Genomic DNA, 141,964 nt, shown 5'->3' on the forward strand with positions numbered 1-141,964 from the left:
CAGCCTTAATTAGTAGTAATCCTGTTCACCTAACCCCAGACAGGATGCTGCTTCGTTCCAATAATCTCCCTGTGATCCTGTGAAGTGCGAACCACTCCACTCCACTGCTGATTGCTCAAACTCATCAGCCAGCAGGCGACCTTGCTTTGGTCGCAAGCCACCGTCCTCGCATCTCAATCAGTCACGACGACGACATTACGAGGCCGGATTTTCCGGGGTGATTGCCTACATACGCAAATTAAACCAGTATCAGTCAGTCAGTCCGTCCAATGCAGTTAGCTTTCTGTGATATGGGTACGTACGTGACAGCGTTTTCTCACGGCGAATGCATGCGTAGCAGATCTCGATTTGAACGGCTGTGCGCTGCGCTAGTACACTGGAGCGAGCTGGAGGGGACTGCAGCGCAGCTGCGCAGGGGTACGGAACGGGCGGGCCGTCACTGTGGGGGACTAATGGGCTGGGCGGGGGCAGCCCGGTACGGAACGGTCGTCGTGCTCGTGCCCCCGCTGCGCTCCGCTCCGCCATCCACGGCCACGATGAGTAATGGCAGTGGCATGGGGGTGCCTGTGCCTGCGCCTGCGCCGTGCCGTGCCGCCGAGATGCATGAGACATGTCGATCGGCCAGCGTGACGGCGTTCAGGGCTTGAGGGGTCCTTCCCGGAATCGCGGTCACGCTCGGCGTCGCGCCCTCACGTGCCGTCACGGCCCCGTGCCGCGCATCATTGCCCACATGCGGCGGGGGTCGGCCTGCTGCATGGTTCATGAGACGTGTGTGCTGCTGCCTGGTCATTTTTTTCTTAATCTGCCTGGTGAAAATTACTACTAGTACTTTGCTCCTGCAGCCTGCTGCAATGCAACTCAGCAGCCGCCGAATGGTCTTGCACACTTGGACGAATGGTGAATTGGATTTTTTTAATAGGACCACCGACAGGCATCATCAGCATAAAAAAAAAATCAAGGGCTAAACAAACTGCGACCGTTGTAAAAAATCTAGGGCAGTTGGGCTTGCGCCCTGACAAAATCATGCATGGAGTCCTCCTCATGGAGTCATGCATGGCTCGCGAGAGCCGCACTGTTTTTTTTTTTTTTTTTTTTGCCAAAGAAAGATATACACGATTCTAGAGAGGAACAGAGGAAGGTGATTACCATACTTGCTGATTTTATTTTATATCTAAATTATAAATTTATCACTATTTTTATGATAATGAATGTATATATATCTGTTATTTTTCTAAGTGAATCTGTTTTCCTATTGAGTTAATTAATTAATGTATAAATGTAATTTTCTTTTTTTTGACCAAATATAAATGCAATTTTCTAAAGCGAAGACCGAAGATGTGCACATCACAAAATGGGCTTGCAATCTTCTTCCCAATGAAAACACGAAGCCCGCTCTGCTGTTTCGCATCATAGCTGGGCCGCGCCAAAGGATCCAGCCAGCCCACGCGGGCGTGGCGTCGTCGTTGCGGCTTGAGGGGAAGGAAGGGAACGAGCGACGAACTGAGAATTTAGTACCATACCGGCCAGCGAACAACCCAAACACAAGCTTATAATCTCAGCTGCGGCCGCTGTTCCGTCTCTTCGGAGACATCCGATAAAATTGGAACGATACAGAGAAGATTAGCATGGCCCCTGCGCAAGGATGACACGCACAAATCGAGAAATGGTCCAAATTTTTTTGGGATTTTACACGTTGGTCCCTGGCCGCTTTGATATTGTCTTACAGGTGTACCCCTGGCTGTGTATTCTCCCTTTCCCATATGATGTTTTTAGACCCTCCAGACTTCTAATGTCCTACATTGAAGTCCAAAACCTTTTTGCGCATTTACAGACCACTCCCTTGTCGCTATTTTATCTTGCAGCTGTGCCCTCAAACCCTCTTTATTGAGCAGCTAATCAGTACATTCACCCCGCGGTCCTTGAGTGCATGATTTTCCTTGCACATATGCCCCCTTAACCTTTCCCTTTACCTTGATTTCGATATAGCTGAAGACCCTATGGTTTTTTTTAACCCTACTTTATCTTTTTTAATCGGGATGTCATCCTTTGGAATATGTATTAGGAGTAATCCTTAAGTCATTGAATCCTTTGATTTGGACACGCCTTACTCAAAAGTATGCTACGTTTTTTCATGAACAAATACACATTGAACTTTTCACTACATGAATCTGGCAAGAGTTTTTTTTCAAAATTAACATTCTTCTCAAAATCCACTCAAAACTCAGTTTTATTTACATGGTTCTGCTCAAAATCTTGTATTCAATTCACTCAACTAACGAGACTTACTGATAACTAGGTTACCTTTTTTCTTTCTTTTTGGTTTACCAAGCCAAGGCTGTTTCATTTACTGGCAAAGGTAAAAAAAAAAAAAAAAAAATCTCCAGATTATATATAAACGTGCGCAATTTCCCTTCAGTAAAAGTACACGGCGTCATTGGCAAATTACAAAATCAAGCTTCGCCTTTTATTCGATGGATGGTAGCTATGCCGACTCTCAAGTTCACCAGCATCCACCAAATAATTAGCATCCTCTCGTAGTATACACAAGTCACCTATATCATCAACATGTTACATGCATGATTCCAGTCAAAATTTTCACAATCTCGAACACCGTACACATTTCATCAGATTGAAGCTATCATGCCGATGCGCAACGGTATGGATGTGCTGTGCTTCCCAGTTCCCATTCATCGACGCATAAGGCTTGAGGACCCAACCATCTACATTCTTTGGGGACGTTAAACAGCTTCGGTTGCAGTCCTTCACTGCTTTCATTATTGTACTCCATGGATCTCGGTGGAAAAAAACGGTCGGTTGGATCGCCGGTGTTCGTCTCTGTCTACCAACAGAGCTCACTTGTGCCCACATCATGTGCATTAAGTTGCCTTCTGCTCATGTAGAGCACTGAGTTTTTTTTTTTTAAGTAGCTTGTCACAGTCACAGCTCGGTATTCGTCAGGATGATACTTGTGTTGCCCTGCATAACAAGTGGTGGAGAGAAAGAGATACTAAGCATAAAGCGTATAAGTGTATACTCATCAGTTTCATACGGCTCAAGGCTAATCCTATGAACAAATTTTATGTACACAACATCAGAAAAGTGTAATGAGTCATGCCTTCTGAATTTTTAAGATCCCTTGTGATATGGGATCGATGAGACATGCATGCATTCGCAGCATTCCTCTAGAAAGGTGAGGAGCCTGACAAGGTTAGTGGTGGGCATTGCCTAATCAAATGTCCGGTGACCTGCAAGCCCAAGGGATAGGAAGAGGTGATTTGGACATCTTATATATGTTTAGAACGTTTTGCGAGGGCTTTAAGATTTATATTGGATGTGGTTCAAGTGGAAAAACAAAGAGCGAGCTTGGTCTGGAATAGATATCTACGGTGACATGCTTCATGCAGGCGGGTTAGCCCGCGAACAAATACACTGTGAATTGTGATGTGACTGATATTGCGCACATCACATGACCTACAGATGGCAACAAGCCATAAAGCGTATCCAGAGACCAGTGAGCCCAAAAGGCTGAAGAAATCAAAACAAAAGCAACACAAACGAATGCTCACGCAAACTTTGACCGAGGTTGCTCAACCGGAACCCTTATCGCCAATCGGCCACTTGTACATTTCGAAACGGAGTGCGTCCTCTCAGGGGGCAAAAAAAAGGCACAATTATTCACTGCCTTTTCGCCTGTATACTTCCCACCTCTACTATAATGTTTCAAATTGGACAACAGGCACCGCCTCATCCGAAACATTAGAACCTGTACAGAGCTACCCTACCCTTTTACAACAACTCACTGGGGGTCAAATGATTAAATGGAGGACCTAGGTGATGTTCCGCCTCCCTCGTGCAACCGCCGCTGCCGCCGCTTTGTGTTATTCTTCTCTGACGACAAACCAATGATTTGTTACTTCTTCAGTCGATCCCGTGCTCCCCTTGGTGAGCTACAAATGTCTATCAGCATACCAGAAGCTTGAGAATTTGGCCCGGGGAAGCAGTGTTGAACTCATGCCTCTTGTCACAGATCACAGTACTAAGGCAAACTATGTCAATGCCTACTGCTGCACTCATAGCTGCAAAGCCAGATCAGGGTGATTTGGATTTGCCAGCTTTCCCCTAGGCGGGGAACCTGATGACTGGACACGGGAATTTAAGCCTGGGACTGGGTGAGCAGAATTATTGTCATTAGCCATCTTTGGATCACGACCTGCACCTTGCACAGGGTTGACAGTTGCCTTTCCAACGTCTCCATTCTGTGCTGCTGTTTTAAGACTATCAGCAGTTACTGGGTGCCTATGGATATAGCCATTGACTTTCCCATTCATTCCAGAAAACATCCCAAGCACTTGAGCATGTGTCATAGGAATGGCTGATCCAAATAACCCTTGCCCGGCATACTGACTCATGGCGTTTGACATAGCAGTAAAGCCATTGATGTTAGAGTGGATTTCTCGGCTGTGGTTGTGTTGCTGCATTGGAGGCGCTGCTGATCCCGGATTGTCCATACCACCACATGACTTGTTGACTCCATTCTCATGCTCGGTTACTTTACTGGGAATTTCAGAGCCCTTATCAAAGCTTGCTGATGTAGAAGCCACTGTTTGAGTTCTAGGTAAATGCTCCTCACCAGTAACATCCCCATTTGAAGACAGTCCAGACTTGTGATGTAGTACAACATTCTTAGATGGCATATTGGGTGGAGCATTGCACTCAGAGGGATTGGTGGATGTGACAGGAGCCCACTGAGAGTTTTGAGGTGGTTCACCATCTACTACCCATCCTGGGCCAAAACTTGTCCCAGGGGGGAGTGCCCTTCTGATACGATTTGCTGCCACATCCCAGCCAACTGGGCCCAATTTTGATGCAAATCGTGCCAAGCTCCTAGCATATGCATGTTGCTGCTGAACCCCTACCTGGTTCAGACAACAAGAAGAAACAAAAAGGACAAGAAATATTAGCACAGCAAGTTCCAGTAAGACAGTAGTTGCAATGATCAACTATAGTTAAGTTGGCAGGTTTTACAAGTCATCCAAAATTCAAAATTTGTGAATTCTTGACAACAAACTGTATCTGATCGGAGTATGCTTACCGGCACCAGTAGTTTCCTCTCATCATCCAGGGCAGCAAACAGAGAGCTATTACGTGAATAGTGCTGATCATATGTACTCCTGCGGTCGTCATCTAGACTAACAACAGATTTCTTTCCCCACTTGGATGAACCTAAAAAAAAGTAGATGATAAAGAAGTCACGTCTGTAAATCAAAAGTCTAGCACTTGTGCAGAACATATGATCAGTTACCAGTAGAAGAACTAACCTGAATAATCACCGATTTTGTCTGTTCTTTTTGCACTAAAAGAACCAAGCATATTGTGAAAACTGGATGGATCTTTCATCGGGGTATTTGTATTTCGAGTTCTGTCTCCAGTTGACCTTTTTCTGAATGTATCGACATTGTCTTCAGGTTTGTTTGTTTTCACATTGGATAGATCTGGTGACACATCACCATCCGTCTTGTGATTCTTCGGTGGCCTACCTCTTCGAGCTGGTGGCTTGGGTTCTTCTTCTTCATCGCTGGGTTGCCTCAAGTTCTCAAAATCCTTTTTGGCAAGAGCTTCAATAGATCGTGCCTAGGGAGATTATTGAATACTTTATGTAAGTAGAAGGCCAGATAGTAAGAAGACAGTATTGGCAACTTGTCCACAATACAGAAAATGTTAAGGTAAAACAGGATCTGGGCTAACTATGTGCGGATGTATTCAGTATAGTACTATAATTTGCATAGGAACAACATATGATGTCTTCTGTAATGAGATACTATCTTGTTGGAATTGGAGAACATGCTAAGGAAAAAAACCAAATTGAGGTTCAATTTGTGCAGATATTAGCATTCAAATAAATCAGGTAGCCCTTCAATATCCAAGAGTTAATTGCACTAGCAATCAGTTGAACACGTTGTGTTTAACTTATAACATATATGAAGTTCACAGACAGATAATTATAACAAGGAAATAATAAGAAATAAAAGGTGCTTTTTTTGCAAAAATATTCCACAAAGCTGAACAAGAGACAGAACAAGTTTCATGTTCTGAAGAACAGAGCAACCAGAAAACATGGTCCAGATAACACATGTGCATGCAACGACTGACGAGATGGGTTATATAATCTAATAACAAACAGCACATGCACTTCAAATCAGTACAAAAAATACCTGCCGGAAGTAGATTGTGTCTGCTGAATTGTAAGACATGGCATTTGATGTGAGTAGAAACACATCATCCTGCAAAAGCAGAGAAACATAAGATATCAAGAGAAGATCCGCAGTACTGAAGCACAACACTCTACTATGATTTGCTAGAAAGGTTGCACCCAAATAATCTTGGGTATAATATAATATGTATTTGAAGGAAACTTCCCAGAGTTGCTGTACAAAATTAAACATATCAATTTTAAAAATACAATGCAAGACCCAGCACACTTGATATTCCAAAAAAACTCACAACGTGCATTATATTATATTAATATATTCTGCATCAAGAAAATGGAACTCAACAAAGCAATACAGCATTCAGTTCAACCCTATGTCAGTGGATGAAGCTGGGAGCTACAAAGAGCAAATAATTCCATATCCACTTAAGCCCAGATATAAGTAACATATATGAAATCAAAACATGCAAGAAGTACAGTGCCACTGTGGATTAGAAAAGCTCTTCAGTTACTGATACCTTTTATTTTTTCTATAAGGGATGCTTGTTATTAACGGAGCTGGTTTGAATAGGCATGGTAATCAATTCAGGGGTTATTATTCATAATAATTTGGACAAATTATTCCAGTGAAACTTCAGTCCTACCAGTCTAAGCAACCAGCCTATCCGCATATGTTGGAAGAAAACAAAACCTTGAGCACCGAGTACAGCTCCCAACCATGTATGTCAGGCCAATTATTAACCAATAACTATTATCATCGGGCAGTTTAAGCTGGAGTTTGATAAATTAATACTGTTTTGGATCTGGAATAGGTCAAAATCTTGAACTTCAATGGAATTCTTTCTCTCAACAATGGTGCAAGACAATCATTAAATCACTAACCCAGGAAGTCTCTACAAGTCTACATCCCATTCCAAAAGGTACCTTTCATTAAGGACATTAACTCATATGGTATGAGCCCACTTTGGTCCCCAGTAAAAAACAGAAAGGAATATAGGAAGTAAACACAGTGATACAGGGGCAGACCCAAGTGATGTTGAGTGAGGGCACAGTTCGCCACTCAAAAATTGCTAGAAGTGGTACATGACAATTTTTTCACCATGAGTGCCCCCACACAAATGAATCACAAGGCCCTCACACACCACCAAATATAAGGCTAACTAGGTAATCATATTTAGTGTGCCTCCGGTCTTTTTTTTTTCCCTAGGTCCGCCCCTGTAGAGACATATTGCATCTCACGTTGCTCAAGAATTTCTTTCAGGTGCATCGAAGCTCAGAAAGCAAAAACTCGCATGTTCTATTAACAGTACCAACAAGCAGTATCATGTTCACCAGATGGGAGTTAGGATAGCTAGACAAGAACAATATCTAAACAGTAGTTCATTATACACAGGATTAATTTGGAAAGGCAAAGGTATATTATGGTTGTAAGAAGAAAACAATAGGAATAGGGACATTGTTATACGAGTAAAGTGGACAATAAAACCTGAAAGCAAAGAAGGTAGTAGAAAACTTTTAGTTAAGCCAAAGGATCAAATGAAAGCAGGCAACACAAAAAAGAAACACCAACACAGCCAACAACAATAAAGGAACTGGCAAAAGAAACATCACACAGCATACCTCAAACTGTTCCAACTTAGAATACGAGTCGTTCAACAGCTTCTCACGGATTGTTGAGAAGTCCATCGGATGCTTAACGATGTCAAAGTAATCCGGAAGCTGCAGGTACACAAAAAAACACCAGCCTTAGCATCTGAGCTCCAATCTGAAAACACGACTGCACTTGAGCTCCATTACTCACCTCCTCTGCGTCGACAGGCTCCGAGAAAACTCCATAAGTATCCTTCCTGAGAGCAGTGCAAGGCATACAGGTAAGTAAGCACATGTAACCGAAGCAATCTGTGTCATTGGACGAAAATTACATCAGGATGGGGCCAGGGCACTCACTTCTGGAGCCTATCGAGGATGAAGAGTAGCAACTTTTTGTCTGGGAGGGGAGTCCCCGTGGGCCCACCATCCGACGCAGCGTCCCCTGCTCCCACGAGCGCAAGCAACGTTAACCAACGAAAAATTCAAATCCCTGAACCACTTAATGCGTTGCTTCCCTCCAAGTCTTACCTTTCCCCGTCGCTTTCGCTGCATCCTTCTTTCCCTCCCCCGGCTCCTCCTGCAGCATCAAAGAACCGAAACAACAACAATCAGAACAGAAATCCACATTCTTGCATGGAGATTTTCTGCTTATACGGGCCAGCTATCGCATCATGCAGTGGGGATTGCAGGGAAATTAGTGTCGCAGCAAGCTCCGCGGCAGTCCGCACTGAAAACGGTGACCTTTTTCTGTCGCTCGCCGTCCGGACAGTGCTCACAAACCCATCAGTAGGAGAAAAAAAGGTCAAATCCGTCAAAACTTGTCAGATCCGCTTACTGTTCCCTTCCCAGGAAAGGATTAAAGCGCTGACGAGCGAGGAGGGTCAAGATCCCTAGACTGGCCGGACTCAAGAGGGCACCAAAAAGAATTCCAAACCCGCCGAAAAAAGCAACCGCCCTCCCAGAGCTAAAAATCCCCAGACGCAGAAGCCACTATCAGAGCTCCACTGATCCCCGCTAGATTCCCCACCACGGAGGCGAGCCGTACCACAAAACACCCCCTAATAAAAATCCTGAACCGCAGATCCAACCACTACAGCTCGGCATCGCCGCGTGTCCCGCGGCCAAAACCCCCTCGGGGAGGTCCCCAAAGCCCGCAATTTTCGAAAAAATGGCGCGAGATAGAGAGGCCCTCGACCTTGACGACGCCGCCGGAGAGGACGCTCTTGAGGCGCTTCTGCCGCCTCCGCCCCCCGCTCCCGGTCCCGTCCTCGTCGTCGTCGGAAGGGTTGGGGTCCCGGCGGGTGGGCGAGGGGGCGGGGCTAGGGTTTTGGGCCTGCAGGCGGAGGCTGCGGCGCTGGAGGTCGAGGAGGGACGGGCGGCCCTTCTTCTTGCGCCGCCGCTGCGGGGATGACGTTTCTGCGGGAAGCGGCGGCGGAGGAGGGGGCGGCGGCGGGGGAGGAGGCTTGCGGGTCTTCGCCATCGGAGGCCGGCAGGCCGCGACGGCGGCGGCGGCGGCGGCGGCGGCGAGGCGGGGACGGGGCAGGAGGTGGTGGTGATGTGATGGCCTGGGAACGGGTCGGGGTGCGTGTGGCTTTGCGTGCGTTTGGTATTTTTTTTTTTCCTGGGGCCTTTCGGTTTGCGTCGGGCCGCTCGGCTCTTTCAGGCCCCGTTTTGTCATGACATGTAGGACCGGTCTATATCTGGCCCCACACGGTAGCGACAGAGGATAAAGGTCTCTGCGTTATTTGAGGTCGGATCGGCCGGCCGCGGGCGCGTTTGGTGGGGTGGGACCGGGCGCGTGTCTGCCGTGGCCGGACCCGATTGGTGGGTGCCCCCCAGGTCGTGTGGGTGGATATTTTTCGTTGGAACAGAAGGCCGTGTGACTCACCTGTCAGTGAGATGAGGAGTTTTGGTCTCGTTATATTTCCCGTAACTCTTTACGTACACGTCGCAATCACCATTCCGTTTCGTGCCATCTTTCGACCATGAAGGTAGTGCCGTGGTAGCGAGCAACGGTCAGCAGTTTCAGGGAAAAAAGAAGAAGAACAAAAAAAACTCTTCTCAAAACAATGGACTCAAATGTCTACTCCCTCGGTACGTCAAAGAAAGCAATTCTACGTTCTACGTTACCGAGGCTAGATTAGTGACCGAACAAGATTACCTGCATGTCCCTATTTTATTCCGCTGGCAAACACTTGCAGACGCACTATCGGTACACGAGCATCGATGTCAATAAAATTGCAGGTGAGAAGGTGGGCGGAGAGGTGTGTGTGGCTAAGAAGAGGCATGCAGCTGTGGACGTACGTGAAAGCCGGACCCACTACCTGACTACCCTATGCACCTACAAGTATAGATTGCATTCTTTGTTGGACAAGGCCAAGGAGCTAGAATTGCATCTTTGACCGAACAGAGGGAGTAGTTGGGTGTCCAAACAATCTCCCTTTTATACCGAATTACAGGTGTGTAGGTATTTTGTGTTAGTAGTTGAGAAAAAAAGGGCCTAATGGCTATGGTTAGAATAATATCCTTGCATGATGCATCCTGCCTATGGTATTGTAGACAACTAGGTAATGGTGGACTAGTACAATGGAATGGGTACACCATAAAGACCACATCCTTAAAACTTGATCATCTAGCTTTTGGTTGCACCATGGCCCCTGTTTCTCATGGACGAAGGTTCAGTGACGTCATTGCAACATTAAAGGGTGAGCAATACTCCGTTCGGTTCTAAAGTAAGCTCTTGCAGAATTGTATGCAGGAGCTGAATAAAAGTAGCTCATTCATAGTGTACCTTCATTTATAGTGCATTGAAAAAGATAGCTCATTTATTTGTGAGATCAATGGCATTTATTAGCAAAGGGGTGGGTAGAGAAAATAAGAAAATAGTAAACAGAGTATTCTAGGGTGAAAAGTTTTTACCAAGAAAGTGGCATGGCGAAGCCTAAGAGTGATTGAGCGAATCGGCCACCATCAAACTCTAATGCCTCAAAATTCTTATCCTAAGCACTCTATGGCCTATTTGCTTAACATCCAAGCAGCTTTGTTGGGTACAACATGCATCTTCAGACGTTTGATTTTGGACGCATGAAACAGAGATGCATGTCTGATGGGCAAGTTGCTTGGTTGGCCACAAAACAGACAACCCGTTAGTGGTGCTTGACAGGCTCAAAGTGGTTCAATATCAATATAGACGATTTGCCTTGGTTCAATATCAATATAGACGATTTGCCTTCGTAAAGGACTCGTGACCTAATAAATAGATTCATGTGCAACCTTGTATTTGCTCCACGGAATAATGGATCAGATAGAATAAAGGGGATATTCAAAGTTGTACTAATTACTGGGGAATTAAGTTGATGAGCCATACTATGAAGCTATGGGAGAGAGTTATCGAGCATCGCTCGAGAGCAATAACGTGGGTCTCTATAAACCAATTTGATTTCATGCCCGGAAGGTCAACCATGGAAGCCATTTTCTTAATAAGACAAGTTATGAAGCGGTATAGGGAAAAGAAGAAGGACCTGCATATGGTTTTTATTGACTTAGAGAAGGCTTATGATAAAATACCTAGGAATGTTATGTGATGGGCTTTGGACAAATATAAAGTCCCAACGAAATACGTCGAGCTCATTAAGGACATGTACAACAATGTTGTGACTAGTGTTCGAACAAGTGATGGAGACACGGATGACATCTAGATTAGGATAGGACTACATCAAGGGTCGGCTTTGAGCCCTTATCTGTTTGCCTTAGTGATGGATGAGGTCACAAGGGACATACAAGGGGACATCTCTTGGTGTATGCTTTTTCGCGGACGATGTAGTGCTAGTTGATGAAAGCCGGACATGAGTGAATCAGAAACAGGAGTTATGGCGGGAGACTTTGGAGTCCAAAGGTTTTAGACTCAGTAGAACTAAAACTGAGAATACGAGATGTGACTTTGGCACTACTACTCAGGAGGAGGAAAATATTAGTTTGGAAGGTCAAGTAGTGCCTAGGAAGAATACATTTCGATATCTAGGATCAATGCTATAGAGAGACGGTGATATTGATGAAGATGTTAGCCATAGAATCAAAGCAGGGTGTATGAAGTGGCGCCAAGCATCTGGTGTCATATATGATAAAAGGGTACCATAGAAGCTAAAAGACAAGTTTTACAGGACGGCGACTAGACCTGCTATGTTGTATGGTGCAGAATGTTGGTGAAAGGATCTAACCATGCCTAAAGAGGGTGAATAGGCGTTATCTAGAAATTAACTGCAAATGCTAAGTTCAAATTTATCAGTCAATGTCGAAAGTCCCGGCGTTTGGGTCAGAACTCCCAACGTCGTCAGAAGTTCCGACACAAACGTCAGCAGTCCCAACGCCTACGTGAACTACAAAAGCAGTGCCAAATTTAACTTTGCGGATAAATAATCTTACAACCCCACTTCCTAGTGGTTTGGTAAAAAGATGTTGGGTCACTCCCTTGATGCCATAATGCCTCCAAACTGTAGATCAAGTCCAAACCCTAAAATAATGTTTGAGAAAGAAAGAGACAAACAAATACAAGTAATCTCTAGCAATCACAACAACAAGCACACGGGACACGAGGATTTATCCTGAGGTTTGACAACCCCACAAAGGAATTCCTACGTCCTCGTTGTTGAGGTGACCACCAAGGTCAGAGTCTCTTCCACCTCCTTGCCTCTCTCAAAGCGACCACAAAGGTCACTTGAGCTTTCCACTAAAAAATCAAAGGGTAATACAAACTTCACAAGGCTCTTCCACAAGATGAAAGCTCTTGGGCAACGCCTAGCCGGCTAGGGGCAAAGCCCCAAGAGTAATAGAAGCAAAATCAACCGGCTTGACGAAGAAACCAAGTGCTCAAACTTGCCAAAGTGATTCTCTCACTTAATCCACTCTCCTTTCACTCAAAACCCTAAGGGAATCGAAGATTGGAGCAAAGGAGGGAGGAGAGAGGTACCTTTCTTGCTTGGGAGCTATTTGAACAAAGTTAGGTCAGCTCTGAATGAGTCCGTAATGGTTAGAAGTGAAGAGAGGGCTATTTATACTCTTAGTAGAAATCTAACCGTTCAGATCTATGTCAGAAGTTCTGACGCAGATCTCAGGACTTCCGACGTTAACATAAACCACTATTCACATAGGGTCAGAAGTCCGCACATGCAAGTCAATGTCGGAACTCCCGACAAACGTCGGGAGTTCCAACGTACGTCGGGACTTCCGACAAGAGCATTTAGATAACCAGCTAGCACTGCTTCAGGTGTCGGGACTCCCGACAAAGTCTGGGACTTCCGATGGTTGGAAGTTTCGACGTACGTCGGGACTTTCGATGAGCGCAGACAGCCAGCCAGCAAAACCATAGGTGTTGGGACTCTTGGCTTGGGTCGGGACTTTCGACTGTCGGGAGTTCCGACTCACGTCGGGACTTCCAGCGTCCACAGTCACCGCACAGGCTAAGTGACTGGGAGTCAGAACTTCCAGCATGAGTCATGACTTCCGACGGTCAGGAGTTCTGGCTTACGTTGGGATTTTCGACACCGACAGTCATAGAAAAATAATCTACATACTCGTGGAGTTCTAGAGTGTCTCTCTTTTGATTTTATTTTTAAGCTTGAGCACTCTATCTTCCTCAGACCAACTAAGTTTGCATCCCTCTTTATAGTGCGGCGGATCTTGAACTCAAAAACAAAAATAAAACCTTTAGAGAGCGTTTCGAGTTCATCCGCCTTTACAACTTCAAGAACTGAGAGATACCATTTCATCTTTATCAACTCTTGAATTTTTCATAGGACTAATAGCTGCGACATATCTCATTAAGATCATATTAGTCCCTAATTTGGATGTCATCAATACACCAAAACCCACATAGGGGGCAAATACACTTTCAATCTCCCCCTTTTTGGTAATTGATGACAACCAACTTAGGCTTTTATAAAAATGAAAGAATTTAAAGCTTTTGAACCCCCAAAATTTATGAAGAGCTCCCCCTTAATGTATGCATGAATTTGAATTTCAATTAGAATCATCTATACATGATTTGCATACATCAAGACAAAAGCTCCCCCTAAAATTTTGCAATTCGTGGGGTGCAACAAGTGTGTGTGAACAAATAGATATCCGTGAAAAGAAATGCAATATGACATATTATTTCACACAGCAAGTAAAAAGGAGTATGATGGCCAAGATTTCAAAGTAAAAACTTGAAGCAACACATGGCCATCCAAAAAACATTCACCATCGCAAGTATAGACAAGTACATGCAAATAAGTTAGATAAATAACCATTACTTGTCCTACAATCATTCATCACAAACATATATATAAAGTTGTCCATCACAAGCTAGCCACCATACGGAAAAGTTCACACAAGATAAAGGTTTTTAAGTGTCGGTGTTTTGGTCCCGGGGGGTCCTCAACCGACTAGTGAAAATGTACTGCGTGCCCCTAATCTCGGATGGTGATGCAAAGAGACATAAGGTTTATACTGGTTTAGGCAATAGGTGCCCTACGTCCAGTCTGAGAGAGCGATCTTGTATTCCTTGCACCGAGGTGCTTGTAGTAGGGGTTTACACGCAGGGCGAGAGAGGGAGCTAGTCCTAGGTCTCTGCGTAGTGGCGTGAGTTGCTTGAGATGTTGATCTCTTGTAATGAGGAAGAGTGTGTGTTATAGAGCGTTGTGTTCTTCGTGCGTGTATGAGAGAGTCCTCTTGAGCATGTCCTAGAAGCGGCCCTGGTCGCTCCCTTTTATAGTTGAAGGGAGGCACAGGGGCAGTACAAGTATTTGCTATGTGGCGTTTTGTGAGCAGAGGTGGTATGCCGAGCCCTGTAGCTCGTCACTGTGGCGACATGGTCGGTGGAGCGGCCTTGTCCTCAGTGCATTGGAGCGACGCGCCAGTCACACCTGATCCTGTGTGACGTGGGAGCTCCTACGGCTTGGCGCAGGGTGTGGTGCATACTGCAGACGACATGCCGGTCACTGTATGTTGACAACGTAGAGAGCCGAGGCCTAGTCAGTGCAGAGGCTAAACCATTGTGGGGGGCTCGGTGGGTGCGAGTTCTAAGGCTACAGGAGCCTAGAAGCAGATAGCCGAGGCTCGGAGGGAGCAGTTGGTCTTGTACATTGATTCCGAGGCTACAGGGACCCGGACTTGACTCTTCATGCCGCGTTGTCCTTGGAGTAGGGGTTAGGCAGCATAGTGCAGCATAGGTGTCCATGGTGGGCACAGTGCCGGGCACAGCGGCCGGTAACCCCTGCCCCGTCCTGTCCTGGACGACATGGCGTCGATGTGACTCACGTCTCGTCGGCCACTCCGTTGTATCGAGCCATCGTTCGGTTGACGTCGTGGGAGTGGTTGAACGCATTAGTTGGACGTGATGTCCTGTTAGAGGAGTCGGTCAAGGCGGAGGTGACGAGGTTGATGCCGAACTAGCCTCGAGCGAGTTGGAGAATCGGTTCCTCGTCCGAGGCCTTGTGTGGGGCCTCGATCAAGTCAGAGAATTGGTACCTCATCTGAGGCCTTGCGGTTTGGGGCCTCGAGTGAGGCGGAGAATCGGTACCTCGTCCGAGGCCTTACGGTTGGGGCCTCGGGCGAGGTGGAGAATCAGTACCTCATCCGAGGCCTTATGGGCGGGGCCTCAGGCGAGACAGAGAATCGGTTCCACGTCCGAGGCCTTTCGGTTGGGGCCTCGGGTGAGGCGGAGAATCGGTACCTCATCTGAGGCCTTATGGTTTCATTTTGGGCCGAGCTCGCTTCGGGTGAGTCAGGATACTGTCCGAGGTGGGCCGGGCGGTCTGGCCGAGCCTCGGATATGGTGGGGGTTTGCCGGTATTTGTCTCTTAGCTTCAATTTTTATAAGGTCTAAGCGATTTTTTTAGTTCTTGCTTAGAGGACCCCTTTTTATGGTACCCGATAGTAGCCCCCGAGCCTCGGGGAGAGTGTGAGCGCTCTCCCTAAGGTTTTGATGAGACTTGGCTCGCAACAGCTCCTAGCGGGATGGTGTTTCGTACTCGAGGCTTCAGTAGGTGCGTGCGTGCGCACCCACCGGGTGTAGCCCCCGAGGCCCTAGAGGAGTGGATTTATTCCTCTAGGGGCTTTTCTCATGTTGAGTGAAGGGTTTTATCACGTTTGCTGAGCCTACGAGTGCGAGTTCAGGTCGCTGGGCCTCAGCTTGGTTGTAGGAAGAGCCCTCTGAGCCTCTGCTCAGAGCAAGAGGGCGATCAGAAGTTTCCCTGTCTTTTTTGTGCGGCCCTCGCGCATCCTTTTCATTCAGAAGGAGGGGTGGAGTATGCCAGGCTACCCTCGTTGGTGGGCGTGAGCAGTGACACCTCCGGTGAGCTATTATTAGGAAAGTCCAAGTGGAGGCCCGTGCCCCATTCGATAGGGGTCAGCTAGCAGTCTAAAGACGTACTTCAAAAGTACCAGAGGGCTTCTCTAGTGGGTCCCAGGGCTGTTCGATTGGCCCTAGGGGCTCGGTGCCTCCCTGCGGTGGGATCCCATTCAGAGACCTTCCTACTGGTCTTAGACACGACTTAGGGCATCCCAAGCAATTGCTTGCTTGGGCCTCGGCCATGTACAGGCTCGCCCCTAGTCATCCCTGACTCTATTTATCCTGAGGCGGCTATTGAGACCTTCGGGGGCCTAGCCTTCAAACCCCTAGACCGTAACGGGCTCGGTGCCTTTTATCGTGTTTGCCGAGCCCCCAAGTGCAAGTTCGGGTTGCTGGGCCTCGACTTGTTTGCAGGAAGAGCCCCCGAGCCTCTGCGCGGAGCAAGAGGGAGATCAGGAGTTTTCCTATCTTTTTTGTGCGGCCCTCGTGCATCCTTTTCGCTCGGAAGGAGGGGTTGTTTGTTGAGCCCTTGAGTGCGAGTTTGGGTTGCTGGGTCTCGGCTTGGTTGCAGGAAGAGCCCTCGAGCCTCTGCTCAGAGCGAGAGGGCGATCGGGAGTTTCCCTATCTTTTTTATATGGCCCTCGTGCATCCTTTTTGTTCTGAAGGAGGAGTAGAGTATGCCAGGCTATCCTCGATGGGCGCGAGCAGTGACACCTCCGATGAGCTATTATCGGGTAAGTCCGAGTGGAGGCTCGTGCCCCATTCGATAGGGGTCAGCTAGCGGTCTAGAGACGCACTCCAAAAATACCATAGGGCTTCTCTAGTGGGTCCTAGGGCCGTTTGATTGGTCCTAGGGGCTCGGTGCCTCCCTGCGGTGGGATCCCATTTAGAGACCTCCCTGCTGGTCTTGGACACGACTTAGGGCATCCCAAACAATTGCTTGCTTGGGCCTCGGCCATGTACAGGCTCGCCCCTAGTCATCCCTGACTCTGTTTGTCCTGAGGCGGCTATTGAGACCTTCGGAGGCTCAGCCTTCGAGCCCCTAGACCGTAACGGGCTCGGTGCCTTTTATCGCGTTTGCTGAGCCCATGAGTGTGAGTTTAGGTTGCTGGGCCTTGACTTGTTTGCAGGAAGAGCCCCCGAGCCTCTGCGCGGAGCAAGAGGGCGATCAGGAGTTTCCCTGTCTTTTTTGTGCAGCCCTCGTGCATCCTTTTCACTTGGAAGGAGGGGTTGTTTGCCAAGCCCTCGAGTGCGAGTTTGGGTTGCTGGGTCTCGACTTGGTTGCAGGAAGAGCCCCCGAGCCTCTGCTCAAAGCGAGAGGGCGATTGGGAGTTTCCCTGTCTTTTTTATGCGGCCCTCGCACATCCTTTTCGTTCAGAAGGAGGGGTGGAGTATGCCAGGCTACCCTCAGTGGGTGTGAGTAGTGATACCTCCGGTGAGCTATTATCAGGTAAGTCCGAGTGGAGGCCCGTGCCCCATTCGATAGGGGTCGGCTAGCGGTCCAGAGACGCACTCCAAAAGTACCAGAGGGCTTCTCTAGTGGGTCCTAGGGCCGTTCGATTGGCCCTAAGGGCTTGGTGCCTCCTTGCGGTGGGATCCCATTCAGAGACCTCCCTGCTGGTCTCGGACATGACTTAGGGCATCCTAAGCAATTGCTTGCTTGGGCCTCGGCCATGTACGGGCTCGCCTATAGTCATCCCTGACTCTATTTGTCCTGAGGCGGCTGTTGAGACCCTCGGGGGCCTAGCCTTCGAACCCCTAGACCGTAACGGGCTCGGTGCCTAGTTCCTTAGTCTAAAAGGAATCGGGTGGGGGATATTCCCTTCCCATCGGCTGACGACGGTGGGTGCGCCTTTTGAGGCAATTCCTTGGGGAGACAGAACGGTGCCTGCCATTGCTATGGATGCGATGCGATGTCTGTGGATGGGACATTACTATGCGGTTAACAAGAAAAAGGTGGATGCGTGGGCGGTTCAGTCGGATCTAGATTAACTACGCTAGATCTAAGGGAAACTTCCCCGGTTTCATCGCCCATCCGTTTCGCCCTCTTCCCTCCCTCATAAATATGTGATGAGCCTCACCTCACCCCTCCTTACCTTGCCTGCCTACGTTCGCCCTTTCTGCCCTCGAACGGTTGCTAAGAACAGAGGAAGAGAGCGCCGAGGAGAAGAAGGGAGAAGGGGGAGGAAAGGCGAGAGAGAGAAAGATATAGCGGGAGCACACCTTACTGTCGTAGCCGCATTCTCCACCACAACCATGGCCAACGGTGCTGTTGTCGTCCAGGCAGATCCTTGGGGTCCATTCGACGTGTCTGCAGCGACGCTGCAGTCGCTCATCGATGATGGTCTCCTCCGCTCGGTCACCGACCCTAACAGACTGGAGTGGATTGCTCTGGGGGGCGAGCCAGGGCTGAGGCCACATGATGGCTACATCATGAGCTTCATGGCCTTCCACAAGCGTGGTCTCAGCCTACCGGTGGACTGGTTCATGCGGGCACTCCCGCATTACTATGGCATGGAGCTTCACAACTTCAACCCTAATTCCATTGCGTAGGTGGCCATCTTCATCGCCGTCTGCGAGGGGTACCTAGGCATCGCCCCCCACTGGGAGCTGTGGCTCCACCTCTTTTGGGCGGGGCTCAACACCAAGCCGGTGGGCACAACAGGTATGCAGAAGGCGTTGAGGGCCGGCGGCTGCACTCTCTAAGTGTGCCAAGACAGGCAGCCCTTCTACATCCTGGCCCTGCTCATGTTGTCCAACCACCACTGGTACAATAGTTGGTTCTACCTCCGCAACGATGATGGCGGGCTTCCCCCTATACCGGGCGGGTTGTGGAGAGCTAGCCGGAGAGGTGGAGGTACGGCGTCCTGGTGGTTGATCAGCCCAAGCTACAGCCGCTCCTAAAGGCACTGGAGAGGCTGCATAGCTACGGCCTTACGGCGGCCATGGTCGTGGCGGCGTTCCACCACCAGAGGGTGCTGCCGCTGATGGCTCGGCGGCGATACCTATTCAAGATGACACCGGGTGAGCCGATTGATGGCATCCGGTTGTCCACCGTCACCCTTTCCGATGAGGAGGTTCTGCGTCGGGTGAGAGAGACAGTGGAGGGGCGGTAGAGGAGCAGTGACCTGACCCTATTCCTGATGCGCCCGTCGTAGGGGTACATGTCTCTGGTGAGTCACGCGCTGCTATGGCCCCCGAGGGCTCCTTGCTCCTTACAGTTTTAATATGTTCCCTTATTTGTATTTGCCGTTCCTGTAGGGGATGAGGGATGTGCGAGCCTCCCCGCCACCTGTTCCTGAGGACGCAGAGCGGTGGGTGGCGAATAGGGCATGCGCCGAGGCGTACGAGGAGCGGAAGGATGCCAAGGAGGCAAGGCGTAAGAGGAAGAGCCTCGAGCGTGACGAGCTGGAGAAACGTCGCCAGTAGCAGAGGCACGATGGTGTCTCGGTGGAGCCATCTCCATCACCGTCGTTGATGGATTCTTCGAGCGATGACAACGAGAGCGAGGTAAGTGTTTTGTCAATGGAGTTTGCAGCATCTTCCACTCGTTCTTTGGCCGTATGCTGACCTTGTGAGTGTTTTGTCTTCAGCCAGAAGCATCAGGCAGAAGCGCCCGCCTTGGCGCCACGTAAGGCGCTCAAGGTGAGCACCAACTCCACCGCTCGATGGGTGGTGGAGGCACAGACTGCCATACAGCATGGTGCGGCATCGACCAGGGTTGACCCGAAGGAGCTAGTCGCCCAAGGAGAGGCTACCGAGGTGGCCATGAAGCAGATGGGGGAGGGGGCGCCTATGCCCCGCGAGGCCGAGGCCCACGAGTTAGATGAAGCCAAGGCGCCTTCAGTCGCTAAGGCCACCGAGGGCGAGGCCGAGGCCCCTAGGACTTCCAAGGCCAAGGTGGTGGAGGTCGGGGCTTCTAGGGCTTCTGAAGCCGAAGTGGCGGACGCCGGGGCTCCCAGAACCACCGAGGCCGAGGCGGCAGAGGCCAGAGCCCCCGGGACCACCAAGGTCGAGGTTGTGGACGCTGGCTTGGGCGCGGCGGAGTAGGTGGCCTAGGATGCAGAGACGGAGGTGGGGCAAGCTTCGGTACCGCCCCTAGTCTAAGACCCGCCACCGTCACAAGAGAGCACCCGAGAGGTGGAGGTTCATTCAATCTCCTCCGATGATACTTCCCGGGGGAAGGAGGTGGTGGAGGCCGAGGCGGCCAGCATCGTGGAGCAGCCAGCTCTAGCTTCTGGCGAGGGAAGCTCGGCCCTCGTCCGGGTATGACCCGAGCCCCATGGGTGGGATAGCCCGCGTGTCTTGTGGCGGAGTTAGGACGACCCTGAGGGGGAGCCTCTATTCACCCTTGAGGACGTGGCCACGGGGGGGCGCTGGGATTCCTTCGAGCAATTCTGTCATCTGGCGGAGCAGTCGCTATAGACAACACTGTCCGTCGTGGCTGACGACCTACCCGGCGTTACCTAGGTACGCGCTTTTTTTCTTGTGTTGTGTCATCTTTTTCCCAAGTTTTCTTGTAGTGCTTGATGTCTGTTCTGCCTATCCAGGAGCTCGAGGCCTGATCCCTCGGGAAGTCGTTGTTCCTCCAACAGGAGCGGGACGTCTGGGACTAGCTCCGATAGCAGAAGGACTTGCTCGCCAATGCTAATGAGCTTCTGTTGGTGCGGAGCATGGAGGTGGAGGACCTCCACCTTCACTGTGCTAATATGAAGGCCAAGGCAACCATAGCTCGGGAGCAGGCCGCCCCGTTAGCGGCGCGGATCAAGGAGCTAGAGGAGGAGTTGACTCGGGTGGCCGGCGAGCGGTACACCTTCAGGTCCTGGGCCGAACAAGTGGAGGTCTCTACCAAGGCCATCGCTGGGCAGCTGGGAGCAGAGTAGGGCGCGCACCTGCTGACGAAAGGTGCCCTGGCGGAGGCCCTTAAGGTGGCCGAGGCCTCCCGGGTCAAGGCCTTAGCCTGGAAGGAAAAGGACGAGGGTGAGTCCCGTTGAGCTACGCCCCTTATTTTATTTGTTTTTCTTGCGTTCGACCCCTAACTCCCCGATGTGATGTAGGGCTAGAAAGGGAGGCTTCTAGGGCAGCCGAGGCCTCTCGGGTTGAGGTCCAAAACTGGAGGGAGATTGCTGAGGGTGAGTCTCATAGGTGTGCGCCCCTATTTGGTTTGTTTTCTTTCGTGCTTAACCCCATCCCGCTTGTCTCCCGGGCAGCTAAGGCCTCTGTCGTAGTGCAGGCAGTGCTCGAGGCTGAGACCCAGGAGCACAACGCTCTGTGGAGCACCGCCCGTACCGCCTATGAGGCCCTGGAGGTCGAGGGGTCGAGTTAGGCAGCTCCCTCGGGAGCCGCTTGATCGCGTTGAGCAGCCGAGTCCACGAGCGGCTCTGGGGGGTGCTGCATACGGGCGTCAAGCACGCCCTGGCCGTTGTCTCCTCGCACTACGCTAGCATCAACCTCAAGGCCATCAATGATGGTTATGTCATGGCTGAGGATGATGAGAAGGCCGAGTAGGAGGTCATGAAGCTAGTGGAGGCGGCTGAGGCCCCTGGCACGGCGCTGGCCAAGCTGTTCAAAGAGGAGGTGGTTCCTCATACGCCGACCGTCGACGCTGGCGACCCTGAGCTTTGACCTGGGCCGAAGGGATCATGTAAATAGATTAGGATTTACATTATTGTACCATAATGCTTGTGGCCATCGAGGCTTTTTAAAGTACTTGCGTGTATATGCTTTTTTAATCGTTTGTTATTATATTTCCGAGCCTCTGCCTTCTGTCTCATCTTTTGAACATATCTCTTGCAAAAAACTTCCTCGAAGCCTAAGCAGCCCTTCAGGCAAAAGGTGGTGAGGGAGTTGCTGTAGCCCAGAGGCATAGGCCGTCTCATGGCTCGGCCAGCCTTTTGGCCCTAAGACCGGCTTTCGGTCCTTAGGTTTTTTACAATCAATTTGTCAGAGTACGAGAGAGTTTGGTGTAGAAATTTTTTTGAAAAATGACTAAAAAATGGTGTCTGGGACTTAGGGGGGGTCCCCTCTTCTAGCCCCCGAGGGAGGCTTGGTTCTGCAGAGGCAGAGCCAAGTCTCCCTTATAGTGTTATCGTAACGCCGATCCCCCATGGGGGTTTCTCAAAAAATTAGAACAACTAAAGAACGCCTCTTTATTGTATTTCGAGAAACAATGTATATAATGCTTGGGAATTTAAGGGTAGAAGCGACGTAGTTGTTCTATGTTCCAAGCGTTGGTAAGGATGTCACCCTTCTCGTTGGCTAGCTTGTAGGTCTTGGGATTCAGCACTTGGGCGACGATGTATGGCCCTTCCCATGGTGAGGTCAGCTTGTGGCGGCCCTTATTGCTCTACCTTAGTCTCAGCACCAGGTCGCCCACCTTCAGGTCTCGGCTTCGAATGTGCCAGGCTTGATAGTGTCATAGGGCTTGCTGGTACTTGGCCGAGTGTAGCAGCGCGACATCTCGGCCTTCCTCCAGTTGGTCGAGGGCATCCTCGTGGGTAGTGCGGTTGCTTTGCTCGTTGTAGGCCTGTAGCCATGGGGAACCGTACTCCAAGTTAGTGGGGAGGATGGCCTCGGCTCCATAGACCAGGAAGAATAGTGTGAACCCCGTAGCTCGGCTTGGAGTGTTCCTCAGGCTCTAGATGATCGACGGGAGTTTGGCAAGCCATTTCTTGCCAAATTTCTTCAACCAGTTGTATATTCTTGGCTTGAGACCTTGTAGGATCATGCCGTTGGCACATTCTACTTGGCCATTTGTCCTAGGGTGTCCTATGGCCGACCAAGCCACATGGATATGGTGGTCGTCGCAGAACGTCGGGAACTTGTGGTCGGTGAATTGTGTCCCATTGTCAGTGATGATGGTGTTTGGAACTCCGAACATGTGGATGATATTAGTGAAGAACAGCACCGCTTGCTCGGATTTGATTTGAGTGATCGAATAAGCCTTGATCCACTTGAAGAACTTGTTGATTGCTACCAGCAAATGGGTATAGCCCCCGGGGGCCTTCTGTAGAGGCCCAACTATGTCTAGCCCCCACATGGCGAATGACCATATAATGGGGATGGTTTGGAGGGCTTGGGCCGGGAGGTGCGTCTACCGTGCATAGTACTAGCATCCTCGTAGGAGCGTACCAGCTTAGTGGTGTCAGCAACCGCCATTGGCTAGTAGAATCCTTGGCGGAAGGCATTTTCGATGAGCGTCCGAGATGCTGCATGGTGCTCGTAGGCTCCCGCATGCATGTCCCAAAGTAGGGCTTGGCCTGCCTCGGAGGTGATGCACCGTTGGAGGACGCCAGATGGGCTTCGCCTGTACAACTCGCCATTGCTGAGGACGTAAGTTTTGGCTCATCACGCAAGCCATCGGGCTTTGGTCCTGTCTATAGGAAGCTCTCCCCAAATGAGGCAATCAAGGAACAGGACTCGACAGTCTATGCCCTGGTCAACCTCGGGAGGCTCCACGTTGATTTCCATGGCCTTGAGCTCGGCCGTAGGGGCCTCGGTGACAGAGGGGGCCTCGAGCCCTACAGTGGGCTCGACCAGTGGGCCCTCTTCCACCACTGAGGCATAGTCGATGGAAGGCTTGTGGAGGTCTCTAGTGAAGATGTTCAGGGGGACCGGGGCCCGTGCCGATGCCATCTTTGCCAGTTCGTCCACGGCCTCATTAAATTTTCGCGCAATGTGGTTGAGTTCGAGGCCGTCGAGCTTGTCTTCTAGGCGACGTACCAACTTGCAGTATGCCTCCATTTTGGGGTCATGGTAGTTCGACTCCTTCATCACTTGATCGATGATGAGCTGCGAATTGCCCCGTATGTTGAGACGCCGTACTCCAAGTTCGATGGCGATCTGCAAGCCATTGACGAGGGCTTCATACTCGGTTGTGTTGTTGGAGGCGCCGAAGTGGAGCCAGATCATGTAGCGCATGTGCACTCTAAGGGGTGAGATGAAGAGCAGACCCGTGCCTGCCCCGATTTTCATCAGGGACCCGTCAAATTACATGGTCCAGCATTCCGCCTAGATTTGAGCAGGTGGCAGTTGGGTGTCGGTCCACTCAGCCACAAAATCAGCCAAGACCTAGGATTTAATTGCTTTATGAGGTGTAAAAGATAGGGCTTCCCCCATGAGTTCAATGGCCCACTTGGCTATTCTACCCGAGGCCTCCCAGTTCTAGATTATCTCTCCTAGAGGGAAAGACGACACCACGGTCACCGAGTGGGACTCGAAGTAGTGACGCAGCTTGCATCGAGCCAAGACTATGGCATAGACCAGCTTCTAGATGTGGGGGTAGCGTGTCTTAGTCTCAGAGAGCACCTCGCTGATAAAGTAAATAGGTCGTTGGACGGGTAGAGCATGCCCCTCTTCGTGCCTCTCGGCCACTACGGCCACGCTGACCACTTGGGTCGTTGCGGCGACGTAGAGTAAGAGGGCCTCACCCTTGGTCGGTGGCACTAGGATGGGAGGATTGGTGAGCAGTGCCTTGAGCTTGGTGAGGGCTTCATCGGCCTCAGGGGTCCAAGAAAAGCATTTGGATTTTCTCAAGAGGCGGTACAGAGGCAAGCCTTTTTCGCCAAGGCGCGAGATGAAGTGGCTTAGGGCCATAAGGCATCCCATAACCCTCTGCACTCCCTTGAGATCTCAGATTGGTCCCATGTTGGTCACGGCTGAGACCTCCTCTGGGTTGGCCTCGATGCCACGCTTCGAGACTATGAATCCCAAGAGCATGCCTCAGGGGACCCCGAAGACACACTTCTCGGGGTTGAGCTTGATGCCCTTATCTCTAAGGCATTTGAAGGCTATCTCCAAGTCATCGATGAGGTCACTAACCTTCCTGGACTTGACCACAATGTCATCCACGTAGGCCTCGATGGTTCGCCCGATGTGCTCGCCAAAGACCTAGGTCATGCACCGCTGGTATGTGGCCCCTGCGTTTCTAAGGCCGAATGGCATAGTCACATAGCAGTACATGCCGAATGGGGTGATGAAAGAAGTCGTGAGCTGGTCGAATTCTTTCATCTTGATTTGATGGTAACTGGAATACGCATCAAGGAAAGATAGGGTTTCGCATCCCGTAGTGGAGTCAATGATTTGGTCGAGTCGAGGTAACGGGAATGGGACTTTTGGACATGCTTTATTCAAACCAGTGTAGTCTACACACATCCTCTACTTCTCATTTTTCTTCTTAACTAATACAAGATTAGCTAACCACTCTAGATGGGACACTTCCTTGATGAATCCGGCCGCCAAAAGCTTCTACACCTCCTCACCGATGGTCCTACGCTTTTCCTCGTCGAATCGGCGTAGGCACTGCTTCACCGATCTAGAGCCAACCCAAATGTCCAAGGCATGCTCAGCGACCTCCCTCTGTATGCTCGGCATGTCTGAGGGACTCCACGCGAATATATCGATATTCATGCAGAGAAAGTCAATGAGCATGGCTTCCTATTTGCTGTTGAGGGTGGCGCTAATCCTCAACGCTCGGTTGTTGGAGCAGGTGAGGTTGACCGGGATGAGCTTGACGGCCTCTGCGGGCTCGAAAGTCCTGGCATGACGCTTGGAATTGGGTGACTCACTACCAAGTCGGTCGAGGTTGACCATGAGGGTCTCGGCCTCCATGAGAGCCTTGGCGTACTCGATGCATTCAACGTCACAGTCATATGCATGCTCGTACGTGGACTCAACAGTGATGACGCCGTTGGGGCCCGACATCTTAAGCTTGAGGTAGGTGTAGTTAGGAATTGCCATGAACTTAGCGTAGCATGGGCGCCCTAGAATGGCATGATAGGTCCCCTTGAACCCAACCACCTTGAAGGTGAGGACCTCCTTACGGTAGTTGGAGGGAGTGCTAAAGTAGATGGGCAAGTCAATGCGCCCGAGGGGTTGCGTGTGTTTCCCTGGCACGATGCTATGGAAGGGCACGGTATCGCCTCAAAGCCATGATTGGTCAAGCTCTAGGAGCTCTAGAGTGTTGGCATAGAGGATGTTGAGACCGTTGCCTCCATCCATCAACACCTTAGTGAGTCAGGTGTTGCCGATGATCGAGTCGACGATGAGTGGGTACTGCCTAGGGTTTGGGACATAATCGGGGTGGTCATCCCAATCAAAGGTGATCGCCTCTCGAGACCAGTCGAGGTATCGGGGAGTGGCCACCTTAACCGAGAAGACCTCTCGGTGCTCCTTCTTTCGCTGACACGTTGTGAAGCACGCTGAAGGCCCGCCAAAGATCATGAAGGCGTTGTGCATCTCAGGGAACCCATCATCCTTATCATCGTCCCTATCGCCGACGCCCTTCTTCTTGGCATCGTCGTTGGGGAGCCCAAGCTTGGCATAGTAACACCGGAGCATGGTGCACTCTTCGAGGGTGTGCTTCATCGAGCCCTAGTGGTAAGGGCAGGGCTTCTTAAGCATGCTATCGAAGAGCCCAGGGCCTCTGGTGGGGCCTCAAGGATTCTTGCTATCTGCAGCCGTGGCTTGATCAGCCTTGAGGACCTCCTGCTTCCCCTGGCGACCCTTTTTATTTTTCTTGGGGAGGTGGGGGCCGAGGCCCTAGGGGCCTCAGCCCTCCGCTTCCCCTTGGCGTCGTTATCAAATAAGATGGCCCCGACAGCCTCTTTGCCCGAGGCAAAGTTGGTGGCGATGTCGAGGAGCACGGCCGCCAAGGTCGGTATGTTCCGGCCTAACTCTCGGACTAGGTCTTGGTAGGAGGTGCCAGAGAGGAACGCCTGGACAATTTCTGAGTCACCGACGCTGGGCAACTCGGTGCATTACTTGGAGAAGCATTGGATGAAGTCTCGGAGAGACTCATCTGGCCTCTGGCGACAACTCTTGAGGTCCCAGGAGTTCCCGAGACGCACGTATGTGCCCTGGAAATTCCCGACGAAGACCTTTACCAAGTCACGCCAGTTGTGGATCTATGAGGGAGGGAGGTGTTTGAGCGAGGCTCGCGTCAAGTCTGACAAGAACAAGGGGAGGTTGCAGATGATGAGCAGGTCATCGTCCGCACCGCCTAGCTGACAAGCCAGGCGGTAATCGGCCAGCCACAGCTCGGGGTTGGTCTCACCGCTGTACTTTGAGAGGTTGACCGATTGCCAAAACCGGGCTAGGAAGTGGGCGCCGTGGATGGCCTTGCTGAAGACTCAAGGGCTAGGTGGCCTAGGAGAAGGACTGCGGTCCTCCCCGCTGTCGTAGCGACCGCCTCAGTGTAGGTGGTAGCCTCGGGCGGGCCCATCGTTGTCGTGGCGCTATCGCCTACTGACCACCTCATGGTCGCCTTGCGCCTCGCGTCGGTTGCCAAGGCGGTCATGCACCGAGGGGGCCTTGTTGGCTATCGGCACCCGAGCAGGCATGGGTCAAACCGAGGCCTCTCTATCCTACCGAAGTGATGCCGCAGGTAGTTCCGAGGCACCTCCACACTGTTGAGAAGCAGAACTTTCAGCCTGCTGTACCACGGTGGTCTCGAGGAGGTCTCGGAGCTCACCATGGACCCATTGCCCCTCTGAGGTAGAGGGTTCGGGCATCATCCGGAGTAGCATCACTGCTGCCGCGATGTTCTAGCTAGCACGATTGAAGATAGGGGGTTGCTCGCCCCCTTCGTTGTTGTTGATGCAGTGGTTGACGTCGTGAGCCCTCCGTCGGGCTGCTCTGCCATCACTGTGACCCCACTTCTCTCGCTCGAGAGTGTCTCAGAGCTGTTGCAGAAGGAGTCGGTCTTGTTTGACCTTGGCCTGAAGCTCATGAAGCTGCTCCAGGTCCAGGCGTTGAAGTTCCTCAGGGGTGGGGTTCTTGTTCTGCGCTACCCGAGGCTCAACACATGAAGGTGCGGCGCCGCCCGCCCCCTCAGGGGGTGGGGAGCGATTGCCTACCCCTTCATCCTCATCGCTCACGCTTGGCATCCCGAGCTCGACGTTGAAGCACTCACGAGTGGGATCATAAGTGCCTTTGTCATCGGAGTCAGAGTAGCCAAAGCAATAGTCACTCGCAGCCATGAAGCGGCGCATGGCTTCAGGGTCACGAAGTCTAGAGAAGTCCACTTTGGCCCACACCTCATTCTCCTCCGAGGAGTCAGCGTGGGTGTGGATCGAGGTTGTGGTGATGAGGTCGAGGGCAAAACGTTGGTAGGCGACAGTGGCATTGCCCAACCCAAAGGGGTATGGGGATGGTGCCGTTGTCGGGCTCCGCTCTGCCGGAGTCGACTCCTCAGGAGGTGGTAGGGTAGAGCTTGATGATGGGGCATCGCTGCGCGCCACCGGCGTCTTTCCCTTGCCTAGGCTTAAGCTAGATAGGTCCCCAGCCAGGGACTCTGTCCCAGCAGCCAGGTATGGGATATCGGCGGAGCACGGAGCGTCACCTTGAGCTCACGCGGTGTCGGGGTGGTCCGACCCACATCGTGCCTAGCGAGCGCGATGAGAGCGGCGGCCTGGGCACCACCTGCGCCTAGGCTGCTGGTGTGTGACATCATCATCGGTCGATGGGGCTCTGGGTGTGAGGAGTACCATATCGTACTCACGTCCTAGAGACATGAACTCTAGGCTCCTGAACCAGATCATCATGCCGAGACACAGTGGTCACACAGGGTCTGCCATCCAGAACTTGTTGGGATGACTAAGCTGACATGTAGTGGCTCCCCTACTTGGTGTGCCAACTATCGGTGTTTTGGTCCTGGGGGGTCCTCAATCGACTAGTGAAAATGTACTGCGTGCCCCTAATCCCAGATGGTGATGTAAAGAGACATAAGGTTTATACTGGTTCATGCAATAGGTGCCCTACATCCAGTCTGAGAGAGCGATCTTGTATTCCTTGCACCGAGGTGCTTGTAGTAGGGGTTTACAAGCAGGGTGAGAGAGGGAGCTAGTCCCAGGTCTCAGCGTAGTGGCGTGAGTTGCTTGAGATGTTGATCTCTTGTAATGAGGAAGAGTGTGTGTTATAGAGCGTTGTGTTGTTCGTGCGTGGATGAGAGAGTCCTCTTGAGCGTGTCCTAGAAGTGGCCCTGGTCGCTCCCTTTTATAGTTGAAGGGAGGCACAGGGGCGGTACAAGTATTTGCTATGTGGCGTTTTGTGAGCGGAGGCGGTATGCCGAGCCCTATAGCTCATCACTATGGTGGCATGGTCGGTGGAGCGGCCTTGTCCTCAGTGCACTGGAGCGACGCGCCGGTCACGCCAGATCCTATGTGACGTGGGAGCTCCTACGGCTTGGCGCAGGGTATGGTGCATACTGTAGACGACATGCCGGTCGCTGTATGTTGATAACGTAGAGAGCCGACGCCCAGTCGGTGCAGAGGCTGAACCATTGTGGGGGGCTTGGTGGGTGCGAGTTCTGAGGCTACAGGAGCCCGAAAGCAGATAGCCGAGGCTCAGAGGGAGCAGTTGGTCTTGTACATTGATTCCGAGGCTATAGGGACCCGGACATGACTCTCCACGCTGTGCTATCCTTGGAGTAGGGGTTAGGCAGCATAGTGCAGCATGAGTGTCCATCGTGGGCACAGTGTCGAGCACAGCGGCTGGTAACCCCTGCCCTGTCCTATCCCAGATGGCATGGCGTCGATGTGACTCACGTCTCATCGGCTGCTCCACTGTATCGAGCCATCGTTCGGCTGACGTTGTGGGAGTGGTTGAATGTGTTAGTTGGACGTGACGTCCTATCAGAGGAGTTGATCAAGGCGGAGGTGACGGGGTTGATGCCGAGCCAGCCTCGAGCGAGGCGGAGAATCAGTTCCTCGTCCAAGGCCTTGCGTAGGGCCTCGGTTGAGTTGGAGAATTGGTACCTCATCCGAGGCCTTACGGTTCGGGGCCTCGAGCGAGGCGGAGAATCGGTACCTCGTCTGAGGCATTACGGTTGGGGCCTCGGGCGAGGTGGAGAATTGGTACCTCATCTAAGGCCTTACGGGCGGAGCCTCAGGCGAGACAGAGAATCGGTTCCTCATCCGAGGCCTTTTGGTTGGGGCCTCGGGTGAGGCGGAGAATCGGTACCTCGTCTGAGGCCTTACGGTTTCATTTTGGGTCGAGCCCGCTTCGGGTGAGTCGGGATACTGTCCGAGGTGGGCCAGGCAATCCGGCCAAGCCTCAGATAAGGTGGGGGTTTGCCGGTATTTGTCTCTTAGCTTCGATTTTTACAAGGTCTAAGCGATTTTTCGGTTCTTGCTTAGGGGACCCCTTTTTATGGTACCCAACATTAAGTCTCAAAACAAAATGACTAATAACTAACTTATTACAAGATATCAAAGCCTAGCACTCCCCCTTTGTCAACAAGTGCCAAAAGGGGTAGGCCGCATGAAAAAACAACTACTCATCCTCATAGTCATCATCCTCATCTTGGTCACCGTCCACACAGCCATCGTTGTCTTCATCATCATCCTCCTCTATGTATTCCTCATCTTCTTCAGTCGCCTTGCCCTTGTCATGAGGGCTAGAAGTCGCATCAGCTTCATATGCTGCACAAGCCTCATCATATAGAGCCAATAGATCATGGGGAGGCACAAATGATGGTGGAGGAGAAGAGATAATCCCTGCATGCTGTTCCAACCGATAGATCAGCTCTTGCATATCGTGCTCATGTTGAGCACTAGCACAACACTGTCCAAACATGTATGTTATGTGGAACTTGAATTTGCTTGGCTTCTTACCCAAGGAGGAAGAAGAGAGGGGCTCAGCACTAGAAGATCAGGCAGCAGCAGCAGCAGCAGTTGGTGAAGCACCACGGCGAGAGCGAGAACCCGAAACACCTTTTCCTTTTGCTTTGGCTGCAGCACCTTTCTCCCTCAGTTCTCTTGCAGCAGAGATGGATGTCTTATTGAAAATCTTTAGGAGATTGTGCTGAGTGTCTATGGGGAACCGAATGCCGAACACTTGCTCAATGACATGCATAATGTATTATGCATAGGGAAGATGCTTCACCGGATCCTCAATAGCATCATGTATCTTGTTCCAAATATAGCGGCTAATGGAAAACTTCTCAAAATCATCACCAAATCGATGAAGCACCTTCTGAGAATCATCACGAAGGAAGGTGGAGTCACCTACCTTCAGATACAAGATCTGTCACAAGATGTCACTTAGGACATAATAGTAGGGCTTCAGAAACACTGTTTGCCCATCAGCTGTATGTCCATCAAGATACATGTGCTAGTACTCCTCGAAAGCTACCTCCACATACTCAGTCAACTCAGGTGCAGTGTGGTCGATATGACTCAAACCAAGAAGATGAGAAAAGGTGATGAAGTCCACTTTATAATGCTTGCCTTCAGTGGTCCAATAAATAATGTCAACAACACCGGTAGGGTCTCTCTTATGATGATAAGAAGCATAAAACTGACAGATGAGCTCGTTGTTCCAATGCTTCCTAAACTCTAGCAAGCACAACAGCCCCATTAAGTGTATATCACGAACCATCTACTCCAGCTCAGGCTCCATGAACTTACCAAGAGAATAAGCATCTATGCACTTCATCTAAAGAACTGGTGGCTCCCTCTTCTTCAAGAACTTCCGATAGAGAATGGAATCATAAAAGTCATAATGGAATGGGTGCCAGAAACGATACTCAAGTCGTAGATCCTTCTCATCCTCAGCATAAAGGTTCCTTCCCCTCATGGACTTGATGTCCTTAACCCGGTGATGATAGTCCACGGGTAGAGGAGGAGTCCAGCCACCAGTAGGATTTGGAGCCATGGTGGGCTCCCGCATGATTGGCGAAACACCTATGGATGGAACAATCTAAGAGACAAACCTTGGACCGTGAGTCGGGGTGCGAGTCGGTGGAGCAGCAATGGTGCGGCCGACACGCTCAAGAGCTTCCTCTTCTTCATCAATAATCAGCACATCCCCAACAGAGGCGAGGACGACGTGAGTGGAGAGAGAGAGAGAGGAAATAACCTTCCAAATATGTCCATGTGAAGCAACTCTAATGGCCTTTCGATTGTCACAACATTCTTGACGGGATGTTTAGCTCCAACTTGTTTTCCCGCTTGGGACGCGCTACAAATCCTATCTTTCTAAAAAAAACATTTGTTAGTCCAAGGATGTGTTCGTCTTTTTAAAGTTTGGCCAAGTTCCTCATCCCAACATGGGCAAATCGGCGATGCCATAACCAACCCATGCTACATTTTGCCATTAAACAAGTCTTAGGATTTACTCTATTTGATGTGAAATCAACTAGATAGAGTTTCCCTTTTAAATGACCCATAAATGCAATAGAGGAATCCTCCCTTCTATAGACTTCCACACCCTTATCCGTAAAGAGACAATTGTAACCCATTCACAAAGTTGTGAGATGAACAACAAATTATATCTCAGTGAATTCACAAGTAAAACATTTGAAATAGAATTATCATTTGATATAGCAATTTTACCCAAACCGAGAACTTCTCCTTTTCCATTGTCACCAAACACAATATTTCCACTTTGATCATGACTTGGTTGGAATGATGTGAACATGTCCTTCTCTCCAGTCATATGATTGGTGCATCCACTATCCAACACCCAACTTGTTCCACCAGAGGAATATTCCTACAAAGACAAATTAAGCTTTTGTTTTAGGTACTAAAAAGATTTGGGTCCTATGGGGGTCACATAAAACTTGGGCACCCAAACAGTCCTCATAATTTCCTTTCTCTTTTGGGCACCAACATACTTAACCACAATCTTGCCATCCTTGCCCCAACAACACATATAGTCACTAGCATAGCACCGTGAAAGTGGTGCTTGTGGCTTGGGGACATCGGATTGCTTTATCTTGATTGTCTTATTACTTGTAGGTTGGATCTTTGGAATGTAGGTCTTGTTGTTGGCCTTGCATATAAGCTCATCAAGAGCAACACCTTTGTTGAACTTCACATAAGGCACACCATTGATCATGTTCCTTTCATTTGCCTTTCCATCATACCTATTGTAGCCAATGCCTTCCTTGATTGATGGGTGCCTTGATGACTTGTATATAGTCTTGTTGGATTGCTCTTGACACTTGCACCCATTCTTCAAGATCATCTTCAACCTATGAATCTCTTTGTCTTTCTTCTCTAACTCAACAAGGTTAGTTGTATATGCATTCATATCAATTTTATAGCATCTTTCACAACCATTACTAGTGGAGACATTAGAGTCTTCGGTTGCCTTAAGAGAAGTTGAAGTGCTAGCCCAAAGAGTACTATAGTTTAGCTCAAGATTTTGGTATTTTTCTTCCAAACGTGTGAGGTTTTCTTGAGCTATACTCTTCTCATTCTTGAGGCTAGCAACTTGATCATCAACCGAGGAATGTTTCTTAGTCAATTTCCCAATTGAGTCATTGGCTAAAGACAATTCTATGGTTAACTTCTCAACCTTCATCTTTTCCTCGATGATAGACGCTTCAAGTGCAAGGTTTTTCTCTCTCTCTTGAGTGATTATATCTCCTTGCAACTCTAAGCATCTATCCCTCTTCTCTAATTTCTTCATTAGCATTTTTATTTTAGTGAAGGCCTTTTTACCAAATTTCTTTATCATGGTTGCTTCAATTTCTTCCATGTTCTCATCACAACTATCATACTCATCACTAAAGGGATCAGGTGTAGTATGTACCTTCTCCCCTTTTGCCATGAGACAAGTTAGGGTGTAGTAGTTGTTGTCGATGAGGTTAGAGAAGAGCTTCGGTGGTGAAGATAGGTTAGGGAAGAGTTTTGGTGATGAAGTTGAGTCAGGAAAGATCATGGTCGGTGAAGAAGAGTGGTGGATGGCGATGTTTGTGGCTCTCTTCTTTTTCTTCTCATCATCACTTGACTCCCATTCTTCCCCAAGATGAGCTTCACCTCTCTTCTTGCCTTTGTTCTTCTTGTCTTCATCCTTATCATGCTTGTGCTTCTTCTTCTTATTAGGACAATCGGCTATGAAGTGATCGATTTGACCACATCCATAGCAAAATCTCTTTTTGAACCTTCTCTTTCCATCACCATAGGTCTTGCGATTGCTCTTCTTCATAAACTTTCTAAGATTTCTAATTACAAATGCAACCTCCGCATCGAAATCTTCTTCTTCACTTGAGGAATCATCCTTCACTTTCTTCTTCTTCTCTTGACTTAAACCTTGACCTTTATGTTGTTGAGTTGCTTTAAGGGCTGCACTCTTATTGTATCCCATTGCATTAGGATTTTGATTGTGAGCATTGATTGCATCTTCATCTAGACACTCATGATGCTTGAGTTTTAAAAGAACTTCTTGGGGTGTCATCTCATCATAACCGGGCCTTTCCATGATCATGGACGCTAGCATGTTGTTCTTGGCTCTATAGATTCTCAACATCTTTCTAGCAACCTTGTTGTTATCCCATTCGGTGCTTCCAAGAGCTCTTATATGGTTGACCAATGTCATAAGCCTATCAAGCATGAATTGTGTTGTTTCATTTTGTAAGAACACAAATCTTTCCAATTCACCATGAAGTAACTCAATGTTGTCTTTTCTCACACTTATATCTCCTTCAAATGACACTTTCTAAGTATCCCAAATCTGTTTTGCACTTTCCATTCCATTCACTTTTCTAAACTCATCTGGAGCTAGGCTTGACACAAGCAATGCTACAGCTTGTGCATTTTGATGGAGGTTGTGCACTTCTTCTGGAGTTATCTCTCTATCTTCATCGGTAGGAATCATCACACCAACATCCATAACTTCCCAAAGTCTTATGGCAATGAGATGCATCTTTATCTTGTAAGACCAATCTGTGTATCTTGTTCCATCAAAGTGAGGTGGCTTGCTAATGTTGACGGACGAAGTATGTAGTGTTGAACCTTTTATGAGTTATTCATAGTCAAAACTCATGTTTGAATATATTCCCTTTCCATAAGCATGCTCACCGGCTCTAGTATCACTAGCGGTATCTTTGTTTGCTTCATTCTTGTCACTTGTATCATTCTTGCCACTTATTGCATCATCAACCTTCTTGCCCAATTCTTCCTTCATCTTGCTCATCTCATCTTGCATCTTTTTCATTACATCTTGAAAGAGCTTGACTTGAGCAGCCATCAACTCTTTAGCTATTTTCTTGGCCATCTCGGCGGCAACGGTTTGTATCTTGTCGGACTTCGACATTGTTTCTTCTCACACGGTGAAGCACTAAAAGAAGACCTTGCTCTGATACCAATTGAAAGGATCTAACAATGCCTAGAGGGGGGGTGAATAGGCGTATCTAAAAATTAACTGCAAATACTAAGTTCAAATTTGTCAGTCAATGTCGGAAGTCCCGGCATTTGGGTCAAAACTCTCAACATCGTCAGAAGTTCTAGCACAAACGTCAGCAGTCCCGACGCCTATGTGAACTACAAAAGCAGTGCCAAATTTAACTTTACGGATAAATAATTTTACAACCCCACTTCCTAGTTGTTTGGTGAAGATGTTGGGTCACTTCCTTGACGCCATAATGCCTCCAAACCATAGATCGAGTCCAAACCCTAAAATGATGTTTGGGAAAGAAAGAGACAAACAAATATAAGTAATCTCTAGCAATCACAACAACAAGCACACGGGACACGAGGATTTATCGCGAGGTTCGGCAACCCCACAAAGGAGCTCCTACGTCCTCATTGTTGAGGTGACCACCAAGGTCGGAGTCTCTTCCACATCCTTGCCTCTCTCAAAGCGACCACAAAGGTCACTTGAGCTTTCCACTAAGAAATCAAAGGGTAATACAAACTTCACAAGGCTCTTCCATAAGATGGAAGCTCTTGGGCAACACCTAGCCGGCTAGAGGCAAAGCCCCAAGAGTAATAGACACAAAATCAACTGGCTTGATGAAGAAATCAAGTGTTTAAGCTTATCAAAGTGATTCTCTCACTTAATCCACTCTCCTTTCACCCAAAACCCTAAGGAAATCAAAGATTGGAGCAAAGGAGGGAGGAGAGAGATGCCTTTCTTGCTTGGGAGCTATTTGGACGAAGTTAGGTCAACTCTGAATGAGTCCGTAACGGTTAGAAGTGAAGAGAGGGCTATTTATACTCTTAGTAGAAATCTAACCGTTCAGATCTACGTTGGAAGTTCTGACGCAGATCTCGGGACTTCCGACGTTAACATAAACCACTGTTCACACAGGATCAAAAGTCCACGCGTGCAAGTCAATGTCGAAACTCTCGGCAAATGTCGAGACTTCCGACGAGCGTAGTTAGACAACCAGCCAGCACTGCTTCAGATGTCGAGACTCCCAACAAAGTCCGGGACTTCCGACAAGCGCAGCCAGGCAGCCAGCAAAACCATAGGTGTCGGGACTCCCGGCTTGGGTCGGGACTTCCGACGTCCACAGTCACCGCGTAGGCTAAGTGACTGGGAGTCACAACTTCCGACATGAGTCGTGACTTCCGACGGTCGAGAGTTCTGGCTTACGTCGGGAGTTCCGACACTGACAGTCATAGAAAAATAATCTACGTGCTCGTGGAGTGCTAGAGTATCTCTCTTTTAATTTTATTTTTATGCTTGAGCACTCTATCTTTCTCAGACCAACTAAGTTTGCATCCCTCTTTATAGTGCGGCAGATTCTAAACTCAAAAACAAAAATAAAACCTTTGGAGAGCGTTTTGAATTCGTCCGCCTTTACAACTTCAAGAACTGAGGGATACCATTTCATGTTTATCAACTCTTTGAATCTTTCATGGGACTAATAGCTATGACATATCTCATTAAGATCATATTAGTCCCTAATTTGGATGTCATCAATACACCAAAACCCACATAGGGGCAAATGCACTTTCAGTTGGCCTACGAAAAGACAACATGTTCAATAGATAAGTGTCGCGTAAATGCGTATGTTGCGTTGGATTTGCGGTCATACAAGAAGGGATCGAGTTCGGAACGATGATAGGGGTAGCACCAATTGAAAAAAAGCTTGTCCAACACCGGTTAAGATGGTTTGAACATGTCCAACGGAGACCTCCAGATGCTTCGGTGAGTAGTGGAATCCTAAGCCAGGATAGTAACGTGAAGAGAGACAGAGGAAGACCGAAGTTGACTTGGATAGAGGCAATAAAAGGATACTTAAAAGGATGAAATATACCCAAAGACTTAGCCTTAGATAGGAGTGCTTAGAAAATAGCTATTCACGTGCCTGAACCTTGATTGCTTCTGCTAGATTTGAACTCTAGCCTACCCCAATTTGTTTGAAATTTAAAGGCTTTGTTGTTGTTGTTGTTGTATTGGAGTTGATTAGTTGGATTCAATTTCACACCTTGATCTTGATTCGATGATGTAAGGAAGACATGCCGGGGGACTCTTGTAGCTGGGGATGTCAGTTTAACTTGGCCCTAAATGTTAGGCGCATGAGAGGAGATGGAAGAAGAAAGCCTACCGTGCTTTAGAGCATCTCCCATAGTCATATTATATATTTTCCAAAAAATAGGAATAAAGATTAAATAACACCCAACATCTTATTTAATTAGATCTTCAAATCTTGTTTTTATCTATTTTCAGATTCCTTGATAGCTATAAAGACAAAAAAGCAGGATTGACTCTATAGAGTACCGATAAGATAAAAAAATTGTTGGAGGGTGAAAAATATAGAATACATTTTTTTATTCAAATAGCTCTTCAAATGATGATTTAGAGAGTAAGGTTAAGAAAGACTATTGGACATTGCTTTAATATTAGTATAAGTAGAAACATATCAGTGTGTCATAACAAGATGTTCGACTTGTTGCATGGTTCCTGAATGACTTGCATCTTGGAGATTTATTCAGCGATCATGTCATATGTTTTTGGCTTTCATACTCTATTGGGCCTGAATGCAAGTTGCTCTAACACGTATGAGTATTAAGGGTTTATAGAATTATCAATAATGATGTCATGAGTTCCAATTCGTTTTAGGATTGAACTTCGCACCATACTTGAACACTTCACTCTCAGCATCGCAAAGAGTGGCGGACCATAGAAACACTTCATATATTCCAATTAATTATTGAATCAGCCTCCATACTATCGGCCCGTTTGCTGGTTGGTTTCTGGGCTGGTTTGGGTTGGCTGGTGCTAATTTATTGTGAGAAGAAAACACTATTAGCTGGCTGGTTTGGACTGGCTGAAGCCAACAAGCGAACAGGCTGTATGACTTTACACACTACTCTAACTTGTACAGACATGAGAGAAATTGAGTCCACAAAATCACCATCAAATGGTTCTGAGTGATGAAGGATGAAAAAAACTCTCTTTAATACTAGGGTAGATAAACTAACAAACATGGCCATGTTCGCTTATCTTATAATCCATATTTTTCAGCTTATTTTTTTAGCCAAAACAATATTTTTCTCTCACAACAAATCAGCCAGAACAGTGTTTCGACTTGTTTTTTCAGCGAAGCGAACGGGGCCATACAACTTTTGCGTGGCCACATGGATGACTTGTCTATCAGATATTTATTCAACGATCACGTCATGCACTTGAATTCATCTTCGAATTGAACTGTGTTTTGCCTGGATGGGTGTCGCTCTGGCTGGTATGGGTATGGGAGAGAATGGCGATCATGCAAACGCTTAGTGTTCCAAATCGTTTTAGAATCAGACTGCACCTTGGACATACCCTCTTAACTCATATGAACACACGAGAGGGGTCCATTAGTCTCTACTATGTACGACTTTGGGCCAAGAAACCTTTCTTGTTTTAGCATTAGACTAGCAAACATACTCTGTGCGCTAAAAATAAAGCTATCAAATGTGGATAATGAGAACAGGTAATACGTCCCCTTTCTATGAAATTTAAGGGCTGCAATTTATTAATTATTGTTGTGTGTGTGTATATATGTTATATATTATTCTATGATGACTATGACATCACAGTTTAAGTTAATGTTGACAACTTACTAAGTTTGTATCAAATTAAAATGCAACTTTGAGGAATTTTTTCTCTTGTTTCAATTTCAAAGAACAGATATATTTGCTCGTAAAATATGTCATAATTTAAATTTTCATGCTATGTATGCGTTGATACAACTCAATATTAAGTTATGTAACTTACTTTGAAGACCCATAAAATCAATTCTAATATCTGGTCAAGTCAGTAAAAAGTTATCTGTTGACGTATCAAGAACTAATCAATTTGCTCATGATTATAGTGGGAAAGTTCTCTTTGATTTTCCACGTGGTGGCTCTCTCATGGATTACACTGGTATATATGCGTAGGGAGTAGAGAAAAAAATATTTAGACTGGATGGTTCAACAAACATTAGAAAATAGATATATAGATAAGATAGAGGTTATCGGATGTCTCCAAAGAGACGATAGAGATAGAGATTAGACCAGAGAAAAACAATAATCCGTCGCAGAAAATAAGTTTTGAAACATCGCAGGAAATAAGTAATAACTAGCCAATATCCCGCGCGGTGTCGCGGTGTGCCAAAGACAACAATTAGTATAGATAATATATTTTTGGATAGCTATGCAATGTATATTCGTGGTTTGTGACATTATAAAAACATGTACGGAAACTTTTGGGGTGGTTACCTGTTATGAGTTCACAGAGAACAAAGAGTTGAACTCAAATAGTGGCTGAAAAGATTGATGGGACTCTGAAATTATTTTAATTTTGTAGACAACCGATGAAACTATAAAGTGACGGATTTGAACACTTTTGTATGGAAAACCAAGCAAAATATTCCTTTATTATAAGTACTTTGGAAAATATCATTCATAAAAGTGTTAGGTGCTCTAGATGGTAAGTATTTACACCATTGAAAGAATATGTATGTGAAAAACCTTTCGTGCACAATGACACTGGATAAACTGCAATGCAAAGTAGATATCAAGTGGAATTTAAGGTTTCACGGATTTAAGGCGTCAGCGAGGGCAAAAGTTTGGTGACACACTCCAGATTTGAGAGGTATGGAAAGTAAGCCTCACTTTCATTCAGCCAGACCATTTAGGCATGATGTATAAAGCAGTATATCAGGGGGTGTTGTCAGGTATTTACACCAAAAAATGGTGAAGCCTGAAAAGTGTTTAAAAATGCAGAATTATCGAAGGACATTGGAAGTTTAGGCAAACGAACCTCTGGTTGGCATTAGCGACTGTTCCACTTAGTCATCGCTGGCTAAGGTGAACCTATTCAAAGTCACTGCTCCATTTACCAACAAATAAACCCTGGAGGAACATTACGATAGCACAACCACCTCATGGAATTGGGTCAGCATATATGGCTGCATAGTCAAAACTCATTACCACCAGATTAGCTCTGAATGCAAAGACGATACGAACCATGAATTCACCAACAAATTGATGCAGTTCCTGCTTCTGTATCATCCCTTCTATTTCATCTGTTTAGCTATTTTATTCTTCAAGGGATAAGCAAAATAGAGTGAAGTAAAATGTAGATCCAAGCAACCAACCTGACAGAAAATATAATGGTGGACTTTGGCCGATGGCGTGGTTTTAGGGGGGCCAACATTTATTTTTGCCGGGCGCTGTGTTTACCAGGAAGAGGGAGACGGAACGTTCGAGCAGGCACTGGGCGCTGTATTTTTGGGAAGAAGCAGACCGAATGTTCGAGCAGGTACGTCTGAACTTGGGGATCGAGCCATAGCTCGAGCGGTAAATGCTGCAGGTGGTGGAGCGGCCGCTCGTAGGTTCGAGCTCTCGACTCACGTTTTCCATCTGGTTTTTTCCCTAATATTTATAGGTCCTGCACATTTGCGTGGCACTATAATAGGACTAATGATGTTATAATGGGACTACGACGTGTGTCTTTATCGGGACTACGACGTGTGTCTTCATCTACGAGGCTTGTGTACTACGACGTGTGTCTTCATCTACGAGGCTTGTGTGACTTCGCTAATCTCTAGAAAGACGTTCGAGGTATATAGATTAAGTGTGTTCTGTAGTGTACAGATAATACAACTCGCTAAAAAAATAGGTATGTCTGAACTTTGGTGGAGGAGGAAAACGAACGATTTGTGGCAGGGCTAAATCGACGGCAAGGAAGTTGGAGCGCAAGATATGGAATACAGAAATAATAAGGAGAAAAATGGTAGATGGTAGATAAGAGTTCGGGCCGTCCTATTAAACAGATCGCACATTGGCCCAAGCCCATCTAGAATAGAGCCCATGGAGAGCACGCGTGAAACCTCTCATGCCATGTGAATGAAGAAGGTTTTCCTCAACAAAAAAAATGTGAATGAAGAAGGTCTGAAGAATCACAGAAATCACTCGAACGGCGGCGCCTCCCGCCGCCGCTTGCCTCGCCGGTCCATGGCCGCCGCGCCGTCGAGGTGCCTCCTCGTCACTGGCCCGCCGGTAAGCCCGCTGAAACCTCTCAGAACGCTCCTCCTTTCTCCCAACAACCGCCTCACGGCTCCGGCTTCGGGTACTTGCAGGGCATGGGGAAGACAACGCTGGTCATGCGGGTGTTCGAAACCCTCAGAGGCTCTCACCCGAACCTCACCATTCGCGGATTCTACACCCGTACTGTGTTGCCTCGCCCTGTCGAACTCCGGTTCGTTCCACTGTGCAATTGATGACCACGAATTTTACCAGTTTCGGTGTGCTATCTCTGTTTGCAGGAGAGGTGAGAGAGGGCGGAGAAAGGGTAGGATTCGAGGTTGTCACGCTCGACGGCAGAAGTGGGCCCCTTTCCTCATCCAAGGTTTCCAGGTTGCTATTATGCATTTATGCTTGTTCTAAATTCTTATGTCGAGTAGGTATTTGTTTAGCACCGTGCATTTGGGTAGTTGGAATTTTGAAATGTGTCTGTACTATGGAAATTATCTGATACTGTGGATTAGTAGTCTAATTGTTCAAGCCGTCGAGAATGACAGGGGCTACTACATTACTCTGCATACAAGCAAATTACCCAACGTCTAGTTTAAGATTGCTTCCCAGCAATTCCAGTTAAATTCACTGCTCAATTGTAAATGAAGGTCCCTTTCCAACACGCCAACACCAAGAGGTGCCCATGCTCCAATATCCTAAATCTGTCTTTGCTGATGATTGGAATCTGGATAATGGTTCATCTTTTCAGTAGATTTTCAGACTAATTGTATTAGTCTGTGCTCATGTGTAACACTACTTTTCCCTTTAGTTGATACACATCCTATAAGTCCATAAACATTCCATTTTCAGATGAACTTGGAGTTTTCCAGTTCTTGTTGTCATATGCTTCCATCCTTCACATACCAGTTAGTTAATATGCAAAAGATTAATGAAGTGCTGCGTCCACCTATTCTTGCCTCTTTGCCCATCTAATATTTTTTAGCTATCCCAACTCTGCATGGTTGCCATTGCCTATTTCCGCAATGCTACCTTGATATATGTTTGCTGAATTTTTGTAACCTTGATATCCTCACACATACCATTACTTTTTGGTTCTTTTGCAGCTCAGAGTCTGTTAGATGGCCTACCGTTGGGAAATACAAAGTAGATGTAGCATCTTTGGAATCATTAGCATTACCTGAGCTGCAGGTAAGCAGTTGTAAGTTATGAAAGAGCTATGAAATATCAAGGATCACGGGATGTTGCTTGTTAGCTTAAGCATGAATGCATGATAAGGTTTTCAAGTTTGTTCCCGATTGATCACGATGCAGAAGGAAATATACTTCATATTTCTTGTTGAATCAGGTTAAGGAAGAAACAGATCTCTTTATCATTGACGAAGTGGGTAAAATGGAGCTGTTCAGTTCAGCATTTTTCCCTGCTGTAATGAGAATTATTGAATCCAATATACCAGTGTTGGCCACCATACCCATTCCTAGGCATGGCCGGGACATTCCTGGAGGTACCATTTTATCCTATTCTGCAACTTTACAGAGGTTACTGATTAATAATTTTGCTGTTTCGTTCAAAATCATGTATAAAATACCATTTCCTTGATTGCTCGTTAACAGCCAATCCATTCATATGTATTTGAGAACCTGCTTTCGGTACACATTTAAAGCTTGTTGTATTCTACTAGCTATGCTTGCTGCATCCAATAAATTAAACAATATCTCTTGTACTGAAACAAGACTTATATTACGCTGTTCCACACTCCTCTTGAAATGTAGCTGGAAGTTGTGATTACCGTGGCTTGTCACTAGTGCTCTAATTAAATGGTACTACTGTAAAATGCAGTTGCGAGGTTGCGGAATCATCCTGGAGCCGCTGTTTTCACCTTAAATACTGGTAACAGGGATACGATGAGAGATACTATCTACAATCAGTTAAGCAGTTTGTTGCAGAAGAGGTGATCTGCTAACCTCCCTGCATCTCTACGGTCACTGGTTTGTCTGACATAACACGCAAACGATCAAAAGTAGAAGTTTTATTTCAGTATCTATCTCATATATCCTGTAATAGAGCATGCGGTCGAGTCTTCTGGTGCAGTACCTGAAATACCTTTTTTCAAGTTTACCGACCAATGAAAGACAGTCAAATTACTATGTTGCTGTGCTCAAATGGTTAACTCTGAATGGACGATAAGCATGTCATTCAGTTTTTTCTTAGTTATGTCTGTGGTTATTCAATCATGTATTCACATTCAGTGGGCCAAGGTTTTTATTATCACAATAACGCTCGCTTGTATGGATGCATTTTGCATGTAGTGACTCTACAACAGGTATCACATGGTTTGCACAACTAATTTGCTAATAGGCCATTATTGCCTGCGTATTTTGGGCCCATGATGACTCCAGCTTGGTTTGGCAGCCCCATTTTAAGTTAATTATTGCCACTCTCTTTTGTCTGTGGAAGATGACCACATAGCTGAAATGGCAATCAAGTTGGATAGTAATAATGCACATCGTTTTACTACTTGATAGAGGCTTTAGACAAATCTTTAACCAGCACTTATGAGCTGTGACTTCTCCTTTTTACTAGAGTTTATGATCACTATTGTTAACAGTTATTGAACCGTCACTTGTGATAGGTTGCTTAGTGCAAAAGACATCATGCAGTCTTATGGATCACAGCACATTTGATTCCTTTAAGGATATCTAACCCAATACTAAATCCATAAGTATTAAAAATAACGATGAAGTCGGCTAGTGAAAATGAAAGTCAAATTGCTGTATCGTTGGCAGGTATGCACAATGATGAAATTTTCTCATGATGAAACCTATCAAGAAAAGAGTGTAGAAATAGATTAGACTTGTTCATCTCATGATACAATGAACAAAAGAACCACTGCATAGGTGTCAATTTGGTGGACAAAGAAGGTTTTTATCAATTCCGTCTGCATTTCTTCCAGCATTGGATTGGACCACTGCTGCTAAGCCACCTCGTAGTGGGGTAAGCATATCCTAGAAGCAACCAGCAAGCTCACATGACACATGTTCCTGTGGGGGCTATTGATCTGAATGACTGGGAATTTTCACCCAAAGGGGCACAATCTTTCGATTGAGGTGGGCACTGAATTAAAGTGCAGTTGTACTGATCATGGCACCCCCTTTACAACCCACTGAGCCCCAGTTCCCCTTTGAGCCCTAGCGGAAAGGCGCCATAAATGCCAACGCTGAGTTTTGGTAATAGTATTAGCAAATGGCAAGTGAAGTGTGCCCAGGACCATCTGAGCAGAGTTTTTGAGTTTTAAGAACTGAAAACTCCTTTAAACAAGTTGACAATGTTTTGTTGAAGGCAGAAAGTGCAAGGGCAATCTCTCAGGAGATACGGTACTCCATTCTTGTCTAAATATGTAAATGCTTAGGCGTGCAAAATGTATAAATGCCAGAGGGTCAGATTATCCTCTGTGTTACTTGTAAGATGGAGCTGGAAGAAAGGAAGAACTTTTAAATCAAATATGCACGCATGTTTGTTGATCCTGCTTCATAACTGGAAAAAGGTTCCAATCAGTAGGCCTTGAACTGAGTCCGAATAGTGAGTCTCCCTCCGTTCTAAACAGAATGCAATTCTAGCTATAGTGCTTGGTCAACCTATTTTCAGTTTGAACATTTTTTAGAAAAAAAAATACTATATTATTTATTATACTAAGTAGCATCATGGAATATATTTTGATGGTATTTTTCATAAACTTAGACAAATTTAAAATAGTTTGTCTTTGACTAGATCTCAAATTGCATCATTTTTAGGGCGGAGGGAAACAAACAGCTCTCAGCTGACAAGACCACGAGACTCATAAATAGTTGCTCATTTTTGTGCTTGCTGCTTGGTCTGAAAGGTTCATACCGATGAGCTTCCGAGGAACTCATCTTGGGCTTTCATTCTGAACAAGAGGAGGACAGCCTGCCGATGAAAGCCTTGTTTGTATCTACCTTAATCCACATGTGTTGGAGTGAAATAAAATAAAACTTAGTTTAATTTTACTCAAATCTACTTTTACACATGTGGATTGAGATAAATACAGGCAGTGCCGCGGTGTGGGAGTGGAGGGAGGAGGGAGCTGAAAATGCTGGATGGTGGTATTGATTCGACGGCAGCCCCACCATGTGATCTCTTCATGTAGATGTAGGTGAGGGCCGCCGGTTAGCTTGTTTAATCTCCGGACACAAGCATTTTTTTTTCTCCCCCTCATCCAGTGCAATGCAAGCTTAGTTAGTTTAGCGCCGAGGAATGATGATGGCCGATGGCCGTGCATGCACGCACGCCGGCCATTTGATAACACTCTTACTTGCCGGATTTAATTAAGAAGGAAAAGACCGAAAGAGGATTGATCGATCCTCCTACCGAAAGCTTGTGTTGTGCCCCACTTTTATGGCTCTGCGTGCTGAAATATTACATGTCCGGTCCATGTCCTGGAGAGTTCCAACATCAGGCGGTGCGATTGCTCCATGCTTATTGCTTACTGTCAGTGAGCCTCTGCTGTTCATCCATGAACCATTTCAATACATGGATGGCCAGGACTCAGGATGGAACACCAGGGCATTGCGCAAGGAAAGCTTCAAAGCATGCATGGGTCCGTGTAGTACCTGTTGCAGTTGGCAGTTAGGTGAGACATGCAGAGAGGGAGAGAACGCTGTTGTTACATACAAGAACCAATAATACAGTGGCCAGTTCTGTTACTTCTGCAGCAGACAATCATGGTTTGGAACGTCGCCTGTCATAGTGTCATCTCGGATCGATGGCAAGCGGCGCCGGCGGCAACCAACCAACCTCTTCCCGGCCAGCCAGTCCGCACGACACGCATAAAAAAAAAAAAACGATCGGCAGCAGGCAGTACGGTTGGTTGGCCGGGTCAAGGCGCGCATGTCATGTGCATGTGCGTGGGCGTGTGGGTGCAGCTGCGCAGTGCAGTCGTGCAGGAGGACGTCATCGACATGCACCGAGATCTCACACACACATCACGCTCCGGCAGTGTACCCCGGGCGCCATTGATGTGCCGCGCGCGGCCAGCAAGCAGCCCCGGTCCAGGAGCCATTTGGGGTGTTCCTCCTGGAGCAATTACACTTGTCGCGCCATCAATCAGCAATAATATATATGGTGTTATTATTATGTTATGTGGACATAGTCGTTTGCATTTCCTCCTATTTCTTACTGAATATTTTTATGCTGGGCTCAATTCATGTTTTGATTGATAGGTACTATAATGGCGGCACATCAAGTGTACGGACAGCTCTGTCTCCATAAATTTTTGGAGGTAGGAAACCTATGTCAATCACTAGCTAGCTAGAAAAATCCCTCATAAGTTCGTGAGCGTGAAGGACCGAAAACGGCGACCAGAGGGGGGTTGAATGGGAGCCTCAAATTTCTTTCGAAATCTTCGACCACTGTCCCAACATCAATCCCCAAAAAGCATACACGAAAGACTTGATGACCACGACCCTAGAGAAGGGTGGATGCTCCCTCAGAACACAGCGGGTCACCACAGAGCAAACGGAACACAGATCGAAGCCCAAACGAGCAAACTCCCAAAAGAAAACAGCACTGCTCCTGCAAATATCGGACACGTCCGGTATTATATCGGACACGTCCGGTATTTTCCGGACACGTCCGGTATGATCTCGGACACGTCCAGGATTTTCAGCAGCAAGCTGACCAAAAGAGAAAAATCCAAAACCCCATCAAACGGTGTCCAAAAATCATGAAATTTTAACCATAGCTCTTTAGACACCAAGGGAAGGTCTCCACAAAATTTCAGCTCAAAACTCCAAAGTGAGAAATATCGGACACGTCCGGTATGATATCGGACACGTCCGGTATGAACGAGCAGTTTCTCGGAAAAAATTAAATCAAGCCATAACTTGATCAAATCAACTCCAAATGACTTGAAATTTTGCACAAGAGTTCACAAGCGAGTAGAAAGGCAACCTCTAAAAGATCATAGCCCGAGACAAACTCTAACTTCGTGAATCGAAGGAATTGAAGAAAATCCCCAAGAAATAGGTCAAGAACTAAAATTGCCCGGATCTACGATCTCGTGAGGAATTAGTGGATTTCCTTCGGTGGAAAGCTTCTACTCATGTCACTGATCGATCCAAGGCAACAAGAACGAACCAAAACCATCCCAAATCGAAGAAACAAGAGGGGAAACAAGAAGGGACAAAAGGAGCTCGTGAAGAACACCAAAATCACATCAAGAACACAACTAAATCATGAATCCCGGAGGACATACGGTGGTTACGGCCACCGATTCCTTCAAAACCAAGTCACAATTTGAGTTGTGGACCTCTCTCATACATGGAAGCAAACTAGAGGAAGAAACCCTAAAGGAGAAAATGAAAACTGGAGGAGGTGAGGGAGATGGGGGCTCCCTCATCCTATTTAACAGGGCTATTACACATTCCCAGTTTTGCCCCTGGATACAAATGAGTTGAACCGCTAAGCCCAAGGGCGTTGTTGTCCAACCCGGTGTAATCTTGATCCGACGGCCACCGCGCCTTCTCACCGGTAGCTTCGCCTCGACGCGAACTCCCCGATGCCGCCACGTGCCGTCCGTCCCTCCTCGGAACCTCCGCTCGGGTTTTGAGGCCCAAACCCGTAAACCATCCATTCGATGGTTTTGAGGTCCAAACCATCAAACCGTCCGCGAGTAGCGTACTCCATACGCGTCCCCCGCCATCCGACGCGTGTCACCACCGTCCTCGACCGGCCGGCCCGCCAAGTCCTCCTGAGCCTCGCTCGACTCACGCGTCCGCCGTCTTAACCCAGTCAACACCGTCACTCCATGTCTTCTTGCACTTGTCGATGTCCCAAGTGTCAGCCACCGTGGCTAGTCACCCGGCCTCTGGGTCCCTCGGTCCAAGCCTCATGTCCGTCCTTCACCGCTTCCGGTCTGTTGGCACGGCACGTCCTCCTTGACCTTCACCTCGCCGTCGACCACCGCATCCGAGCTCCACACCTGCACAACACAAGCCAAAAGACATGTCGCACACATAGCTTTCGCCATGGTAGGGTTAGTCACCACTCAACCTACTTCGTGGATCACATTGACAATCACTCATCACAAAACGAACACACAAGGGTACTTGTCAACCTTGTGTTCGCAATCTCCCCCTTGATGAGTGCATTGTCAACACCAATACACGAACAGCTTGAGCAAAAGAAAAAGAAGAAGAAGAGAAAAGAAAGAACTCACCCAAATGACCAAAAGCCAAAGAAAAGCCAAAAACTGGGTCATTTGAAGGTGAGCAAAACTTGGTCCCCAAAGACATGGGCAACGGCTCGACGCAACCAAGTAAAACAAAACTAGCCCTCAAGAAGAGGCAACGGGCTCAACGCCACTAGCAAAGCTCGAAAAGCCGAAAAACTGCTAGACCCTCCAGAAGAGGCAAAGGCTCAACACATCTAGCAAAACACCTCAAATGCAACTCCCCCTGAACAAGTGCAATCTCTCTCAAATGAATGCATATCGCTCAACTTTAGGTGACATTGTGAGTGTGGAAACTTCTCCCCCTTGTTGACACATGCACTTATCAAGCTAGAGCCCAAAGATTGCATCTTCCCCTCAAATTATGCTATGAATGCAGAAATGCACGAATGCAGAAGCTTCAAGATTATAGTAAGTAGATTGAAAAGAGGCTCTAGTTGATGCTGTCATGTATATATAGCAACACATACAAGTGCTAGCAAATGCTCAAAGTGACCAAATGAGACGAAATATGGCATTTAAGCAATTTTGATCAAGTTTGAGCAATTTTAAAAGAGGGTTCACCACCAAAGGAGCACATAGCAAAAATAGACAGGAGATCGACCTTGTGCTACACATGTATGCAAAGTGAACTACCCCAAACAAGGTTCACACATCATGTCATGAGACAAACTTGTGGTTTGATCAAATTTTAGACACCAATTGAATTTTATCAGAGTTATGCAGCTTATTACCAAAGTTTGTCAGACAAGTGTGTGCGGGAGGTTATCTGTGCCACCAAAACCTGACTTAGCGACCATGTCAAGCCTATGCCAAAAGCAATCAGAAGCTTAAGACAATGATCTCGGTATCCATTACAGAGCTCAAGTTCACCAATAAGTGCAATTTGGAGCTGTCTCGATACTCTGACATAGGATAGTACAGACCCATCCCGATCTTTTCAATTCACTTAGTTTGATTTTCAAGTTTTAGCACAAATTCAAGTTTCTCAAGCAAGTGTGTAACTCAAAGTATGAGCCGTAGCAACTAAGCATATACATGAAGCAAGAAAAAGATCTCAACACATTCTACACATGCTAGTGCCACAGGTAGTGGTGAACACATTTCATGTTTCAACAAGTTTTAATCAAGTTCACAGTTTGGAAAATAAGCTTAGCTCATAACATGCATCAATTGATCAAGAGGAGCCTAAGCCAAAAGCACATCATGTATATCCATAAACATCCCCAACAAGAGCATAGTGTCAATCTAGCTACTATAAGGATGAAGCTCAGGATGCAATATGATACATGATGATATGAAATGCAAGTATGATATAAAAACAAAAACAAAGACTAAACTACAAAGAAAAGCAAAACTAGAATACAACAACCAAAGTTCCCCTCCTCTAAAAAGGGAAACAAACTCCAAGCTCCCCTCGCAAGTGAGCAAACTGGGCTTGGTCAAGTGGTTTGGTGAAGATATCTGCGAGCTGGTTTTGGGTATTAATGTGGTGCAGATCAATATCACCTTTCTCATAGTGGTCACGCAAGAAGTGAAAGTGAACTTCTATGTGCTTTGTCTTTGAGTGAAGGACTGGGTTTTTGGCTACACTTATGGCGCTGGTGCTGTCACAAAACAAAGGCACTCGCCTAAACTCTAACCCAAAGTCTCTCAGAGTAGCTATCATCCAAAGCAACTGGGAACAACAAGCAGCAGCAGCAACATACTCAGCTTCTGTGGTGGATTGGGCGACGCTAGACTGCTTACGAGAAGACCAAGACACAAGAGAAGATCCAAGAAATTGACAAGTCCCTGAAGTGGACTTCCTCTCAACACGACAACCAGCATAATCCGCATCAGAATACCCACAAAGAGAAAGAGAGGAGGAAGCTGAAAACCAAAGACCAAACTCGGGTGTGAAACGAAGGTACCTGAGGATCCGCTTGATGGCTTGACGATGAGACGTGCGCGGAGAAGACTGAAAACGCGCGCACAAGCAGACTGCGAATTGGATGTCTGGTCTCATCGCCGTTAGGTACAGCAGGGACCCGATCATGCTTCGGTATTCCTTCTGGTCCACTGCTTCTCCCTCCTTGTCCTCATCCAGGGTCGTCGTGGTTGACATGGGCGTTGAAAGAGGCTTGGCCTCACCCATATCAAATTTCTTGAGCACGTCCTTGGTGTACTTGCCTTGGTGCACGAACGTCCCCTCACGAGTTTGCTTGATTTGCAGCCCAAGGAAGAAAGTCAATTCGCCCATCATGCTCATCTCAAATTCCCTGCTCATAGTATCTGAAAACTTGGCAACAAGAGCATGAGAAGAGCCACTAAAGATTATATCATCCACGTATATCTGAACCAAAAGGATGTCTGTGCCTTGCTTGAGGAGGAACAGAGTCTTATCTACGGAACCCATCCTAAAACCCTTATCAAGCAAGAAAGCTTTCAAACGCTCATACCAGGCTCTCGGGGCTTGTTTCAAACCATACAAGGCTTTGTGGAGTTTAAAAACATGGTTGGGGTACTTTGGATTTTCAAAGCCAGGGGGTTGCCTCACATAAACCTCTTCCTCTATGTACCCATTCAAGAAAGCACTCTTTACATCCATTTGATACAGCTTGAACCCTTTCGAAGCTGCAAATGCTAAAAGAATCCTAATGGCTTCTAGACGGGCAACCGGAGCAAAGGTTTCTTCATAGTCTATTCCCTCTTTTTGGCAAAAACCCTGAGCCACTAATCTCGCCTTGTTTCTCACCACCACCCCATCCTCACTCTGCTTGTTCTTGTAAACCCACTTTGTACCTATGGGGTGGCACTCTGGTGGAGGTGGAACTAAAACCCACACTTGGTTCCGCTCAAAGTTCTCTAACTCCTCGTGCATAGCATTAACCCAATCGGCATTAGATAGTGCGTGTCCAATATCTCGAGGCTCAAAAGAAGCTACGAAAGCAGAATGAGCGAAATGGGAAATATGATAAGACTTGGAACGCGTTACCCTTTCGTCGATGTCGCCGATCATGGTCTGAGGAGGATGGCATCGCTGGATATGTCGAGGTGCACCTAAAGACGAAGTCGCCTCCCCCTCATCCACAGCTGGGGCCTCCTCAGTTGATTGAGGAAGCGGCTCGCACGGACCCCATGAAGTAGAGGTGGAGGGCTCGGGGCCGTGAGCCGAAGTGGTCGAAGTTGGCTCGATCGGGGCAGCCGGTTGAGATGGCTTGGGATCATCCCAATCAACGTCATCGTCATCCTCAACAAAAATGCTATCACCCATCTCTTCATCACCTGCACGTTCAAAGACCAAAATAGAAGAGGGCATGGTTTCGTCGAAGGTGACTTCACAAGTCTCCACGACACGGTTAGTCTCAAGATTAAGCACACGGTACGCATGTGAATGAGAAGCGTAACCAAGAAATATATCGTCCGAAGATCTAGATTCAAACTTGTCAAGATTACCTTGCTTAAGAATAAAGCACCTACAACCGAAGACTCGAAAATGACTCACCTTGGGTGGACGCCCAAACCGCAATTCGTAGGATGTCTTCTTTAAGAAAGCACGAAGAAAAATGCGGTTTGAAACATGGCAGGCGGTGTTGATGGCTTCGGCCCAGTAACGCCTAGGAGTCCTATGCTCATCGAGCATCGTTCTGGCCATTTCAACCAAAGTCCGATTTTTGCGCTCAACAACACCATTCTGCTGAGGGACATAGGGCGAAGAAAACTGATGTTCAAGACCCAAGGAAGCACAAAAGGTGTCAAACTGAGAGTTTTTGAACTCAGTGCCATTGTCACTGCGGATAGCTCGTATGGCATTCTTTGGTAACTCAGTTTGCAACCTCAAGATCAAGTCACGAGCATGAGAAAACGCTTCGTCCTTGCCCTCCATGAAAAACACCCAAGAATAATGAGAAAAATCATCCACGATCACTAGAACGTACCACTTCCCTCCCTCTGACCGAACCTGAGCCGGACCAACAGTGTCCATATGGAGTAGCTCACCAGGTCTCATGGTCATGACCTGAGTCACTAGAGGATGGGAAGCAGCCACCATCTTTCCGTGGCGACAGGGATGGCATACCAGATCCTTCTCAAACTTAAGTTTGGGCAATCCTCGGATCATGTCAAGAGAACTCAACCTCACTAGGAGATCGAAGCTCAAGTGACCAAGTCTCCTATGCCACTTCCACAAATCAGAAGAAGATCCGGCAACCAAACAGCGAGAAGAACCGAAAGACTAAGAGAAATCAGCTCTGAAAACTCGGCCAAAAGGAACGATCTGACAAACTAGATGTCCCTGAGAATCGAGCACACGAGAAAGTCCAGTCTTAAAGCGCACCTCAAACCCATCTTGAAGGAGTTGCGAAACAGAGAGCAAATTAAAATGCAGGCTTGAAACCAAAGCAACGTCCTTCAAGATAAAAGACTCATTGACCCGAATGGTCCCACGAGACAGCACCTTACCTTTGCTATTGTCCCCAAATGTGATGTACTCCTTGTATTGCATGGGGTCGAGGCTGGAGAATAAGGATGGCAACGGTTCGGGTTTGGTGCGGATATCCGCGGGTTTCAGATTATGCGGGTTCGGGTTTGGGGATGGTTTTTCACCCACGGTTTTCGGGTTCGGGGCCCCAAAACCAATCGGGTTCGGTTTCGGGTTTAGTTTTTCACCCGTGGATATCCAATGGATATCCGAAATAAATCATTTGGAATTAAAACTCATGTTTTATAATATACTAATAATAATTTGTTTACTTAGATTATTAAATTTATTTAAAGTTGACTCATGAAAATATTTATTATTTGTTATCTCTTGTTTATACATGTGAATATGTGTGTATATATCCGCGGGTTTCGGGTATCCATTCGGGTTTCGGGTATCCGTTCGGGTTTCGGGTATCCGCGGGTTTGGTTTTGGTGATGGATTTCCACCCGAATCGGTTTTCGGGGCGGGTTCGGGTTTCGATTTCGGGTTTCGGTTTTGGGTGCACGGAGACTCCACCCGATCCAAACCCGACCCGTTGCCATCCTTACTGGAGAACCATTTGGAACTTCCGGTCATGTGGCGTGAACAGCCGGAATCAACAAGCCACGTGTTCTCCAGGCCTTCGCTCTGCATCAATAGAAAGATAGGGGATGAGCAAATGGCACAACACTGGGGTTAGTGAGATGAGGAGAATACCAGTGTTGAGTCATTTGCCCTGGAAAAGTGTTAGGAAAAACACCATACATGCCATGTCCCATTGGAGAGAAGCGATCACCACGTGGGGGAAAACGTGGTCCGCTAGGAGTGTGGGACTGAAAGCCACCGTCGCGAGGTCCAAAGTCATATAGATCATGACTTGGGCCACGCCGGGCACGACCACCACGTGGTCTCGCCACCTGAGGCCTAGCACCTTGAGGCATTGCACCTCTAGGCCTAACATTGTGCCTCTGAACAGGCGGTACATGTACGCCATGGGGAGGACGGTACATATTCCGGTTGTTCAACTCGTACTCGCGCCGCTCATCTCTCTTCCTCCTAAAGCAAAACTCAGCCAAATGACCATCTCTATGGCAATAGTCACAGTGGTACCTCACCTCTCTCTTGGATGGTGGTTGACTCACTCTCTTGTGGATGTGGTTCACTCTCTGAGGCTTTTTGGCTTTAGGAAGGGGTGCACTAGAGATGTTGGGTAGAGTATCGAGTGAGTTCCGAAAGTGGTTCGGTTTGGGAACCCAAACTTGCTTGGATGGTGGAGCTTTTGGTGGTTCTTCAAACACACCATCTTTGATCATAGGCTTAGTAGACTCTGGTGGAGGGATCTTAATCAATTTGGGAGTGTTGGTGGGTTTCTCACTTGGGTTCAAACCACTATGTTCATCAACCTTGCCATAGACATGCTCACCCTTCCCACCTATAGCAAAGCCTACTCCCGATGAGTCAGTTCCCCGCCTGAACTGGCTCACCATCATGCCCAACTGGGGCTCACTACACGACACCCAGCTCAAGATGGACCGAAGTTGTGTGTTTTCTTCCTCGGTTCCCATCTTGTCGTGCCTGCAGGACTCAAGTTCCAACACCAAAGCTTCACATCGAACACATGTAGTGGTGATGCTATCTAAGTTGGCCTTCTCAAACTCAGCAAGTTTGGCAACCTTCTCTGCCAACTCAGATTGCAAGCCTGAGCAGGACTTGCACGCACCGAGCAACCCAGAACGAGACTTCAACTCATCACATTCATCAAGCAAAACAGCATACTTGGATTGCAAGTCAGAGAGGTTAGACATGTGTATAGCGCACTCATCGCACTCCTCCTCCTCTGACACCACTACACCACTCTTGGCAAGCTCCAACTCCTTCAAAGCAACCTCTAGCTGGTCCTTAAACTCTTTCCTCTCATGGGCAGCACGCTTAAGCAACTTATCTTGGCTCATTAATGTATCATTCATAGTATCAAGCTCAAGCATAAGTGAGTCAAGTGTGGGCGGTACCTCGTTTTCGTCGTCGTCGACGTCGACGTCCTTTTTGAGCTTTGCTCCACCGTCAACCGCCATAGTGCAAAACCCACCACGGTTTGCACTGGCGACAAAGCAGAGACCGTTGAGCTTGTCCTCGCGCTTCTTCTCGGACTCATCGTCGGTCGAGGGACAAGAAGAGTGATCATCATCGGAGTCATCGTCGAGGTCGCTGAGAGAGGCGAGGAAGGCGCGTTCTTGAGCTTTGGCCTTCCTGCGGTACGCCTTCTTGATCGCCTCCTTGTCGAAACCGCCCTTGGCCTTGTGCTTGCCAGAGGTGTAGTCGCGCTTATCCTTGCGCTTGCCGAAGTCGTACTTGTTGATGAAGGGCTTCTTCTTGGGGCAGTGCGCGACGAAGTGGTCTGGATCTCCACATCCATAGCATCCCTCCTTCGGGCCACCACTGCGTCGGCGATTCAAACGGTTGTTGTGAAACCGAGAGAACCGACTGATGATGAGTGCCAACTCATCATCCCCAAGAGACTCCAGCTGCTCCTCTGTGACTGACATCAAGCACGACAAAGAGAAAGAAGCTTGTGAAGGGTTAGTCAATGAACTTGAACCACTACCTGAGACCAAAGCCATGGTTGGTGCAGAGGGATTCTTTAGCTTGGCTTGGGTTTGGTAGTCGATCTCTGTGGACTTGAGCTTGCTGAAAAGCTCGTCAACGGTGAGGGTGTCGTAGTTGGCGGACTCAATGATCGCCGACACCTTCACATCCCATACCTTTCGATCAAGGGCATAGAGAAGCTTGAGCGCCCTCTCATGATCACTATAAGGTAGGTTGGCCTTGTTCGCTTTCATTTTGTTGACGATAGTCTGAAAGCGGGAAAACATGGCATCGATGGACTCGCCATCAAGCTGAGAGAAGTTTTCGTACTCGTGCTTGTACATCTCGTAGAGTCTGGTCTTGACCTGTGTGGTCCCCTCGTGATAGCTCTGAAGCCTCACCCAGATCTCTCGAGCTGTAGTACAATCGGAGACACGCTCGAACTCAGAAAGCGAAAGACTCGAGAAAAGCACACTGCGAGCTTTGCTATTTGCGTTGTGCCGATCCTTGTGATCCTGGGTGGTACGGGCCGCGGTAGGGAGCACAACGTAAGTAGCATCCTCGCAAATTTCCCAGACGAGCCAATCAATCCCCTGGAGATGCGCAGACATGCGGATCTTCCAATAAGGATAGTTTGACCCATCGAAGTGCGGTGGTTTGCTAGAACCACGCTCCATGTCGCCTTCGTGGATCACGGACCGATTAAGGTGGAATGATCCTTAACCGGCTCTGATACCAATTGAAGGACCGGAAACGGCGACCAGAGGGGGGGGTGAATGGGAGCCTTAAATTTCTTTTGAAATCTTCGACCACTGTCCCAACATCAATCCCCAAAAAGCATACACGAAAGACTTGATGACCACGACCCTAGAGAAGGGTGGATGCTCCCTCAGAACACAGCGGGTCACCACAGAGCAATCGGAACACGGATCGAAGCCCAAACGAGCAAACTCCCAAAAGAAAACAGCACTGCTCCTGCAAATATCGGACACGTCGGGTATTATATCGGACACGTCCGGCATTTTCCGGACACGTCCGGTATGATCTCGGACACGTCCGGGATTTTCAGCAGCAAGCTGACCAAAAGAGAAAAATCCAAAACCCCATCAAACGGTGTCCAAAAATCATGAAATTTTAACCATAGCTCTTTAGACACCAAGGGAAGGTCTCCACAAAATTTCAGCTCAAAACTCCAAAGTGAGAAATATCGGACACGTCCGGTATGATATCGGACACGTCCGGTATGAACGAGCAGTTTCTCGAGAAAAATTAAATCAAGCCATAACTTGATCAAATCAACTCCAAATGACTTGAAATTTTGCACAAGAGTTCACAAGCGAGTAGAAAGGCAACCTCTAAAAGATCATAGCCCGAGACAAACTCTAACTCCGTGAATTGAAGGAATTGAAGAAAATCCCCAAGAAATAGGTCAAGAACTAAAATTGCCCGGATCTGCGATCTCGTGAGGAATTAGTGGATTTCCTTTGGTGGAAAGCTTCTACTCATGTCACTGATCGATCCAAGGCAACAAGAACGAACCAAAACCGTCCCAAATCGAAGAAACAAGAGGGAAAACAAGAAGGGACAAAAGGAGCTCGTGAAGAACACCAAAATCACATCAAGAACACAACTAAATCATGAATCCCGGAGGACATACGGTGGTTACGGCCACCGATTCCTTCAAAACCAAGTCATAATTTGAGTTGTGGACCTCTCTCATACATGGAAGCAAACTAGAGGAAGAAACCCTAAAGGAGAAAATGAAAACTGGAGGAGGTGAGGGAGATGGGGGCTCCCTCATCCTATTTAACAGGGCTATTACACATTCCCAGTTTTGCCCCTGGATACAAATGAGTTGAACCGCTAAGGCCAAGGGCGTTGTTGTCCAACCCGGTATAATCTTGATCCGACGGCCACCGCGCCTTCTCACCGGTAGCTTCGCCTCGACGCGAACTCCCCGATGCCGCCACGTGCTGTCCGTCCCTCCTCGGAACCTCCGCCCGGGTTTTGAGGCCCAAACCCGTAAACCGTCCATCCGATGGTTTTGAGGTCCAAACCATCAAACCGTCCGCGAGTAGCGTACTCCATACGTGTCCCCCGCCATCCGACGCGTGTCACCGCCGTCCTCGACCGGCCGGCCCGCCAAGTCCTCCTGAGCCTCGCTCGACTCACGCGTCCGCCGTCTTGACCCGGTCAACACCGTCACTCCATGTCTTCTTGCACTTGTCGATGTCCCAAGTGTCAGCCACCGTGGCTAGTCACCCGGCCTCTGGGTCCCTCGGTCCAAGCCTCACGTCCGTCCTTCACCGCTCCCGGTCTGTCGACACGGCACGTCCTCCTTGACCTTCACCTCGCCGTCGACCACCGCATCCGAGCTCCACACCTGCACAACACAAGCCAAAAGACATGTCGCACACATAGCTTTCGCCATGGTAGGGTTAGTCACCACTCAACCTACTTCGTGGATCACATTGACAATCACTCATCACAAAACGAACACACAAGGGTACTTGTCAACCTTGTGTTCGCAGAGCGCATGAATCTTAGAGCAGATCCAATAGTAAATCATGTAAGGGCACATATCTCTTAGCCTGTTTTAGGGCAAGTTTGGCAGGCTCCACTTCCTTGTATAATATAAGGGCTCTAGCTCTTTTATTTTTCTTCGAAAAAAAAAGAGTACACCGCATGCATTTCCATCACTTCGCCCTCGCCATCTCAGCACCGGCTCCAGTTGAATGATTCTATTGCTACCGCAGGGATGCGTCAAGCTGACTCTCCTACTAAGATTTTTTCCTCCTCCAACGATTAGCAAATGATTATGTTATATTATCTTATGGAGTATATAGTCTAGTGTAAGAGCATCTTTAATGTTCTTTCGTCAACTCATTCTCTAAATCCTTATTAGAGAGCTACATAAATAACAATTGCTATCTATATCTCATAGTCTATATCTCTTCGTCCTCCAATAGCCTTTCTACATTTTTTCCACGTTTTGGAGAATCAACCCCGCTCTCCATCTTTAGATAGCGAGAAATCAGGAACAGAGGAAACCAATATTTGCATATCTAATTGGAGAAGTTATTGGAATTTTTTTTAACCAAAGCTTTACTCCTATCAATCTGGAACTATATAACGAAACTCGATCTTAGAGTTACTCTACTACAAGTGGGACCTGGTTCCTAAGTTGAATTCTTTTTTATTTATTTTTTTTTAAAAAAGATATTGCTATATACGTAATTAATGAGAGGGCATGCGAGCATCTGCATCTCATCCGGATTCCCACATGATGATGGTGACCAACATACGTCGAGACTGCGATCCGTTCCCCGCAACGTCTGGGACAGCGGGCGGCGGTTTATCACAGCGCCGCCAAATGGAGGCTGCCCTTGCCTCGTGCGTGCGATAGCGAGCTGCGGAAGGAGATTAGGGGAAGCAGGAAGAAAAGATCAGCGAAAGCGTGTGGACGTGTGGTGCACCAACTAGAGTCCTCGCACAACCGAGCTGTCTCCCAGCCTAAACTACTACTCCGTATCACAAATTCAGATGCTCCCTCTGGCCGGCCTCCTCATTTACCTGGCTCTTTTGCCCCGCTACAGAATCTCTGTCGTTTTAAGCCTTTTTTCTGATCTACTAATCTAACTGATGGCTAAATAAAGTAGTTATTTATGTCTCACCAGCTAATCCATGGCAGAGTCAGTTCTGCACAGCTCACCATCTTTCCGCTTTCATCACCACCCTAACAGCAGTAACTACTTAACGAGCAACGAGAATCATCATGCTGTTGTGGTCGGTCGAACTGTTGAGTTCGGTTGCATGCAGGAATGCCAGGCAGAGAAGAGCAGACGACAAAGCCTACTAATCCAGTGGCTGCAGGCAAGAAGAGAGGGGAAACGGAGAGGAGGGCAAGCAAAGGCGAGGAAGAAACGCTTTCGCTTTCGCTTTCCCGGCTGTTGCTGTTGCTTTCCTTCCTCTTCTAATCCTCTCTTCTCCTCTGTAATTATTGTGCGCGAGCGCGAGTGCCACCATAAGCCGCAGCCTCGCGCCAACAAGAACCTCGACCTGTGCTGGGCGTCTCTCTCCCGAACTCGTCTTGCCTCCTCCCGCGGCAGGCGGCACCAGGGTTCGTTCCCACCGCGGGCGGGAGGCGCGACGGCCGGCAGCGGAGAGGGAGGCGCCGGGAGGAGAGATCCTCGAATGTATGTATGGCTCTCGTCTTGGCTTCCCAGTTGGTGGTTCCGATTCCTTCGCCGTTTGCTGTCTGCGTGCAGATCGGTCTCGGTTTGCGTTTTGGTTATCTTCTCTTCTTGACCTGGTTACGAGACGCGGATTCTTTCTTTCTTCTTCGTTTTCGTTCCGATCTGTGTTGCACGTGGGTGGGGTTCAACTTTCCAGTCTGCTGACGACTTGGCGTTTCTGGATGGATCCTCTTTTTTTTTTTCCTCAAAATGAATTTCGAGGAAGTTTTGTCCGTATGACTTTTCAAAACGATCTCAACAAAGTTTTGTTCATGTGAATTATGATCTTGCTTGCTCTGCCTCCATTTCCTGGTTTGTTTCAGACTTTCAGTTCACGTCGATTACAAATGTGTCTCCCTTCTCTTATCACAATGCGTCTTCTGCAATTGTTCAGTTACGGATTCCTTTTGCAATGATGAACTTGCACTGCAGTCTGCCCTTGTGTATCGGTCGTTCGATCTCGTTATTACGAGGAAATGAATTTGCAAAAACTGACGAGCCGAGCCATCGTGTGGGGTTTCCTCACTGTCGTGGCATGGTCTCTGCAGAATCTGACATGATATCCCGCGCTCCTTTTTTGCAGGACAAGGAACTTTTCGTCCAGCTGAGACTCTGATCTCGCCATCGAAGCACACGCTGGACCTCTGTGGTTGCTACCATCATGCTGCAGTACCTGGACTTCTCTCATGCCAGCACCTCAAGGAAGTGGGGGCACAAGAGGCAGGGCGATGGTATGGCGATCAATCCGGCTCTCTCTGTCCAATATCCTTCAGATGAACTAGACCTGAAATCCTGAAACTTGCTGGATGCGTCGTAGGATGGAATTATTTGATCAAGAGATTCTTTTTTCTTTCTTTGTTGGTATGATATTTTTCTCTGCTTTTTTTGGTGGCGGAATTCAGAACTCATTGGTATGCCATATCATATACTTGCAGGACTTGAAACTCCAAGGAACAGCATGGAGTTTGCCTTGGAGGCTTCCCACAGCTATGGCGTCTTTCAAGAAGATGTTCCGGTGAGTCTTCCGTATACTAGTACTGCTCTGTCACTCTGTCAGAGTAAATTCCTTCCATCTCCTGTCTGTCCCCATAGCAGAGCAGGCACGCTGCTGTTCTGTTTTCAGACAAGGAAGAGGAAGGACCTCTGTTGTCACTGACAAATACAGCACTATATTGTTCATTCATTTTGACCACTTGAAGCACCTACTTTTGCATGTCTCGGTAACTTTGTTGCTACCTCCGAGTCATCCTAGCTGTACTTGAAACTGATTATAGTTACGTGAGGGGACACAGCAGAGAATGCACCAATAATGGTGTTGAGCAGTAGCATCTACTGACTACGTCAAAAGATAGTGCTTTTGATGGAGGGAGCAATGTCGAGATATGATTTTCAAAGTCTGTACCATTTTACTTTACTGTGCAAGAGCTAACAAGCACTGAGTTGCTATGATCTGATCAAGTTCCTTGTGATTTTTAGCAGTATTCCTGCAACATGAGGCAGTACCCAAAATCAGGGATCAGCCACAGCTCAAACCCAGTCAAGAAGCTGATCCAGGAGGACGTCTCCTTCAGAACAAATGAAGGCCAGAAGAGGCCCGGCGTCATCGCCAGATTGATGGGCATGGAATCGCCTCCATTGAACACAACCACTGAATCCATCAGTCGTTCAGAGATCACCCCAAGACCACCAATGCCAAGAAGAGACAATCCTTCTGAAATGATCTCAGCCAAGCATGTCTCCTTCGTGCAACACAGCAACAGGGACTCCACCAAGCAGGCACCAAAGCAAGAGATCCGAGCCTATGGCTATGACGACGAGAGGGATGTGTTCGGGCAGATGAACAAGAGGAGCAACGAGTGGAGTAAGCCGCAGCCGCGAGAGCACCCGCAGGAAGAGGAGCTGCAGAAGTTCAAGAAGGAGTTCGAGGCGTGGCAGGCGAGCCGTGCGTGGGAGCAGTCGAGAAGCTTCGAACTGGAGAGTAGCCTCGATGACGACGATGACAGCAGGTCCACGGACATCGTGCCGTATAGGTACCAGCACCACCATAAGGGGAACGGGAAAGCTGCTAGCCATGGCAGCAAGCACATGCGCTCCTCCAATGAGGATGTGCATTGGAGAAGAAGCAGCAAGGAGAGCAGCACGTCGATCTCCGGGAGCCGTACGTTCTCTCTGACGACGAGCGCAGACGCCGCCGCGTGCTCCACGAGGCTGCCACTCTCCAGGTTCTACCACGAGGAGGAGAGGTCGTCGTTGTCGCCGACGAGGATCGTGATCCTGAAGCCCTGCCCCGAGCTGAGCACGGACGACATCGAGGAGTCCTCGCTGGGGTCGCCGGAGCTAGTGAAGAAGGAGAACAACATGGAGGCCTTCCTGGAGGAGGTGAAGAAGAGGCTCAAGATCGAGCTCGAGGGCGGGGTGGCCTCCGACGATAAGCAGGCGGACCGCCGGTGGGCCGCCTCCGCCGGCGACATTATTCCGGCCGACCCGAAGCAGATCGCGCGGAGCATCGCCAACCAGATCAGGGAGAACGTCACGAGGGACATGCATCCGGCGCTGGTGCGGTCGGAGTCGACGCGGTCGTACCGCAGCGACGTGCCGTTCGACGGTCAGAGCCAGATGGACTACATCGGCCGAGACGCCAGGAGGCAGCTCTCCGACAGGCTGAAGAACGTGCTGAGGAGGGATGCGCCGGACGCCGAGACGCCCTTCTCTTTCTCTCATCGGAGAAGGGCCACCTCGACGTCGTTCGACGAGGAGCCGAGGCCCAAGCCGACGAGGTACGAGGTGGCGCCACCGCCGCCGAGGAAGGGGAAGGTCAGGAGCAAGGAGGAGAAGAAGCGCGCGGTGGAGTCCGACGTCAGGTCATTCAGATACGGATCGAACAACACCCCAACGACGACGGCCCAGTTGGACTCCGAGCCAGTGTCGCCGCGAAACCTGATGAGGTCGTTCTCGGCGCCGGTGTCCGGGACGACCTTCGTGAAGCTCCTCTCGGAGGAGCCGCGGGTGCTGACCGGAGCGAGGCTGCAGCGCAAGCAGGAAGGCCACTGGAGCAGCAGGCCGGCGTCGTCGGAGGAGAGGAAAGGGAGGAAGGACGCGTTCAGCGTCAGGGGCAAGGTGTCCAACCTGAGGCAGAACCTTGGGCTCAGAGCCAAGCTGTTCGGCAAGAAGTTCCACGCCTCCGACGAGCCGTTCCCGGATGACCTCCCTCCCATAGGCACCCTCATCACTGCCCCATCGGTCCTCATCCACCCCGGCGTCCTGCAGGTGAGGCATGCAGCTCCGTCGAGCTCGATGTTTTATTTATTTATTTTGTTTCATTCAGAGTCATTATCTATCGCAATCTAGAAGCATGGGAGTGACGGATGCTTTTGTCTGGTTGCAGGAGAACTCCACTGAGGTGCCACCGAGCCCGGCGTCGTTGTGCAGCAGCCCGCCTGACGAGATGAGCAGGGGAGGCTACCCGAGCCCTGTCTCGCCATTGGAGGCATCCTTCAGCGTGCACCGGTCTGCCTTGAGAACGGAAGCCAAGGACATGGCTTCAACTGCTTCTGGTAAGCCAATGGCATTGTGCAGCATTTTTCTGGCTTGCCATGAATTCTGAATTCTGATCAAAGAACCTCTCGCAGAACCAGGAATCCAGTCAGAACAAGTCCAGACCGAAGAGGAACGCGCCGAGACAAGTCCCGTCCTGGACGAGCAGGACGACGGAGACATGGACGAGGCGGATCACCCCATGAAATCCTTCGTCAGAGCCGTTCTTGTCGTCGCCGGCATGTACGGACGGAGGCAGAACCCTGGCGACGCCGCCATGTCAGAGTGCGAAGCCAAGCCCATCCCAAGATGGGTGTTGGAGGAAGTCGTGTCCTCGTCCTCGTCCTCAGCCCCAGCGGACGGCCGCGCGGCAGCCGTCGACCACCGGCTCCTCTTCGACCTCGTCAACGAGGCGCTGCCAGGAGCCGTGCGGGCCTCCACGACGCTGTGCGCGTTCGACAAGTGCTACGCCATGCCGCCGAGAAGAGCACCCGGTGGCAAGGCGCTGCTGGAGGCACTGTGGAAGTCCATGCAGGTGTGGCTAGAGCCGCCGAGCGACGGCAGGACGTCGAGCTCCGCCTCCGTGGACGTGCTGATCGGCCGTGACCTGAGCGTGTCACCGTGGCACGGCGCGTTCCACGAGGACGCCGACGCGCTGGCGAGGGACGTGGAGGCGGAGATGCTGGACGAGCTGCTCGACGAGACGGCGTGGGACGTGCTGCTCAACGTGGGGGGCTGATGATTGGATCGTAGGTCTCTTCTGCCCGTTGTCGGCTGATTTGTCGCGGAAGAAAAATACTGTTCGTTGGTTAAGAAATCAAACAATCATGGCGTATACTTATACATTTTGGGGTGCTTTTTTTCTTCCTTGCCGGGTTTGTGAACGGGTTTTGGTGAGTGAGAGATGTAACTATGCTTGCGTGTGAAAGAACGATGAATTTAATACAACCAGAGAAATGCGTAAAGAAGAGATAAATAAAAAAGAGTGAACTATAAGGCTATCTCCAACAATATTACCTAAAATACAAGACCAATTTCACGTTTGGATAGCGCTACAGATAAAGGGTTTCGTACCTATTTTTAGTCTTCTCCAACAATAGAACCCAAAAGAGAACCTTTTTGAAAATGAGTCTCCAGGAGAAAGGATATTCATATTTGGGTTGTGTCTTTGTTGTAACCCAAAATGGGTCTCACATATAGGTGTTATGTTGGAGACTGATACAATACCATTCGAGACCCATTTTGAGTATAGGTGCCTATACGGGACAACCATTGGAGATAGTCTAAAAGAACGGTTGTCGTCATGTCATTTGGGGCAGCGACCACTCTTTAGTCCCAACTCTTGTAGTCTTGTGTATGTGAAAAGATAAAATATATAAATAAATGTCTTTTTTTTCACTAGCAAACGTGCCCATAACTCAATGCGTATACAAATCGGACTCACTAGATGCGAGTTGTTCTAACTTGTTTGTGTATAGGTTATGAGTTTAGGTCACATATGAGATACAGAGGACACGATCCAATACGTATGGGAATCGGACTCTGTATCCATCATCGTTAAACATGAATTGTTCTAACTTCATAAAAAGTCAACAACTTTTAATTTTGACCAAATATATTTAATAAAATATTAATATTTATAGTACATAATTCGTATTATTAAATAAATAGTTGAATATACTTTTATAATAAACTTATTTGGAATTACAAATGTTGCACGCATTTTGTATAAAACTAGTTAAAGTTGAGAAAGTTTGACCAACACGATTCCCATAGCAACTCTTTTTTAGAGACGGAGGGAATGCATATAGGTCATAAATCCAGATCTAGTAAAAAAAAGCAGGACAAAAAACTCTCCACTCCCCGAATAGATTGGACTCAAAGTTTCGGTTCTTTAATATTGGGTATTGATTGGACTCAGAGAGATCCACCGGAGAAATAGCACAGTGCGCATGATTGAGAGCATACAACATAGACAATTGAATTCATCCGATTTGTTCGGTGCTCGCACCAGAGGGGCCCTGTTCACTTGAACTTATCAGCCATGATACAGTGTTTTTCTCTCACAATAAATCAGCGAATAATACTTTTCATCCTGGCTTTTCAGCGAAGCGAACAGAACCATAACGTACAATTTAGCACAATACAAGTTGTTGTTGGTCCATTTGTCCCGTGCATAGGCATAACTTCGATGTACACCGAAGTTATTTGGTGTTGTTTGCTACAACACTGTAAAGTTGTAACAATTAATATTCAGCCTGTTCGTTTAGCTGTGGCTTGTCGTAAACGATCGTAAATTTACAGCCAGAATAGTATTTTTCTCTCACACAAACCAGCCAGCAATACTTCTTCACGAACCAGCAACGAAATGAACCAACCAACCGAACAGGCTGATTATGTTTGGGGCTATATATATTGTTGCATGGCCATGGACATAACTCTTGGACACTTGCAAACCCTCATTTACATACCAGAGCATACTTTGACCATCCACACTCATACACTTGTATTAGGTCGTATCTTGGAGCGTGAGAGCTAGAATCAAGTGCTTTGCTTTGAGAGAATGATCAAGTGGCACTAGAACATCGTAGTGTAAGTTGATTTTCTTGCTACTCTTGGTGCTTGTCGCCATCCAGACAGTTTGAAGTTTGTGGACTACGTTGAAGCACAACTATGCAAACAAAAGTATTATGTTGGTGCTATTGAGGCTAGTGAGCTTATCCTCGCCGAAGGAGGCAAAGAACATCACTATGGAATAGAGGCATTGAGTATCTCCTTAGTTATATTTGGCGCTTAAGTTACCGAGACAACCTTGCGGGTTTGGAAGTTTGTAGAGAAGTGATAATAATTAGCTCACTTCAATATGGACTAGAGGTGACCGATAAGTATGTACTTCTATATATGTGTTTTTGTCAAACTATCTAAAATCCGACAAGTTTATACAATAAAATATTAAAATGTATACATTGTTATGGAAATACATTATATGGTAAGTCTACTCGTACTTATTTGATATCATAAATATTAATATTTTTTAATGAATTTGATTAAACTTAAAAATGATTTGAGCCGATATTAGATTAGAAAATTATACGTTTCTTTTCACAAGACAGAGAAGATAGAAGTCACAAAAAAAGACAGAGAAGATAGAGATTATTGCACGAGGGGATTATTTAACCTCATGTTGGAGGTAGTCGTAGCTAGCGTATTTATTTTTTGGGAAATTTAAATATTTGCCATCCTTCTAGTTGGCACTCTATCAGTTGCCAGCTTTAGAATGGCAATTAAACATTTGCCACCTGAACAGTGTCCGGTGCTTCATTTTTGCCATTTTTTGCGTCGTGCTAGTCCAGATCAGCCTGCCACAGTGGATCGGGCAGGGGAAAAGACATCCCTACCCCTGGCTCATTTATGCCCTGAGCCTGGCCCCATCGGCCAGCTCGTCCCTGTTCATTCCCCACCATCACCCTCCTCTTCCCCATTCCCCTCTCCCAAGCTGAGCTCCGCGACGACAACGACGGCGATGCCATGTCCAGGTTCGGCAGCTCTGCTACTCAGTCTGGTGGAAGTGGAGCGTCGAGGATGGTTCTACACCTCGTCTCGGAATCAAGCTCAAGGTTGCATGTGGAGGAGTTTTCACTTGGGGATGAAATTGGGCTCCCCTTGGTCCCATGCACTGATTGCAGGCTAGCGAGGGTGATAGAGAGGCGCTTAGGGAAGGAGACGACCAAGAACTACCTGCGTGTGTTCTTCAAGTGCCCGCGCAATGGGCTAAGCATCTGATTATTTTTAGCATCCATCCCTCCTTCTCTGTGTGAGCTAGGGTTAATGCCCTAATTCCCTTTTTCTGTTGTAGTTTCCTAAACTCTGCGGGTTCTACAAATTTCAAAGAGAGTATTTGGTTGAACTGAAAAAGCTAGGCATTGTCAGTATCCGCACATCCCTTGCTCTGGAGATTGTCGATGAAGATGTCGAGGGAGCAGATGCAACATCTGGGAACAGAGAAACGAAGGTGGAGACAAAGAAGGATGCTACAAAGGAGACAAAACTTCAGACAAAGATGGATGATTTGATGTGGAAGTTCAACCTTTTAATGTTTGTTTTTGCAGTTTTTCTTGGTGATGTGATCACGTACCTTGCAGTTGGAGCCAAGTAGATGGTGCATTTAGATGTAGTTAACTAGATGTTGGAAGTGGTAGTTTGTTGCCCTTTTGTAATGATGTAAGAACAATGGCAAATTATTTGCCCTTTTGTAATGATCTAAGCATAGTGTCAATGGAAGCATTGCATTTCGGTTGTTGCTTCAGCACTTGTGTGTTTATAGGTTTTTGAAACCTTGACAGGATGACAACAAATATGTATGAAACATGGACATGAAGTATGAAACATCCACATCAAGTATGAAACAGCCACATCAAATATATATGAAACATCCATAGGAAAGCCAAACCATTAGCTAAATAGAGCATTGATATTAAAGTTACCATCCAGCAGGGTTTCATGGCTATCAAAGTAAGGGCCATTTAATAGTTTTGGCCAACAGACTTACACCAAGGGTCATTTAACATTTTTGGCCAACAGACTTACACCAAGGGCCATTTAACAGTTAGATATACAACATGCCTTCTCACCTCTTCATCCTTATAAATTTCAGTGACTTCTGCCTGTTCAGGATGTCCTTTGGTGACCTTAAGGTGCCCTAGCCTCTTAGATGTTGCATTCAGCTGGTGAATCACAGTAGGCAGTATGCCAGAGGATAAGGCCCTGGAGATCCTCCTCCTTTTCTCAAAGAGTACCACTAACTTCTCCCTCAAAGCATCTACCAAATAGTTTGGAGGCAGATCCTTCAATTCCTTGATCCAAGCATTCCAAGACTTTGCTAGGTTGTTGTTAATGTAGTCACATTTGATGTCTACACTGAATTTACTTCTTGCCCACAGTAGACTATGGTGCTCTTGTAGCAACTTATTTACTCCTGGCCTTGCTGCCAAAACCTTGTCAAAAAAGTACTTGAACCTGTGTGGAGAGTATGCCCTAGTTGCAGGCCACATATTTTTACCATAAATCTCTTCAGTGTAGTACTTCTTCATGTTCTCCATTAGATGTCTAAAACACTCCCTCTGTTCTGCCCATGGAAAAACTTGCCTGATTGCTGCTTCAAGTCCCTTGGATGCATTAATGCAAACAACTAACATAGGAAGGGGTCTATCGGGTACCACAAAAAAGGTCCCCTAAGCAAAAGCCAAAAAAATCGCTTAGACCCTGTCAAAATCAAAGCCAAGAGACAACCACCGGCTAACCCCCACGTTGGCCGAGGCTCAGCTGGATCGCTCGGCCCACCGCGAACAGTTTTCTGACTCGTCCGAGGCCCCAACCGTAAGGCCTCGGATGGAGTACTGATTCTCTGCCTCGCTCGAGGCCTCACACGTAAGGCCTCGGATGGGGAACCGATTCTTTGTCTCGCTCGAGGCCTCGCACATAAGTCCTCTGATGGGGAACCGATTCTCCATCTCGCTCGAGGCCCCGCACGTAAGGCCTCGGACGAGGTGTCGATTCTCCACCTCGCTTGAGGCCGGCTCGGCAACAACCCCATCGCCTCCACCTCGACCGATTTCCCTGACAGAATGTCACGTCCAACTAATGCGACCAACCACTCCCACGACATCAGCCGAACGATGGCTCGACACAGCAGAGCGGCTGATGAGACGGGAAGTCGCATCAACACCATGTCGTCCGGGACAGGATGGGGCAGGGGTTACCGGCCACTGTGCTCAGTACTATGCCCACGACCGATGCCCGCACTGCACTATGCTACCTAACCCCTGCTCTAGGAACAACGCAGCATGGGGAGTCAAGTCCGGGTCACTATAGCCTCGGAATCAGTGTATAGGACCAACTGCTCCCTCCAGGCCTCGGCAATCCACTTCAGGGTCTTGGCAGCCTCGGGATTCGCGCCCACCGAGCCCCCTACGATGGCTCGGCCTTGGCACCAACTGAGCCTCGGCTCTTTACACTATCAACACACAGCGACCGATACGTCGTCTGCCATGCCCTGCGTCAAGCTATCACTAGAGCTCCCACGTCGCATAGGATCGGGCGTGACCGGCGTGTCGCTCCAGTGCATCAAGGACAAAGACCGCTCCGTCGACCATGTCGCCACAGCGACAAGTTACAGGGCTCGAAAACACCACCTCCGCTCACAGGACGCCACATAGCAAACACATGTATCACCCCTGTCCCCCCTTCAACTATAAAAGGGGGAGACCGGGGCCGTTTCTAGGGGAGAAGGGCACGGACGGATAGAGGATCATAGACAAAAGCTAGACTTAGACGCTCAGACAAACACACACTCCACACTCTGTAACACGCACGCTTCCTCGCTGTCTGAGATCAACATCTCAAGCAATCCACACCACTCCATGTAGAGACATGGGACTAGCTCCCTCTCTCACCCTGCTTGTAACCCCCCTACTACAAGCACTTCGGTGCAAGGAATATAATATCGATCTCTTAGACTGGACGTAGGGCACCTATTGCCTGAACCGGTATAAACCTTATGTCTCTTTGCATCACCATCCAAGATTAGGAGCACGTAGTACATTTTCACTAGTTGGTTGAGGGCCCGCCGGTCCAAAATACCAACAGTTAGCGCACCAGGTAGGGCCTCTACTGCGTGTCAGCTTCGTCGTCCCAACAAGTTTCAGATGGTAGACCCCGTACGACCACTACGACTCGGCACGGTGATCTGGTTCGGGAGCCTAGAGTTTATGTCTCTAGGATGTGAGTACGATATGGTACTCCTCACACCCAGAGCCCCACCGACCGAGAACGACACCACGCACTAGCAGCCCAGGCGCAGGCAGCACCCAGGCCGCCGCTCTTGTCACACTCGCTAGGTATAGCACGAGCAGGACCACCCCAACACCACGCAAGCTCAGGGTGACGCACCGCGCTCCGCCGGTACCCCATGCCCGGCTGTTGGTACGGAGTCCCTGGTTGGGGACCTGTCTAGCTTAAGCCTAGGCAAGGGAAGAAGGCCGGTGGCATGCAGCGATGCCCCATCATCAAGCTCTGGCCCGCCACCTCCTGAGGAGCCAACTCTGGCAGAGCAAAGCCCGGCAATGACACCATCCCCATACCCTTTCGGGTTTGGCAATACCACCACCGCCTATGCTTTCGCCTACGCTCTCTCTAATACCCAATTAATAGAGGCCATCCTACCAACAACCCTTGCTCTAGATGGACAGTTGTGAACAAGATTGTTGATCTGAATCTGCACAACAAAACACAGAGTGTAAGAAATCTTCTCAGTTAAATAAACAAGTGCACAACAAATAAATACATTGTGAAAGAAAAAACAGTTAGTTCAAAATAGTACCCTGGCACTCTTATCATGCTGAGTCCTAGCTCTAATAATCCATGGGCATCTTGCTGCTTTGTAGAATCCCCTAAACCCCTTTTTATCAGACTTCTCAGTCCTAAGCTCAAATTCATTGACAATAGCATGCTATTTTACTGCCAACCTAAAGTCACACATACAGAAATAGTGTGTGCCAACTGACATATCAGGATTGTCTCTATCCCTATCATTAATAGGCTCAGCATCATCTGTGTCATCAAAGGAATTGTAGCCTCATCCATCTCTCCTTGAAGCTCACTAGTCATGGCTAGGATGGGAATTTCCTCTCTAGCAGCTTGCTCAGCCCTCTCATCAGCTACTTTGAAACCCATTGCCTCATAGACTACTTCCTCCTCGGTTATTGCATTGGCCTCACCATCTTTAGCTTCTTCTGCTATGATGGTCAGTGTAGCCCAGTCTACTGAAACTAGCTCATCACCATCTTGTGGTGGAGAGAAACATGTATCACCAATGCCTTCTGCATTAGTTCTAGTAGACGAAGCCCCATCAACACTGGCAGTGGTAACACTAGATCTAGCAAGATTAGCAGTGTTGCTAACCTTAGATGCCATTGAACTCTCTCTGTTCTCATATCCAACTTTGGTAGTAACCTCCACAGCAATGTGTGCCATCCTTTCATCCCATTTCTCTTCTATCATTTGCTGCCATTGGTCATCCTTCTAATTTTCCATTTAGAGCCAGTATCACTGTCCAAAACCCAGATTGCCAATGTCTGGCTAGGTCCCCATATAATCTTTGTAGCCACATCCTCATAGAACTGAGCTAGACTATATCCAAGACTCCTATCTAGCCACAACTCGTGCTTTTGGTCAATTGAAATGTCCTAATGGCTAGAGGGGGGGTGAATAGCCAATTAAAAATTTCTAAAACAAGACTTAGCAAAGATGTTAGACAATCAAACAGCACAACGAGTGTTGCGCTAGCCTACTAAAATGCAAGTCACCTACCACAATTCTAGTGTCTATAATCTCTAAGCACGCAATGGCTATGTCACTACACTAAGTTAGTGTGCTCTAAAAAACTAACTAAAGATCCACACTAACCACTAGACCTTGCACAAGCTTGCTCTCAAAACTAATTACACTAAAGAGCAAAGCAACACTAGAAATGTAAATATAAGGTAGGGGATGTGATGATTATACCGCCGTGTAGAGGAATTGAGCCAATCACAATGATGGAGCCAATCAATCACAATGAATACCAAGAAATCCTCGGACGAGATGACACAAGATTTTTTTACTGAGGTTCACTTGCTTACCGGTAAGCTAGTCTTCGTTGTGGTGATTCACTCACTTGGAGGTTCACGCGCTAATTAGCATCACATGCCAAACTCTCAATAGGGTGCTGCACAACCAACACAAGATGAGGATCGCACAAGCCATGAGCAATCTACTAGAGTATCTTTTGGCTCTCCACTGGGAAAAAGTCAAGAACCCCTCACAATCACTACGATCGGAGCCAGAGACAAACATCTTCCTCCGCTCGACGATCCTCGCTGCACCAAGTCGTCTAGGTGGCGACAACCACCAAGAGTAATAAGTGAATCACGTAGCGAAATATGAACACCAAGTGCCCCTAGATGCAATCACTCAAGCAATGCACTTGGATTCACTTTAAATCTTACAAAGATGATGAATCTATGACTAAGATGAGTGGGAGGGCTTTGGCTAAGCTCACAAGGTTGCCATATAAATGTAAATGGCTAAGAGAGTGAGCTACAGCCAGTCAAATGCCTTATATAGGCGTTCCCTTGAAATAGAGCCGTTGGCTCTCTGCTGTTAGCTTCCATGACACGACCAGACGCACTGATCAAGTCGACCGGACGCAGGACCCTAACGTCCGGTCCTTGGATTTGCGGCATGTGTCCCCCTGCTTCAAATGCCAGCCACATGATGCCAACGGCTAGTAGCCATTCCCACGCGCTTTAAGTCACGATTGGACGCACTACGGAGATGATTGGACGCACCCTTGCTTGGAGTCTGGTCACTTCTAGTAAGCATCTAGAGAGGCAAAATTGCGATCGGACATGTCAGGTCACGTATGACTGGACGTGTTGGTGAGTCCGGCCACCACTACCTCGCTTTGATGCTTGCGTCAGTGTATGTCGTCTGTGACCAGACGCAGGCCCTACGCATTCGGTCACAAAGACTGTGCAGCGCCCGATCAACCACCAGACCGAGCCTGAGCATGCAACGATTTTATAATTAACCGGACGCTAGAACCCTGAGTCCAGTCACTTCGAACTCAGCGTCCGGTCACTATTTGATAGTGAAAAACACCTCCTTCATTTCACCAACTTCTCCACCCTTGCTCAAATATGCCAACCACTAAGTGTATCACCTTGTGCACGTGTGTTAGCATATTTCCACAAAATATTTTCAAGGGTGTTAGCACTCCACCATATCTAAATGCATATGCAATGAGTTAGAGCATCTAGTGGCACTTTGATAACCGCATTTCGATATGAGTTTCACCCCTCTTAATAGTACGGCTATCGATCCTAAATGTGATCATACTCGCTAAGTGTCTCGATCATTAAACCAAAAAGCTCCTATCAAGTTTTACCTTTGTCTTGAGCTTCTTGTTTTTCTCTTTCTTCTTTTCCAAGTTGAGCACTTGATCATCACCATTGTCACACCATCATCATGATCTTCACCACTTGCTCCATTACTTGGAATGTGCTACCTATCTCAAGATCACTTAGATATACTAGGTTAGCACTTAGGGTTTCATCAATTCACCAAAACTAAACTAGAGCTTTCATCAACCATTTCTACCAGACCATATTCAACATCAGCGGTGTACTTAGAAATCTTAAGAACTAATCTAAACACATTGCCAAGTTCGATCCTGGCATGAATGTGAACATAAAAACATTCCACAGTTAGACAATTTCCCAACTGCAGACAATCTATTACCCAAAGTGGAAGGGAAAGAGCAGGACTTACCAAGGGGGCAGCCGTACAGGTGGGGATTCATGGTCACAGATTTGGAGCCAGCGCCAACTACATCACCCGCCAACGAATGAACAACAAAGAAATGGGACGAGTTCAAGCAAAATATGTAGAAATTATCGTGGAACCCTAACCCTAGTTTGGCATAAGAAAGGGGGGAATGGCCTCACTAACCTGCCCAGCGCTCGAAGCGCTTGGGAAACTGCACATCCATCGAGTTCGAACGAGCAGGGGCCACTGTCGTTGCCGGATTCGAGTGTCGTCGTCGCGGTCGCCGCGGAGCTCAGCTCGGGAGAGGGGAATAGGGAAGAGGAGGGTGACGGTGGGGAATGAACGGGGACGAGCTAACCTATGGGGCCGGACTCAGGGCATAAACGAGCCATGGGCAGGGATGCCTTTCCCCCTGTCCGATCCACCGTGGCAGGCTGATCTGGACTGCCACGATGCAAAAAATAACAAAAACAAAACACCTAACACCATTCAGGTGGCAAATCTTTAAGTGTCATTCTAAAGGTGGCAACTGATGGAGTGCCAACTAGAAGGATGATAAATATTTAATTTTTCCTTAATTTTTGAGTTTGTCTACTGCACAACCATGTGTTTTATGCAGTTTCAACATATAAATTTTTTTCACCATAGGATTAAGATCCAACAGCTTCCACCCTTCTTCTACTTCCAACCTCCACACAATCACAAATCATAAGATCACAGATCCACAGATCACAAATCACAAGAAACAATTTTTTCTATAAAAAAACAAATCACAAGATCATGTGATTTTACCCCACACGCACCCGCTTTGCCCTCCCCGCGAACAACAGGAGCGATAAGGCTCCTCCTCACAATAATTCATTCATCCACGGCGAAGCTCGTGAACAAGCTCGTCGATTCGTTCGACCACGACGACACCTAGACGTCGGCTGCGTGTTCACCGTGCTGGCCAAGCTTGTCCTCACCTTTCTCTTCGTCTTCACCGGCGTCTTCGCCGCCATGGTCGTCGGTACGTACTTGTCCGCGCATCCACCGCGCGTTGTCAGAGTCAGGCTGCCTCGTCTCTCTGCGGTCTTCAATTTCCTTCTATTTTTAATTCCTCTGGGCCCTAGATGTCATAGGTAAAAAAATCCAGTGTTTTTTGTGCGTGCTAAAACATGTGTTGTATAGTATTTTTGTATTTTTAGGGCCTGTTTGGAACGCAGGAATAGAAAACAGAGGAATAGAAAAAAAACATAGGAATATGATGTAGTATAAAGCGAAAAACCGCAGGAATCTAAAACAGAGGAATACTTGAAGTTTGCTATTTGGATTGCAGGAAAATTTTGAACATTCACGTTTTCCCATGCAAGGAGGAAATAGCCGTTGGCTAAGTTAGCCGTTGGAGCCCTGCAAGTGGCGTTGCTGGTCTGCTTTTTTTTTACCCTGGCATTGCTACATCACCCTGCTGCTCCTGCTATATATAAGCTTGTCGGGTCAGCATTGTGTGTTGTCCAGCAATATAATAACTTTGCCATTCTCTCATCCATCCATCACAGACAATAGCATTTCTTTCTATGGATTCAAGCTACCAGCGTAGATCAAAAAATGAAGAGGAATTTTTTCTCTTCGTACTCCCTACCTTACAAGAAGCTAGTTCATCCCAATCACCACAAAGGCAAGCCATACATACATTAGTCCAGAATGGAGCCACATTTATTGATGAAACACTAAATGAGCATGAAGTCTTATGCCAAAGGCGATCCCATATGGAGAGAGAGATTTTCCGAGCTCTGGTTCGAAGATTGCGTGAAAAAGGACTTGTTGATTCAAGGTATGTCTCGGTGGAAGAGCAATTAGCTATATTCCTTTATGCAGTATCAAAAAATGCAAGCAATCAAGTATTACAAGATCAATTCCAACATAGTGGGGAAACAATTAGCCGTCACTTTGCAGTAGTGCTCAATGCACTTACACAACTCACATGCCACTACATATGCTTGCCTTCTCCACACCCACATCGTATATTAAGGCAGCCTAAATTTTCTTCATACTTTCAGGTAATCAAAAAAATAGTTCACTTTCATGTCAATTTAATTATATTTAATACATGTAAAGTGGGCCTTTTATATTGACTTCATTAATATATATACAGAACTGTATTGGAGCTATCGATGGCACTCATATTCCAATGACTATTCCTGTTGCAAAACAAGAACCATGTAGAAATAGAAAGCAAGGTCTATCACACAACATGATGGTTGCATGTGATTTCGATCTAAAATTTGTGCATGTCCATGCCGGTTGGGAGGGGTCTGCTTCTGATACAAGAGTTCTACAGGATGCACTTAACCATGGATTTAGTGTCCCCCTCTGGTAAATTCTACCTTATAGATGCAGGCTATGCAAATACACCATAATTTCTTGCTCCATACCGTGGGACTAGATACCACTTACAAGAACAAGGATGAGTAGGTCAAAAACCACAAAATCCAAAGGAATTATTCAACCTTCGGCATGCACAACTACGGAATCATATAGAGAGAGCTATTGGTGTATTAAAAATGAGGTACCCTATACTAAAAGCTGCTTCAGCATATGCCATAGAGACATATGTTGATATCTCTGTAGCTTGTTGTTTAACACACAATTTCATTCGGTTACACAATGGAGATGCTAGTTTGGTACATGGTGCTACCACAGATATCAATCAAAGCAACATGACTGATGTACCAGAAGGAGATGACCAATACAGTAATGATGTGCCAGCATTTAACAACTTGCGTGCCTCCATTGCTGCCCAAACATCTGGTGGTGCCGTCACCATCATTCTATCGGAATCCCAGCCAAAACCACTTTCTGCCACCAAATCTTTTATGGTACGAAATTCTTTTTTCATATCCTGCTCCTTTTGTTTCACTTGTCCAATAGAGAACGACAAGCATCCTTACTCCATGCCACAATACTAGTCCAAGCATCCTTACTCCATGCATTGTGTGTCCGAAATCTAGGCACGTCATGGATTTTTAAGAGTTCAATAAGATATAGCCTCCTCTGGTGATTCCACTTAGCTCTATTCTTTGAGGTGCCTATGACAAACATGATGAAAATTCCAGTTTTAAAATAAGTTAAATAATAGATATTAGAGATCCTACCAGGAGAAAAAAAATCTAGAGGCATAATATACAAAACGTAAGTGCTATCTCCTTGTGCTAACTGCTATAAAAGTAACCGGAGAGAGTGCTTCCTAGTTACAAGCACACAAAAATAACATCTATTACATAAACTTAGGGAAAAGATAAAAGGACTCCATAGATCAGATCTTTAAATAGAACATGTGTTGCCAGATCCACAAATTCGGATCCAGATCCAAAACGAGGGCAAAATAAAACTACTTTTGAAGGGGAAGCAAGCCACCGGAATTCCGGAAAGGACCTATATGTACAACAATAATAATCGATGGAACACAGGCTGACAAAAACAAAAAGGGCAAGACAGCAACCCATGCACAAGTAGATCAGGCTGACAAAAGTAGTTGAAAGACACAGAGCAAGCAGCCAAGTAGTAGTCCTAGGCACGGCCGTGGAACAAACCCCTTCTCTCCTGGCGACACTACATGGAGTTGCATCAAATCCTACCTGGTTCGTGGATTTCTTGACTTCCTCCAGATTGGTGGACATCAAGCCCCTGCACCGATGGAGTTGCAGGGAGAGACGAAGCGGGGAGAGGGGGATTTCGTGGGGATGGGTCGATTCGCTGCTGCTGGTTTGCCATCTCCACCTGTTCGTGCCAAATTTCTCTAGGGTTCAATCACCATGGCAGGAGGAAGGAGTGAGAGAGAGAGAGGCGACGGAGAAAACGAGAGAGAAGCTTTCCCTTGGGTCATGGTGGATGTTTTATTTCCCGTGAAACACACGTAGCTAGAAGCCTTTCCTCCAGAACGAAAACTACAAATCCTATGTTTCAAACGTAGTCACGGGCTTTCTTTCCCGAGGAATGAAATCCTCCAAAATTCGTATAAAAAAACTAGAGAGAATTCCTTATTTGACACTGGGAAAATGAGTCGTTCCTTTCTTGGCCCTGAAATTTTCTTCGTTCCCTATTTGACACTCACTTCAACTTTCGTTCCTAATTTGACACTGCCGTCAAATCCGTTAGCTAACGGTGTTAACTGACCGTTAAAAAGACGTTTTTGCCCCTAGAAAAAAAACGGCGAAGCAAATTTGAGAGGAAAAAAAACCTGCGCCCGCCTCTGATGCATGCGCCCAGCTACAAAAAAAAAGGCGCAGGTTTTTTTTTTCCTCTCAAATTTGCTTCGTCGCTTTTTTTTCTAGGGGCAAAAACGTCTTTTTAACGGCCAGTTAACACTATTGGCTAACGGATTTGACGACAGTGTCAAATTAGGAACGAAAGTTGAAGTGAGTGTCAAATAGGGAACGAAGAAAATTTCAGGGCCAAGAAAGGAACGACTCATTTTCCCAGTGTCAAATAAGGAATTCTCTTAAAAAAAAAAAAAAACTATGTTCCAAACAGGCCCTTAGCGGCTAAAAAAAACTGAGAACTCGAAGGGGACAATTGAGAAATTTGCCCGCTCACCACCTCGACCGACGACAGCGGGGAGAACACAACCACTGGGCCTCCTGTCCTGCACCTGCAGCCCCGCCGCGACACGCTCCCCCGAGATCTCCACCGCCCGACTTGGCAGATCCACCAAGCCGCACCCCCGCCGCCGTGATCTCCCTCTCGGATCCCGGAGATGGCGGGGACGGAGGCCTTCGAGGCATACTTCCGTCGCGCGGATTTGAACCAGGACGGCCGCATCAGCGGTCAGGAGGCCGTCGCCTTCTTCCAGGGCGCCAACCTGCCGCAGCAAGTCCTCGCCCAGGTGCCCTCCTTAAACCCTTCCTTCGATTCGCGCATTCGCACACTTGAGCGTCCAATTTTAGGTGTGATAGCGGTGAATCATACTAGATCCCTTGCTCCGCGAATTCGAATGAGTTGAGTGTTTTTGGGATGGGCGCAGGTATGGATGCACGCCGATCAGAACAAGACTGGCTTCCTCGGCCGCCCGGAATTCTTCAACGCGCTGCGCCTGGTCACCGTGGCGCAGAGCGGGCGTCAGCTCACGCCCGATATAGTGCAGTCGGCGCTCTATGGTCCCGCTGCGGCTCGAATTCCAGCTCCCAAGATAGCCGCGGGGCCGGCTCCTGCACAGATGGGTGCTGCGGGGGCGCCTAGGCCTCAGGGGAGTGCTGCGATGACACCCACACCAGGGCAGGTTGGAACGGCTCAGATGAATCCGGCTGCCACACCAAGGCCCCAGGGAAGCGGCATGATGCCGACATCTAGTCAAGTTAGCATGCCGCAGGTGAACCCTGGTGCTGCTCCAAGGCCCCAAGGGATCAGTTCTATGCTGCCAGCTGCGAGTCAGGGTGGTGCTCTTCAAGCAAGTCAATTTGCTGGACCAAGGGCAATGCAGCCGCAGCCTCCTAACCTGGGAATTACTCAACAGCAACCTTCTAGTACTGGTTTCATGCGGCCGCCACAAGTTGGAGCTCCAGCAACTTCATTTCAAGCTCAAGCGCCTGGAATCAATCAAGGTTTGGTCGGTGGAGGTAGCATGGGAGGATCTGTCGGTTGGCAAGGCGGTAATGCTGCCTCAGTGGGAGGCATTCCACAAGCTATACCAGGAGCTGCTCCTTCACAGACAACACGAGGTGGATTTGGCCCAGGTTTACCTAGCACAATAGGCATGGCACCTGGACAACAGGTACAAGCAATGTCTTCATCGCCATTGCCTCCGCAGAGCAACAGTGCTGTGTTGCCTCAGGATTCCAAAGCTTTGGTACTGTCTGGAAATGGCCCTGCCAGCAGCTCTGGATCAAGCACAGACATCTTCTCTGCACTTACACAGTCGAAGCCAAGCGTATCTGCACCTGCACCTCAGACAAGCTCGATTCCGAGCTCATCCAGTTTTATGCCCACTCCAACTGGCTCCCAGAACCTGACTAATCTCGCACAGTTTGGTTCTTTGCAAGGTAGCAGCCAACCTCAACAGACTCAGCCTGTCGTAAAGCCCAGTCCTGCTCCAACTGCACCTGTTGGCTCTGCTGGGATTTCTAATTCAGCTCCCCAATGGCCGAAAATTACTCAATCTGACATCCAGAAGTACATGAAAGTCTTTGGGGATGTTGATAGGGACAGAGATGGCAAAATAACTGGTGCAGAAGCTCGCACTCTGTTCCTCAGTTGGCGGCTTCCAAGAGGTGGGATATCATCACCAACTTTCCACTACCCTAATCATGAAATTTATCATTTACTTAGGTTTTTGTTCCAAACTTAGATTCAGTCTATGTTATCGTACTGTTAAAATTGCTGGTTAGCATTATAGCTTTTTTCCACCCCTGTGGTTCTTTTTTTATGATCGCTAAACATATCTCATAGTATGAAACACCTATTGGCTAATGCATGTGTTGTTCTTTTAACCGTTTCAGAGGTCCTGAAGCAAGTGTGGGATTTGTCTGACCAAGACAATGATGGCATGCTTTCTTTGAGAGAGTTTTGCATTGCTCTTTATTTAATGGAGAGGCACCGAGCTGGAACTCCTCTTCCCCTGGCACTTCCTGACTCTCTTAGGCATGATGAGACACTGTTACGAGATACAGGCTTGCCTTCAACAGCATACAATGGGCCATCATGGCAACAGAATCAAGGTAATACTTTGCTTGTCATCTGGTTTGCAATTATCATGGCATAGCCAAGCATAAAGACATCCTGTTTTTGTCTGTTGCTCACAAGCTAATTTATTTTGGGTCAGGAGGATTACCACAAAGAGGCCTTGGAGCACCTGGGGTGCCTGCTGGTGTTGTGCGGCCACCCTTGCCACCACATTTGCATTCACAAACTGATGGGGCTAGCAGACCAGGGCAACCAAGATCTCACATGCCTGGGATGGATAATCATGTAGTAAATCAAGGAAACAAAGATGACAAAAGTGGAGTGAACCAGGCTGTGCAGGAGGTGGTGGATGCTCCTAAGAAGGTATGTTGACCCCATCCTTGTTTCCTGAATTGTCCAGTGGTGATCATTTTGCAACTCCTGTTCCATTTTGATCAGGCTGGCTCTGTGGTGTTCAATTCACCCAGTTTATGCACTTTTAAATTAGTTTAGCCTGTATAGCCATGCGTTAGAAGAGCTTCATGTCTGTGCCTTGGATAGGTGGGATCTGGATTTGAAGTGTGGGTCATTATGTGTGTCATGTCCGGACTGGTTTAACGCAACCTGAGCTGTGCCTTCTGTATATTTGATTTTTCCCCTCTCAATGGGTCATGGTCACCTGTAACCAGGATTGTTGATCTGTTGAATGCTTCAAACAATCAATACAATATAAACTTCAAACCTAAATATTTCTAGAAGAATATGCCTACTAACATCTGTTATGAATGAGCTTGATGTCGATAGGTACATACTCCCTCCGTTCCAAATTATAAGTCGCTTTGACTTTTTTGGTACATCCATTTTGCTATGCATCTAGATATAATAATATGTCTAGATACATAGCAAAATGGATGAACCAAAAAAGTCAAAGCGACTTATAATTTGGAATGGAGGGAGTATTTAGTTCTTATCACTTTTCACTTGTGTCACCCTATCACATTAGTCCATGACGCAGCTACCCTCTTAATCAGCGCATGTGCATAGGGAGAGGTACCGGCACACGATTTCTTCTCTCCTCTCTCCTTTCTCCAAACCCATCTTCCTCCTCTCTCTCTCTCTCTCTCTCTCTCTCTCTCTCTCTCTCTCTCTCTCTCCCCCTGCACCTATCTTCCTCCTCTGTCCACCACCTTGACCACCGCCCTAGCCGCCGCCGACCTCCCCACCTGCCGCCCATCCTCACTGATCCTTCCCGGCCCTTCCCTAACCGGATGTCCCTCGCCGCCGACTCTGCCCAACCGGATGTCCCCCGCCGCCCCTAAACCCGCCAGCACCGCCCCCCAGCTGCCCCCTTCTAAGGCCGCCGTGCATGGAGACCCTTCTCCAAAACCCTAACAGCCACGGGGCATGGAGAACTCAACTGCCGCTGCCTCGTCCACCGCCCCCGTACTGTGATGACCTCGCTGCCCACCGCCCACCCCATGCCACCCCTCCCCTAATCTCAGTCAGAGCTCTGCATTGGCAATGCATGCATGTCGAATAGTGATTTTGATGACACAGCCTTTGTAGTGTGGTGCTTTTGTGCGATACAAATTTCCAAGGCATGCGTATCAATTTAATTATGCTCCTGCCATTTTTTACTGAGACTGTTTATAACATTTTTTATAGTTGACTGTTTTGGGTAGCCTTTTCTTCATTTCCAAGCAACTGCCTTTTGAATGGCATTAAGAGCTTGCTGAGTTGTTCCCATCGTTGCAATCATTGCATACTCCCTCTATCCAAAAATGTAAATCATATTTTGGTTTCTTTGGAAAATGCTAAGTATGTCAAGGCCCATATATTCTAGGTCTATATCATCCATGAGGAATTCTCTATATATTGCTGTTATCCCTAAGGGACTAGTCATACACTCGAACATCAAAGGTTAATAAAACAACAAAAACTTTATTAGTATATACTCATATACAACTTGCTAATATTTAAAAAATGTTGTGTTCTTAGTTTCATGTTCAAAAGTACTTATGATCAAGATTTGGTGCCACAAAAATGATATATTAATAGAGTAATTGTTAGTAGAAGTTTTGTCCTAATGAAACAAAAATATGCCTTATACTTTTTTTTTGGTGAAGGGGGGGGGGGGGGGGGGGGGGGTATGTGTTTTATGCAAATTATGCTTTTGATTCTGTATTATAGGGTAAACGCTTATGTGCTTGCAAAACACATTTCTCTTTTAATTCAACCTTCTCTCTCGTTTACACTGAAGGTTGAGGTGGAGAAGCAGGTCCTGGATTCTAGAGAGAAACTGGAGTATTACCGCACAAAGATGCAAGATCTTGTAAGCACAATTACAAATTGGGTGTAGTTAAGTCACTGGACATTGTAATTGAAAGTTGTTTTCATCATTTTTCTAATTCCTTTATTTTCATTTTCTTGAAGGTCCTGTATAAAAGTCGGTGTGACAATAGGCTGAATGAGATTACAGAAAGGGCGTCCTCTGATAAACGTGAGGTACAGAACACTACTTATTACGTGATGTATACCATCATTGTAGGTGGCTAGTTGTTCCTTTTGATCTGTTGTTTGATGATAAATTCTCAGAGGCACACAAATTAATTGTACAGAACATTGCTTCTCGCATTATGTTGACCAGCATTGTAGTTTCTTATATGAGCCTTTTTTACTGCTAAATTCTTGGGGAGGTGCAAATTCATGTTTGAGCTTTTGTCTGTTTTCCCCAGCAAATTTACTGTGGTTTGTGTCAGGTGGAATCATTGGCTAAGAAATATGAAGAGAAGTACAAGCAAGTAGCTGAGTTAGCTTCCAAACTAGCAGTTGAAGAAGCTGCATATCGTGATGTTCAGGTTTGTCTTTTCTACACCTTAGAAAAATAGATAGAAATTAGTGTTCATATACTCCCTCCAGTCACAAATAAATGATGGTCTGGACATCCGCACGGTCTCAGAACACAATTTTGAATAGTACTTTTTTTTGTTAAAAAATGTTTATAAAACTTAGGAAAAAAATTGCTTTTGGGAAACTATATTTTGAAACACATACTCATATCATTTTTAAGTATTCATACTTGACATAAAAAGTACTCCCTCCATTTTGTTTTGTTTGTCCAAGGTCCTGGGGGGAATATACTTCATGTTGTTTGACCATTGAGGATACTATTGCGATGTTTGCACTCTTTACCCCTCCTCCCCCCTCTTCTAATTAAATGCTTTGAAAGAAGAGATTTTATTTACTTTTTTTTTGTCTTGGATGAAAGTTTGAAATGGTTGGCTTAACAGAATCTCAAACGCTGCTTATCTGTGGCTGGAGGGAGTAATTTTTTTTTATGATCTTATCATCAGTCTCACTATCATAATATTTGTGATCTTGTCATTAGTTTCACATTCATTTCATCCTTCTTGATTTATGCTCTCTTGATGGATTTGTGTCTTAAACTGGACTTTGTTCTTTATTGATTTTTTTAGGAGAGAAAAGTTGAGCTGCATGATGCGTTGATTAAAATGGTACAAGGTGGAAGCGTTGATGGTTTGCTTCAGGTACACTGTTACTTTGCTAGGTACTTATTTTTTAATCTCTCAATAACACTGGCGATTTCCTAGGTTCGAGCCGATCGAATCCAATATCAATTAGAAGAGATGGAAAAGGCTCTTAGTGAACGGTGCAAACACTTTGGACTTCAATTCAAATCATCCGCATCAGTTGAGCTTCCTTCCGGTACCTGGCTTTCCATCTTCATATTATTATTTATTTTAGTATTCTTGAGAGTCCAACTTCATGCTATCTTTATGATACTAGCGATCAAATTGCATGTTATCATTTTATTTTACTTCTTGCAACCTTCAGACTCATAATTTGCACATCCTGATTGTTTCTGTCTTTATTTGTTAATAGGTTGGGAACCTGGGCCTCAAGAGGGACTCATTGAGTGGGATGAAGACTGGGATAAATTTGAAGATGAAGGTTAAATACTTCCATTGCATTCCCCTCTGTCTGATTACTTTTAGTCATTGTCTGTTTATATATCGGAGTACTCTGCATGGCTGTAGGCTGAGTTTTGCAATCCAGTGCTTGTCATGCTACTGTTTAAAAAAACATTTGTGAAAGAGATACACCCAGACCCCGCACAGAGCGGGAGCTCTCTGCACTGGGTACGCCCTTTTTTTATACAAAGATTTCATATAGCCTCTTGCAGAAATGCAGGGAAAGGCTGTGTACAAAAGACCCAAGTGGTCGGACCCTTCCCCTGACCCTGCGCAAGCAGGAGCTACGTGCACTGGGGCTGCCCTTTATACAAAGATTTCATATCTCTTACACCTGTTAACATATACTAGCAAAGCCATATCCTGAAATAAGCAACCTTGACTGTTTCTAAACCTGATATTTGTGTAGCTGATATAATTCATTAGTGTCATTTATGCAGATAAAATTCTTTTGCTACGATATCCTTGTTTAGGTTCCTTTCATTGAACTTACCAAAGCCACAGCCTCTGTTCTAGTTACCTTCTGTTGTTAGAACATTGTTCGTGTGGTATATACTGTACATAGATTTTGACGACATGAGCTATTGTTAATTTTGTGTCTTACACTTGGGATAACCTTTTTCCTCTTATTTCCAATTTAATCTTATCATATTCCTGATGGAATCATATGACATGACAGGGTTTGGTATTGTTAAGGATAATGGTACAATACAGGAAAACCCAGTTTCTGCTGAAAATGGAAAAGTGCCATCTCTTTGGGATGATGGTGATGATATGTCTCCTGTTGCATCCTCTAATGGTCATATCAAGGAAGAAAGGCGTTACAGTGGAGGTGATCTAGTGGCTGAGAGTGCAATTGCATATGATTTTGGTGATGAATCTGTGAGGAGTCCTGGCAGTGCTGGAAGAAGTGCCTCAGGGAGTCCATTTAAATCTTCCCGCTTTGGGATGCATGATTCATCTCCCAGCAAAAGAGAAAGTTACAGGTACTTGTTTCAGCCTTGTGTTTATGTGCATCCTAATTTCTGACCCTGGCGCTTAGAGCATGTTGCCGTAGTTTGTACTGCATACACTTATAGCTCTCTCAAAAGATGCTGGAATAGTTTGTACTGCATACACTTATAGCTCTCTCTCAAAAAGGTGCTGGATATTCGTGTCCCATATGAGAATAACTCTCTTATTATTTTGATGCAGTGACCATGGTGGTTCTGAATCTGTTTTTGGTGACAAGTTTGCTGATGAAACTTCTTGGAACTTTGATGATCAAGATACTGACTCTGTTTGGGGTTCTACTGCACTGAACATTGTGAGCTATGCAGTTTCTTGTTTCTTGTTCTGATATATGGGTGGTATATCTCTCCCTACTGTTTCTAATGAACTGTTTTAATACAGGAGGCTGACCAACATGGTGGCACACATAACTCTTTCTTTGGGTCCGAGGCAGGCTCTCCAAGTGGCGCTAGTGTATTTGGAAAGAAGAGGAGTTCATTCTTTGATGATTCTGTTCCCAGTTCTCCTGCATACACATCTGGATTCTCTCCAAAATTCGGTGAAAGCCGTGATGATAGCTCCTCTTATAACTTTGGGAGGTTTGATTCCTTCAGATCCCAAGACACTGGATTCTTCCCTCAGGAAAGTCGTTTCTCCAGGTTTGACTCCATTAGCAGCTCGAAAGGAGAGAATGTATCAGGATTCGATACAGGGAATAGCTCACGAAATTTTGGCCGGTTTGACTCTTTTGATGATGCTGATCCATTCGATTCAAGTGGACCTTTTAAAGCATCTGGAAGCCGGTCTCCACCCAAGTTCTGATTAGGGTTTTGTGTCTTGTGAGTTGATTTGTCAATACAAGGTTCAGATTCTTTGAGTGAACTCTGGCGTAACATGGATATTTTTTTTTGCTTGACATTTCTGAAATTTTTCTTGTGTGCAATTTTCCAGTCCATCTCACGTACAAAGTGGACTGGTTTGGGTTATATCTTTGTTTTTGTAAACATTTTTCTGTATATTGTAAATTACGCCAAGTCTGTCTTTGTTTATATAGTTTATATGTATGAAACAACTCCTCATAACCTATTATTTCCTTCAATGTACTTACGTTCCTATGGTATAGCAGGAAATATTGTACCTAAGTATGCTATGGTGTACCAAGTGTTGGTTCGATACTTACTTGAGCAAAGCGGGAAAAGTTTCAGCATTGTGTCGCACTCTCATTGCCAGACCTTGTTTGTACTATCGCTATTGGGTGGAGTCCCAAGTTTCAGCATTGTGTCGCACTCTCATTGCCAGACCTTGTTTGTACTATCGCTATTTTAGAATCAGTGTCTGGGTGGAGTCCCAAGTTTCTCTGCCGTGTTGTTTTTGCCATAACTCCATGGAAGCTAGATCTGCGTCTGTTTTCGCCTGTGAGAGAGCACCTCTGGTGGTGGTGGGGTAGGGCATGTACAGTGGTTAAGATGATTTCATGTCGGTGAACAGATAATACAATAACACCTGAATGAATTGTCTGGAAACAGTTTAGATAGCATCTAATTGCTGAATGACAATACAGACACGTATATATATAATATAATAATAGACAATACCTCTGCAGTGAAAAAAAATGTTGTCTATATGCCTAAGAGATTTTTATGACCATGAAGGAGATTGCCAACAACAGCCCGCATCCGATCAGAGCAACACCCAGGGCGTTGCTGTTACTTCAGTGCTTTAACATGAACACATAAAGGTACTCTCATAAGGTCTGTTATTCTGTATCACACTACTTCGGTGCTTTATCATGAAGACATATATGGGTACACATATGGGAGCATTAAGTCACGCAACACGGAAACGAGCCTCTCATCTACTACAAGTTTGTTATGAATGAATAGCACTACAGCATGTCTTCATGCGCTCCAAACTGGGTCCCAAGCAAAAATGGGGTACTGCTTAAAACTAACGTCAACGTTACATAGTACCGGCTCATCAAAACGCTGGTGAAAACCAACTCGCTTTTGACAAGAAAACCATTACTTCTGCAAAAGGCACTAGATTATGGAGTAAGTTTCCTCTTCTCCATTATTCAAAAAAATGTGGTATGGTCTTTTTTTTCGAGTATGTAGGCCTCCCAGAGACCTATGCTGCAGCCAACTTCAACTCCTCTTGGTCCTCGAGGTTTAGAACCTGGAGCAGCTTTGGCCAAGATTCAGGGATCCCTCCGGGCAAGTCAAATTCCAAGAGCTTCCCCTGCTCCCGGTAGAAACCTTCCACAGGTTGACTCTGCAAAGGTCAGGAAACCAAATGTTAAGTATCAAATCCCGAGTTCTGTGCAGTTTCAGCACGCCTACCAGAACAGTGCTGTGATGAACCAAATCTACACAATACAAAGTATCCTCGAGGAATCAGAATCAAATGTAATGTATGCTTAAGAGAGCAAGGCAACACTGGATCTTGTCTCATGCAAGGCAAGGACTCTACAGCTATCTATTATATACTCCCTCCATCCCAACATAAGTCTCCGTCTTGCATTTGGAGTAGTCAAACAATTTAAACCAAATGTATTGTGAAAAATACTAATATTTGTGATACCAGATAAGTATCATTAGATTAATCGCGTCATATATTTTTCACAGTAAACCCTAATATATAGTCAAAATTAAGATTGGTTGACTCCTTCAAATGTGAGATGGAGACTTATTTTGGGACGGAGGGAGTAGATTTGAGCATCTTGAAAAATACAAATGACACAAAACAAAAAAGGATAATGGTCTCAGGAGTTCAAATTGCATGTAAAATTGTAAATCTCGCAGAAACAAAATAAATCAACCAGCACTGCATATTCATTGCTTAATGAGAATACGTTACACATTTTATTATGAATGATACAACAGTATTAATAGGACAATACCATGTCATTATATATCCGAAGCCGATTTTGGACCACCTCTTCAGTATCATCAGCTCGGGTAATAAGCTTTGGCATGCAGTTGTTTGGGGGCAAAAGTGGTTCCATGTAGATTGCTGGTAGTCCATTTTCACCCTTAACATCAATGCATGCCAAATTGAAGTTCTTTCCACATTGGCCACAAATCCTTCTGCCGAGGCACTTCTCTACTAGAACATCTTCTCTTAGTTTTAGATTAACCACCATATCAATGTCTGTAACGCCATCAAGAATTTCCTGGAAAGACAGAGAAATAGTTAGTTCAGACCACCACGATCAAGTGCATGCATGAACAGGTCTCTGACAACTGCTAACTACATATTGCACCAGTATCAATTATCAATTAGTTAAAATAGAAACAATGGCGGCAAAAATGTTTAAATCTGCACCGGAGAGTAAGTTAATATTCCTGCAGGAAACAAGCATTATACTCAAAAAAACTAACCAACCATATACTCCAACAGAAAGAGCACAGGCTATCACAGTGCCACACTAGTTTAAGGGGGAATAGGAATATGTGAACTATATGGATGGCATTGCATTGCATTACCCACATCATTACCAAACAGCAATAAAACATTGAACGTTCAGGAGACACCAGATCATTGAGTTCAATGGTTACTAAAAGGAACAGACTAGGAAGAACTGATTCAATGGCAGCAGAAACTGAGAAACACGTGAACTATTTGATTAGTATATCACATTCACATCAAATAGCATAACCAAGTTGGAAGAAAAACATTGAACATTCAAAAGTGACCAGAATATCAAGTTCAATTGCTAGTAAAAGGAACAAACTAGAAGGAAGTGTTCACGACATGCTAAAGATTCTCACCGCTTGTTTTACTGTACGGGGAAAACCATCAAGAATAAATCCTGATTCTCCCTGGTCTTCTCCTTTCTTAAGCCTTTTGGACAAAAGATTGAAGATAATTTCATCAGAAACCAATTTCCCCTGATTAACAATTTCAGCAAGCTGCAAAGAAAATAAAAAACTATCACAACAGTTTCAAAGTGAAAAAATATGAAAGGATAATTAGATACCAACCCGTACAGGCATGGAATTGATGAAATATGAATATACTCATTTACATTAAGTTTTTAAATGGAGCAGTAGTGAGAGCTTTGCAATCTAATAGTAAGCAAAGCATGAACTGAACATGGCAAATTTACAATAAAAGTAGCCACACACTTGCAGCCAAACCATAATCAAGGCAAGTTTATTAGTGAATTGCTACACTCTTCCAGCAAAAACACTACCATGCGAACAGCCATGTGTAATGTTAGTACAAGTCGTCCAGCAAAACACTATTGCACAGGGGAAGCAACTACAGTCCCTTAACGGCTCTAATCTGACATGGTTATCTGAATAGACCTCAGACTATGATGCCAAAAAAAAAAAAAAAAACAATGGGGTCAGATTCAGTAACAAGATTGAGCCGAAGCCTGCAAGTAAAGCAAAATGATCACATCAAGGCATCCACGATTCACAAACACTAGGCGAGCCAAATTTCAGGCAGTGATGTTCAGATCTATCAACAATTTGACTGCCACTCGAACCAAAACCATCTCTCTCTCTCTCTTTTTCCGTATATAAAGCATTTCGCGTACTGATACCCCAAGGCGACCTCAAATCTCTAGTTAAATAAGCTCAACCATGTCGCTAATCCACACGACTAAAAACGAAATCCAGATCAGCGCAGAGCAGAACGGGGCCGATCTGGACCCTGGAGGTACGGAGAGGTGTCTCACTCTCACCTGAGCAGCAAGTGGCCCGGTGGAGGCGAGCTCGTCGCGAACAAGGTCCCCCGTCGCGATGTGGGGCACGCCGAGGAGGCGCGACAGGCGGCTCGCGTAGGTGCCCTTGCCCACGCCCGGGCAGCCCAGGAACACCCACTGCACGTTCCTCTCCGCCATCGGCCGCCGCCTGACCCTCTCCTCCGCCGCGAACGAGAACCCGGCGGCCGCAGACGGCGCCTGGTCCGTCGCCAGCGACGTCATGCGTCTCCTGGCCGCCGCCGCCATCGCCGAACCACCGGAGGCCGCTGCCCGGAGGAGTCGCTGCACGGCCGCCATGGGATGCAGCGGAGGCGGAGGCGGAGGCGGAGGCGGGGGTTTAGGGTTCGGCCCTGACCGTTCCCGTCGCGTATTTGTACGTGCGGCGGCGACTGAGATGCGACGGGGAGGGAGACTGGGAGAGGGAGAGTGGCTTGGAGAAGTAGGTGGGTCGCGCGGGGGCGTGGAACCGGTCTACGCTGGGCCTGTGGACCGATCGGCCCCACTGGACGGTAGCGAAGGGACGGTGCGGGAGTGCGGATCCATGGCGCATGGTGTGGTGGGCTAGTGGCCGCATGCCAGCCGTTCGCGCTGCACGTCGGGTCCCACGCGCCAGTGGGGGCTCGGTTCGCATCTTGCGCTTTGTGCCGAGGCGAGCCCGGACAATAGTTTTCGTCCGTCTCGCGGGCCCATCCCACGGCTTTAATTGAGGTCCGCGTGGGATGGGGGACCCGTTGCTCAACTAGACAACTCCGCCTCCTCCGAGAGCAGGCCACAGGCCAGGCTCTGGCTCACCCGCTCCCCTCCTCGCATCTTCCGCCGCCGGCGATCATAATGGCGGCGCCCATGTCCTCCATCGAGTCCGCGTGGCAGGTACCCCACCTCCCGTTTCCCCCTCCCCCTCTCTATCTCCCACTCTTTGTGTCAATCAATCTCTGTTCTCCTCTGCTCTGCTTTCTCTTCTCTCCGTCCTCATCCCCAGATCTCTGTCTCTTTCTGCTCTTCCTCGCCGGGTCAAACATAACGGAAATGAATGCAGCTCCTGATCGCCAACTTCACCGAGTTCCAGCTCGCCACCGTCGTCACCTTCCTGCTCCACGAGACCGTCTTCTTCCTCTCCGGCCTCCCCTCCCTCCTCTTCGAGCGCTTCGGACTCTTCGCCAAGTACAAGATCCAGGTACCCCATGCTTCTTTCTTGTCTTTTTCTTTTTTCAGCCACTGCCCAAAACTGCCAGTGCCCACTGCTGCTGCTAATCTGAAAGAGTATCATGCCCGATTTTATCCATTCACCCCTCGCCCAATCAATTATCGGTCGCCTAGCCTGCATCCGGTGAATGGATGGATTTTCTTGTCTTCTCAAATCATAATAGTAGGAATCAAAAGGTAGCAACTTTGCTGGGTAAGAGTAGGAGTAGGAGTAGGAGTAGGAGCAGGGGTAGGGGTAGGGGGGACAAACAGTAAATAAATGGGATGATAAGGCTGGACTGGGCAAATTGAGATGACACTTTCCTCTTCTGCTTAACCCACTGTGGAGGAGGATCCAGTGACTGTTTTCGCTTCTCATAGTGGCCATAAAGACAGGGAAAGATGAAAACGATGCTTCTCATTATTTCCGTTTTCTAAAGCCTGCAACAAAGAGTCGGGGTCCTCTCCTTTTCAGTTTCCCTTTCTCCCCACTGGGAGAATGGAAATCGGGAGAATTCTTTCCCATTGCCCACGTCAGCACGTCTTATCGATTTTGTTTGATTCACACATCACAGTGTGAGGCGGTCCTTTTTTGGTCAAAAAAATCGGGACAATTCTTTCGCTTGCTGCTTTGTTGCTTTCTTTGCTGTTGAGGCAGCAAGGCTGTTTAATCTTGCATATTTTTGGATGGGAGTGTATGATGTCAAACTTCACAATTTATACAAGGGAAAGGGAACCGTTGAAGATTTGATCTTTACAGCGCTCACCTTGCAATAGTATTGTTTCAGCTGTTCGCACTATGCCATATTTATGCTGTCCCTCTTTCTAAACAATCTTTAAACTCTAGTGTGTTTCCGCTCTAAGAGCATCTCCAAGAGTTTCCAAAACACCCTCCCAATACAGGATTTTTAGCAAAATTGAAAAAAAACACCTCTCCAACAGTTCCCAAACCCACCTCTCAATTTTTTAGCACTTGCAAAACTGAGCCCCCCAGCGTGCAAAGATACGCGCGATTGCTGGTCCGCGCGTGCGGGCCTGAGAAGTAGAAGGGGGTGGGAAAGGAAAAGGAGGAAAGACAGGGTTCCAGGTGAGAAAAGCGCAAGAGAGAAAGATCTGGTGGGAGGGCTTAAATGGGTATAGAAACAAATTCAGGGTTCCTGATGCAAAACATCATAAATCTAGGATCGGGTTGCAGAAGAAAAAAGTGCCGTAGAAAAAACGTGTTGGGATAAAAATATTGGAAACTCTTGGAGATGGCCTTCTATATTCCTCCCAATACTTTTTTAGGAGTTGCAAAACTTCATGTTTTTAGGATAAAAATATTGGGTACTCTTGGAGATGCTCTGCAATGGAAATGGGGAATCTCCCTAATTCGCAAAAAAATTTCTATCCAGATCTTATTTAGCTTTCCTTTAGAATTGGAATTGAGTTATTCCCTAAGAAAACATATCTAAGACCCAGGTTGGCTCAATTGGGTTAGTTAGGGGGTAAGTCTAGGCTTACCACTTGGTGTAACTGTTTCATTCTCTTCCTTTTAATAATGAAGAAATGCTACAGCATGTCGGAGAAAAACACACACACACCCCAAGGTTGGCTCTTCGTTGGCAATAATTTCTCTGCCTCTTCTCTTCAAGATTGAGTGATATTTTGTTCCCCTAGATATTCTGGTTCTTTCACTGAAATGCAATGCCTAGATTTCCCTGTGAAACAGAACATGCATGCTATTAATTCTGTTCCAAGCTCCTAGTGCCCATAAGCAAAGAATGGCTGATCCTTTGTCTCTTTCGTCTTATCATATATTTTTTTTGCGCATATTGTCATATAATATTTAATCTGCAATGTGCGGTATGCTTATCTTGCTACTATATCTGGTTCCCTTAACAAAAAAAAAATGTGTGCATTTTTATTTGCAGAAGAAGAGCAACACCCCTGCTTACCAAAACAGATGTGTCTTGCGTCTTATTCTGTACCACGTCTGTGTGAACCTGCCTGTCATGATTTTCTCGTACCCTGCCTTCAGATTCATGGGTCTTAGGAGCTCTCTTCCTCTACCACATTGGTATGCACTCACGCTTCTCTCCTGGCTAAAGCACCTCACGTATTTTAGTTACCTTATTGCTAGTATTCTTCATCTCACTATCTCAGCATGTAAATATGAAAGCACCAATGTTCGAGTTGGAGAAGAAAGGCTTAGATATTTCAATCTACTTTTTTTGCAGGACGGTTGTTGTATCTCAAGTTCTTTTCTACTTTGTCCTTGAGGATTTTATATTCTACTGGGGGCACAGGGCACTGCATACGAAATGGCTATACAAACATGTTCACAGCGTCCACCACGAGTAAGTGATATTGCTTCGTTACATCTTACTTTACATGTTGCAACATTTTCTAGTCTATGACAGAACAAATCCTTGCAGGTACGCCACACCCTTTGGTTTAACTTCTGAATATGCCCACCCAGCTGAAATTTTGTTCCTGGGATTCGCCACAGTTGTTGGTCCTGCTCTTACTGGCCCTCATCTGTTCACCCTGTGGCTGTGGATGGTGTTGAGGGTATTGGAGACAGTTGAAGCTCACAGCGGCTATCACTTCCCATGGAGCCCATCAAATTTCCTGCCACTGTATGGCGGGTAAGTAAGCTAGATCATTGTTTTCCTTCCCCCCCCCCCCCCCCCCCCCCCCCCCCCCCCCCCCCCTTAAAAGGGACTGTGTTTATTTGAAGCTGAACGTCGCACGGTGTGCTCAACTTTTGTCATGATGAATAGCTCGGACTTCCATGACTACCATCACCGTGTGCTATACACCAAGTCAGGGAACTATGCCTCGACATTTGTTTACATGGACTGGTGAGGATCCGTAGCATGACTGTGTTGAGTTGTGCAGGGGCTCTGAACTCCGCCGTTACGTAAGCAGCTCATTGGTTGTGTTTCAGGTTGTTCGGGACGGACAAGGATTATCGCAAGGCAAAGACCATTGAGGAGAAAGAAGGGAAGAATCTGTAGATTGTGGAAGCTGCTCAGTGAAGACATCAGCAAGACTGGCGACAGAGTTGCGCTCACAGAACAAGAGATGGATGCACCCTAGAAACAGTCAGTCAGTTCTTGCCTGACGATCGATACTATAGGTTGAGATTTTGATTTCCTGTGTTTGCTATGATCAAGAATGAGATCCAGGCGACCTTGGTCTGTCATGAACTGAATTTGATAATTTGTAATCTCCTCTTGGGGGTTTGCTTTGCGTTTGTTTCGACTCGCTGGGGTGTATACATGTGGGAATGGGATGGCCTGGCAGCAGTGAATTGTACCATCAGAGACGGCGGGAGTAGCTTTGCACCCTAGAAACTGTCCATGAAAGTCTGGGATGGGATGGCAAGGATTGATTGCTTGTGTTCTTTGTTGGTAAGCGATTCCGGATTTGTTCTTCTCGTTTATATAATTTCCCTGGATCTTTGTATATATGTGCGAGACATTTCCTTTGCATGCTCAGGCTCAGCTCAGTCCTGCTAGATGATACTTTCATCGGTGAACGTGACCAACAAACTTGCATCCGTGATACTTTCTACCACTTCTTTTTTAGATAATGAACTTTCTACCACTTGTTTGCTTCGAGAGCTAACTAATGGCTAAACTTTAGACCATAGAATCTAAAGAGGCTCTAGCGGTGATACTCGATCGGTTGGTGGTTGGTTAGAGGATTAAGTAATTAGCAGAACAGAGCGTGCTTGTGCTGTGCTGCGTCGTCTTGTTCAATTCCATTGCCTTGGTTTCTCATCAGGAACATGTGTGGCGTCTGCCTTCCGGAGAGGCCGATGGATGGCGAGTGATCTCTCCATGGGCTTTGTCTTGTTTTGAGGAAAGCCCATGGGCTTTATCTTGGTCCAGGAAAGCCCACTGGACCTTGCATTGCCATCTTTGCAGCTGCGAAAGCCCACCAACTTATTCGGTCCACTTTCTTCTCTGCTCCTTGATGAAAGCCCAACATCACTGGTTTTCCGACTGGTTTCCCAAAGCAGCGGCAGCCCAGCAAAATAGCTTCAACAGACTTGTACGGTCAGTCAAACGGAACCGTGCAGCAAACGTAAAACGTACGTACATACGAGCACCCAGGTCCACTAAAAAAAAGGCAAACGGTCAAGTCTCTTCAAAGCCGTTCTCCATAACCTCGAACTCGAAAACACGTCTTCAACAGTTCAACTCAAGTTTTTTTAAAAAAAGAAGAAAAGAAAGCACGTCCTCCGATCCGACTCGCGACTCGCCCATGATCAATTGGCCATGAGCAGCTTTCGACGAAGACGACGACGACGTTCAAAGCCCAGCACTTGGATGAAAATCAGCAAGGCACTGCAGCACTAGAGCGTGCGACGCCAAGAAAATGAAAGGGTCGTTTTCCGTGGCGCGATCGCGTGGCCAGCGCCGCGAAAACAGGCCCAGGGCGCATTGCAGTTGCAGTGCCAGCCACCGGTGCCGGGATGGATCCTTGTCCACGCCTCCACAGGCAAAGCAGAGGCCGTCACGCGACGCGGCCCCGCGGACCGATCTGGATATTTCTGGCTGACCGACCGACGGCGCGACCGGCCGCCGGTCGGTCTCTACAAGGTTAGGCCGCTGTCGCCAAGGCTCTTCCTCCTCCTGTGTCTGCTCGGTCGCTCGCTCGCTCGCAACATTGCCTGGTTTGGCCTGATAGATTAACAGGATCATCTAGCAGTAGATCTAGCAGGTATAACTTGTATTTAGGATAAATGGTAAACCTTAGAAAATAAGCTAATACGAGAAACAGAGAGGAGTGCGGAGATGCATGTTATAACTTTAGGATCGTCTAGCAGTGATCTAGCGGGTACAACTTTGGGATCGGTAGACAGTGACAGAGAAAAGTAGAGGAAGAGTGGGAGGAGTTTACCAGAGGGTTTGACAGGGGCGGAGGAAGAGGATCCGGCGGCGGAGGAGCTGCCCTCGGCCATCGCGTCGGGGCAGAGGGGAGGTGCGTCGGTCGGTGAAGTAGTAGACGATGGTGCAGTGCAGTGGCGGCGGGCGGAGGTGCTTCCCGTCACTGGCTGCGCCCCTAGGATCGGGTTAGGGTTTGTAGGTGGGTGTGGCGGCTCACGGTGAACCTCGTGCCTTGAGCCGCCGGCCCCCACCTTCTTTTTATAGCGCAGGGTGACAGGGGCCCTCCAGCCATAGTGGGCTGGGCGCCCCCGATCAGGGCGCGTGGGTCAAGGGGCCCGAGTTGGGCCGTTGGGCCCAACTCGGGATTGAGATCATTCTAACATTCTCCCCCTTGATCTCATCTTTAACTTTATCTTTAACTTTACTCTTTCACTATAACCTTTTCATTTTACTTATTCCATCTCAGATTTGTGCATAGAACATGTTTCATCGTCACAGTCTATTGCCGTTGGATTTCACAGCTACAATACACATCTCTGGTTTGAAATAAATAAATACTTTATCTTTGGGCCCTTATTATTATCCAGGAATCATAGGCTTCTCCTTAAACCCATGCCGGCTACGTGTTCAACGAACACTTTGGGTGGTAAGCCTTTTGTAAGCGGATCCGCGAGCATCTTTTCAGTGCTTATGTGCTCAAGATTTATAACACGATCCTGGATTTTCTCTTTCACAACATAGTACTTTATGTCAATGTGTTTGGCAGCACCACTTGACCTATTGTTGTGAGCATACTCTATAGCTGGATTATTATCACAGTATAGAGTCATTGGTCCATTGATGTCATCGACCACTTTTAAACCGGGTATGAATTTCTTTAGCCAATTCACCTGCCCTGATGCCTCATAACATGCCACAAACTCGGCATACATAGTAGAGTTTGTAGTAACTGTTTGTTTTGAGCTTTTCCATGATATAGCTCCTTTTGCGAGAGTGAACACATATCCAGATGTGGACTTTCTGTCATCTCCCGCATAATCAGAATCTGAGTATCCCAAGATCTTTAGGGATTCAGATCTTCTGTATGTTAGCATCAGGTCTTTTGTACCTTGTAAATATCGCAAAACTTTCTTTACCAATTTCCAGTGTTCAACACCTGGATTACTTTGGAATCTGCCAAGCAACCCGGTTACATAAGCCAAGTCAGGGCGTGTGCATACCTGAGCATACTGTAAATGTCCAACAGCTGAAGCATATGGAACACTTTTCATTTGGTTGAGCTCATACTCATTCTTGGGACACTGAAAATCCCCATACTTATCGCCCTTGACTATAGGTGCAGGTGAAGGACTACATTTATGCATCTGGAATTTCTCCAAGACCTTTTCAATGTATGCCTTTTGAGACAGTCCTAATACCCCCTTTCTTCTATCTCGGTGAATTTCTATGCCCAAAACATAGGAAGCTTCACCAAGATCTTTCATCTCAAACTTTGAGGACAAAAATCTTTTTGTCTCCTGTAGTAGACTCATATCATTACTTGCAAGTAAAATATCGTCTACGTATAGGACTAGGAAAATGTATTTCCCATTCTTAAATTTTATATAAACACAATTGTCCTCGACATTTGCTTTAAACCCAAAATTCTTTACAATTTTATCAAACTTCAAGTTCCACTGCCTTGAAGCTTGCTTTAACCCATAAATCGATTTCTTTAGGCGACATCCCATCTTTTCTTTGCCTTCCACGATAAAACCTTTCGGTTGTGCCATGTATACATTTTCCTCCAAATCCCCATTTAGGAATGCCGTCTTCACATCCATCTGATGCAACTCTAAATCATAGTGTGCCACCAATGCTATTATTATTCTGAGAGAATCTTTACATGAGACTGGAGAAAAGGTCTCAGTGTAATCAATTCCCTCCCTTTGTGTGAAACCTTTAGCCACAAGTCGCGCTTTAAATCTCTCTATCTTCCCTTGGGAGTCATATTTTATTTTGTAGACCCATTTACAGCCTACTGTTTTGGCTCCTTTGGGAATTTCTTCCAAGTCCCAAACATCGTTGGCACTCATCGATCTCATTTCATCTTCCATGGCTTCAAACCACTTGGATGAATGATCGCTTCTCATGGCTTGTTCAAATGAGGTGGGATCACCCTCCATTTGATACTCTTCAGTGATATTATTTAACTCATATATATCACTGGAGATAGCTGGCCTTCTTTCTCTTTGAGACCTTCTAGGGGCCTCTACATTTGGCACATCTACTATTGGAGGCTGAGATTGCTCCCCCTCATTTGTGGCAACATTTTCAATGGGTTCCTGCTGAACAGGTTCCTCATTTTCCTCTGTTGTTACCACAGGAGGAACAACAACAGGTTCTTGCTCCACAGTGTCTTGCACTATTGGTGCAGGAACAATAGGTAGCTCGAAAAATGGCTCCTGAATCACAGGATTGGGTGCACACACCCGCTTCTCTTCAAGATCAATTTTCCGAGCAGCCATACTCCCCCTCATCATTTCATCCTCTAAAAATATAGCGTGTCTCGTTTCCACAAACTTTGTGAGTCTATCGGGACAGTAGAAACGATAACCTTTTGACCTTTCAGGATAGCCAATAAAATGGCAACTCACTGTTTTGGGATCAAGTTTCCCAATATTTGGGTTAAACACTTTAGCCTCAGCAGGACACCCCCACACACGCAAGTGATCTAGTGAAGGTACCCTTCCTGTCCATAATTCATACGGTGTTTTAGGCACCGATTTACTTGGCACTCTATTGAGAATATGAATGGAGGTTTTTAATGCCTCTATCCATAAACTCAATGGTAAATCAGAGTAACTCATCATACTGCGCACCATATCCATCAGGGTACGGTTACGCCTTTCAGCTACTCCATTTTGCTGAGGTTCACCTGGCATGGAATACTGGGCAACTATACCATTTTCCTGTAAGAACCTTGCGAAAGGTCCAGGAACTTGACCATATGGGGTATGCCGACCATAGTACTCCCCCCCACGGTCGGACCGGACTAGCTTAATCTTTAAACTATGCTGATTTTCCACTTCAGCCTTAAATATTTTAAACTTATCCAATGCTTCATCTCTTCCTTTAATTGGATAAATATAGCCAAACCGGGAGTAGTCATCTGTGAATGTAATGAACGAGTCATAGCCATCCACACTCTTTACAGGAAAGGGACCACAAATGTCAGTGTGAATGATCTCTAATATTCCTGTGCTTCGTTTGGCATTCTTTTTAATTTGCTTTATATATTTTCCTTTTATGCAATCGATGCATTGCTCTAATTCAACGAATTCCAAAGGAGGAAGAATTTCATTCTTTACTAGTCTTTCTATTCTCCCCCTCGAAATATGGCCTAAACGACAGTGCCATAATTTCGCCGTTGCGTTTGTAGTTCGCTTTCTTTTTCTTTTCTCATTTGTAGACGAGGAAACGCTATCATTCACATTACATATGGAATTCACACTTTCACATAGCGATAACATATATAATTCGTCTTGTCGGAAGGCAAGACCAACACAAATATCATTAAACCAAATGACACATTTGCCATGTCCAAAATTACAGGTAAAACCTGAATCATCCAACTTTATTACACTTATCAAATTGCGCTGCAGTGTAGGAACATAAAAAACATCTCTCAAAGTAAGACTATTAATCCACATCATAATATTGCTATTAATCAACGTTGGTCAGAATAATAACAACATTATAATCACAGTAAAATTATCCATTTTCAAATATTAAACTCTCCCGTTGGTTCGAATTTAATAATGAAAACGATAACAATTTAAATACGCAGCGGAAACTTTAACTTTTGTATAATCAATTTTCCAGAAACATTTGAGAAATAACTTTACTGTTGTCTGAACAAATTATCGTTGGACAAATTTGTGCAGAAAAAGTATCATCTTTCAATTCAAAATGCATTCAAATATGCATCAAAATGATTCTGGAAAATAGAAAAACCATAACTGTAATTTCCAAAAGGCAAAAAACCATTTCGGCCCACAACGCGGAGCCTCGGCCCACGGCCTCCCGCACGCGCGCGCGCGCTGCTGCCTGCTGGCGGCCCAGCCCAGCTCGGCGGCCCGGCCAGCGCAGCGACCCCGCTTTTTTTTTCGTTCGTTGTTTGCGGCCCAAGACACCGAATTCGGCCCGGCCCAGCCGGCCTTTCCCGCCAGCGCCACATGCCGATCCGGTCCCAGGCCCTAACGTGGGCCTGGGCCGGCTAATCGGCCTGCCGCCTCTGCCCGCCTGGGCCAAAAGTTGCCCCGAGCGTTCTCGGCCGCCCAAAACTCATCCGACGGACGAGCGCCGATTTCGGCCGGATCAAAACCAGCGAGCCGGCGCCCCGGAAACCTAACTCCTCATTTCCATCCTCTCCCTTCTTTCTCAGGCGCCGCGCTCTCTCTCTTCTTCTCTCTCTGCGCGGAGCAGCAGCAGCAGCCGGCCATGGCGGCCCGAGAGATGAAGACCGGCGCCACCGCATGGCTCATCGCCGGCGCGCGCGTTCGCCCTAGGCGGAGCGCGCCGCCGTCGATCCGCCTCGCGACGGTGCCCAGTAGCAGGCGCATGCGCACACCGCACACAGGCGGCGGCGCTGCCCTTTGACCCGCGCGCCGGCGAACGGCGACGGTCAGCCGCCGGACCAAGGGAGTGGTGCCGGTGGCGGTGAGCACAGGTAGGCCCAGGTAGGACCTCCCGTCTCCTTTCTTTTCCTTTCCCATTCCCAGATCCGTTAGGGTTAGGGTTCAACTTTCTTGATCCGATTGAAATCGGGTCAACAACTTTGATTTGATTCTTGTATACCCAAACTCGAGATCCACTGACTAGGTAGGCTCTGATACCATTGTTATAACTTTAGGATCGTCTAGCAGTGATCTAGCGGGTACAACTTTGGGATCGGTAGACAGTGACAGAGAGAAGTAGAGGAAGAGTGGGAGGAGTTTACCAGAGGGTTTGACAGGGGCGGAGGAAGAGGATCCGGCGGCGGAGGAGCTGCCCTCGGCCATCGCGTCGGGGCAGAGGGGAGGTGCGTCGGTCGGTGAAGTAGTAGACGATGGTGCAGTGCAGTGGCGGCGGGCGGAGGTGCTTCCCGTCACTGGCTGCGCCCCTAGGATCGGGTTAGGGTTTGTAGGTGGGTGTGGCGGCTCACGGTGAACCTCGTGCCTTGAGCCGCCGGCCCCCACCTTCTTTTTATAGCGCAGGGTGACAGGGGCCCTCCAGCCATAGTGGGCTGGGCGCCCCCGATCAGAGCGCGTGGGTCAAGGGGCCCGAGTTGGGCCGTTGGGCCCAACTCGGGATTGAGATCATTCTAACAATGCAAACTATCGGCCGTCTTCGAGGAAGACGAGCTGGCCATCGCGTCAGTGTCGGTGGAGGCGCGGTCGTAGGGCGACGGTGCAGAGGCGGCGGTAAAGACGCGGTGGTGACGGTTTCCCGTCGCTGGCAGCGCCCTCTCTTTATATCGGCTTAGGGTTAGAGGTGTAGGTGGGATGTCTGACGGCGCATGTGATTCTCGTGCCTTGTGCCCTGACCTCACCTCTATTTTCATGGCACTGTGCGTCGAGGGCCCACCAATTATAGTTAGGGTTAGGCGCCCCCGATCAGAATACACATCAAAGACCCAATTACCCGATAGGCCAAACTGGTGGCAATCTAACGTGGCCCAGCAATCCATCTCCACGGCCACGGCACGGGAATCTCACCGAGACCACTCCTCCATTCCACTGTCGAGAGCTGCCAGTTATCATGCGGCCCGACCCGACAGCGACAGCGACAAGAAGAATGGCGAGTCCAGCACATTGCATTGTACGTATTGGTGTGGCGGCAGCGCTAGGCGCTAGTGCACGCCTGGACGGAGGTCAACTGCCGCTGCCGCAAGTGGCGAAACAGCGTCGCAACGGCAGCCGGCACACGGCGGGCAGACACGGGACGTACGCGCTTGTTCCGTTGTTTTCTTTCTTCCGAGCAAAACAAACCGGCGGTTTCCCATCTTCGTAGCGTAGCATCCGATCCGGCACGCGGGTAATGCTAACGATGGGCTCGCTCGCGGGTGATAGCTGATTATTCCGTGTTGGAAGACGTAAAGACAAGGACGTACGGATCCATCCAGCATGCATGTTTAACATTTCATTCATCTGAGGCGTTCAGATCAGATTAATTAAATTAAACTAGAGACAGTCACCTGGTGGTATTTTAGCTGATTCAATAGTATTTCTGTAGGAGAAAATAAGTTGAAATAAGCATAAGCCGACTAACAAATAGATGATCAGGAGTGCAGGAGGGCGACGTACGGCGGGCACATGCCATTTTGGCCAGGAGCGTGTTTTGTTTTCTGTCATGGTCATGCAAAACCAAAAGAGAAGACAAGCTCGATGCAAATCAAGTATTCAAGTCAAGGACGGGACTAGTTTTAACCATCAGGATCAGAGCACAGACACGTCATTTTCCCATTTTGTTTCACTTTTTTTTCCTTTTTTTTTTGTTTTATGTTTGCGTGCGAGTTCTCGTGCATGCTGCATTTTTCGTGAGTATGCATAACCTCGTGCTGAATAGCTGCCGCGCTGGTGAACAGAGGTACTCTCGGCCCCACTCCCGATGTACGTTCCTGCATCGATCAAACAGGGTTTTAATAAGCTCTTTTTAAATGGCAAACAAACGTGTGTATTGTGTGGATGAGAGGGGCTGCCACTATAAATGTCCATGCAGCCCGAGACACGACGGCACGGCACAAAGCCCACATTTTTAGCCCGACACGAGCATGGCACTGCTCGATGGTTAGCGGGTCCGGGCTGGCACGGCCCGAGGGAGTAGGCCGTGCTTAGGCCGTTGCTCAGGCCCGTGGGCTGGCACGGCACGGCCCGGCCTCTCCCCTCACCTCCTCACTCCTCATCCCCTCCCCGCGGCTCAGCGCGGCCCAGCGGCCAGCGCGGCCCACCATCCTTCCCCCTCATATAAGAGCGCACGCCGCCACGGTCAACGGACGCTCCCGGCTCCCTCCCACGCCGCACTCGCTCCTCTCCCCTCTGCGCACTCGGCCACTCGCTCCTCTTTCTCTCCGCCGCGGACGCTCCCGGCTCCCTCCCCTTCCCTCGAATCGGGCGAGGGCGCGAGGCGAGCGTGCTCCCTTCGCTCCGCCCGTGCAGCCTCCTCCCCACGCGGCCACTACGCACTCGCTTCTCTCCTCTCTGCGCCGCGGACGCTTTCGGCTCCTTCCCTTTCCCTTGCATCGGGCGAGGCCGTGAGGCGAGCGCGGACATGGGACGCCCTCGCGCAGTACTGAAAGGTCCTTGTTTGGTTTTGGTAATTGAGTGACAACTTAGGTGGACTAATTGTGTTTATGTGAGATACGCAGGTGATTAGTCCACAGGTACATGTGTATGAGCAACATATGCCATGGAGGTGAAAATGGCTTGGAGATGTTGCAAAGCTCACACATGTGATGATGAAGGAGCTTAAATGCACATGAGACATGGCATTGAGTCATGTGATCAAGGTGGAGAAGATCAAGACAAGACTTGGCTTGATGGACCGGTTGCAAGCGTGAAGGGCAAGTCGAAGGCTTTGGAGTGATGGACCGCGTGGCGGTAAAGCTTGAGCAAGACTTGGCGCCGATGGACGATGGCAACGGTGAAGAGCAAGTAGAGTCAAGATCGATGAACCAATATGATCATGTGAAGATATGAAGTGGATCATATCATTGTTGATCGTGTTGGTGCATGTGTTGCATCGACATTGAAGGAGATGGAATGGAATGCGCAAGGCAAAGGTATAACCTAGGGCATTTCATTTCACCGGTCATAGGTGTGTAGAGAAGTTTATGACCGGGTTTAGGATAGATGGCCGTACTATCAAGAGGGGCAAACTTGTTTGCATATCGGTCATCTAGTGCCACTCGAGTGATCTAACTTTGTATTGTCGCTAGGATCGAGTGGCGTGGCAAGTTGAGTGGCTAACATCCTTTGGGAAATGATTGTGAAAATGTTAACACACTTACACATGGTGGTGTACACTTGGTGGTGTTGGCACATTTACAAAGGCAGTGGTGTTTGCAGGGTTGAGATGGGTTTGGGTCCCTCTCTCCCTCCCGCCGAGCTTGCGAGGCGGGATTCGACGCTTTCGGGAAAATGGAATGTCTATTTTCTATTGTGCCGGATGCAAATTCTTGTGGTTAGCACACTTGAGCAAGGGTGAAGAGAATGGAGAAGATGCTGGCGTCGGTCAACTGACCGGACGCTGGATCTGAATGCACCGGACGCTGGCAGGCTGCGTCCGGTCGCGCTGACGTACGGTGACGCAGTAGCTGGAGAGTGACCGGACGCTGGCTGCGTCCGATCGCGTTCGACCGGACACGTCCGGTCATGCTCGGGAGCTTACTGGAAATGACCGGACGTTGGGGGTTCAGCGTCCGGTCAGTTGAAGCTGGAGCGTCCGGTCAGGTCAAGTGACCGTTGGAACCGGGACACGTGGTCGTCTGTGGGCGACCGGACGCTGAGGTCCAGCGTCCGGTCAACACGACCGGAGCGTCCGGTCGGCCCGACCGTTGCCCAGTGAAGGGGTAACGGCTAGTTTAGCCCCTGGGGCTATAAATAGAAGTGGCCCTCGGCCATGGCTGGTGCGGAGCACCTCAAAGGACTTAGTGTCCATGCTTGTGAGTGCTTGGGAGCCCTCCATCACACATATACTTGATAGTGATCATTCGATTGTGTGAGTGAGCGATTCTAGTGCGATTGCATCGTGAGGTTGCATCGAGTGGCACTAGGTGATCGAGTTGCAAGCCGGTGGTGCTTGTTACTCTTGGAGGTTGCCACCTCCTAGACGGCTTGGTGGTGGTCTCCGTCGAAGCGCGCAAGAAGCTTGTGCGGCGCTCCGGAGAAGTGCTTGTGAGGGGCATTGTGCTCGCCCCGCGGGAGCCGCGAAGAGCAACTCTAGTAAAGCGTGTCATTGAGCTACCCTCACTTAAGGGGTAGGTTCTTGCGGCGCCCGACGTGCGGGCTTAGCGGGTGATGCTAATTAGCCGCCGAACCACCAAGTGAGCGGTCGACACAACGGGGACTAGCGTGTTGGCAAACACGTGAACCTCGGGAGAAAAATCATCGTGTCAACCTTGTTCTTCCCGTTGGTTTGCATCCCTGTTACACAAGCTTGCGTTTACTTTCATATACATTAAGCTTGTGTTGTTGCTTTTGTAATTAGTTAGCTTGTGTAGCTTGCTAGTTACCTTCATGCTTGTGTAGCATAGAAGTAGCTCCCTTGCGTGGCTAATTTGGTTTTAGTAACCTTGTTAGTCACATTGCTTAGTTTGTGTAGCTAAGTATTTGCGCTCTCTAATTAGGCATTGGTTGCCTTGTTATTGAGCATTGCTAGTGAGCTTAGTTAGCTTTGTGCTTTTGCTTACTAGCATGTGTAGGAGCTCCCTTGTTACTTAAAGTACTAGTGGCATAGGTTTGTGTAACCTTGCTCCTAGAATTGTTTAGGAGAGCTCTAGCTAGCCCGGCACCTTTATTGCATAGTCGTTATCTTTGCAAGGTGCTAGTGAACATATATAGTGGGGGTATAGTCTTGGCTAGACCGATAGTTTTAATTCCGCATTTGTATCGGTTAGCCGACGCGATTAAGTTTTAGAAAAGACTATTCACCCCCCCTCTAGTCGCCATCTCGACCCTTCAAGCACGGCAAGCTCGCTGGCGGCCACTGCCATCTCCCACTGCTCGTGTTGGGCCCGAGCTCCGCCCCAATGCCAGATCCGGTGTCAAGGGCCAAGGGCAAGCTCGCCGGCGGCCACTGCCATCTCCCGTTGCTCGTGCTTCCTCCCCTTTCCCCTCTCTCTGGCTGCTCGTGCTGGCCCTGAGCTCCGCCCCGACGGCAGATCCGGCCTTCTACGTCCTCGATCCGGCCAGACCGCCGCGGATCCGCCAGCTACTTCGCCGGATCCGGCATCCAGCGACCCGGGGGGAGCTCGCCGGCGGCCGCCGCCACCTCCACTCTTCACCTCCCCCTCCTCTCTGTCGCATTTGGTGGGCCTCGGGCCGGCCCGACCTGCTAAAAAGGCCAGGCTCATCGGGCCGGCCCGGCACGGAAATTGGCCCGACAGGCCGTGCCTGGGCCGTCGGCCAGGCACGATGGACTAGTGTGTCATAGGCCAGTGGCCTGATGGGCCCTTCCGCGCTGTGCCCTATCGGGCCGTGCTAAGCACGGGCTCGTGCCGTGCCGGACCGGGCTGGCCCGTTGGCCATCCATAGCTGCCACTGTCTCGCCTTTTGTTTAGGGTCTCATTGGAGATACAGACAGCTACTCTACAGGGGTAGCTATCTCTATGATACAGTTGGTAGGAGAAAACACAGATCAAATCAAATAAAATTTCGGGTGAAAATTAAATAGCTGCACTGGAACCCTGTTATTAATGAGCTAAAGCACAATTTTGCAAATGATGTCTGTTTGCTCTATTTCTCGGGAAAGTCTAGGATACGGCTAATTACTGTTGTACTCCCGCATATAATAATATATATACTCCCTCCCTCAAGAATAAAATGGAGTCCTGAGAGCGCCTCTGCCACTGTTTACACATGTACGCATATAACGATATGCACTGTTCATCCACTATTTGGGGGGTTTACTATATGCATTGTTTGGTCGCTGTTGATCTTCTGTTTAATTTACTGTCTATGCGCTCAGCTGGAGCCGGCGCGGCATCAGCCCGCCTACCGGATACTCATAGTTGAGAGGAGTGTTGCTGATTTGTTGTGAGAAAAAAATATTATTTATTAATAAAAAAAATATGACTTATAAACCAAGTCAACGACGATAATTTCCTTGTCAGAATAATGCTCCGGATCAGCACAACAAAGTAATGATCCACGAGGGAGAGAGATCAGTGGTGTGGACACGGATCTTCCTGTTCGATAAGAAGTAGACAGATAAATAAAATTTTTGAAAGATGCACGGCCGAGATAGAGAAGCTTGGAGCACGGAAAACGTGGTCAAATTTTTAAAAGGAAAAACGTACCGTTTATCAAACAAGAAACCGAGATATATAGTAGTATATTATTTTTACCCGTGCCATTTTACGCATCTTTGTGCACTAAACAGGAAGGAGTTTTGGACCCTGTCTGTTGGTCTGCTGCTATCCAAACAGAGGATCCGAGCTATAATTGGTGACTCCTTTTTACTTTTTGTATGTAAAAGATAATGCATGTTGCAGATCAGCTCCATCTCTTGGCTCTTGGCGAAACAAGCAAGATTTAAGTGGTAAATGTGTTATGTTGTCACTACTAGTGGACACTGTCTGTTTTGAATTTCTTTGGGTCTCCTTTTGTTCGGGAAAGCATGCTGTATTTTGTTGAGAGTCTTCTTTTTTCCACTCGATAAATGCAATCGAGTGTATTCATCTTTCGTGCTAATTAGGTTCGTTGAATAGTACTGTAATGCAAATGGAAATGAAATCAGATCACGTCGTATCTCTTGCCATAATTCTGAAAGGTTTGATTCCTTTACGTTTGTGTAACCAATTCTATAATCAAACAACAACTTAAGCCTGTTCGGTTGGCTGGTTTGTATCGTTGCTGGTTCGTGAAGAAGTACTGCTGGCTGGTTTGTGTGAAAGAAAAATACTGTTCCGGCTGAAAATTTACGATCGTTTACGACAAGCCACAGCCAAACGAACAGGCTGTTAGTTGAACGGCAGATGTTCCCTCTACAACGTCCCGCTCGCATTTAATGGCCAGAAATCCTTAACATGAACATAACAGGCGACTGGGTTGAGAGGGGAAAAAAACCTGTGCCCGCCTCTGATGCATGAGCCCAGCTGTAAAAACAAGGCGCATGTGTTTTTTTTCTCTCAAATTTGCTTCGTCGTTTTTTTTCTAGGGGCAAAAACGTCTTTTTAACAGCCAGTTAACACAGTTAGCTAATGGATTTGACGGTAGTGTTAAATTAGGGATAAAAGTTGAAGTGAGTATCAAATAGGGAACGAAGAAAATTTCAGGACCAAAAAATGAACGACTCATTTTCCCAGTGTCAAATAAGGAATTCTCTCTACGAGGTGCCCCTTGCCCCTTTGGACTTGTGAGCTATAAATCCTTAACGTGTATACGGTGGAATATACAGTGGAAACAATATATTAGATGGAGACATAAAAATCAATTTAAAAATGTACTTCAATCATCTAAGAAAATTTGCGACCATGCATTTCCATAACACGTTTATATATATGTAATTTGTTGTAAATGATGCTATGGAAATCTAATATAGAAAAAATGATACGAAAATCGGCCAAACAAGTTTTCATACTATACTTTTTGTGTCATGGATGTTAGTGCTCTTTTGCATAAATTGGTCTAAGTTTTAAAAAAATTCTATAAATTGGTTTATTTAGGGGGAGAGCAGATTGGAGGTGCTTGGCCGGTGGAACAGGGGTGTATGGATCCTGGGCTAAAGTTTAATCCTCCTGGATGTTCGGATGCTAATTAGAAGGACTAAACATAAGCTAATTATAAAACTAATTGCAGAAGCCATGACTAATTCGCGAGACGAATCTATTAAGCATAATTAGTCCATCATTAGCACATGCTTACTGTAGCACCATATTATCAAATTATGTACTAATTAGGCTTACTCGTGAATTAGCCCTCATTTATGTAATTAGTTTTATAATTAATCTATGTTTAATACTTTTAATTAATATCCAAACATTGGATGCGCTGGGTCTAAACTTTAGCCCCCTAGAGTATACTACCCCCGCTTCCAATCATTGCCACTGGAATGTACTATATAGTGATTAGTCTAATTTCAGTCATTACCACCGGATTAACGAGACAATTGGACAAGAACAAATTTTTATTCGAAAATGCTATATAACACCCATGTGTTTTAGCTTCCGGGCACACACGATTTTTTTTTCAGCGAAACCGCCCGTCCGCCGGCGCACGCGCCGCTGCCGCGCCTGTGACGCTGCGCTAGTGCCCTCACCGCCGTGCCCGCACCCCCTGTCCCCAGCCCGCGCCGCTGCTGCGCCCAGCATCGGAAACCAACTCCGGCGAGCTTCTTCTTCCCCAATTCCGGCACCACCCCAAATTTTGTCTCTATCCTTTCATATAAAAAAATATTACTTGTGAACTATGATTTGTTACTTGTGATCTATGCCGAGAAGAAAATGAACAGTAGCATAGTAACCATGTGAAAAAAAATTGATGTATCCGAATGCTAAAACACACGGTTATTAGGTAGACGGACTCATTTTATTTCCTTCACGTTTTCATACCATGTATTTTACAGTGTGCACATAATTAGGTATCAAAGTACAACGAGAAAAAGGAAGGAAAACCAATGCGTGCGAGTGATCCTCCCATATCTACACTATCACTGCACATAAATTATTCTTGGAGCTCTGGCACGTGTGAGTAGCTCCAAAACTTTGGCAAAAAGAAGTGTAGTACACACTATGATGTAGCACCAGCTATGCTCTGTAGTGTTGTGCTACCTATAGCCTTGACACCGCCATGACGTGCGCCACCGGCTGCTCCTCGCGGCGACCGCCGACCGTCGTCGTCTTCCGCTTCGGCTTCTGCGCCGGTACGGTGGGCGGCAGCTTACGTGCCTCCTCCCGGAGCTTGACCTTCTCAACCTTTCCGAGCGCGTTCCTAGGTAGCGCTCCGACGACCTCCACCTTCTTGGGAACCATGAAGCGAGCCATGCGCTTCTTGCAGAACGCGAGCACGTCGTCCTCGCTGAGCTCGGCAGCGTTGTTCCTGGGCACGACAAAAGCGCACGGCGTCTCGCCCCAGCGGGGGTGCGGCATCGCCACCACCGCCGCGTCGGCCACGGCCGGGTGGCGGAACAGCACCTCCTCCACCTCCTTGCTGCAGATGTTCTCCCCGCCGCTGATGATCACGTCCTTGGACCGGTCCTTGATCTCGATGTAGCCGTCCTGGTGCACGACGCCGACGTCGCCGGTGAGGAACCAGCCGCCCCTGAAGACGTTCTCGTTCGCCTCCGGGTTGTTGAGGTAGCCCTTCATGACGCTGCTGCCTCGGAGGACGATCTCCCCAACGGTCTTGCCGTCGCGCGGCACACTGACCATGGTGTCGGCGTTCTTGACGTCGGCGTCGGCGAGGGACAGGACGCTGACCCCCTGGCGCGCCTTGAGGCGCGCGCGCTCCGGGAGCGGGAGGCGGTCCCACTGGTCCCGCCACTCGCACGCGAGGGCGGGCCCCGTAGCCTCCGTGAGGCCGTAGGCGTGCGTGACCTTGAAGCCGATCCGCTCGACGCGCTCCAGCAGCGCGGCCGGCGGCGGCGCGCCGCCGGTGAGGACGTGGACGGGGGTCTCGAGCTGCCTGGTGGCGGCGTCGCCCTCGAGGAGGATGCTGAAGACGACGGGCGCGCAGCACATGTGGGTGACGCGGTGGCGCGCGATGGCGCGGTAGATGTCGGCGGGGCGCGCGTCGCGGATGCAGACGTTGACGCCTCCGCGCGCCGCCATGCCCCAGGTGAAGGTCCAACCGTTGCAGTGGAACATGGGGAGCGTCCAGAGGTAGACGGGCTCGGTGGTCACCCCCCACTGCAGCAGCAGGCTGGTGGTGCTCAGGTACGCCCCGCGGTGGCTGTAGACGACGCCCTTGGGCGCGGACGTGGTGCCAGACGTGTAGTTGAGCGTGACGGCGTCCCACTCGTCTTCGAGCGGCGGGAGCTCCGCGTCGGGGTCGCCGTGCGCGACGAGGGCCTCGTACTCGAGCTCGCCGAGGCGGGCCCCCGTGGGCGAGTCAATGTCGTCGATGACGGCGACGAGCGGGACGACGTGCGTGGCGTCGGCGGCGAGGAGGCGGAGCGCGTCGCTGGCGAGGCGCACGTAGTCGTAGTCGACGAAGAAGAGCTTGGCCTTCGAGTGGTGCAGGATGGTGGCGACGGCGCCTGCGTCGAGGCGCGTGTTGATGGTGTTGAGCACGGCACCGGCCATGGGAACGGCGAAGTGCATCTCGTACATGGCCGGCACGTTGGGCGCGAGCACGGAGACGACGTCGCCCCTGCGGACGCCGAGGGACAGCAGCGCGGACGCGAGGCGGCGGCAGCGCTGGTACGTCTGGCGCCAGGTGAAGCGGACGCGCCCGTAGATGACGGACGCGCGGTCGCCGTAGACGGCATTGGCGCGCGGCAGGAACCCTACAGGGCTCAGCGGCACGTAGTTGGCCGGGCGCTTGGGGAGCTGGTCCATGGCTAGCTTGTCGCTCGCTCGCTGCTCAGCGTGCAGCCGTGCGAGGAGGAGGAGGGGAGATGGAGGATGTGTGTGGTGACTGCTGAGGCGAGGTGAGAGGTGGTGAGGGGAGTGAGCTGCTGGCACGGCCGTGGCGGATGCCGGATGGGTGGTTTATATAGGCCGTCCCGGGCAGTGCGAGGCCCAGCTCTCCTGCCCCTACTGCAGCTGAAAGACCTTCGGCTGCAGTGGGTTACACGGTTGTCTATTTGGGAGAAAACGGAGATTACAAGGAAAATGAAGTGAAAAAACGCGGCGTCTTGACCACACGTTCCTTGCCTCCTGCGCACGATTTTTCACACTCCACCTGTTGCGATCCTACCCGCCTGTTATTGCTCTCGTTCGATCGGTTGGCCGGGGAGGCGACCTGTCCCCCGTTGCTGTTGCTGGTGCGGTTTTGGGGTTGGGTTGGGTTCCCGGCAAAGAGCAGAGCCGCAGAGGAGACGAGACGGCAAATCGACGTGCCATGGCCCGTCGAGAGCTTGTGGCGAGCGCAAAACCCATCGACCATCGGCCGTTGAATTAGAGCCGCGCCATTGGTTTCATGCGCGCTACCAGGATGTTGACAGATAGTGCTTATACACTGGGACGATAATCTCCAGTTGCTTTCGAATGGATTGCATGGTTCTAAGGACTTGTTTGGTGTAAGAGGAAGAGCTAATTGCTAGCTAGCTAAAATTAGCTCTAGAGCATTCAAAAGTTTTTGATAAGCTTTCGACTAGTTGTTAGCCAATTAGCTAGCAAACATGGCTAATTTGAACTAATTTTAGCGTAACTTGCCATGCGTATCCAAAACCGGTGATGAAGAAGCGTCTACAAGACTTCGCGCTTGCCCTTGTCTCCGCGTCAATCGACAACATGGCAAGAATTGACTTAAGTGGATGCTGCTCTCGCTGAAAGGACGTCCCGCCTTAGCCGTAACAAACAAAATTATTGGAGGTCAAGTAACTCTAAGGCTAAAAAATTAAAGGCATGTTTGGATTCCCTGGTCTAAGGTTTTGTTGACTAAAGTTTAGTTCTGGTTCAACAAAAGGACTTTTTGTACCCCTGAGATTTTGTCGCCATGGAACTATTATGGCCGTGAGACCTACTACTTCCATCAACCATGGCTGTGGCACACAAGTTAGAAGTTCTATCAAGTTGTTTTTGTCTAGAAAAGAATTAGAACCTTGTGCCAATGGGATCCGTCAGAGGAAGTCGGGGAAGGGCACAACAACGCTGCTTCTTGAATCCTCGGCACGGCGTGGCATGGCTTCTTCGATCCTCAGCACGGTGCCATTGCTTCTTCAATCCTTGGCGGCGGTGGGATGCGCGGCAGGGGCAGCAGTGGGAAGGCCAGGTAGGAGGGACGATGGTGGGAAGGTTGAGGCGGGCGGGTTGAGTGGCCGATGACGGGGGTGCTGGAAGCTGCCTGATGGATTTCGCGAATTGTGTCAGAGTCGGGTGTAACAAATGTTTCGCGGGGGGCAAAAGAATCTTTTGCTTGTGGAAGGAGCAGGGAGAAATCAAAACTTTAGACCATTTTAGCTCACTTTTGTGGTCTAATGGTCTAAAGTACATTCAAAGGGTTAGCTAAAGTTTAGATCCAACTTTAAACTATTTTTTGGAGATTTGAAATCTAAATTTTAGTGACTAAACTTTAGATGGGAGGATCAAACAGAGACTAATAATAACCCACATGTCAAATCTTCCTTTCCTCCAATTAAATGGGTCAACGTAGGTTTATCTGAAATGTCATTTCCCTTCTATTACCACTTTTTAGTAAATCATGGTATAAACATAGACATTTGTGCATAGACACATATATGGAGTATTAAATATAGACTAAAAAATAATTAATTACATAGATTACGACTAATTTGCGAGAAGAATTTTTAAGCCTAATTAGTTCATAATTTGATAATGCGGTGCTACAGTAAATATGTGTTAATGATGGTTAATTAGGTTTAATAAATTCGCCTCTATCTATGTACTCCCTCCATACTCGTATTAGATGTCGTTTTGGACAGGATTGTGCATACCAAGGAGTGATTAATTAGGGGGTGTTTTTTCATGTCTGCCCCTAATAAATAGAGTTGCGGGTGCATCTGTATCGAGTAAACAACCAAGGCTCTAACGGCTAGAGCAGCGAGGAATAAGCTACCAGTCGTGAGGTCCCGGGTTCGATACCTAGCCGGGCACTATTTTTTTGCTTGTGGACATTTGCATGGGTAATTTTGCATGGCACTGTTCGTGCGTGGCATGGAAGTCAGGCCCTCGACAGACTCCAGCGCCTCCATGGAAGTCAGGCCCTCGACGGACTCCAGCGCCTCCACGGCTGCCAGGCCCTCGACGGACTCCATGGGCGGCAAGGAAGGGACGTGAGCGTGCTGCGGTTCCTGTGGATTGGAGGCGAGTGGTACGGTGCTTGGGGAGAGGATGGGAGCGTTGCGTGATTAGTGTGCCTCGAGCGAAGAGCGTAGCGGGCGGCGAGCGTGCGCATACGAGGCGCTGCGATTAATTCCATGTCGAGCGGAGGTGGGCCGAGCGTGCGCAACGAAGAGCCAGGGGCAAACGTGTCCATTCAAAGCTGTTTACGGGCTCAACGACAACCTTTGTGAAATCAGCAGCGTCGCCCAGAACGACATCTAAACCGAGTACGGAGGGAGTAATTAGTTTTATAATTAATTTATATTCAGTCCTTATAATTAATGTCCGAACATCTGATGTGACGTGGACTCACTCATAGGGAAGTTATTCCACGGCGGCATATTCGAATCTCTCCGTGCGGGTCCCATGTGTGCGTGTAGTGTGAACTCTGTTGCTCGGCCATTTAGCGGAATTGACTTTTGGACCGACCGCCCGAGGTTGGTCTTGGCACTTTGGCAGTGGCCTCTATTGCTTTTGTGTGGTCAAGTCGAGTCCAGACTCCAGACACCTGACCCGGCCGTAGTACCAAGTCCTTGTTTAGTTGGACTCCAAAATCCAAAAAATTACTACAGTATCTGTCACATCGAATGTTTGCGGCCTGTGTATGGAGCATTAAATGTAGACGAAAAGAAAAACTAATTACACAGTTTGGTGGGGAATTACGAGACAAACGTTTTAAGCCTAATTAGTCAATGTTTGGATACTATTTACCAAATAAAAACGAAGATGCTACAGTAGCACCAAAATCCAAATTTCGCGAACTAAACAAGGGCCAAACAAACGTGTTGGGCGCGATGCCTATATCCACCAGTCACTAGTGAACCGTACTTTGTACTTAGACCCCGTTTAGATCCGAAATTTTTTAGGTTTTGGATACTGTAGCATTGCGTTTGTATTTAGTAATTAGTGTCTAATTATGGACTAATTAGATTTGAAAGTTTCGTCTTGCGATTTCTCACCCAACTGTGCAATTAGTTTTTTTTATCTACATTTAGTACTCCATGCATGCGCCGCAAGATTCGATGTGACGGGTACTGCGCAAAATTTTTTGGGTTTTGGGAAACTAAACAAGCCCTTAATAACCTATGTATATGCTGCAGGGATTAACTACTTATACTCTCTCCTTTTCTTTTCTACTAGGGCATATTATTTTTCTTAAAAGTCTTTACAAAAGCGTGCCTTTATCTATTTCGCTTATACCATATATCCTCAATCGGGACATATATAAATGTAATCAAAGTTGTATAGAGACATTATGAGAAATATAGGCATGCGATTGTCAACGTTGTATGGTCCGTTCGGCTTACCTCATATTCGGCTTGTTCGGCTTGTTTTTTCAGCCGGAACAATGTTTTTCTCTCACAACAATTCATCCAGAACAGTGTTTTCAGTCAGTTTCAGCCAAGATTCAGCAAACCGAACGGGGCCATATATATCGAAACATAGGACACATTATTTATGTTCCAATCCAAAGCGTTGGATCTCTGCCGGAATGTTCACAGTGGAACAAGACACCGACGTCTCAAAGTTGTGTACTTGTAATAATGTTATCTGAATTTGATCGAGCCCCAACCACTATATATTGCGAGATTAAACTCTACCCATTTCATTTTAAACTGTAAGTTGTTTTAATTTTTCTAGTTTTTGTTAGGCATCTAAATACACATTACAGTTTGGCATGGAGGAGATGCATGCTTCTTATAGATTCTAATGCTGTAAATGTCAAAAACACGCCTTGGGCTTGTAATTAGTAGTGTGTCATCTAACCAAGGCAGGAGCAAGTATGTTACTGGATGGTGTTAGTCTTTGGCATTGCCTAGGGTGTTTGGTTTGAGGAACCACTCCATCCTAAATTAGGTAGTGCATCATGGGTCAATTTCTTAATAGCCTGTTTCGTTTGAGGATTTACTCCGTTCGGCATCAGTTGGTTCCGCATGGGGCGTAAAGTTTAGTGGCTAAATTCTAGTCGATCATGGGATCAAACATGACCTATATGTTAATATACTAGGTTGCATTCCTGGGTGCCTTGGTGTGGTTACTATTGCCGTCGGCATCACTGGTGCACAGTTCCACCATCGCTGTGTGTAACCGTGCACCAGATATTTTCTGGGGCATCGATCGCTCAGCAAACGATGCGAACTGTGCAGCAGATGCTATCGCGGATTGCCACACTCCATTCGTCGCGTTCGCGATACAGGGTCTTCCACCATCGCTAGTGCAGGATCTGTTACACGAGCGAGACCACGACCTCTAATTGAGCAGCGAGAGAGAGGGACAGTGTCATAGTGGTGGACCTACCGGGGGAGCAAATGGAGAAGCATCGGACGACGACTGTGTGCTAGCTGTGTGGGCACTGCATGCGGCCGAAAACTGCTGCTGCTTCCTTTAGCCTGTCGTTTTTTCTTGGTGTCATGGTGTGCGTGTGTGTATGTATTCTGGGAGAGGCGACTAGAATAGTAGAATGACGCCAAATTAAATACGAGCAGAGATGTTGAGTTACTAGGTCGTCCACACGCAGACACGTTCCTTCGCGAAAAAAAAGAAAAACAGACGGCACGCTAAATTTATTCGTTCTTTTTTCTTTACTGATAATGATAAAGATGGGGTCATGACATGATATACAGGGTCTATTTGGTAGGGATCCAGATTTCAAAAGAAGTGTTTCAAAATCAGATTCTTTGGAGAAACAATTCTCTCGGAAATAAAATCACTTGTTAGAACCTGTCGGTGCAGAAAGTGATCAACACGTAAATATTTGTAGTTTTGCCGTACGTTGTGATCGGAGGTGGCCTAGCACTCAATGACACAGGGTTTATACTGGTTCAGGCAACGTGCCCTACGTCCGGTTTGAGTCGGTGGGTGACTTTATTCCTGAGCCTAGGTGCTCGAAGTTTGCAGTAGGGTTACAAACGAGAATGAGAAAGATAGGGTACAAGAGATCCGATCGGACTTTGGACAGAGGGAGCTAAAGCGACGAGAGCTCCGCTATGTGCTAAGTGTTCGAGCGTGTGCTCGTGGTTTGAACCTGATGGTTCCGCTGTTGTGTACTAGTGAACTTGATCGATCTGAATCAACCTATCTATTGAAAGAGATCGCATCCCCTTTTATAGATGAATGAGATGGCTTTACAAGCGAGAGAGGGGGAGTATGTTCGCTGCTAAGTCTTGCTGCCCACGTCGGCGGGTACAAGAGGATGGTTGGCGCTCACAATACTGTTGAATGTCAGATGCACGTGGGAGGTTGCGTCGTCTTCTTCAGGTATGGCAGATGTCGGTACCTGCTATATTGTTGTTACTGAGAGGCATGCAGGGGGTTTTACCATGTTCGCCTGGTACGGTAAATACCGGCGCCCATAACACTGTCGATGTCTTAGAGGCACGTGGGGGAGTCTTACCATATTTGTCTGGTATGTGAGTTGATGGCGCCCACAACACTGTAAGAAAAATGTCGGCGCCTACAATATTGCTCATGTTAGGGAGGTCGCAGGGTACTGTCCAGTAGGTATACAGGGTACGGTCCTCGGTATTGCGGTTGACTTGAGTACGCTGCCTTACTTTCCCTATCTGTTTTCTGGTCCTTACCAAATGGGTGTCCCTGGTTGGTTGGTCCCAGTCGGCTTTGATTGCGCCAGTCGGAGAGGAGCCGTAGGCAGGGGTCCAGTATTTTTCCGGTCGGAGAAGCAGGTTAGAGTCGGAAGTAGCGTTTCGACCAGGCCTTTCGGTCGGAGAGACCGTCCGGAGGTGGGCTGGAGACCGAAGCGAGCGCTCCAGTCGAAGAGGTGGGCCGAAGTCGGAAGCGGGCACCGTTCCTCCTTGGCCATGCCTTCCGGTCGGAGAGACCGTCCAGAGGTGGGCTGGAGTCCTAAGCGAGCGCTCCGATCGAAGAGGTAGGTCGGAGTCGGAAACGGGCGTCGTTTCTCCTCGGCCAGGCCTTCCGGTCAGAGATTGGATCGTCCTTCTGGCCTATTGTTTAGGTATTTGGGCCGGCCCGAGTTGCGCGTTGCTCACAACAGTGTCTATTGGGCCAAGTTTTTGTTGGGAAGCTGGTCCATGAGGGAATCTGGGTTTATGAGCCCGACAGGAGCCCCCGAGCCCCCGGGCGATTCGGGTAGAATCGTCTGGGGGTTTTTGTCTTAACGGCGGGTGCGTGCGAGCGCATCCGTGGGTGTAGCCCCCGAGCCCCCGGGCGATTTGGACAGAATCGTCTAGGGGGTTTTTCGTATTGCCTGCGGGGGAAGTTTTCATTTTGTCAGCGGGTGCACGCGAGCGCACCCACGGGTGTAGCCCCTGACTCCCCGGACGATTCGGGCAGAATTGTCTAGGGGGTTTTTCGTTAGCGGGCGTGTGCGTGTGTTTTTAGTTGAGATAGAGTCGGCGATTAGTTTTGGGATCGGGCGAGGTGGATCTCGTGGATCCTGGCGTTAGTGCACTCCGTGGAATCGGGCGAGGCAGTTTGTTTAGGGATCGGACGAGACGAAGCTCGCGTGTCCTGGCGCCGGTGCACGCCGTGGGATCTGGCGAGTCAGAGTCGTGGATCCTGGCATCGGTGCAGCCCGCGCAGCCGAGGCAGTTTAGTTTAGGGATCGGACGAGACAGAGCTCGTGGGTCCTGGCGTCGGTGCGCATTGTGGGATCGGGTGAGTCGGAGTCGCTGATCCTAGGCTCGGTGCAAACCACGTAGCCGAGGCAGTTAGTCAGTTAGTTTAGGGATCGAGCAAAGCAGAGCTTACGGATCCTGGCCTTGGTGCAGCCCACATAGCCGAGGCAGTTAGTCAGTTAGTTTAGGGATTGAGCGAGGTGGAGCTCGCAGATCCTGGCCTTGGTGCAGCCCGCGTAGGCGTAGCTAAGGCAGTTAGTTAGTTAGTTTAGGGATCTTGAGTCCCTGAGCCCCGTTGGGCTTGGTAGGGGTCGGTTTTGAGTTTTGTGCGTTACCCCATCCTCGGTTTCTCACAACTGGAGGGGCTGAACTTTGTCGCTTGCCTCGATCGCTCGGGCTCGAGTGACGCGCTTGGTGAGCTCGCTAATAGGTATGATTGAGTGGAACTCGGGTCCGTCGTTCATGACAGGGTTGACATAGCCCTCTTGTGACATTCCACTGCTCCTTTACTTGCAACCCAGTAGATGCCTGGGTCGTTTTGGAGACCGACCTAGGTGGCATGTTGGCCTCCCCTCGATGGAGATTCTGTGGGTTTGGCGAGAGGTTTAGGATCGAACGAGAAGGTTGAGATGACCCTGTCTGCTTTGGGACAGACTGGGCGAGGGCCGCACGGGGCTCATATGCGTTTTCTCCCCTAGCTCTGTTTGACGTGGGGTGGCCTCGAGCCCTTCGTCGGTCAGCCTTTGAACCCCGATTGATCGTTGCTCATGTTGAATGAGGCAACTGCCGCTTCATGACGCAACATGGAGCATTGTGATGCATTTTGCCGCATGTGCAATGCTTTAGTTCTCGAGCCCCCGGGCGATTTAGGGCCCGAATCGTCCGTGGGGCACGAGCGTATGGAATGAATGCGTGTATGAATGTATGAATGATTATATAAAGAAATAGCTGGGGTCGGTAGTGTTACCTTGATTATAACACCCTCGATGTTACCTTGTACAGTTTTTGTTAAAACCATGTCATGAGCATCATGTTTATGTATTATTGCATGTGGTAAAATGAGAAATTAAATTTTATTGCACTAATTCTCATTTTGAGCTCTAATTTATTTCTTGTCCAAATACTCTCCAGCACAGCTCAACTCACTATTGTCATCCTGATCCAACTCCATCTCTCGCTATTCATCTTCTTCCTAATTCCCAGAGCACGCACAAGGCACACTGCTCTGCTTAGCCCGCGCAGCACGTGCACAACGACGACCGACCGTAGCAACAGCATCGCACACACTACGCATTAATCTCACTCACAAGCTCGGCCTGCTGAGCACGCCGCTTGCTCGCTGCTCAGTTGCTTTGCAAACGCAGCACAGACACCTTTTCACGCGTCAGCACTGCAGTGACATAGAATTACGGTAGCATGAAGTAAACACGGTTCACTGCGTCTTGCACGCCGTACACTGTTCACCATAGAAAACACTGTTCATCCGAGCAGCACGTCGTGCACAAGCAACACTTTATTACCTTTAAGCAAGCTGGTTCTGCCACAGCCTATAGTACAAGTACTAGCAGATGGAACGAGCCTGCCGTGCCCTGTGCGGTGGTGTGCCTGGACTGATAGAGTGAGGACTAGAACACTGTAGCTACTTTAACAGCCGAGCGAGGGAGAGTGCATGCCTTGTCTAAGAATAGAAAGCTAGGGGACCACATGCATGCTCATCAGGCACAGTGCCATCACGTGTGCTCTGTTTTGTGGCTACATGTGCGTATGCGAGAGCTAGTCCATTTAAATTGCTGTCGCTCCTGTAGCTTGCATGCTGAGAGAGCGAGAGCATGCATCTACTTTTGACCAACAGGTAAATGCACAGCGCCTGGCCGCCTCCTGTCGCTTGCATGCGTTGTTGCTGGCCGCTGCTTTGCGCATTAAGTGAGGGCGCTGTTGAGCTGTACTCTGTGCTAGGCGACCGTCTAGGCATGTGCACGCCACACCTGGTGACCGCGCTAGCATAGAGAGGCGCGTCCGCTGCGGGGCAAACGATCGCCGTTCTAAATTTGGGTAAAGAAGTAGACTTGACCGATGACCTCATTTGAGACTTGATGAGTGGTTGGCGAGAAACTTCATTTGTCTAACCAGAGCTAACACAACAAGGCAAAGCTTTAGTAGTAGTACATACCCAACCTAGGTCCACGATCTACTGTACATCACATTCATCTATCAACATTAAAGTCTCAAGTACAACGACACACTGCTACACGCTTCTCCAGTTCATTCACAGTAGCCATGCCTAACCTTCTAGCCGTCCTCCTTATTCTCCTCTTGCTTAATTCCATCCCCGCGTCTCCTGTCTTTAAAAAGGACACGTCGAGCCCGCCGAGCCGTCCCACTCTGCCACTCACCATCTTACTCTCTAAATCGAGTTTCTCTATCTTGCTCGAGAAGGCTGCGCTCCATCGATCTCCCTCCCGAGTTGCAATAATTAGCTGAGGTAGCTAGTTTGCAAATAATCTTCTCCTTCTCCGTTATTTCCTTGACCTATGGTCTCCTCCTCCATTAATTCCTTGACCTGTATGAATGAACCAGCACCCTACCACCAAGCACGTTTAGCCTAAAGCACACTTCAGTCCTGATGTGCTCGTTAAGTCCAAAGACCCACTCCAAGTCATCACGTGAAATCCAATACATGTGACTAGCTAGCCAAATGCCACTAATCATTTTCCTTAATCACCCTTTACGGGATTAATGAGCGGCCACCTGGCAAAATCAATATCTCTTTCATCCAAGCTCTGATTCCATTATTTCTTCTTCCTAAATTCATTTAAAATCAAGACCTATCCATCCTTATCATCATCTTCTTTCCTAGAGCTCATTTAAATTTATTTATTTATTGTAAAATAAATTTTATTAGATTCCTAAATTCATGATCTATCTGTTAGTGTAATTAGTTCGTATGGTTTAGTGATACCTTTAGGGTTACTTTATTATTTCAAAATACGTATTATTATTATGGTTATTTAGGGAATGACTTTTTGTGATGCTTTGGTAGAAATGCTAGCCCTAAAATTTTTTACAGTGGACTCATGATAATATTAGATGCTCTCTGTAATTTTTCTAGCCTCTGAATAGCTAATTTATTAAGGTAGCTAACATACCCTAATTTAAAGCATATGAAATCATTTAAGAAATTAGTTGGTATGAGATCAGTAGAGCTAGTTTGTTAGCATCATAAGCATGTTCTTATTTTAAGAGTTGTGGTTGCCTAAATATTAATTATTACATCATCATCGCTGCATGCATATAGAGAACGAGCCACTGGAGGTTGTGACCTTCGGTGAGCGGGAGTACGACAAGTCATCGAAGAGTACGAGGAGGAGATCCTCGTGTAGGAGGACGTCCCGGAGCCATCAGTTGCTGACTTTGCTGACACTCCGCCTGCCCAAGGCAAGCCCCGGTGCATAACCCTTATTTTGAATAATAACTGGATATATATATATGTGTTGTGCATTTACGTTATAGGCATTTTATGAAAACTACGTGCATAAATATATCCACCCATGAGTCCTACTAGTATAGGTCGAGTAGCTGCTATGCTCAAGATGTCGATAGCGTGGGTAACCTGTCGTTGCTCACAAATAGGCGATAAATATGATCACTCCTAATAAAATAGTGGAAAGAAAAATGGTGACCAGGTAGGGATATGGTTGGGTTCTGGTGGGTGTAAAGGGTTGTGTCCTACGGCCAACAGGGCATAGCTCGGTTACACTTTTTTCCTGTTTGTGTCAATTAAGGACCGGTCGTTGCATAAGTCTCGAGGCAAGTCACAGATCTATTATCCCAAATGCATACTTGTGTATGGGCATAGGGAAGACTCGTTGCTCTCCTGTCATGGATCCATCTCTTTCCGGATTGACTGATTGGAGGTGGAGATGGTGGAGGTCCTTGCACCGCACTGAGTCCAGGACTCAGGAGTGGGGGCTTGGAGTCCAAGTTTGGACGGGACCTGAACACCCAGGACAGGAGAGTGATGGGTTAGTGAAAGCTCTAGTTTGGTTTTGGTGAATTGATGAAACCCTAAGTGCTAACCTAGTTCATCAAGTGATCATGAGATAGGTAGCACACTTCAAGTAGAGAAGCAAATGAAGATCATAACATGACAATGGTGATAGCATGGAGATGATCAAGGGCTTAAACTTGAAGAGAAGAAAGAGAAAAACAAAAAGCTCAAGGCAAAGGTATAAACCATAGGAGCTATTTTGTTTTGGTGATCAAGACACTTAGAGAGTGTGATCACATTTAGGTTTGATAGCCGTACTATTAAGAGGGATGAAACTCATATCGGAATGCGGTTATCAAAGTGCCACTAGATGCTCTAACTCATTGCATATGCATTTAGGATCTAGTGGAGTGCTAACACCCTTGAAAATATTTGTGAATATATGCTAACACATGTGCACAAGGTGTTTGTAGGGTTGAGATGGGCTTGGAAAAATGAAATGTCTATTTTCTATTGCGCCGGATGCAAAATTCTTGGTGATTGGCACATTTGGGCAAGGGTGAAGAAGTTAGAGTTGAAATGGAGTTGGTCGAAATGATGCTGGCGTCGGTCTACTGACCGGACGCTGGGTCACTCAGCGACCGGACGCTGAAAGGCTGCGTCCGGTCGAGCTGTCAGATGGCACAGTAGGCTAGGGTTGAGCACCGGACGCAGGCTACGTCCGGTCAAGGTGGACCGGACGTGTCCGATCGAAAAAACATGTCTCGGGGAGCTTACTGGAAACGACCGGACGCTGGGGCTTCAGCGTCCGGTCAGCGTCATAACCGTTGGGATCTGACGAACAGCGTTTGAAGGAGATGACACATGGCGTCCATCGGGCGACCGGACGCTGAGGGCCAGCGTTCGGTCAGTTTGACCGGAGCGTCCGGTCAGAGCGCGTTTTGCCCAGTGAAGGGGTATAACGGCTCTATTTGATGGGGGCTCTATTTATAGCCCCATGGCCGGCTCAAGGGTAGTCTCTTGCACATTTTCATTGACATAGCAACCTTGTGAGCCTAGCCAAAGCCCTCCCACTCATCTACATCATTGATTCATCATCATAGTGAGATTGGGAGTGATCCAAGTGCATTGCTTGAGTGATTGCATCTAGAGGCACTTAGTGATCGTGTTTCGCTGCGGATTTCGCTTGTTACTCTTGGTGGTTGCCGCCACCTAGACGGCTTGGAGCAGCAAGGATCGTCGAGCGGAGGTGGTGATTGTCTCCGGCTCCGATCGTGGTGATTGTGAGGGGTTCTTGACCTTTCCCCGGCGGAGCGCCAAAAGGTACTCTAGTGGATTGCTCGTGGCTTGTGTGATCCTCATCTTGTGTTGGTTGTGTGGCACCCTATTGAGGGTTTGGCGTGTGAAGCCAATTAGCGCGTGAACCTCCAAGTGAGTGAATCGCCACAACGAGGACTAGCTTGCCGGCAAGCAAGTGAACCTCGGTAAAAAATCATTGTCTTCATCATTGATTCCGAGGTGATTGGTCTTCATTGTTATTCATCTTTGTGATTGATTGGTTCTTCATCTACACGGCGGTATAACTATCCTAACCACTCTCTTTACTTTACCGCAAACTAGTTGACAAGCTCTTTAGTGTAGCTAGTTGTGAGAGCTTGCTTGCTTAGTTGGTGTGGCTCTTTAGTTAGTCTTTGAGAGCACACTAACATAGGATAGTGTCTTTGCTATTGTGTGAATAGACACTATCTAAACTAGAATTGTGGTAGGTGGCTTGCATTTTAAGTAGGCTAGTGCAACACTCGCTTCGCCTCATAATTGTCTAACCATTTGGTTAAGTGTTGTTGTAGAAATTTTTATTAGGCTATTCACTCCCCCTCTAGCCATTAGGACCTTTCAGTTAGTCCTGCTTGTGCCTGGGGTACATGTGGGGCATGTGTTTTTGGGGTACCTAGCTGGAGGCATTGATTCACAAATCATCGGGCGATCCGGTACGGCTTGTTTTTTGGGTCTAGCACCGTAGTAAGAACTGAAAGATGGAAGGAGAAGAAATGGAACTGATTGCTCAACTCTTGCTTGAAAGTAGAATATGTGCTTATATAGACTAGATAGATAATAACTTAATACGGCCAATAATAATAACATAAATAAGGACTCACTATTAGTATTGCTTTCTGTTAAAATAAACTAGCAAACCATAAAACTTCTCATATTCCTTGGAGTCGAGAAATTATTCCCACTAGTCAGATAAGTCTTGTGAGTACATTGTGTACTCAGGGCTTATTTACCCCTATTGCACGTGATGCATGAGAAGTACCTTTGTGTGGAGGATTCTTTTGGTGGGCTCAGACGGATCCTCATTCTTATCGCTAGATGTTTATTTTAAATTCCATTGTTTATCATTCCGCACTCTAATATTTGGTATTGTAATAATATACTTTTAAGAAACTCTGATGTATGAAATGGACAAGTATGGTAACTCGTTCTCATTATTGGATCCTTAGGAAAAATATGGATCTTTTGGGTTCTCCCTTGGGGTGTGCCCGACGGATACCGCTCGTTGTAGCTTGCTTTCGGGATGCTTAGTATCTGGTGGAAGACGAGCACCTCCGTAAGCGTGCTATTTCGGGTGGTTTTGCCACATTGATGACTCGAGTGATGGGGTTTGAAGAGCTCCAATCGAAAATGTTTGACCGTGACCCATGCTCGTCGTTCGTGATGGAGTTGGTATGTCCTACATGGGGCGTCCCTTTGCTCCTTACCTGTCTCTCGGTGTGTTTTTTGAGCCATTCGATTGACTTAGGAAGCCTGATGGTCTCTCCTGGTGGAGATCCCGTTGTTTGGGTTTTTCCAAGTCCCGCCTAGGGAGGCGAAGAGCCGCCTGCGTGTGGTGACGCTTTTGTTTTTGCCTCTGGTGTGTAGTAGTGGTGGGCCATATCCAGGCCATGTCCTGTCTGACCAGGCGTCGTTCCGTCTGACCAACCGTCGTTCCGTCGGTCAGTGTGCGTCCCATCGGTCAGGGTACGTCCCATTGTTTCCCATTCATATTGAATGGGGTAAGGGAGAGAGTTTTTTGCTCTGATCCTTTGCCCTTCTTCAGTTGTCGTGTTTCCTCTTTAAATAGGGGGGAGAGGGCTTTTTGTTGTAGTCATTTGCCTGTTCTCCAACTATTGCCTCTCCTCCTTCTTTCTCCTCACCGAGAGTGACTGTATGCCATGGCGGTTCCTAAGTGAGAGAGAGGGTAAGTGAGGGGGGACTTGCAGATCCTTTCGTGAATCCAGAGCATGATGTCGAGCTGGAGGCTACCTGAGGCGGTGCTGGTCATCTTTGCCTAAGAAGGGGCGGCTTCCGCCAAAGGAGGTGGCGCGCTAGATTCATCTGTGAGGCCTTTTTTTTGGGATGGATCCGTGTGTGGATTCTTTAAGGTGGATCGTCACCGAGTGAGCCTTGTCAGAGGGGAAGTTGCCTAGGATCATGTTGGTGGAGGGTTCCATGCTTGCAGCTACTCAGGTTGGCCTATTCATAAAGTTTGATGAGATCTCTTCCAGCCATGGTGGCCATACCTCGGTGGCAGCGTCCCTGCCAAGGAGCTGCCTTGACTACATGAGAAGGTCAGGAGCTCTATGCTCTTCTGCTGAGCATCTATGTGTGCGACGCCCTAGAGCTACCCGTTGCGCTCGCCAAAGTCAAAGGAGCAGAACTAGGCGGGTCCCTTGAGGTACCCGTTACACTCACCAAAGTCGAGGGAGCAGAATAGGGCGGGGCCCTTGTGGCGGTGATTATGTCCGGTGGCGTGTGCCATGGCTTCTCCTTTGGTGTCAGGCGATGTCATCGAGCAGCCGCAATAGTATTTGGAGTAGAAGTAGTTAGAAAATGTAATAGTTGTGTTCATGGGTGAGTCCCCGTGTGAATAGTTTTTTGTATGAATGAATACATCACTTCTGTTTTTTTGTATGAATGAACAATTTTTTTTATCGTAGCATAGCTTTTGTTTTTGTCCTTTCTTTTTTGCACCTGCCCGTTAGTTATGTAGGCTATAGCTTTTAAGAACCTAGGCATGGCCCATGGAGCTTGGCTACTCATAACCATAGGTCATGGTGGGGTGCGTTCGGTTAGGAGTAAGAACAAAGTTATGTAGGGTAATCAAAGGAATAGAATGCACTTCTGTTTGAGGACAAGGTTGTTACCATGTGATAGTAAAAAAGAGAGCTAGTATTTAGTATTGTACCCTCATGGAGCCCCCGAGTGACCCGGGCTGAAAGTGTTCAGGCTAGGGTGCTTTATAGGAGCAAGTGTTTGACTAAAAAGTGGTAAGACCAAATTTAGGAGAAAATCGACATAGTTGTTCAACGTTCCAAGTGTTGGTGAGAACGTTGCCGTTGTTGTCCTCCAGTCGGCAAGCAGTCGGTTGGATCACTTTGGTTACCGTATAGGGTCCTTCCCATGGTGGAGAGAGTTTGTGTTTTTCTTTCGTTGACTAGGTACCTACAGAGAGTTTGCTAGTAGCAAGCGGAGCGAATGACGGTCATCTTGCGGGCCTCCTTGAGTAGGTTGACTACGTCTTGCTGAGCCTCCACGGCTCGGTCACGGTCGAAAGCCTTCACTCTTGGGGCACCATGGTCGAGGTCAGAGGGTGGTACTACTTCAGCTCCGTAGGCCAGGAAGAAGGGTGTGAACCCTATGGATCAGTTCGGAGTTATTCTCAGGCTCTAGAGGATCACTGGGACCTCTGCAACCCATCACCCAGCGTACTTATTGAGTCAGTCGAAGATGCGTGGCTTAAGTCCATGGAGGACCATGCCATTGGCATGCTCGACCTGACCGTTAGTACATGGGTGTCTGACCGAGGCCCAGTCAATCCTAATATCGTATCCATTACTGAAGTCTAGGAGCTTCTTTCTAGTGAAGTTAGTCCCGTGGTCAGTGGTGATACAGTTAGGAATGCCAAACCGGTAGATGATGTCGAGAAAGAATTTGACTGCCTCTTCCGAGCGGATGTTGGTGTTGGGCTTGGCCTCTATCCGCTTGGTGAACTTATCAACTGCTATGAGTTGGTGAGTGAAGCCGCCCGGGCCCTTTTTGAGGGGTCCTACTATATCGAGGCCCTAGACCATGAATGGCCAGGTGATGGGGATGGTTTGAAGTTCCTATGCTGGCAAATAAGTTTACTGAGCATAGAATTGGCACCCCTCACACCTATGGACGACCTCCTCTGCATCTTGTAGTGCGATGGGCCAGTAAAAACCTTGGTGAAAGGCTTTTCCAATGAGTGACCTTAGGGCCACGTGATGTCCGCAGATCTCGGCATGGACCTCGAGGAGGAGCTGCTTCCTCTGGTTGGTGGGATGCACTTCATGAGCACCCCCAATGGACTCTGTTTGTAGAGTTCGTCACTAAGCACTATGAAGGTCTTGGCACGTCGAGCGATCCATCGGGCTTTAGTCCTTTTGGGCAGAAGAACCTCCTCGAGGAGGTAGGCGAGTAGCGGTGCTTGCCAGTCGAGTTGATCAAGTGACAATACGGCAACATCAGCGGGTGACATCATCATAGAGGCACTAGGGTCGGAGCCCTCGGGCACCGACTTGGCGTCGGGGTCGAAGCCCTCGGCACTGGCTTAGCATCGGGGTGTGTCTAGATTGGACCTTCCAGGACATGGGTGGACGGCTCATGGAGATCGTTGATGAAGACCCCGCTCGGGGATAGATCTCGCCTGGCGGCTAATTTTGCGAGAAATTCGACAGCATTGTTGTCCTTTTGGGGACATGATGCAGCTCGATTCCCTAGAATTTGTCCTCGATTTTGTGCACCTCTTGGTAGTATGCCACCATGAGGGGGCTTTTGTAGGAGGACTCCTTCATGACCTAATCGACGACCAGCTCCGAGTTGCCACGAATGTAGAGTCATGTAGCACCAAGTTCGATGGTGATGCATAGTCCATTGATGAGGGCCTCGTACTCTGTGGCGTTGTTTGAGGCTAAAAAGTGGAGGCAGATGGCGTATCAGAGCTTACTCCCATCTGGGGAGAAAAGAACCACTCTAGCCCCTGATCCAGGCTCCATGACGGACCCGTCGAAGTACATTGTCTAGTACTCGTGGGTGATGTCTAGGGTCAGTAGCTAGACCACCATCCATTCGGTAACAAAATCCACGAGAGCTTGAGACTTAATGGTGGTATGGGGGATATACCTTATGTCGTGGCCCATGAGTTCTAGTGCCCACTTGGAGATCCGTCCCATGGCATCGCAGTTGCAGATGATGTCTCCGAGCAGGTATGAAGTGACGACCATGACTTTGTGGTCGGTGAAGTAGTGCAGGAGCTTCCATGTCATCAGGAACAACATATAGGAGCTTCTACAGCTAGGGGTACCAGACCTTGGGGTCGGTGAGTTCCTCCCCGATGAAGTATATGGGCCACTGGACCTTAAGGTGGTGTCCTAGTTCCTCTCTTTCGACGACCAGGGCGACGCTTACCACATGGTTGCTGGCCGCGACATAGAGGAAGAGGGGTTCTCCTCATTTGGGAGCGACATGGATTGGGGCCGACGTTAGGGACGCTTTGAGGCTCTCCAGAGCCTGCTGACCTTCCTCAGTCCAGACGAAGGCGTCAGTCTTTTTGATGAGCTTGTAGAGTGGCATCCCTTGTTCGCTGAGCCGAGAGATGAACCAGCTTAGAGCGGCCAGATAGCTAGTGAGCCTTTGCACGCCCTTGACATTGTGTATGGGGCCCATGTTGGAAAAGGCCATGATTTTTTCGGGGTTGGCCTCGATGCTGTGCTCAGACATAATGTATCCTAGTAGCTTCCCCTTTAGAACCCCAAAAACATATTTCTCAAGATTCAATCTGATGTTGAACCTTCAGAGGTTCATGAACGTTGCGGCCAAGTTTGTGATTAGGTCGCAAGCTTGAGTCGTTTTACAATTATGTCATCAACATAGACGACAATCATTGGTCTTGGCTGCTCGGCTTGATCAGGCTGATTGAGCAGGTCAATTTGGTCGGTGAAGCATTGCTGCATGCACCTTTGGTAGGTGGCGCCAGCGTTTTTAGGCCAAAAGGCATGGTTACATAGCAATATGAACCATATAGGGTGATGAACAAGGTTGTGAGCTGATCGGATTCTTTCATCGCGATCTAGTGATAGCCCGAGTAGGCATCCAAAAAGGAGAGGATCTCACAACCCAAGGTGGAGTCAACTATCTAGTCTATGCATGGCAAAGGAAAGTGATCCTTTGGACATGCTTTGTTGAGGCCAGTATAATCAACGCGCATTCACCATTTCCCAGTGTTCTTTTTAACAAGAATGGGATTGGCAAGCCAGTCGGAGTGGAATACCTCTATGATAAATCTAGCTGCTAGGAGTTTGGCGATTTCTTCGCCTATGGCCCTATGCCTTTCATCATCGAAATAGCGTAGGCATTGCTTAGCAGGCTTTGAGCTTGGGATGAGGCGCATCACGTGCTTGGCGACGTCCCGCGGTATGCCCAACATGTCAGATGGCTTCCATGCGAAGACATCGCGTTTAGCGTGTAGGAAATCAATGAGCTCGCATTCCTATTTGGCTGGGAGCTGGGTCCTAATCCGCACCATTTTGGTTGGGTTGGTGGGGTCGATTCCCACCACGTTGGTTTCCTCTAGCGAGCGGAAGGTCGTCGAGGAGTTTGGTTTGTTGTAGTCTGGGACTGCTGGGGTCAATAACTCCTCGAGCCGTGGAAGCTCGGACGAGTTAATGACCATAGTGGCAAGATCTAAATGCTCACAGTCACACATGAAGGCATGCGAAAAGGCACTACTCACGGTGATGACACCGTTCGGTCCTGGCATCTTCAGCTTGAGGTAGGTGTAGTTGGGGATTGCCATAAATTTGGCATAGCATGGCCACCCCAAGATGGCGTGGTAGGACCCTGGAAAGTCCACTTCGAAGGTGAGGACATCTGAGCGGAAGTTGGCTCGGTTGCCAAACATGATGGGAAGGTTGATCTGCCCGAGCGAGTATGCCTATGCTCCTGAGATCACCCCGTGAAAGGGAGAGCCCGCTAGGCGGAGTTCTGACTAGGGGATGCACATGGCATCGAGGGTGTCAACGTAGAGGATGTTGAGGCCGCTGCCTCTGTCCATCAGTACCATGGTGTGGTGCTTCTTACGAACGATGGGGTCGTTGATGAGCGGGTAACATCCCAGTCTCATGATGTGGGAGGGATGGTCCCTCTGATCGAAGGTGATTGAAGATTCTGACCAGCTGAGGAAGGAGGGGACGACCGTCTCGGTGGTGCATGCCTCCCTATAGCGCACCTTGTGCTGGCACTTGGACTAGATGGCATTAGATCTGCCAAAGATTATGATGCATTCCTCTGGGTCGAGGAAGCCGTCTCCATCCTTGCCCGCCATGCCTCCTTTCTTGGCTACCGCTTCTTTGCCATCTCCTTCTTTTGGCCCACCGGTCTATCGTAGGAAACATTTGAGGAGTTCGTAGTCCTCATAGAGGTGTTTGGCGGGATAGGCATGGTTGGTGCATGGGCTGTGCATGAGCTTGTTGAAGTGGTCAGGCAGTCCTTGTTGGGGCTGCTTGCCCGTGCGATTAGCCACGGCGACCAACGCGGTGTTGTCCGATCAGCACCGATCCTTTTTGTTCTTCTTGCCCCTCTGTGTGGAGGGGCCCTTGTCTTGGTCCATGCGCTTGGCCTTGCCTTTGTCTCAGCCTCCATTGAAGACCGCTCGAACTGCCTCCTTGTGGGTGGTACGGGGCTTTTGACAGCCAAGATTATGGATTAGGGACTCGTAGGTTATCCCTGAGAGGAATGCGCTGATGACGTCCGCATCAACGACATCAGGGAGGGAGTTGCATCATTGGGAGAACCTATGGATGTAATCCCATAGGGACTCACTGGGCTCCTGCTGGTAGCTCTTGAGGTCCCAAGAGTTTCTAGGGCAGACATACGTCCCCTAGAAATTTCTGATGAAGACCCTCTTGAGGTCCGCCCAATCGTGGATGTGTTGTGCGGGAGGAATTCAAGCCATGCCCAAACATGTGTCCCCCATGCAGATGGGGAGATACTAAATGATGAAATAGTCATCATGCACCCCTCTGGCTCGGTAGGTGAGCCAGAAATCTTTGAGCCAAATACTAGGGTTTATCTCCCCAGTGTACTTGGTGATGTTGGTGGGAGGTCAAAAGCGCTGTGGGAACAACACTCTCTGGATACGCCGGTCAAAGGCCCTTGGTCCTGGGTCCTCAGGGCTAGAACTTCGGTCATCTAGCCAATGACCATGCCTAGGGCATATTTCATCGCTCCCCTCGATGGTTCAGCTAGGACCCGTGTCACCTGCCCACATCATCGCTCGGTGGACGTCATCATCATGCTAGGCCTGATGCCGGTTGTTGATGGCGTTGTTAGCGTCTTGGTGTGGACTAGGCCGTTCATGTACCAACGATCGGTGTAGAGCAGGTGCTAGGTCAGACCGTGGTGCGGCCGCTACCTCCCGAGCCGCACTTGGTGGCTGTAGCGGCGAGCGGATGGAGCGATCCATCTGGCGCGTCTCCACTCCCCCGGTGGGGAGAGAGGGTGCGTATCAGAGTCTCAATGCAGAGCTTTCCACCTATTGAATGATGACAGCTTCTACCAGTGTCCAGAGGTTTCGGTAGGCCGCCCGCTCCTAGGGGTCGATGGACTCAGGAACGCCGCGTAGAAGCATTGCCACAGCAACGATGTTCTGGCTAGCCTGAGTGAACTGTGGGGGATTGTTCCTCTCATTCATGATGTTGTGTTAGACTTGGCGGGCGTGACTCGGGCACCGCTCACCAGGTCATGCGCATGGGGTGCAACGTGCCGCACCGAACCCGCCGACGTAGGCGGCGACTGGTTCTACCGCTGTTGTTGTAGTTCCTCGGCACGCTCTTATGCAAACACGAGGGCCCCTGCATGCAGGTCTAGAGGGGTGTGAGTCTGCATAGACTCCACAACCACAGGTGGCTATCTTGGAGCATCCTCCATAGTGCACTCTTGAGACAGACAGTGGCTAGGTGCCACATCGCCAAAGCTAGAGCCGTCGCTCTCACCCTCATTAGTTAGGAGTTCATGGAAAGTGGTAGGAGCATACCTCGCCATTCTCACGAATTTGGATGTGAGATAGGATGGTGCCAGCGTTCTTTAGAGCCCCCGAGCGCACGCATCTGCTGGGGACGCAAGGCCATAGGGGAACCAATCATACGGTGTTCATGGTGCGGTCAATACGGCCCCTCCAGATAATCGGTGAGAGATAGTAAATAGAGAGTAAATAATAGTATGCATATTACTCACAGCGGGGTTTGAGTAGAGAGTTTGCTCGAAATGTAGCGCAGCTGCCTCATCGTTGAAGTCGTCATGCGTCCGAGAGCCGATGGAGGGTGCCCCTCTGATGGGCATCGGAACGAGTGCCTCCTCGTGGAGGTGTAGTATGCCTAGCCAGTCAGCGACGAAGTCCAGGCTTCCGAAGAGGAATGCCTAGGATGGCTTGAAGATGGGTGGAACCCACATCCCAATTGGTGGGAGTGCGGCAAACTCCAGTGAGCCAAAGCGAGTAGTATTGCTTGAGCCCACCATGGCGAAGGTGGTGGAAAAGTGGGCCATCCGATGACCAAAAAGTGTTGAACGTACAATGTCTTCCCCACGGATGGCGCCAACTGTCGGTGCAGAAAGTGACCAACATGTAAATATTTGTAGTTTTGCTGTACATTGTGATCGAAGGTGGCCTAGCACTCAATGACATAGGGTTTATACTGGTTCAGGCAACGTGCCCTACGTCCAGTTTGAGTCGGTCGGTGACTTTATTCCTAAGCCCAGGTGCTCGAAGTTTGCAGTGGGGTTACAAACGAGAAGGAGAAAGATAGGGGGTACAAGGGGTCCGGTCGGACTCTGGTCAGAGGGACCGAGAGCGATGGGAGCTCCACTATGTGCTAAGTGTTCGAGCGTGTGCTCATGGTTTGAACCTGGTGGTTTTATTGGTGTGTACTAGTGAACTTGATCGATCTGAATCAACCTATCTATTGGAAGAGAGCACATGCCTTTTTATAGATGAAGGGGATGGCTTTGCAAGCGAGAGGGAGGGAGTACGTTCGCTGCTAAGTCTTGCTACCCATGTTGGTGGGTACAAGATGATGGTAGGCGCCTACAATACTGTTGAATGTCAGATGCACGTGGGAGCTTGCATCGTCTTCTTCAGGTATGGCAGATGTCGGTACCTGCTATACTGTTGCTACCAAGAGGCATGCAGGGGGTTTTACCATGTTCGCCTGGTACGGTAAATGCCGGCGCCCACAACACTGTCGATACCTCAGAGGCACATGGGGGAGCCTTACTGTATTTGTCTGGTATGGGAGTTGATGGCGCCCACAACACTATAGGGAAAATGTCGGCACCTACAACACTGCTTACGTTCTGTCATGTCACAGAGGTCACAGGGTATTGTCCTATAGGTGTATAGGGTACGGTCCTCGGTATTGTGGTTGACTTGAGTGCGCTGCCTTACTTTCCCTGATTGTTTCCTGGTCCTTACCGAATGGGTGTCCCCGGTCAGTTGGTCCTAGTCGGCTTTGATTGCGCCAGTCGGAGAGGAGCTGTAGGCAGGGGCCCGGTGTTTTCATGGTCAGAGAAGTGGGCCGGAGTCAGAAGTGGCATTTTTGCTAGGCCTTCCAGTCGGAGAGACCGTCCAGAGGTGGGCTGGAGACCGAAGCGAGCGCTCTGATCGGAGAGGTGGTTGGAGTCAGAAGCGGGCGTCATTCCTCCTTGGCTAGGCCTTCCAGTTGGAGATTGGATCATTCTTCTAGCCTGTTGTCTAGGTATTTGGGTCGGCCCATGAGTCAGGCATTGCTCGCAGCGTTGTCTGTTGGGCCAAGTTTTTCTTGGAAAGCCGGTCCACGAGGGACCCCAGGTTTGTGAACCCGATAGAACTGTTTGTATGGCTGTCTAGATACAGATTCTGATAGGAAGTGGAACCGTGTGAAACCACTCTATTGGCATTTCGAGCCCCAATGAAGGAAACATGAAGCGCTTCTGTTCAACAAACCTTATGGAGCCGATTCTTACATGACCCAACCAAACAGGGCCATAGCTCATAACCTCTGCAGCAAAGATATTTTGTTTCGAGACGTGGATGGAATATGATTTCGTGAAGCGTAGAATCCTTTGAGGGGCTTTGCAGCGCAATGTTTACATCCAATCGGTTTACAACCGTGTATTGCATAGCCTTGTATACGTCACATATGAGACATGGAGAATGGGGGTGCAGCTTGGCAAGTAAAAAAAGTAGGACTGAAGAAATTTTTCACAATCCGAGTAGTTAGGAAGAAGTGACCAAAAAATAGGATGAAATTTTATCTTTTTAATATTAGGTATAATTTGATTATTTAAAAAGCATCGTTATTTACTGTGTGCGCTTAAGTTTATAGAGAGCGGGTATGCATGTATACATGTGCGTCAACATTTCCTCTAGCATGTGTTGTGAAATAATCTCCTTTCAGGCCTACTTTGGCAGCCATAGGGTAATTAACCCTAGCAATTAATTGGAGGGGAGGGATTTGTTTGGACAGTAGAAACCCCGTCCAACCCATGGAAGATATCCATGCCATGTCGGAGTTTCCCTCTCACCCTTTGGCAGGAGATTGGCCGTACTCCAGAGTGCCTTTGCGTTGATGTTATCATTCACAGATTGATGTCAGCTTTGCAACAGGTTTGCATTGATGTCTTAGAAAATCAAGAAAAAACATAATTTTGTGAATAATATGAGGAATCCACCACAGATCAATGTCAACCGCAACATTTTCATAAAAATAATGCATGGAAAATCACAAGACCAAAATAATATAAATAATTGAATAACATAAGATGCCGGCATCATGAATATGGAATGATAAATTTTTTGACATAGTTCACTACATAGAAAATTTAATTCGAGTGGCAAATTCAATCTAGCTAATCCATTCATCACCAAATCACTGATCAAATCCATCCAGATATCCAAGACATATAATAAAAAAAATTATGGTTCAACTCCTTTCATAAGCAATGTTCGAGAGAAAAAAGAACTCATTTGCATAAGCTTCTCATATAGGCACTGCAGCTAGTAAAAACAATTTTCTTCTCAAATCATGCATTTGCTTCCACACCAAGAACCCTGTAGGTAAACAAGGAAAAATATTAGTAGAGACATACCTAAAGTAAAATAATCTAGTGCTGCTAGGATACATCAACTTGAACCAAGGGTAACATGTGGCATGCCACAACAAGCAAATTACAAATGTGGAAAAGTTGTTAAGTTTTGGTGCAGCTACAGGTTAGTCATCTAAGCTCCACAAGACCAGTCACAAAATGCAGAAACAAATTCAATTAGACCTACATAGAACATGACTGACAACAAAAACGATAGCCAAATTATCCATTTTAAAGCCAAAGGAATATGACCTACTATGCTTAACAACGCTAGACATAGATGCAACACAAATCAATCTGATTCTAGAGTATATGCTTGCAACACAAATCAATTTGATTCTAGAGTACTTGTCATCCACTGAACTCAAACAACAACCCATTTTCATAACTGAGAAGGGCAGATTCAAATAATATACCTGCATACAATGACTGTAGCTGCGTTTTTCTTCTCAATTCAAACATTGCCTCCACCAACATTGCCTCCACTAATAGCACTACAAGTAAAAATAAGGAAAAGCATTAGCAGCTAAGACATACCAAAGTAAACTAATCCAGTAGCACCTAAGCATTACCTAATCTGCTGTTTGAGCCAAATCAAGCGAACATTTTTGTTTTTCATTTTCATGAATACCTCCCTGTCTATCTCAGATTTGAAGATACTCATAGCATACGCCTTCTCCACATCAGTAAGTTCCATTATATCCACTTCATCGAGACACTTATGGATTGAAAATTCTTTGTCTTGTTTCTTCTTTTCATTGAGAGCTTTCATAGTTTTGCTTGTTTGCATCTTCTTATACTACACAAAATCCTCAATAGCAGAATAAATATGACTTTGCTTACACTTTCTCCCACCCCTCGCTCCTTACATAGAATCTTGATTGGAAGGTGTAGATTGAGCTTCATTGTGTGCACTTGAGACGTCTAGCCCATCAAAAGTAGCAAATAGACTTGTGCTATCAGAGACTGCAACAGGAGCAACTAGAGCAGCGGGAGCAACAATAGGAACAAGAGGAGTAGGTTGCAAGTGCTCGATTGACATGAAGTTTAGATCTCCTGTAGCAACACTTCCTATGCAAAAAAAGTGCACAATCATACTTCAAGTGCAGGCATACTATAACTTAAGACTGAAAGCACTACACAGTCATACTATCAAGTTAGATGGTGGTTTACTCTCAAGTAGAACAATAAGGCTACATAACCTTAGAGAGAAGTTTCAAATAACATACCAGCATACAATGTCGTACAATCTTCATATAAAGGAAATGGCTTCTTCCGGAACCTAGCCATTTTTTCCATTATCCTATTTAATACCAAGATAACAACATAGTTAGTTCTTGCAACCAGAATATGGCAGCAATTTTTTGGTTCAGTGAAAAATTCTTACACTGATTAGTTTCTTCCATTTTTCTGGTTCCGTAATGACCATGGCCAATGAGACATTCCAACCAACACCACTTTCCTGTCTTGCTACATGTATCGCCTTCCAACTGCCCTTTAACTCCTTTTCCTTCTCTTGTAGCTGTTGCTTTGTGAAGTGTGCAAAAGGAAACATCTGGTTGAACTTTTCTGAGATACTTCTCCAACCATCTCCAGTCCATCCATTCTGACCCCTGAACATTGGGATGTTCACGTGGTCTCTCATAGTGTCAACAAGCCCTTTCTCATATCTCCAGTTCTATGTAACCCTTTCCTTGGACATTACTACAAGAAATAATTCAGGATTGTGATAATATAGGACAGGGTGTATGTGTTCCAAAGCATGATAGAAGATACCATAAATATTTTTTGAGCATGATAACACAAATATTTTTTTAGCATGATAACACAAATATTGTAAGCAAGTCAAATCTAATTTTACAAGGTGAAAGTAGCACAACATTTAGGCCTCATCATCAAGACAAAGTATTATAGAAATACATAACTCATAACTCTTAAATCAGAAACAAAGTATTACAGAAATACATGACTCATAAAGAGATACACAGTATTATTAAATTACATTCCAAACACTACTATCCTACACATTGTAGGCAGCCCACATCTGATGGGCTATCTGGTCTCATAGGGTATGTCCATCGTTTGATTCGATCTCACTTGGGTAGTTAGTGTCTCCCTCTAGCATGTTGACATAATTTGATGGGTTGATATTATCAGGTAGGATGTCTAGCCACTCTTCACTCCCATTCAAGCCTCTAATGATATTGTGAAACACAGCAACAGCAGCTGGAATCTTAACTTGACATTCAATTGGGTAATGTGTCCTCACTTTTAGAATTAGAAACCGCTTTTTGAGAACCCCAAAGGCCCTCTCAATGTGGTTTCAAAGAATCACATGATGATGATTGAACAACTCCTTATAGTTGGCATATGCATTTCCCCTCTGGCCTCGTCTCCTGATGTAACACCTCTGGTGTTACGATCATGTTTAGCACCATGATTTAGGGCTAAGTCAAATTTTAAAAACAAGTTTCTCAGAATTTTTGCTTTAAAATATACTTGATGTGATAAGTGAATCCTATGTGACTTAGTTTTGTGGACTCAAATAAGCACCTAAGTTAAATTACTCAGTGCGTAAAGATATTTAGGAATGTCGAACAATAATTTGAGTAAATAGATAGCGAACGGTTTGTTCTATTAGATTAAGCATGAAAAGCAACTTTTATCAATAAAATAAAATCCATTAATAAATAGAACGATATATATATAGCTTTGAATCTAATTTAAATTCAAGCTTTGTTGGAACTAATCTCATGCTGGCTAGCTGCGTCGGGACATGGTCTGTGGTAGGGTCTTGTCGCCGTTGTAGCTCGTACTGCGCTAGCCACACACTGCTTTGCTCCATCCGTCGTCTTGCTACTACGGCTGGCCGAGGCCTACGGCACTACTGTTGTCCTGGCCGCTTGAATTTGGCGGTGTGTTTCCTCGCTCTGAATCAAACATTGGAGTTATTCGTGTCGTGTAGCGTTGTCGAGTCCCATCGATGAGTCGTTGCTCCCTCTCCCTCATGTCTTTTCTCTGAGAGCATCTTAAAGAAGGTTGGCCAAGCTACTGCTATCATGTACTGCGTTGCTTGTATTTCCTCAGGAGAGCACATGATTCTGTCCCTACCACGCCATGTCCTTTCACTTCCATGTGTGTGCGTTGGTGCACCGCTATCGGCCACGCCGTGCCGTCCTGTCCTACCCTCGTGCCCATGCTCTGGCCGCGTATGACGCTGCCTCCCTCGGGTTGCCTCTTCCTTCCTTTTCTTCTCTGCTACCAAAATGGTGTCCCAGCTCCAGTCCACCTTAGCCGCCCCTTTCCACCCACGCGAGCGTGTGCGAGCTCCTTGGTCCTGCACTGCTGCCGCACCCCACCGGGGCCGTGTCGCTGTCATTTGTTCTGCGCCTCACGCCACCGGTACTGGCCCTCACCGCCGCAAGCCCCGTCCACGTCGATGCTGGTCCACCCCCACGCATGCCCCTCGGTTAGCTCTCACCAAATGTTTTTATAAATAGAAGTTTTTATAATCTATTGTCATAATTCATTTATCAATGTTTCATCATGCCATGAATAGATATTTATTTTTGCTGTAACCCTGATCACATGTTTATATTCCGCTGTTAATTTAAATTGTTCATAACTCTGATAACATATTTAGATTCTGCTATTATAAATAATAAATGTTATACTCTGATGTTACATGTAAAGTGATGTAAGAAATGGTTAAGAATGTTGTAAGCTTTATTCTCTCATTTGCGATCCTGATGGAAAAATGTGGATTTTTAGGTTCTCCCCTGTGGTGTGTCCAACGAAACTGCGCAATTTAGTGTTCTCCCTTGGGTGCTTAGTGTCTAATGGAAGACAAGCACTCCTAGGAGCCATTAGATTTGGTGGTTCTGCCACAAGTGGTATCACAGCATAAATGAGGAAATAAAGCTTCGAAAACCTTTTTCTAAACTAAAATTTGATAACCTAATTTTTTTGCATAAAGTTAGGGCGTTCAACTACGAAGTTATATAAGTAGCCCTATTATTATGGTTCTGTATCAAGGATAGATGGCACTCTGCTGACTTAGGTAGGCTTAATCAAGTTTCCTCTAGGTACACTAATCCCGAGCATAGTTCGATAGTATCGACTAGTTACAGAGAGAGAACAATGTGCCAAAAATCTGAGAATGGTTGCCATATATGTTGGCAATAGTGAAAGGATGTATGGAAAGTGCATTCATGCATATCCTGTTGTTGGTGCGGGACCCACAGGATACCCCGTAAGGAAGGGCGAAGACCTAGTCTAATTAGGATTCTTCCCCTGTAATCTTAGTAGCAGTATTACTCTGTAATCCTACTAGGAACTCTCATTGTAAACCGACTAGGACTCTGGCCTCCTGACTATATAAAGGAGGGCAGGGCTCCTTAGATAAAAAAGGAAGACAACAACTGTACGACATGACACTTTACGATCAATCCAATGCAAAGGCTAACGCCGACTGGACGTAGGGCTATTACTCGATCAGAGATCGAGGGTCCGAACCAGGATAAATCGATTGTCTCTTGCGTTAACCGTCGAGTTCCGCATACGCTGAAGCCCGAACATACTGCCCTGGGTACCCCCGTGGCAGGCTATCGGTGGTTAAACATCGACAGCTGGCGCGCCAGGTAGGGGACAAGCTATACAGAAGAGCCGCATCATCAGGAGTACTACTAAAATGCATCTCATTTGAAGAAGGCAAACAAATCCTAGACGAAATACACTTAGGTTGCTGTGGAAATCACGCCGCTTCAAGAACACTAGTTGGCAAAGCATTTCGCACTGGTTTCTACTGGCCAACCGCTTTGAAAGACGCAGAAGAACTCATCAGAAGATGCAAAAGTTGTCAGATGTTCGCAAGACAGACTCACGTACTAGCCCACAACCTCATCTGCATCCCACCCACTTGGCCTTTCTCCTGCTAGGGGCTGGATCAAGTAGGACCTCTCAAGAAAGCAAAGGGCGGTTTTGAGTACATCTTTGTAGCAATTGACAAGTTCAGCAAGTGGATCGAATACAAACCACTAGCAAAATACAGCGCAACCAAAGCAGTCGAGTTCATCCAAGACATCATGCACCGCTTCGGCATGCCCAATCGAATAATCCCAGATCTAGGTTCTCCCTTCACAGCTACAGAATTTAAAAGTTGGGCATAGGATTGTGGCTTTAGCATAGATTACGCGTCAGTCGCACATCTAGAAGCCAACGGACAGGTAGAAAGGGCTAATGGACTCATGCTAGCCGGATTGAAACCAAAACTGTACGAAGAACTAGTAGACTATGGATCAAAATGGATTGAAGAATTACCCAAGGTTGTATGAGGGCTACGGACTCAAATAAGCAGAGCCACCGGTTACTCACCTTTCTTCCTAGCGTATGGATCAGAAGTCGTACTACCCGCATACTTGATCTGGACGTCACCAAGGATAGAACAATACGACGAAGGAGAAGCAGAACACACCCGAAGATTAGAACTCGACAGTACAAAAGAAGTCAGAGTAAATGCTACCCTGCAATCAGCAAGAAACCTACAAGGACTAAGACGCCACTATAACAAGAACACCCAGTCTCGATCATTACAAGTCGGAGACCTAGTACTAAGAAGAATACAAAAAACCGACGGACGCCACAAACTACTTAGTCCATGGGAATGTCCTTTTATCGTCACAAAAGTCATCGGACCAGGCACATACAAGCTCATGGCTGAAGACGGGAAAGAAGTCAACAATACATAGCACATCAGTCAGCTATGAAAATTCTACACATAAAAACAACTCAAGGGAAAATATGTATACAAGACACAGGAGATCAACGTTCATGATCAATAAAAATAGCGCTATGTATCACTGTAACACATCAATATTCATGATCAATAAAGATGATTATCTCTCGACAAGCATTTGTCTCATGGCTCTCTTCGAGTTGTTTCTAAAATGCAAAATGGCTGAAAATATGCCTAAGCATCTCGGCCGAGAGCAAAATAGCTGAAGAGACGCTTGAGCCCGCCGATGAGGGTAGCTAACAAGCTAACACCCGAAATAAAACGCAAAATGTCTGAAAATATGCCTGAGCATCCTGGCCGAGAGCAAAATAGCTGAAAAGACACTTGAGCCCGCTGATGAGGGTAGCTAACAAGCTAACACCCAAAATAAAACGCAAAATGGTTGAAAATATGCCTAAGCATCCCGGCCGAGAGCAAAATAGCTAAAAAGACGCTTGAGCCCGCCGATGAGGGTAGCTAACAAGCTAACACCCGAAATAAAACGCAAAATGGCTGAAAATACGCCTGAGCATCCCAGCTGAGAGCAAAATAGCTGAAAAGACGCTTGAGCCCACCGATGAGGGTAGCCAACAAGCTATCACCTGAAATAAAATGCAAAATGGCTAAAAAT

At 47.6% G+C, this 141,964-nt stretch overlaps 7 protein-coding genes, 1 non-coding gene and 1 pseudogene across 12 annotated transcripts; 6 read left to right on the plus strand and 3 right to left on the minus strand.

The window, feature by feature from the left end:
* Window positions 1-1,575: 1,575 nt before the first annotated feature.
* Window positions 1,576-1,678, plus strand: LOC136541138 (U6 spliceosomal RNA). Its single transcript, XR_010780233.1, has one exon. It is a non-coding gene; the product is annotated as a U6 spliceosomal RNA (small nuclear RNA).
* A 1,884-nt stretch (window positions 1,679-3,562) lies between these two features.
* On the minus strand, window positions 3,563-9,432 carry LOC136535746 (uncharacterized). Its single transcript, XM_066528125.1, has 9 exons — window positions 8,994-9,432; window positions 8,327-8,375; window positions 8,156-8,240; window positions 8,010-8,055; window positions 7,829-7,927; window positions 6,213-6,281; window positions 5,319-5,631; window positions 5,093-5,223; window positions 3,563-4,916 (listed from the first exon to the last, which is right to left on the minus strand). Exons 1-9 carry the CDS (start codon window positions 9,276-9,278, stop codon window positions 4,071-4,073), a joined length of 1,923 nt encoding a protein of 640 aa, XP_066384222.1. The 5' UTR covers window positions 9,279-9,432; the 3' UTR covers window positions 3,563-4,070.
* Window positions 9,433-41,203: 31,771 nt separating this feature from the next.
* Window positions 41,204-43,531, plus strand: LOC136535749 (uncharacterized). Its single transcript, XM_066528131.1, has 6 exons — window positions 41,204-41,335; window positions 41,416-41,503; window positions 41,602-41,692; window positions 42,415-42,499; window positions 42,656-42,812; window positions 43,148-43,531. Exons 1-6 carry the CDS (start codon window positions 41,291-41,293, stop codon window positions 43,261-43,263), a joined length of 582 nt encoding a protein of 193 aa, XP_066384228.1. The 5' UTR covers window positions 41,204-41,290; the 3' UTR covers window positions 43,264-43,531.
* A 15,631-nt stretch (window positions 43,532-59,162) lies between these two features.
* On the plus strand, window positions 59,163-64,305 carry LOC136535747 (uncharacterized). Of its 5 annotated transcripts, none has more exons than XM_066528127.1 (6): window positions 59,163-59,781; window positions 60,400-60,547; window positions 60,752-60,831; window positions 61,293-63,083; window positions 63,202-63,370; window positions 63,446-64,305. In XM_066528127.1, exons 2-6 carry the CDS (start codon window positions 60,478-60,480, stop codon window positions 64,087-64,089), a joined length of 2,754 nt encoding a protein of 917 aa, XP_066384224.1. In that variant the 5' UTR covers window positions 59,163-59,781; window positions 60,400-60,477; the 3' UTR covers window positions 64,090-64,305. The 5 variants fall into 5 exon arrangements, with proteins under 5 accessions (XP_066384224.1, XP_066384223.1, XP_066384225.1 ...); XM_066528126.1 differs by having other exon boundaries at window positions 59,164-59,777; XM_066528128.1 differs by having other exon boundaries at window positions 59,164-59,777; window positions 61,296-63,083.
* A 10,833-nt stretch (window positions 64,306-75,138) lies between these two features.
* LOC136537475 (uncharacterized) lies at window positions 75,139-76,625 on the plus strand (annotated as a pseudogene).
* A 1,659-nt stretch (window positions 76,626-78,284) lies between these two features.
* Window positions 78,285-86,462, plus strand: LOC136535750 (uncharacterized). The gene is made up of 13 exons (XM_066528133.1): window positions 78,285-78,579; window positions 78,718-79,960; window positions 80,189-80,407; window positions 80,512-80,735; window positions 82,612-82,683; window positions 82,785-82,856; window positions 83,111-83,209; window positions 83,828-83,899; window positions 83,963-84,077; window positions 84,255-84,323; window positions 85,023-85,329; window positions 85,538-85,649; window positions 85,736-86,462. The coding sequence occupies exons 1-13, from the start codon at window positions 78,451-78,453 to the stop codon at window positions 86,153-86,155; spliced, it is 3,153 nt and encodes a 1,050-aa protein (XP_066384230.1). The 5' UTR covers window positions 78,285-78,450; the 3' UTR covers window positions 86,156-86,462.
* Window positions 86,463-87,072: 610 nt separating this feature from the next.
* Window positions 87,073-90,470, minus strand: LOC136535753 (probable adenylate kinase 1, chloroplastic). Its single transcript, XM_066528135.1, has 4 exons — window positions 90,027-90,470; window positions 89,104-89,244; window positions 88,233-88,505; window positions 87,073-87,604 (listed from the first exon to the last, which is right to left on the minus strand). Exons 1-4 carry the CDS (start codon window positions 90,342-90,344, stop codon window positions 87,461-87,463), a joined length of 876 nt encoding a protein of 291 aa, XP_066384232.1. The 5' UTR covers window positions 90,345-90,470; the 3' UTR covers window positions 87,073-87,460.
* Window positions 90,471-90,573: 103 nt separating this feature from the next.
* Window positions 90,574-94,706, plus strand: LOC136535752 (very-long-chain aldehyde decarbonylase GL1-11-like). The gene is made up of 7 exons (XM_066528134.1): window positions 90,574-90,917; window positions 91,084-91,221; window positions 93,143-93,288; window positions 93,449-93,568; window positions 93,647-93,859; window positions 93,995-94,075; window positions 94,162-94,706. The coding sequence occupies exons 1-7, from the start codon at window positions 90,879-90,881 to the stop codon at window positions 94,229-94,231; spliced, it is 807 nt and encodes a 268-aa protein (XP_066384231.1). The 5' UTR covers window positions 90,574-90,878; the 3' UTR covers window positions 94,232-94,706.
* Window positions 94,707-109,373: 14,667 nt separating this feature from the next.
* LOC136540725 (trans-cinnamate:CoA ligase, peroxisomal-like) lies at window positions 109,374-111,461 on the minus strand. The gene has a single exon (XM_066532738.1). The coding sequence runs from the start codon at window positions 111,348-111,350 to the stop codon at window positions 109,623-109,625; it is 1,728 nt and encodes a 575-aa protein (XP_066388835.1). The 5' UTR covers window positions 111,351-111,461; the 3' UTR covers window positions 109,374-109,622.
* Between the last annotated feature and the right edge of the window lie 30,503 nt (window positions 111,462-141,964).

This window comes from Miscanthus floridulus, chromosome 2 (assembly GCF_019320115.1).
Source record: "Miscanthus floridulus cultivar M001 chromosome 2, ASM1932011v1, whole genome shotgun sequence".
NCBI lineage: Eukaryota > Viridiplantae > Streptophyta > Magnoliopsida > Poales > Poaceae > Miscanthus > Miscanthus floridulus.

Coding starts and splice junctions, on each gene's coding strand:
- LOC136535747 (XM_066528127.1), top strand. CDS start 60,478: ATGCTGCAGTACCTGGACTTCTCTCATGCCAGCACCTCAAGGAAGTGG. Junction 60,548..60,751: donor GCACAAGAGGCAGGGCGATG/GTATGGCGATCA, acceptor ATATACTTGCAG/GACTTGAAACTCCAAGGAAC. Junction 63,084..63,201: donor TCCACCCCGGCGTCCTGCAG/GTGAGGCATGCA, acceptor GTCTGGTTGCAG/GAGAACTCCACTGAGGTGCC.
- LOC136535750 (XM_066528133.1), top strand. CDS start 78,451: ATGGCGGGGACGGAGGCCTTCGAGGCATACTTCCGTCGCGCGGATTTG. Junction 80,408..80,511: donor ATCATGGCAACAGAATCAAG/GTAATACTTTGC, acceptor ATTTTGGGTCAG/GAGGATTACCACAAAGAGGC. Junction 80,736..82,611: donor TGGTGGATGCTCCTAAGAAG/GTATGTTGACCC, acceptor TTTACACTGAAG/GTTGAGGTGGAGAAGCAGGT.
- LOC136540725 (XM_066532738.1), bottom strand. CDS start 111,350: ATGGACCAGCTCCCCAAGCGCCCGGCCAACTACGTGCCGCTGAGCCCT.
- LOC136535752 (XM_066528134.1), top strand. CDS start 90,879: ATGGCGGCGCCCATGTCCTCCATCGAGTCCGCGTGGCAG. Junction 90,918..91,083: donor CCATCGAGTCCGCGTGGCAG/GTACCCCACCTC, acceptor AAATGAATGCAG/CTCCTGATCGCCAACTTCAC. Junction 93,860..93,994: donor TTCCTGCCACTGTATGGCGG/GTAAGTAAGCTA, acceptor CATGATGAATAG/CTCGGACTTCCATGACTACC.
- LOC136535749 (XM_066528131.1), top strand. CDS start 41,291: ATGGCCGCCGCGCCGTCGAGGTGCCTCCTCGTCACTGGCCCGCCG. Junction 41,693..42,414: donor TCCTCATCCAAGGTTTCCAG/GTTGCTATTATG, acceptor GTTCTTTTGCAG/CTCAGAGTCTGTTAGATGGC. Junction 42,500..42,655: donor TAGCATTACCTGAGCTGCAG/GTAAGCAGTTGT, acceptor TTGTTGAATCAG/GTTAAGGAAGAAACAGATCT.
- LOC136535746 (XM_066528125.1), bottom strand. CDS start 9,278: ATGGCGAAGACCCGCAAGCCTCCTCCCCCGCCGCCGCCCCCTCCTCCG. Junction 8,056..8,155: donor ATCCTCGATAGGCTCCAGAA/GTGAGTGCCCTG, acceptor CACTGCTCTCAG/GAAGGATACTTATGGAGTTT. Junction 5,632..6,212: donor ACACAATCTACTTCCGGCAG/GTATTTTTTGTA, acceptor TAATCTCCCTAG/GCACGATCTATTGAAGCTCT.
- LOC136535753 (XM_066528135.1), bottom strand. CDS start 90,344: ATGGCGGCCGTGCAGCGACTCCTCCGGGCAGCGGCCTCCGGTGGTTCG. Junction 88,506..89,103: donor CCCGTACAGTAAAACAAGCG/GTGAGAATCTTT, acceptor CTGTCTTTCCAG/GAAATTCTTGATGGCGTTAC. Junction 87,605..88,232: donor TTCGGATATATAATGACATG/GTATTGTCCTAT, acceptor TGACCTTTGCAG/AGTCAACCTGTGGAAGGTTT.